Source organism: Ailuropoda melanoleuca, chromosome 8 (genome assembly GCF_002007445.2).
Source record: "Ailuropoda melanoleuca isolate Jingjing chromosome 8, ASM200744v2, whole genome shotgun sequence".
In the NCBI taxonomy this organism is placed as follows: domain Eukaryota; kingdom Metazoa; phylum Chordata; class Mammalia; order Carnivora; family Ursidae; genus Ailuropoda; species Ailuropoda melanoleuca.
Window position 1 is genome coordinate 3,583,308 of NC_048225.1, and position 144,179 is coordinate 3,727,486.

Below are 144,179 nucleotides of genomic sequence, written 5' to 3' on the forward strand. Positions count from 1 at the left end.
ATTCGGATTGGAAGGAAGGAGGGAAGGAGGGAAGGAGCGACGGAGGGAAGGAGGGAAGGCAGGCCTCCTGTCTCTCCATTCACCCGCCGCTCCTTCTCGGCGGCCTCCCTAATGTGGGTTTGTCCCATAAATGGGTGCTCGGTAACTTTTCAAGCTCAGATATCTAAGTTCTTAGCGTAAGTGTTGCCCAAGGCGGTATGTGGCATCCCGTATTTGTACTTGTTAAATCCTACTCCAGCCCTACTGCCGCGTGCTCCCTTCCCCGTGGGTACCTTTCCTCGACAGCGTTTGCCACGTGTGCCCTGCAGGTGGGTCTTCCTTGTTCACCGTTGTCATTTCTTGGCTTAGCGCAGTGCCTAGAATATAACAGGCACTCGGAAGAGATTTGGTGAATAAATAATGGAATATTCCGGCTGAACGGTGAATGCTTGCCGGATATTCCTGGAGGAACTCTCGTCCATAAAATAGGAAGTCCTTAGAAATAGGCTCTTTGAAATGTGATGTTCAGTTTAGTCTTTCAGATTCTCACTGGGGAGTCCGTGTAAGAAGCATGCCTACCCTTTTGCCTAACTAGAACAAAAACATGGTTTTTTGAAAATTATGAGAACTTAGATTTTATAATTTTGACTTTCGTTTGTGATGGATGTTTCTTGGGTGAGTGTGGTGAGAAGGTAAGAGAACTATCCATCCCAATTATAACCAGACACCCTCTCTCTGTTCCCTTTCAGCGAATGTCCACCACTTGAATTCATTTATCTACTTCATTAACAGGGATAACACCAGACACGTGGCAGTAAGTATTAAGAACCTTCTGCTTTCAAATGAACTCTTGAAGGTTCCTGCAATTAAATGTCAATCTTTTTGCTGATTGCAAAACTTTTTCCAGATAACCTCACTATTCTTTCTTAGCTATAACTTGCATGAGTGGATGTGGACCAATAGGACCAACAAGGGAGCGATGGCGGGTAATCCAGAATGCCTAATATCAGTACCCCATTACAAATCTGATAGTTTGTTTACTGATTTTATTTTGTTAATACTAATTTCAGACTAGAGATTTGACCCTGAGGTTCTTACACACTTATTCTAGAAGTGATCTGTCCAACTCTGGTAGCCACTAGCCAAATCAGCCCTTGCTTGAACTGTGTCTAGTAAAATTGAATAACTGAATTTTAGTTCTGTTTAATTTTAATTTAAAAACAGAATTCAGTCAATTCAGTGACTGGATAACTTGAAAGTATATTTGGAAAACTTGAGTTATGTGAATCTACTTTTTCAACTGTAAATATTTTGAAGTCTAATTACAGACGGAATAGGGGTGCCTGGCTGGCTTAAGTTGGTAGATCATGTGACTCTTGATCCTGGGGTCAGGGGTTCAAGCCCCACATTGGGTATAGAGCTTGCTTACTTGCTTACTTAAATACATATGTACATGCATGCATACAGATAGAGTATTTCTGGTAAATTAGCATCCGAATTGCGATGTACTGTAAGAGTAAAATATACAAAGGATTTCAGAGATTTAGTTTAAAAATGTACAATGCCTCATTGAGAATTTTCATATTGATTACAAGTTAAATGATAAAATTTTGCATGATTGGGTTGAGGAAAATATATTCTTAAAATGAATTTTACCTGTGATTTGTTTTTCTGCTTTAAAATGAAGCTAATAGGAAATTTAATCTTATATATGTGGCTTGCATTATATTTCTATTAGACAAGTCTGTTCTAGGCTGTGCCTGGCCACAGCTTATTAAAAGTCTCAGAATGAGAATGTAAGCATTAGCTAAAATATTTGTTTCATTGCCTTTTATTTAATCAAAAGGAAAGAAGAAAGTCACTGGTACTGTCTTTCCTCCAAATGCAGTTTAGTTAAGAAAAAAGTCACCCAGTTCACATGATACAATCTACATTATATATGGACAGTTACTGTGTCACACTGTCTCTGCCCTCAGTGTTTGCCTTGCGCACGTCCTGCTTCCTCCTGGCTCCTCTGTGTGATGTACTCTTATTCCTCAAAACCTGCTTTTCCCTGAAACCTGAGAGTGGATCACCTTGGCTTTTTCATCAGAATTCTGTGCTTATATGTATTCTACTTAGATTTCTACCGCTCTGCTCTGCCCTTTCTCCTGCTGATCTCTCGCATCTCGCGCGGTACCACTTAGGCTGGCAAAAGTGTATTTGTTGACTTGAACTGAACATTGACAACATAAAACTCACTCTGTTTTGTCCTCTGTGATGTTCCACCAAATTGCTTGCAATTTTCATCATCCCTCAGTTAAATTATAAGGGTGTATAAAATGACATTGAAAGCTTTTTACCAGTAAATTTCATGTTTCTAAAAACTTTACATTGAATGGAAAGCCTGTGTGGTTCCTATAGAAATTGTTGCAGTTCTTTTCCTTTAGATTTTCTCTTATAACTGGAAAAAATAGGAAATGGTAGAACACAATCTATTTAAAAATGGTACTCATAATAGCAAGAGGTAGGGAGAGCAGATTTTAATTTTGAAGATCGGTCTGGTACCAGATCTTGAGAAGTTGAATGGGTCCTGGCATTCCAGCTAGCACTGGCTGTTGCTGGGTGGCCACTCTTGCTTATGGTGGGAGGTCTGGTTTCTGTTGGAATAGCCTATGAAATAGTGTGGGCCAGTGCTTATTAGGAAAGTCATTCATAATACTTTTCCAGAAAATCACCTGTACATCGAGCTGCCCATGGGAGAAACAGATCGATTCCAAATCTGTTCTTGCCATTTGGAATACATACCCTGGTCACTTTCTATTTGGAAGCCATTTTAAAAATTCACTCTTGGTATATATACACTTTTGGTTTTTCTCTCCTATTTGGCAGTCAGAGAGGCCTCTTGTTGAAAACAGTTTTAACAGTTTTGTGGGATGACCATCTGTTTCTTAAAGTCCCCTGCAGAATGAGTTCTATTCATGCAAAATAGCCTATATTTTAAATCATCCCATCCCACATATATACTGAATATTTAGTGGAATTGATCTGGCCCTTTTTGCATAATGTATCAACAGAAAAACTGCATAAATGTCATTTTAGTAATAAAGATTAATCATTGTTTTCTCAGTTTGAGAAATTACTGTGACTTTCTGTAACCTCCTGGTTGTTACAAATGCATGTGCATTCTTGAGTTCCTTTTGTAAGAATTGAACTGAGTTTTGGAGCCCAGAGCTTTTCGCTCCCTGGCCAGTTCCCTTTCCTCATCTCATTTCGAAAATAGTTATTGAACACTATTGTGTGCCAGCCACTGCTCTAAGGGCTTCATCTCCATGAATCTGTTTCACTATTACAAGAACCCTCGCATTCCGTCCTGTGTGTAGGGGGCACCTGTGGCTGAATGCCGTGAAGCGTCTCTCCGAGGCTGCGCAGCGGAACCGGTGTTTAAGCCCAGGGAGCCGGACACGCCGGCCTGGTGCTGGGCCGCCACTCGCAGCGGGCGGTACCGCTCCTGCCAGGAGATTTAAAGGTGGCCGGAGATTTGGAAAGATTTTAGTGGAGTAGAGAGACAACAACTCCCCGTCTACCTTTTCCTGGGTTTGGTTCTTAAACTACCCTTAGTCCTCCGTGATCACTGACTCTCCTTTTTAATACCCTTTCTTCTCGTGGCTTTCTCACCACCATCTCCCCTACCTTTCCTTCTAAATCACCTCCCTGTTTTTTTCTCATTAATCGAAAATGCATAGCTTAAGAGTTTCTACTATTGCATCTCATAATCTAATAATAATGTGGTTGCTAGTCATAAGTTTCAGAGTGGACAAATAACAGATCATATCGTATTTCTTAAGCACAGAAAGCCCCTGAAAACCCCAAGTAATTTCTTTACGAATTTTGGTGACCCTTAGTTGCCATTATCCTACTATTGTATTGCTCCTAGAAACAAACAAAAATTCTCCTTATCCGTTATTGTTTGATGTTAAATTTCAACATCTCGTAAATTAAAGTGATTTTTGTATGTGTTTAAGATAAAAGGCTGATTTTCTTTTAAGTAATCTCTCTACCAAACTGGGGCTCGAACTCACAACCCTGAGATCAAGAGTCTCACGTTCCACTGACTGAGCCAGCCAGGTGCCCCCAAAGGCTGACTTTTAATAACAAAAATCTGCTTTACTTTTGTTGTACTGAGTTTTTACCTCTATGTGTTTCCACTTCTAAGCATTTTTTTTTTTCAGTTTGATTAAAAGTGGAGCAAAGTCTGCCTCCTGTCATCTCTGTCCCAGTGCTAGAGAATATTCTCATACATCTTGTGCATTAATAGTTCCGGCCCTCCCTCCTTCTTGTGGGGTAAGAGGGGCTTTATTTTAATCAAATTTGGAAATGGTGTCAGAATACAAGGTTTCATTACTATAGCAACAGAGAATAATGGAAAGACTAAATGTCAGACACATTCCGTGTTGCCATAGTGACAATCACTTCCTTTCCTAAATATGTTTACTGTTCCATTCTGGTCAGTTTTTAAAATATGCTCATCTTTATGAATGCTCAAAAAGGGGAGAAAAAGTTCAAAGTCATTTAAGAAAGAAAGAAGCCCTTTAAGAGAGGAAAGCAATTTGCTTTACTGTCCATTATTTAATAAGCAGTCCACAGAGTCCACAAAAAGGCTATACGGGAAGTAGAAATTCTCATTTCTGTTCAAATAAGGGTTCTTCTTATTTGCAGTCAGGGAAATTGAAGCACGGAATTTAAGGCATGTCCGTATTGTCATTTCATGCTATTTCAAACCATTTTTTCTGAGCTCCTGAAAATAGGGAACTCTGCCCCATTGAAACAGAAAACTTTTCTTTAAGCAGCAGCACTTGAGGGCCTGTACCTGCCAGGCAAAGTGGGCAAAGTCAGGAAAGCAGGCAGCAGTGTATCCCAGCCCCTTTGATTATCTTCCTCTGCCTTCCAGCAGCCTTTTCCCCTCCATCCCTTCCCGGACAGATCATTCTCAGGGCCCCCCCAGCCCACAACTGATTAGTGACCTTGAGTTTTGGCTTTCTCTTCCTCTTCCCCTAATTACTTCCACCAGACTAGGGAGAACAGGGGCCATGCCCACTGTCACCTTGCAAAATGCTGTTCCTAGCACAGCGCCTGGCTCATAGTAGGATATGATAAATCCTTAATTGAGTGAATGGGCTTCCATCAACAATACCCTTTGTTTAGGTATTTCTTTCTTTCTTTTTTTTTTTTTTTAAGATTTTGTTTGAGAAAGAGAGAGAGAGGGAGCATGAGAGTGGGAGAGGGAGGAGGGAGAGAGAATCCCAAGCACACTCCCCTCTGAGCGCAGAGCCCAACATGGAGCTCTGTCCCAGGACCCTGAGATCATGACCTGAGCTGAAACCAAGAGTCGGACGCTTAACCCACTGAGCCACCCAGGGACCCCTGTTGATGTGTTTATGAGACTCTACTAAGTAACTGAAACACCCAATTTGAAGTAATGTATAAATAGGCACAGTGGCCCAGGGGTCCCTCTTCTCAAAGTACCAGCTACTTTAGAAATGACTGCTGTCATTTAGGAGGTGGCTTTGAGAAGTCCAGATGCATTTATGCTACAGAAGCGATGTGCTAAATGGTAGTTAAGTTTCTGGGGTGAACAGCAAAAATGCCTGTGATACCAGCTGTGCCTGAGCCAGGAAATAACAGTACCGCTTCCATAATTCCCAGTCCCTCTCATAGCTTTGTTTTGATTGTTCAAAATTCACTTCCGTTTCCATCTTAGGATTTCAGGAGTTCATCTCCACCAGCCATAATGACAGTTCTGGCAACAGAAAATATTCGTAGGTCCCAGTGAGGTGCTGGTTCACGATACTTCTGGAGAAGGTAGGGGCATGTCCTCGTTGTCAGACATGTGAATATGGTACTTTATCTGGCAGGCTGGACTGTCCAAGTGTGGTCAAGGATCTTCGATCATGGGATGGGGGAATTAATTATTCTGCATTATCTTGATGTGCCCAGTTTAATTACAAAGGTCCTTATAAATAACGGAGTGGGGAGGAGAGTGTCAGAGGGATGCAGTGTGAGCAGAGGACCACCCAGTGCTGACCTTGAAGAGAAGGGAACCACGAGTCGAGGAACCCTTGAGAAGCTGAAAAAGCAAGGAAATGAATTTTAACCCAGTGACTCTGGTTTTGGAATCCTGAACTCCAGAACTGTACAAGAATAGAGTTGTGTTGTCTTAAGCCACCACGTTTGTGTCGTTACACTGCCTTAGGAAACTAATTCAACTTCCATATCAGCATGACAGAAATGAGCCCCCCTAGAGCAGTGGCTGGGAGATGCTTTTGATTTGTCCCACCAAACTTCCTTTTAAAAAGTCTTCCCTTACCTACTACAGCTACCGTACTGTCTAGTGAGCAGAAGAAGTCCACAATCATATTGAAATTGTACAAAATAACAATAGAAATGAGAGCTAGTCATCATTAAAAGACCGAAACAGCACCAACGAAAGTAACAATTTTACAAATAATAAGTTAAGAGCAATCAAAAACTACAACCAAGTCAAACCAACACATTTGATTCATAACAAATAACAGCTTCTCCTCTAGGAAGCTTGGGGATTCCAGTGATGTGTATATGCCCACACACAAAGAGGAAGTTTGTGGTTTTGCCAAGCATTGTGTGAAGTCAGACACTCAGTGATCTCATGATGTGCTCATTTTGGTTTATGAACATTCAATTTTATTAACCCTTAATAACTCACTAGGCAGGTTATTCAGAATTACCCCTTGTCCATATGAAAAATTATAGCCTTTGAACCCTTAAGAACTGAGAAATGACCTTAGTTTGGGAATGTTTCTAAGACAAACAGTAAGAGACCAACGCTTGAGAAATGGCTCACAGTCATTCTTCCTGCAAGTTTCTTATAATGAATTGGAGAGGGCATGTCTGTCATTTGCAGAAGATGAGGAACTCTGGAGAAGGTTGAGGGGAGGTGAAAGAAAAGAATTTCCAAGTTTGGTTCCTGAGAGATGACCCCATTCATGACATCGGTCATTGTACATTGGTTCTTTTTCTTGCAACACCTTGGTTTGAACTTTGTTTTGCATTCATCTATACATGTTTCAAAATGTGTTTGGAAGATAAGAAGTACATATTATCACAGCTCACACAAGTAACAAGTGTTGCCATCTAATCTAGGCATCGGAGTTACCCCACCAGCTAAAAATAACATGGTTGTGATGTTATCTTTTTGAAAAATTCTGTAGAAAACTGATACCTGATGTTCCAAATGTTAACATGGGAGCCGCTGAATCCCAGGAGCAGAAGGTCCCTGTAGGAGGTGGAGATCAAACCCTTGAGTGTTTGTATTCCATCTCCCCAGCATCCTGAAGAATTTCCTGTCTTCCCAATTCCTTTAGTTAATTTTCATACTGGATTTCAAGCATCTTCATGCCTTGGTCCTTTGGGATACCCTCACGTTCTCTTTCAAATTGTGACATTCAGTATTCTAGATATGAAATGAGGTCTCCCCAGTAGCACCATAACCAAACCATCTGCTGTTTATCTCTTTTGATTGCCACATTTATTCCACAAAAATTTATTGGGGACCAACCATGTGAGCAAAACACAAGAAAATCCCTGCTCTCGTGGAGTTCCCACCCCGTGACCTGTATCACCGACTTAGAAAGGTATAAGTCCTAAATTCCTTTTGAATTTATTTAAAATTTACTCAGCCAGCTTCCTGCCAGCTTCACACCCCCTGTAAGTGGCTGCCTGTCAGCCAGGTGTCTGTGTCTGCCTGTCAGTGGGGTGTTCGAGTCTGCCTGTCAGCCAGGTGTCCACATCCATGAGGTGTCCATGTCCGCCTGTCAACCAGGTGTCTGTGTCCACCTGTCATGGAGGTGTCCACATCCGCCTGTCAGCGAGGTGTCCACCTGTCAGCCGGGTGTCCGTGACCACCTGTCAGCTGGGTGTCCACATCCGTGAGGTGTCCATGTCCACCTGTCAGCGATGTGTTTGCGTCTGCTCTGTGTGGAAGATGTTTCTAAAGTTTCCACAGCTTACTGTGTGTAAGAGCTGCTGTTCTGTCGCAGTAAAAAGATCTTTAAATGAAAACATTTTTATCCACTTTTTACAGTTTACACTTTTTTCGTCATTTAACTCACAATTATTTACTATTTCCTTTTTTTCCTGTAAGCAGTAACATCAAATAAAAATGAACAGAATCATGGTTAAGTTCTCTTAGAAAACAAAGCAACAAAAAAAAAAAACACAAAAGACACAACCTCAGCACTGGGAGAGTAAGGAAAAGAAGAAATTATACACAAGTGCCGGAACCCCAAGGTTGCTTTGTAGTCTGTTGCCTAAGTGACAGCGACACACTAGGGAGGACGGTTATTAAGAAGTGTAGCACCCGGCTCTCTCCATGTTGGCCGCTTGATTACCTTTGTTTCCATTCATGCATGTGGACTTTGGACATTATTTTAAATTATGCCATAAAGAAAGCTGAACATGATTTTTGTTTTATGCAGAGAACAAAATTGTTTTTTGCAGCATCACTGACGAAAGTAATAACTGTTATTTCAGGGCACTTTTCAAAAGCATGAGGCACCACTTTTGCAGGGAGGCAAGGTCACCTAAGGTCGTTTGCTTCAGCATAAATGAATCCACAGGGAGTTTCTTACTGCTAACAAAAGACAGGTTCTGTTGAACATTCGGACATAGCTGGTTCTATTTCCCCAAATCTAATCAGTCTTTCTGGTTTTCCTTCCTCGGTGTTTTCTCAAAGCTGTCCCATTCCATCTCCTCTGTGTTCTAGTTCTCGACATCTTTTGCCTGTAGAGAGGCATGGTCCCCCAAATGATCCCCGTGTCCGGATCCATCCTGTTCACTGCTTCACAGCTCTCATCGTGAAGCAGGACTCCTGTCCTGTGACTCTCTTCCTTAGGCACCGCTACCCTGCGCATCTTTGCCATACCAGCATCTCGTGTACATCGTCTAAGTCTTTATAAGGGGACTTCATTTTGTTTTCTTACCCAGCTAAGTTCTTTTCTCCTGCTTTTAGCTGAGATTTTATACCTTTTAGCTGGGATTTTATACTTGTGGGGATTTTTGCCTATTTGTATTGTTTGCGTAGCAGAGAAGGGGGTGTGGTAAGGAATGTACATGGTTTTAGGCTGCGCTACCTTCTAGTGAATGAGTGGGGTCCTGTCTCTTTGGCAGGAAGGTGGGCTAGAGTATCTTGGACAAGCATTGGAAGTTGGTGAGAAGAGTGGACAGGACAAGGGCGCCTGGGTGGCTCAGTCGTTAAGCGTCTGCCTTCGGCTCAGGGCGTGATCCCAGGGTCCTGGGATGGAGCCCGCATTGGGCTCCCAGCTCAGCGGGAAGCCTGTTTCTCCCTCTCCCGCTCCCCCCCCCCCCCCCCCCCCAGNCCGCCCCGCCCAGCTTGCGTTCCCTCTCTCGCTGCCTCTGTCTCTGTCAAATAAATAAATAAAATCTTTGAAAAAAAAAAAAAAGAGTGGACAGGACAGTATAGTCTGCCTGACAAGAAAAACAAGCTCAGGGACAGGAGGAGGGGTGTCACCGGGGAGTAGTAAGCAGAACCTGATTAGATGAACGGGTGTCAGGATTGAAACAACATGAGGATTTATAATAGAACCTGTGTTAAAAGTGGGTTTGGGCCAATTTTCTAAGCATAGCTAAATCAGCTTGGTTGGAAAAAGCAGTGCCAGATGCTCAGCAATCCGTGGTTGTACGAGACATTTCACCAGACGGATATAATATAGACATTAATGTGCAAGTTTAAAGTCATGAATTTATTGATTCTTTTTTGTTACTGTTCCTGTGGAGCGGTTTGGTGTGACAGAGACATCAGTGGTTGTAGATTAAAAGAGATCTGAGGTGGTGGAAAAAGAGATTTTCCAAAGACACCACGGCAGTACCTCCCGCCCACCTCTCCCCGGACACCTCTTCCTGTGTGACCTTGCCACTGCCCCGTTAAGAGAACAGAGTCCATTTCTCTTCCTGGAATCTGGGCAGGTCTTGTGACTACCTTGACAAAAACCAAAAGCCAAAACTCAACAACAACAACAACAGCAAGAAAAGCAGCAGAAATGATGCTCTGCTGTTTCAGACAGGGCCCTGGCCTTGCTTGGCGGCCTCTGTTTCTACCTCCTGCGAGCCAGCCGGCGTGTCAGAAGCACGCCCACCCTGACACTGCCCAGTGCGGGCGCAGCCCACGTACCGGGGGACTTGGAGGGTAAACCATGGTGGGCGGCCGACAGAAAGACGCCAGCAGGTGCCGAGCCACACACGTGCGGGTGAGGAACCCAGATTCCCTGTTGAATCCTCACACTCTGCCTGGTGGATGCTTCATGGATCACAAGCCAAGCACAGAGCCTACCCTTCTGGAATTCCACAAAATGGGGGGGCAGATACAATGGTGGTTGTCACCCACTGAATTTGGGGGCGTGGTGTTACACAGCCACAGGGAACGGAACCAGGGTCTCATTTGGTTGCTGTCGTCCATGCCAAAGTTCTTCCTTCGGCTCTGCACAGGGCAGACGCTGGTCCTTGCCAGCCCGCCTCGTGTCTGGGCGGTGACAACTCCCAGAAGAAGAAGGGGTGAAAGGTCATGGACACATGATGTCACTGCTCCTTGAAGAACAGCCTTTGTGGCTAGAATGCCGATTGTGCGTGTCGGTCACCTCGAGATGGGTCTGTCCAGTGGTAAGCACAGGTCTCTGAGATTAGTCGACAGCTTCCCTCTGCAGCCTTTGTGGTCGCTTTCAGTTTAGGCGGGATATCTTTTAGAAAACACAGAAATTACCTTATTATGTTACCTTAATAAGCATCTTTTAAGCAATTACTGGCATTTTTCCTTCCAAATATATTTTATATTTCAGCCCCATGTGATTGGAAAGCATCCTTACCTTTTTTTTTAAATCAGCAAAATGGTTTTCCAATCATGTGAACAAATCAAAAACCCTTAAAGGGATCCTATGGCTCATTGTTTCTTGATGAAGGTAATTTGAAAGAGGAAATAAAAATCAATGTGCTTCTCTAAATAATAGAAAAACAAAGGAGAAATCAAAAAGGCAGTAAGCTTGTATTGGCTGTTTGTTTTTATCTCCAGAGAGCAAGCATATTTTTGATTTATGGTCAGCTGGGAGAGTCTTGATATGCAGAATTGATCAGTAATGTAGTTCAGTCACTCTCAAGCTTTGAGGCATTCCACGTAATGAAGGAAGAATAATAATTCTCATGGATGATAACCTTATAATGTTGAACCATGGCAAAGTTTGTTCCACTAATCAGATGGAAAACATGGACCAAATAAAGTTCCCAAACCGCTACTTCCAAGTACGGATTCCCGGCATTGAGCATTCCAGTCAATGCAATAATCTGGTTACTAAAGCTTTTCCGAGAGAGGCAATGTGGTTTCAGAGCAGTCGCAGAATCCGTCAGGAGCTCATCTTCTCATCAGTTGTGTGTCTCCGGGCAAGATGTGCAGCCGTCACAGCCCCGCTAGCGCATCTGTTCCCTCCTGACAGCAGCCGGACCGTCTGCGTGACTGTGAGGGTCAGAGGGACGCGTGCGGGCAGCCTGCCGCGGTTTCTCTGTTTCACGGCCTTCACCCGCGTATGTTGCTGCGATGTCTGTCTTGGAAGCCAGGCTGGCCGTGTTGCTGCTGTTGTCACTAACATCATCCTTGTTGCCAGTCTTTTTCTTTTTTTAAGATTTTATTTGTTTATTTGATAGAGAGTATAAGCAGGGGGAGCAGCAGAGGCAGAGGGAGAAGCAGACTTCCCAATGAGCGGGGAACCCCGTGCAGGACTCGATCCCAAGACCCTGAGATCACAACCTGAGCCGAAGGCAGACGCTTCACCGGATGAGCCACCCAGGTGCCCCTGCTGTTGCCGGTCTTACTCACACTGCTTGTTACTGCTGCCGATGGGCCAGGGGCCCACTGTTTCCTCACCAGGCTCCTGCAAAGGACAGCCTGTATTGACACTTTTCTTAGGGTCCCTTTCTTCTAGATAAGCTTCCCTTGGGCGTGGCTGGTGGAATTTTGAGTCCTGCACCAACCCACCCCATACCTGCCCACAGCCATTGCTGCTTCCCCCCCCACCATCCTGAACCCCCGCAAGCACACACCACATTTCCTGCAGACCCTTGATTCTCCCGTTTCTTATTTGATGGCCCCACACTGTGTAGCTGTGCATGGACAGGACTCCTCATGACCCGCTCTTCCTTATGATGGACTTCCCAGTAGGTACAACCTCTCTCCCCAGCCTAGGGACCCTGCATCTAAAGGTTCCAGGTTGCTTGTAGATGACTTCTCTTTCAGCACCTGCAAGTCTGTGACTGTGGAGTCCCCTCCTGTGTCGAGTCACAGGTCACATCTGGGGCCAGGCTTGCCTCTTGAAAGTAGCACATGGCTGTGCGGACCCAGCCCAGCTACAAGATGGCTTTGATTTGTCTTTCTAACAGGGTTAAAAAGGAAGGAAGACAAAAAGGGGAAGAAAGAAAACAGTGCCCTGAATTTTATTCCCTTTAAGAAAAAACATTTCAGCAAGTAGGCCATGTATATTTGCATCTTTAAAAAATTAACTCAATACAGTAATCAAACAAAATCCATCAAGCTATGAGGTAGCAGAGCTGGAAATCTGCGCTGGTTTTGATGAATACAGTTAGTCAAGGGATGAAACGTTCAGAGGAAAAGCTAAATGAGTCCTTGGCTTTAAATAGATTTACCCTTGCAAATGCCATTTATATATACAGCCCCTACTGCTCAAAGACGTGATGGTCAAGAATGCAGTTCACTTTGCCACAAGATACCAGAACAAAACACTAAATACCCTCTTTGAGAATGCTGAAATGTTGTCACTAAATGTTTACTGAACATCCACAAGACAGACCGTGCTCTATGTGGTACTTGGGAACCACTGTGATTTTAATTAGGGCAGTTCTTGCCCTCAGAAAGTTTAGAATGAAGTAAACATTAGGTATGATACAAATATATTGACTTATTTACTATTAAGTATATGATTTGTTGGATCATTGAGCAAAGCTATTCTTTAAAAACTGTTACATCATACTCTTCTTATCTTAAAATTTGCACCCTAAGTTTAAAAGCCATAGAATTATATTTGAAAATAAATATACAAGTTAAATTCAAAATTAGGGGCACCCGAGTGGCTCAGTCGATTAAGTGTCCAACACTTGATTTCAGGTCGGGTCATGATCTTGGGGATTGTGAGATGGAGCCCTGCATTGGGCTCTGCATTCAGCGTGGAGTCTGCTTGGGATTCTCTCCTTCTCCCTCTGCCCCTCCCAGCCCCTTTCTTTCTCCTTCAAATGAATAAATAAAACTTTAAAAAAATAGATTTCAAAATTAGAGTTTCAGCAATAAAAACTAACCCTTCCATGGTACTCTTATGGACCTGGCATTATTAGAAGTATTCTGCATATATTAACACACTGAATTCTCACAGTAACCCTATGGTGAGGACACAACTATTATTCCCATTTTCCAGAGATAGAATCAGAGTCACTAAGATGCTAAATAGCTCCATGACAGAGTCTCGCTGCATATACCAAATTCCTAGGGATGGGAATTAAGGGTGGAGGAGGAATGACTTGTTCAAATAAAAATAATTTCACATTTCAAAACTGATTTTTAAACCTCTCAACTAAAAGTATAAGATAAACACCAGTTTAAACAAATAAGACTTTTGGAAATAAAATTTTTGTTATAGGCATTTTCCTGATGAAGTACCTACTTTAATCCATTATGGACTAATGCATTAACAGGCATCTATGTAGCAGATTTCTTTAGAAATGGGACATAGGGGGCGCCTGGGTGGCACAGCGGTTAAGCGTCTGCCTTCGGCTCAGGACGTGATCCCGGCGTTATGGGATCGAGCCCCACATCAGGCTCCTCCGCTGTGAGCCTGCTTCTTCCTCTCCCACTCCCCCTGCTTGTGTTTCCTCTCTCGCTGGCTGTCTCTATCTCTGTCGAATAAATAAATAAAATCTTAAAAAAAAAAAAAAAAAAGAAATGGGACAAGGGTCAGAAAAATAAAGAGGGAAGGCTAGCAGAGGGGAAAAGGGTAATTAACATGTCGTGACATGTAATGTATTAACTGCTCTGTAATATATTTAAATTTGTTTTGGCATTTGTTCTGGTATTGGTACAGATAAAATATACAGGGTTCAAATACCTCATTCAGTTATTCAACAATTTTTTTTTAAGTAAGCTCTACACCCAACATGGGGCTTGAACTCACAACCCTGAGATCAAGAGTTGCACACTCTACTGAGTGAGCCAACCAGGCGCCCCTTGACAAATATTTATTAGGCACCTATCATGTACCCAGTAGTAGGTACTTGAGATAAGATCTTGAGATCAAATCCCTGCCTTAATGTAACTTAAGTAAATATAACTGTACAGTGTATATAATACACTGTAGGTATTATATATAATATATGTGTATATGCATATAATGTGTGTATATATGCATATGTGTGTGTGTGTGTCTGTGTATTAGAAGATGAGCAGTGCCATGGGATAAAGGAAGAGCAGAGTGTTAGGGGTTGGAGGCTCTGGGGACGGGGATGGTTGCAGGTTTAGCGTGTTTGGGTAAGTGTCATTCAGAAGGTGACATTTGCACTGAGCTTTGAAGTGGGAGATGGGAGCTGAGGGAAGAGCCTTCCAGCAAAGGAAACTGCCAGCATAGAAGGCCCAAGGAGGAGCCACCTGTTCTGAGTGAGTGGAGGGAGAATGTAGTAGGGGAGGAGGTCAAAGAGGTAGGAGGCAGTGGGTCTGCTGTGCGGGCTTTGGTTTTCTTAGAGAAATTTGGAGCCCTTGGAAGGTTTTGGGCAGAAGAGTGAAATGATCTGATCTCCATAGATCCTGATAAGACCACTGTGGCTGTTGTGTTGAGAACAGACTGTAGGGCTCTGAGGGGAAGCAGAGAGATAGGAGGCTACTAGAATAATCCACATAAGAGATGATGGTGGCCCAGGGGGAGACAGAGGAGGTGGTGATTCTGGTTATTTTCTGAAGGGAGAGTTTACAGGAATTCCTGATGGTTGGGACATAAGGTGTGAGCAAGGCAAGTTGAAGATGTCTACAAAACCTTTGGCCTGAGGAAATGGAAGGCCAGTGTCTGCATTGTAAGAAAGCGTAGTAGGAGTTGAGCTTTGGAAACCTTAAGTTTTTTTTTTTTTTTAATTTTATTTTATTATATTGTGTTAATCACCATACAGTACATCCCCAGATTCCGATGTAAAGTTTGATGCTTCATTAGTTGCGTATAACACCCAGTGCACCATGCAATACGTGCCCTCCTTACTACCCATCACCAGTCTATCCCATTCCCCCACCCCCTCCCCTCTGAAGTCCTCAGTTTGCCTCTCACAGTCCATACTCTCACATGTTTCATTCCCCCCTCTGATTACCCCCCTTTTCTTTATCCCTTTCTTCCCCTACCGATCCCCCTAGTTCTTATGTTCCATAGATGAGAGAAATCATATGATAATTGTCTTTCTCTGCTTGACTTATTTCACTTAGCATTATCTCCTCCAGTGCCGTCCATGTTGCAGCAAATGTTGAGAATTCGTTCTTTCTGATAGCTGAGTAATATTCCATTGTATATATGGACCACAGCTTCTTAATCCAGTCATCTGTTGAAGGGCATCTCGGCTCCTTCCATGATTTGGCTATTGTGGACAATGCAGCTATGAACATTGGGGTGCATATGGCCCTTCTCTTTACTACGTCTGTATCTTTGGGGTAAACACCCAGTAGTGCAATGGCTGGGTCATAGGGTAGTTCAATTTTTAACTTTTTAAGGGACCTCCACACTGTTTTCCAGAGTGGCTGTACCAACTTGCATTCCCACCAACAATGTAGGAGGGATCCCCTTTCTCCACATCCTCTCCAACAATTGTTGTTTCTTGCCTTGTCTATCTTTGCCATTCTAACTGGCGTAAGGTGGTATCTCAGTGTGGTTTTGATTTGAATTTCCCTGATGGCTAATGATTTTGAACATTTTTTCATGTGTCTGTTAGCCATTTGTATGTCTTCATTGGAAAAGTGTCTGTTCATATCTTCTGCCCATTTTATGATTTGTTTATTTGTTTCTCGTGTATTGAGTTTGAGAAGTTCTTTGTAGATCTTGGATACCAGTCCTTTATCTGTGGTGTCCTTTGCAAATATATTCTCCCATTCCGTGGGCTGTCTCTTAGTTTTTTTGACTGTTTCCTTGGCTGTGCAGAAGCTCTTTATCCTGATAAAGTCCCATAAGTTCATTTTATCTTTTATTTCTCTTGCCTTTGGAGATGTGTCGTGAAAAAGGTTGCTCTGGCCGATGTCATAGAAGTTGTTGCCTATGTTCTCCTCTAGAATTTTGATGGATTCCTGTCTCACATTGAGGTCTTTCATCCATTTGGAGTTTATTTTTGTGTATGGTGTGAGAGAGTGGTCAAGTTTCATTCTTTTGCATGTAGCTGTCCAATTTTCCCAGCACCATTTATTGAAGAGACTGTCTTTTTTCCACCGGATGTTTTTTCCTGCTTTATCAAAGATTAGTTGCCCAAAGAGCCGAGGGTCCATTTCTGGGTTCTCTATTCTGTTCCATTGGTCGATGTGTCTGTTTTTGTGCCAGTACCATGCTGTCTTTGTGATCACAGCTTTGTAGTACAGCTCGAAATCCGGCATTGTGATGCCCCCAGCTTTGTTTTTCCTTTTCAACAGTTCCTTGGAGATTCGGGGCCTTTTCTGGTTCCATACAAATTTAAGGACTATTTGTTCCAGTTCTTTGAAAAATGTCCTCGGTATTTTGATCGGGATAGCATTGAAAGTGTAGATTGCTCTGGGTAGTATGGACATTTTAACTATGTTAATTCTTCCAATCCATGAGCATGGAATATTTTTCCATCTTTTTATGTCTTCCTCAATATCTTTCAAAAGTGATCTATAGTTTCTAGCATATAGGTCCTTTACGTCTCTGGTTAAGTTAATTCCAAGGTAACGTATGGTTTTTGGTGTTATTGTAAATGGGATGGATTCCCTAATTTCTCTTTCTTCAGTCTCGTTATTCGTGTATAGAAATGCAACTGATTTCTGGGCATTGATTTTGTATCCTGCCACCTTACTGAATTGTTCTATAACTTCTAATAGTTTGGGAGTGGATTCCTTTGGGTTTTCCATATAGAGTATCATGTCATCTGCAAAGAGAGACAGTTTGACTTCTTCTTTGCCGATTTGGATACCTTTGATCCCTTTTTGTCTTCTGATTGCTGTTGCAAGGACTTCTAGTACTATGTTGAATAATAGTGGCGAGAGTGGGCATCCTTGTCGTGTTCCTGATCTTAAGGGAAAGGCTTCCAGCTTTTCCCCATTGAGAATAATGCTTGCAGTAGGCTTTTCATAGATGGCTTTTATGAGATTGAGAAATGTACCCTCTATTCCTACACTCTGAAGGGTTTTAATCAGGAAAGGATGCTGTATTTTGTCAAATGCTTTTTCTGCATCAATTGAGAGGATCATATGGTTCTTGAGTCTTTTCTTGTTGATATGATGTATCACATTGATTGATTTGCGAGTGTTGAACCATGCTTGCATCCCAGGTATGAATCCCACTTGGTCATGATGGATAATCCTTTTAATGTACTGTTGGATTCTATTAGCAAGGATCTTGTTGAGGATTTTGGCATCCATATTCATTAGAGAAATCGGTCTGTAATTCTCCTTTTTGAGGGGGTCTTTGCCTGGTTTGGGGATCAAGGTAATATTAGCCTCATAGAATGAGTTTGGTAGCTTTCCTTCTGTTTCTATTTTTTGAAATAGCTTTAGGAGAATAGGTATTATTTCTTCTTTGAATGTTTGGTAGAATTCCCCAGGAAAACCGTCTGGGCCTGGAGTTTTATTATTTGGAAGGTTGTTTATCACTGACTCAATTTCTTCATAGTTAATTGGCCTATTTAAGAAATCTATTTCTTCCTGTTTCAGTCTTGGTAGTTTATAGGTTTCCAGGAAGGCCTCCATCTCTTCCAGATTGTTTAGTTTTTTGGCATATAGCTGTTGATAAAAGTTTCTAATAATCCTTGCAATTTCAATGGTGCTGGTCGTGACCTCTCCCTTTTCAGTCATAATTTTAATAATCTCAGTCCTTTCTCTTTGTTTTTGGACAAGTTTTGCCAGTGGTCTGTCAATTTTATGGATTCTCTCAAAGAACCAGCTTCTAGTCCTGTTGATCTGCTGTACTGTGCTCCTGGTTTCTAATTCATTGATTTCTGCTCTAATCTTGGTCAACTCCTTCCTTGTCAGTGGGTTAGGCCTGTCCCTCTGTTGCTGTTCCAGTTTCTTGAGGTGAGAATATAGAAACTGCATTTTAGATTTTTCTATTCTTTTGAGTGAGGCTTGGATGGCTATGTATTTCCCCCTTAGGACTGCCTTTGCAGTATCCCATAGGTTTTGGACCGTTGTGTATTCATTCTCGTTGGTCTCCATAAATTGTTTAATTTGTTTTTTGATTTCCTGGTTTATCGAGTCATTCTTGAGCAGGATGGTTCTTAGCCTCCAAGTGTTTGAGTTTCTTCCAGGTTTTTCCTTGTGGTTGAGTTCCAATTTCAGAGCGTTGTGGTCTGAGAATATGCAGGGGATAATTTCAATCTTTTGGTATTGGCTGAGACCTGTTTTGTGTCCCAGAGCATGATCTATTCTTGAGAATGTTCCATGGGCATTTGAATAGAATGAGTATTCTTTGGTTCTGGGGTGTAGTGTTCTATATATATCTATGAGGTCCAACTCGTCGAGTATGGCATTCAAAGCCTTTGATTCTTTGCTTAGTTTTTGCCAGGGTGTTCTGTCTATTTCTGATAGTGGGGTGTTGAGGTCCCCTACTATTACTGTGTTCTTATCTATATGTCTCTTTATTTTGGTTAAGAGTTGGCTTGTGTATCTTGCTGCTCCCCTGTTGGGGGCATATATATTAATAATTGTCATATCCACTTGTTGAATACTTCCTTTAAGAATAATATAGTGCCCTTCTGTATCTCTCTCTATGGCCTCTAGTTTAAAATCCAGTCTATCTGATATGAGAATTGCTACTCCAGCTTTCTTTTGAGGTCCATTTGCGTGGAAGATGGTACTCCATCCCCTTACTCTAAGTCTGAATGCATCTTTGGGTTCAAAATGAGTCTCTTGTAGACAGCAAATGGATGGGTCATGTCTTTTTATCCAATCTGCAACCCTGTGGCGTTTTATGGGAGAGTTTAAGCCATTTAGATTGATAGAGATTATTGACAGATATGATTTTAATGATGCCATTTCTCTTTAAAGTCTTTGTATCGGTTGTGACTTGCTGCTCTGTATCACTCTTGGGGCCTTTTTACCTTTATAGAGCCCCCCTTAATATCTCCTGTAGGGCTGGTTTCGTGGTTACGAAATTGGTTAATGATTGGCGATTTTGGAACGTCTTTATTTCTCCATCAATTCTGAATGACAGCTTTGCTGGATAAAGGATCCTTGGCTGCATGTTTTTCTCTGAAAGAGCTTTAAAAATGCCCCCCCAAGCCTTTCTCTCATTCCAGGTCTCTGTAGACAGGTCTGACGTAATCCTGATACCTTTGCCTTGGTACGTGAGAAATTTCTTTGCCCTGGCCGCTTTCAATACTGTATCCTTGGATCTAATATTTGCGAATTGCACTATGACATGCCGTGGCGTAGGTTTGTCCTGGTTGAGCTTGGATGGGGTCCTCTCTGCCTCTTGGACACGAATGCTTGTTTCCCTTGCTAGATTAGGGAAGTTTTCAGCTACAATTTGTTCAAATATCTCTTCTAGACCTCTGTTTTTCTCCACCCCTTCAGGGATGCCGATGATTCTGACATTGGATCGTTTCATAGAGTCAGTAATCTCCCGTAATCTACATTCGTGGGCGTGGATTTTTTTAAGACCAGCTTCTATTTTCGTTTTTTCTTCTACTAACCCATCCTCCAATTCGCTAACGCGTTCCTCTGCCTCGGTGACCCTGGCCGTCAGAGCCTCTAGTTTTGACTGCATTTGGCTCATAGAATTTTTAATTTCTGTCAGATTCGCTCTCATTTCTGCCCTTAGGGATTCTATATTCTCAGCAACGCTTTCTCTGATGCTTTTTTCAAGTTTACTCATCATCTTGACCATTGTTGCTCTGAATTCCATTTCTGATAATTGGGATACATCCATATGTATTAATTCTGTGGCCGAGGCCAATTCTGTGGCAGAGGCCACAGACTCATTATCTTTTCTTTGCTGGGGGGGACTTCTCCTTCTCGTCATTCTGATGAAGAGAGATTGCAGGGTTGTCCAGAGCCCAAGTGTTGACTGGGACCCAGGCCGTGCGCCCTTGTTTTATAGAGATCTTAGGGATGTGGGCTTCTTCCTTAAAGAGTTTATTTATTTATTTGAGAGAGAGAGAGACAGTCAGCAAGAAAGGGAACCCAAGCAGAGGAGTGGGAGAGGAAGAAGCAGGTTCCCGGTGGAGAAGCCCGATGAAGGACTCCTTACGGAGCGTTGTGATCACACCCTAATCCGAAGACAGGTGCTTGGTGACTGCGCCACTCAGGCGCTCCGGGTTGTGGGCTTCTTGATTTTTCAGCCTGCCTTCTGGGGGAGGGGCCTGCCTGCAGGTACTCAGAAAACCCTGTTTGGGTAGAGTCTCTGTGTCCCTTGCGAGGGGGGATGGGGATGGGCACCCTGTGAGCCGGTATTTCCGGGCTTTTGTTCTCTGGCGGCTTTCCCTGGCGGTTTGCTATGCCTCTTCTGAGAGAGCAGCAGCGGCTGAAATTCAGCCTCTGTCTCAGAACAGAGGGATCGCGGATCGTTCTCCACTGATGTTCTGGCCACTTTAACTCTGTTTCTGTTGGTGCTGCTCAACCCTGCAGCATCCCGGGCTGTGCGCCCCACACCCGGCGTCCCAGCCCTCACTTCCAGGGCCGGCACGTCTCTGTCCTTTGTGTTTCCAACCCCGCCCGCCGCCAGCCGCCCCGCGCGGGCTCCCGGAGCTCCCCGTCTCAGTCTGGTGTCTCACGGGTGCTGACCGCGAGTCCGCCTGCTCCCCCGTGCAGGTGGCCCTCCAGCCGCCAGCCGCCCCGCGGACGCTCCCGGAGCTCCCGGTCTCAGCCTCGATCCAGTGAGCACACCGGAGCTCCGGAGCTCCGTGAGATGCTTGGTGGTGCACGCTCCCGGCTCACGGACTCAGTCTGCCGTTTCCAGAGTGCGGGTCCGCGGTCCGCCCGCTCCCCGGTGCAGGTGGCCCGCCAGCCGCCCTGCGCGCGCGCTCCTGGAGCTCGCGTTCTAAGTCTGTTGTCTCGCGGGTGCCGTCCGCGAGTCCGCCTGCTCCCCCGTGCAGGTGGCCCGCCAACCGCCAGCCGTCCCGCGTGCGCTCCCGGAGCTCCCTTCTCAGCCTGCTGTCTCAAGCGTGCGGGTCCGCGGTCTGTCCGCTCCCCCTTGCAGGTGGCTACCGCTTCCCGGCGCCCTGACACGGCGGCTCCCTCCCCCTTCTGTTTAGCTTCCGATATCTGTGCGCGGTTTCACGGCTCCCCGCTTCGTACCTCGATACTCAGCGCTGGAGATGTTCATTTGTAGAGATCCAGATGTATCTTCCTGCGTCTCAGGCTGATTCCGTGGATATTCCTGCGTCTGGTACCTATCCAGCTCAACTCAGGGGACCGGCTGAAAAAGGTGTCCCCTACTCCTCCGCCATCTTAACCTCTCCCCCTCTGGAAACCTTAAGTTTTTGACGTCTATTAGACATCAAACAGGAGGTAATATGTAGGAATTTTGATGTAGGAACTTCGGAAGAGGTGTGGATTGGAACTATACATTTGGAAGCCATCAGCAAATGGATGATATTGACCTTGGATGAGATCACCCAGGGAATTTGTGTGGAGGGAGAAGATAAGAAGTCTCAAGAGCTGGTCCCTAGGACACTCTCACATCATAAGATCAGAGAGTAGAGAAGGAGCAAGCATAGCAGACTGAGCTGGAGTGAGGCCTCAGGAAAGCCAGAAGAGGGGGCGGTTCTGGAAGCTCCACAAGGAAAGTAAAAAGCTGCTGATAGGTCAGGTAAGAGAAGTATCTGGAGGCCACTGGTGCTTGTGACAGAAGCAGTTTTGGTGAAGTCATTGGCAAAAGCCTGAGAGAAGAAAGATAAGACATGGATGCATGCAGAGAAGTGGGGCCGTTGCTGGAATGCATATGGCGTCCGCATGTTTGTGTGCTGGTAGGAATGATCCATAGGGCGGGGAAGATGGAAGGAGGAAGGATTGATGAGGTGAGAGGGGTGTGATCTCACAAGAACACTGCATCTACAGCAGCCCCTCATCTGTGGTTCACTTTCCAGTTAACATGGTCACCTGTGGCCCGGAAGCAGATGATCCTCGTCCTGATGAACTGTCAGAAGATGGTCCCGGAATAGCCTGGAGTGCCTCAGTGCCTGCCTCACTCTCCTCACCACATAGACATTTTATCCCCTCCCGTGATCACGGGAATAACAGTGAGTCATTACTTTCATTACAGTATGTTGTTACAGTTCTTCTATTTTATCATTAATTGTTCTTGTTAATCTCTTACTGAGCCCAGTTTATAAATTAAATTTTATCGTAGTTGTGTATATATAGGGCAAAGCCCAGTATACTAGGGTTTGGTACTATCTGTGGTTTCAGGCCTCCCCTGGGGGTCTGGGAACGCAACCCTGGTGGGTAAAGAGATGAGGATGCTGGTGGGTGGGTAGGCGTGGTTGGTGGTGGGAATTTATAGATGTTCTCATCAGGCCACTTTTGCTCAGTTTTGGTTTTGCCAAGTGTGACAAAGCAAGAGAGGAGCCAAGAGCTGGAGCGCGGGAGTCGTCCCGAAGTCTGACGGTGGCGCATAAGCCACCTTTCCTTCGCAACGTGATTTTACCTCACAGTCCTGACGGAAAGAGGATCCAGAGGCAGGGCTTTGAGGGAGCGTGGCTGCCAAGCACAGGAAGCACACGGATGCTAGGCAGCAGGGGAGGAGAGGCGAGGCTGGAAGGAGGCCACGTTCGGATGTGTGAGGACTTACTTCCTGAAGAGAACGCACGGCTGAGTGAGCGCGGCGGTCGGTTGTTAAAAACGGCGTCGATAAGTCCTGCCTCTCTGCTTCTGTACTCTCTCCAGTATTTCTTTGCTGTTGGCTTTAGAGTCGATTTTCCACCCCCTTGAATCTGTTGTTTTGTGAAGGGCTGTGACCAGTAGAACGCAGACGTGGCGTCTGGGGCGCCTGAGGCCCGGTCTCGAGGCCCCGGCGCTCTGCTGTGTGTCGGACGGGCGTCAGTCCCTGGGAGGAAGCCAGGCTGTCCTGCTGGGGGCAGAGGCCAGACACGGCCCTACGCCGGCCGCTGCGGTAGCCCCTAGCCACACGTGACTACTGGGTACTTGCCATGGGACTGGAACCTGAGAAATGGAATCTTTCATCTTGAACAGTTTTGATCAGTACTGTTTTCAGTGTAAATAGCCACAGGCGACTAGCGCTTCCCGGAGCGGACACAGACCACAGGGACGCGAGGGCCCCATGAACGAGAACGGAGGTGTCCCACTGACGGGAGGGAGGGAGCCCCCAGCCCCGGGTGAACCCTCCAGCCACCAGCATGTGGAGCAGAGCCAAGCCGTCCCTGCTGACCCTGCCCGGATGCCTGACCTGCGGCAGCATGAGCAAGAAGGGTGTCTTCAGCCGCCAACTTTGAGGTAGCTTGTCATGTGGCTGTGGAGGTGGCCAGTAGGTAACTGGGGGAGACGTGGTGGCATGAAGGGCCTGCCATCCAGCGAGGGCCTGTCACGCCTTCCTGCCACATGACTTTCCATTCAAATGATGGTAACCGGTATTCCACGGAAGTGCTGACTGCACCAGGCCCCAGTGGAAGAAATTTGGGTGCTCGAAATAGAATGGGCAAGGGGAAACCGCTCTCACTTATTGAGGACTGGGGTCTTCAGGTGCACCGCCCCTCAGAAAAATCCGTATGGTCCCATGGAGTAACAAGGCAGAGCAAGGACGTCTGGGCCCTGCTTCTGCATTTGAGGGGCTCTTCTTTGGACTTGGAGAACCTGTGAGCCTTGCGCCCTCCCACTCCCCACAGGACACACTCCTGTTCTGTTCTGTTCTGTTCTGTTCTGTTCTGTTCTGTTCTGTTCTGTTTTCCCTCAAAGACATAGACTGTCATAACTCCTGGCCTTGGTTTTCGGTGTAGCCCACGTAAGGCCAGAGGGGGTGGCTAGAGAGCGGGACTGAGCAAGGGTCGTTTACAGCTGTTGGCCTGACTCCTCTTAGAAAAGCACCAGTTTCTACCCCTACCCACCCTCCCGCCACTGAGGTGTCGACTCTGCATCCTGCAGATTCCCTGGTGTCCTTGGTCACATGGAATTGACACTGCCTGCCTCTGCTTTCCTTTACCGCCCCGATGCTGCATTACGTACATCTGCAGGATCGAGGAGGGCCCGTGAATTATTAATGAAATGGATCAGTATACCTGAGTGGAATTTTTCCCTCCTGACCGTCCTCATGCTGCATTTCCAAATGTCCATTAGCTGACCTCTACACCCTTTAAGTCTGTGCTATTTTGGTGAGGATGTATACTTGGGGAACAGATGAGAAATGGTACCCTCTCTCAATTGACAGGTGAAAAAATATTGAAGTTGTACTCTGCATGGTCTGTGATACATCATGTAGGGGCTGGATACATATCCCAGGGTAAAAGATTATTGAGAACAGTTTGAATTTTGTTCATTCAAAGATTTACACATTTTTCTCTATTGCATTTTAAGCAAATAAAATATTCAATAGATCTGAGATTCCTGGTAGACTGCTAAGATCCCTCACCCATTTTAGGGCCATTCTGAGGTTCTGGGATCTGGGTCGTCTGACCCCTGTGCTCATGCGTGTGCAGGAGAGTGGGCTTCATTCTCCTTTTGGCATCAGCCAAGGAGCTGAGGTTGCACTTGAGAGCTGTGGGTCAGGGAGCAAAAGGGAATTCTCATGTGCATGGGGCAGATGTGGAAGTCACGGCAGAGCAAGGGAGAGAGAAGGAAGAAGGGGAGAGAGAAGGAAGAAGAGGAGAGAGAAAAACAAAAAGGGGACCAAAAACCCAATCTGGAAAAACTGGTAGAGGCAGGAAAATACTCAGTGAGTTCAAGGAGAACAGGGAACACATCTGATTTTCTTGCTATCACACCTCCATGCCTACTACAATGATGACACATGTCGGCAGGACAAGAAGTGGCTGTCGAATGAATAGCTTACTAAATGAGAAACTTGTGGTTGAGCCTAAGAAGGAATAGTTAGGGCCAAGTCCAAGCTACACTGTGCATCAGCAGTGTTTTACTTTGTCCCATCTGTTCCCTCTGCCGAGGTGGAAGTGGTACTTCTTAAATTTAAAATTTTATCTCTAATTGTAGAATTTAAGACTGGTAGCATGGTGAAGGGTCAGGGGAAGATGGTCTTGCTGAAATCAAGCAAGAAAAAAGAGCGGGAGGAGACACGGAAGTTTATTGAACATTTCCCATCAGCAAGCACGTCACACCCATTGTTTTATTAAATTCTCACAACATTTTGTGGGAGGTACAACCAGTACCCCAGTTTTACTGACAAAGAAGCTGGGGCACAGAATGTTGAAGTAACTTTGTCAAACTCACGCGGCTTTTAAACCACTGTCGGTGGAAGAGCCGTGAGCTGGCCTCTCCACCTGAACCAGTGTGACTCCCAACTTGCTTACCGATAAGCATTTGCAGCACTTATTGAGAATATGAGTTCCCAGGACCCGAGTCTAGAGCTTACTAAATCAAAATATGCAAGAATGAGGTCCTGGATTCTGTATCTTTAGCTGGCACCCTAGATGATTGGTTTTTTGAAGCAAGTTTGAGGAACACTGCGGACACTGTATATTCCTGGTAGATACCCCATTACTAAAATCCCTGGTTAGAGCTTCAATATGTCACTTACCCATGGAAGAAATTTAGATGCTTGAAACTGTTGAATAATTGTCTTTGTAAAAATTCCTAGAAACAAAAGTATACATTAGTTTGTGATTGTAAGAGGAACGTGAACTGTGTTTAAATGGGAGAATACTATGGCAACATTCTAGTCCTTTAGGAATAGATACAAGTTGAATACTATTTGTAAAAGAAACAAAAAATTTACTGATTTGTTTAAAGGTTGTTTTAAAAAGATCTATTAATAGTTTGAGTTCCAGTTAATGTTTCATAACATAAAAGGGTGGTTAATCTCGAAAAGGAAAACATTAAAGCTAATTGGATTTTTAAATCTGAAAAGCCCACAGGGAAAGCGTTTTCTTGATTAAAAAAAAATTAGCTTATTTTACAGCATACATTTTGGTCAGGGTTAGGGAAGGGTAATTAACTTCCCATGGAAGATTCACTAATTAACACTAGAGCAAAATCAGGCTACACAACAGCCTTGAACTTGGAGGAAATGCAAAAATATTTATCAGGTGCAGTGCAGTGGAATCTAACACTATAAATACTGGGATGATCTATTTAATATTAATGGCTAGATTCTATTTTAAGACAGGTCCCACAGATTTCTTTAGTTTTTTTCATGAATATTATTAGGTTTGCTATCTTGGGTCTAGTTTCATCAAGCTTTGTGGAAGTCTTTAAGATGGCAAAATTTAATAAGTGCAAACAAATTTTATCCTGGAAACATGGGTTTTATACAAGTATTTAAAAATACAGCCTGCAGTTTTAATTAATTAAGTCTCATTAAGTAGATTGGTTTAGTGCCACATTGCCTAAAAATTCAGTATTTTGTAGCTTCAAAAACTATTTTGTAGTTTCAAAAGCACTTTATAAACATTACTTTGATTCTATATAGTGAAAGTAGTATACTTTTTAGGATTTTTTTTTCTGTAAAATATGCATATAAGTCGATTACAATCTGTATATTGGATAAATTGCTACAAGTAGTTTTTGCTAGAACATACTGCGTACTTCATATTGTAAATGCATGAGAGCCTGTAGCAGAGTTGTAAGTAACTCTTAGTGATTGGTAAGGGGATGAACTGCTAGTTTAAATGTTCTTTGCAGTTTATTTTCTGTAAGTATGGAGATTACATTTTGTCACTGAGGAGCTTTTCTCTTTTTTTCCTATGGGGGATGGGGAGGGCAAATTCAGGTAGATTTAGAATTTGGGGAAAGAACTTCAAATGGCAGTACATCAGACTGAGACTGTTAACCATTCTGTTTCATGACGTAAGAATAAATCTTCCCTGGAGACCCTTTGAGTATTAAAATGTTGACCAAGAGAGGAGACCTCTTATTTGAGGGCAACAAACCATATACGTGGTAGCAAGCTAATTCCCTAGTGTTACTGATCCATCCATCCTTCCTTCCTTCCTTCCTTCCTTCCTTCCTTCCTTCCTTCCTTCCTTCCTTCCTTCCTTCCTTTTTGTGAGAGAGAGAGAGCAAGCAGGGGGCAGAGTAGTGGAGGGGCAGAAGGAGAGAGAATCTTAAGCAGACTCCATGTGGAGCACAGAGCCTGATGTGGGGCTCAATCTTACGACCCCAAGATCATGACCTGAGCCAAGACCAGGAGTCGGACGCTTAACCAACTGAGCCACCCAGGAGTTCCTACCTTTATGTTTCTAACAAGCTTTTGAAAGTCTTTTGTGTAGGGGATTAAAGAGAAGGGAATGAACCCAGGTTTGAGGGCAAAGTGAATGGCAGATGCTGGAGGCAGATGGGGAATTGGAGGCAAGAAGAGAATGTCTGGAGCAGTAAGTCTGGACCAACGGTTAATGAGAGAGTGCCAGAGAGCCTTGGAAATTCGGAGAAGGCAGCTGGCCTTATGCAGTCTTGTGGGATAGGGACCAAGTTGGTTTTTCAAGGGTTGGGTTTCTGAGGAAGAACTCTGTTTCCACCTGGACAGTAGTCCAGAGAGGGACCTGGGAGCCAAGGTCAAGGTTACTAGTAAACCACAGCTCACCACACAGGAAAGCCAGAGACATGATGGAAAGTGGGCCTCTGCAGAGTGGAAAAATGACAGGAATTGGAATTGAGAGATCTGTCCAGTGTAAACACGTGAACAGTCTTTCCATGGTACCACTCAGTCTCTCAGGCTTTGGACCCCATCACTAACCTCCCCCAGGCATCCGGGCTTGTGGGCTTAGGGAGGAGGCTTGTTGCCAGAAGCTGGCTGGTGCTTGTAGGCCTCGTATCCAGGGAGGCAGGGGTGGCCACGTGCATGGCCCTGCACATCCAGCTTCTTCTGCTGCCATCGTTTGTGGCTCATGGACCTGCGGTCGGCTTTCTTAGCTCCCTTAGGGCCTGGGGGTGGTCTCTCTCACACCTGTGACTCCTCTGAAGTCTAAGGGGTGCTGTTCTTTTGGACAGGGGTGTCCGCCTTGAAGCACATACAGGACCCGTTCTCACAGCTACGGAGGCCCCTTCTGGCATCTTCCCCCCAAACTTCCACCACCAGACTCTGGAATCCTGAGACTCCTCAGAGTGCTTAGGGCATCCGGGAGGGGGGTGGCAAGAAAATGAGAACCTCAGCACCTGCCTGTGTCTACCGCTTTTACTTCCAGGAACAATAAATACACACAGAAGGTGTTCTTTTCTGAGATACACTTTAATAAATTATTATTTACAGAATTGAAATGTTTCACTACATGTTAATATGGTTCACATGGACCTGCAAAAATTCTGATTTTATTTCTCAAAGCATATTTCTCAAAGCAAAAGCCCACATTCCACTAATAGGGAAATGAAGAAAATCTGCGTATGCAGTGTCCGGTGGCTTGGAGCACCAGCTCCCCGAGTGCGGAAAATGTCACTAAGGCTATTAGGCTTTAATGGGGGACAAAAGCGGGTTGCACATCCGCTAAGGGAATTTGCAGCCATTGTCTTATATACGATCACCTTTGAAAGGAAACACGGAATGAGATATTATAATTAAAATTCACTGAGAACAAATAGTCCCTAAGCACTAAAAAATTAGTTGGATAAATGACTTTGAATCTATAATTTTACTTTCAAGAACCAACTATACCTCTATTATGCAACTATGCGTGTTCTCCCAAGGTGGGCAGCACGCTGTGGGGTGCAGTCCTGCTCTCAACACATGCTCTGTTATTAACTTCCCATACACTAACAGATTGCAGTTGTGTAAATTACCCAACCCCATTTTCTCAGACTTTGAACAGGAGAAAGATCTCAAATATTACAAAAAGAACACACACATTCATAAATAAAGTATGATGTGATAGCATTCTAAGATGTAAAATCCTAAAGTAGATCAAAATTATTTCCTTTGTACATGAAAATAAGTTGCAAAATATAAGTTACAACAGACCTATTCAGTAACAGTATGATTGTGACACATCTATTTTGTTTCACATATTGGCTCAACAGAATATCAGTTCACTGGATGTCTCATTATATGCAAGCACTGTGCTAATTGCTAGGTCCAGAGATGATGAATATATTGTTCCTATTCCTAAGAGCTTCCAATTAAATGAGGAAGACAAACATGTAAAGAAATATTTATGCCACCACGTGACACTCAGGGAACTGTGCTCTGAGTTATTCCAGCCGCCTTGTTACCCTTGGAATCGATAGCATAATTTGGTGAGCTAGTTAGACAGCTGTGGTAGGGAATGTTGTCAAAGCTAATGGGATGGATAAAGCGACCTGGCTCATAGCATTCCTTAACAATGGCTCTGTTCATGGAAATAGCACGCTCTGCCCGGTCCGACTGACGGGGTAGGTGAAGCTCCGGACGTAGATGGTTATTACCACAAGGCTAGTCTTTATTGATTCGTAAGCAAATCGTCCTCCCGTTTACCACCAAGGATGTGACTGCTTTGGTTTCTATTTTTTGTATACTTTTTAAGGTGTTTATCAGAAGTACTTTTAAGAGTCTGAAAACCCTATCTAATGGCAAATGATTGAAAGACTTACTAAAATTTGGCTTTAGAATTCCTCTCCCAGAAAATTTGTTTGTAGTTATGCTGATGGTGGGGTGGTGGTGGTGCTGCTGCTATGGGGGGAGCTAAAAGGAGAAAGACCCAGCAAGGCCGTGGCTCAGACTGGATTTATAAGGACTAGAGAGCTGGGTTACCAAGAGAATCTGCAGTGTTGGTCATGCTCAACCCACCCGAAAGGTGAGAGAATTAGGGTAGATTTTCTGAGGCACCTGTGCAAGGAAAGGCATGGAACCCCAGCCGTTGTGGCAGGTTTTAAAGTGCTAAGCATTTCAACAAGCAGGAAAATGATGCCTTGATTTTAGAGGAAGGGGAGAGATGCTACTGCTTTGAACACTCGTGGCGACAGCTCGCGAGGACCAGGGCCTGGAAGCTATGCCCAGAGGCAGCGGTGCTGTCAGTGTGAGCAGTAACAGAACTTTTCAAAAATGAACGCATCAAGCTCTTTCTTCCTGAAAGAACTGAATTAGAAATTGAAAAAAAAAATCATCTGTCAGGGTGAATCATCTGTCGGGGTGTTTTGGAATTTAGAGGGGCTTTCTCTCTAGCACGTCAGAAGCTGTGTTAGATTCTAAGGCTATTTTCAAGTTTGAATATGAGCCTAGGATTTAGAAGAGTTATCTCTTGATAAATGTGTAATAGTATCATCCTGTGATTATATTCCCTAACTAGATAATAAATTTGATTAAGCATCCTAGTGCCATCAAACAGAATTAATTTATAAACACATCTAGGTTTTTAGGTTATAAAGATATTCTTTTAAATCATATAATCTTTAAGTAGATTATAAATCATTGCATTTAACTAGATTGCAACATTTGCAGCAAAACAGGAACTAATTCAGGAGAAAATTTTAGGTGCTGGTCTTTCTGATTCTACTATCTGTGAAACAAATGTGCACACACAGTAGAGAGAAAGAAAACGCCCTATTAGCAGTGCACTAGAAATGTCAGCACCATTTACGGATTTTTCCTGAGTGATTAAAAAAAAAAAAAAAGAACGAAGAACAAATTCCCTTCAGTAAGACTGCTCCTGAACTGGGGCAGTCATAGACTCAGGGGCTAGTGAACCCTTGAGTTTGCAGAGCCACTGAAATCAAGTTCTGCAGAGCCTGAAGTGCTCAGTAAACTGGAGGAGGGAGTCATCAGTCGTATGGCAGAGAACTAGTACGATGGAAATGTGTAAAGAGCATGTGGAAATCTTTGGTCGTCTACTGCTGTGTAGGAAATACTGGGCTGACATCCCCCACGGGGCACGTCTGAGGACTCGTCTTCTTCTGAATATGGCTTTGTAAAGTGGAGTCAAGTGATTTCTTAGGTTGACTGGAAATCTGCTTCTCTATAATTCCAGCCTTTTGTTTTAGGTTGCCCTCCAGGGCTGCCCACCAGAAGACGTTTTTGAGTCTTAACATTTTCAATTCTAAATATAAAAGACCTTCCAAACACGGAATCCAATTAAACTGAGAATGAGGACCGAAAAGTAGTGACCACATCGTCAACAACATACCTCATCGATACATTGCCTTTACTGCTCCCCACTCTCAGAATGTCAACGCTGCTTCTCTCTCTCCTTGACTCTGAGTTTCTCAATGGTGCCCCTGGAGCCGGGTACACTGTACAGACACCCAGTTGCTCTTGATATCTCGGAAAAACGGAATCGTGTTGCGGGATGTGCTCACTCTGGAAACACTGTCGCTTGGCAGGGCAGCACGGTGGAGTACTGCTGTGCTAAACACTTCCTGCCCGCCCGGAACCGGACTTGAGTGTTCCGGGGAGGGTGAGTTTTGATTCTGCAAATCTTCTTCCTATTGTCAGTCTCCCAAGAAAGAGATGAACAGAAGGTGCTCCACATTTTAAATCAAGTTTGCAGATCACTCCAGGAGTGTCCATTAACTTTGAATTGATCTCATATAAATGTTGAATTTAATCATCTTTATATATAATAATGCCATATACTCACTTTCAATTTTAGAAGATTTTACCGTATTAGAATTTTTTGTGTGTGCATAATCCAAATGTAGTGGAGCAAGACAAATGATAAAGGATTCAGAAATATTTAACAGAAGTTTTCCACAAGAATGAAAGCCATCTGGGTAATGAGCACAATTATTTTATCTCTTATGATGCAACACTGGCTGAAGGAGGATCATGAAAGGAAAGCAGACTTGAGAGAAAAAAAAAAAAGACTCAGGGAAGAGGCCATAGATAAAGGGATGTGTTATTTCCTCTTACCTAACTTTAGACAGGAATACAGCTCTTTCTGGGGGTACTGAGAATAAGCTTGAGACATCAGAGACTTGCCTTCAGAGATCCAGAACGGGGTGAGGCCAGAATGACAGACCTGGTTCTTGGGCAGTGAAGCCAGGTCGGCAAGGTGAGAAAGATATGAGCAGTTCAGTCATGGACCACGTGTGCATGGGGCTGGGCTCCTCGAGGAGGCAGAACACAGTCAACCATTTGTCAATACGGCAGACAGATAATGAAAGTGCCACCTTTACAAGAAGATGCAAGATTAGAACAAGATCGGTTATTAACGGAGCCACGCCCAGCACGCTCTGCTCTGGTGCGAAGGATGAAGGACAGTAAATAAAGGAAGAGTCTGGGTGCTGGTGACCGCACAGAGTACTTCTCGCAGTTACAACGGACAAAGAGCACTGAGTTGCGGATGTAAAGGGATGGCAATGAGAAAAAAATGATTAACAAGTAAACTGCAGCCACTGTAGAAAAAAGGCAGCAAGCCCTGTGTGTTAGAAAGTCTATTAAATCAAATGCAGAGGGAGCTACCTAGGCCTTGTTTCTAGAAACATTACCATGAATCAACAGCCAATGAGAAGACTGGCGGACATCAAGGTGATCTAATAATGAAATGAGATAGGGAAGGGATTCTATTCTGCCTTAGTTTCTCCTTTCTGGAAGAGATTAACAATTCCTACAGTTAGTAATTAAAATGATATTTATTTTAAACCTACTTTAATTATTTATATACATTTAACAGTTCAGTAAATCCACAGATAGGTCATTCACTGTGTTATGGTCTTTCTTAAATAATTTGTTTCCAAAGCCACAAATATACACACAAAGCCTTCACTGAATTATCTTTTTTTTCTTGCACACACACACACACACACACACACACACACACACACAGGAAAGAGCAGAGCCAACTTAGGAAGGAAGGCCACCAATTCTACAGAATACTTTTTATGCAACTGTCATCTGATTAGGGACAGTCTGATTTTGGAATTGCATGATCATGTAGTCTAATATCCTGTCCTATTTTGAAAAAAATATATTTGAAGCTTATGACTGTGCAAACTTATAAGGTATAATAAAAGGACCTTTATTTAGGTATATTTCCACTTTTAAAACCTGATATGCTTATATCTTTTAAACTTCTGAAAGAAACATACCCTCTTGCAACACAGAATCATCCTACCTGAGAACAAGGATGATTGATATTCTTACTTTTGTTTGGGTTAAAGATGATTAAGCATCTAAACAGATATAGGAGGTTGTGAATATAATCAATACAAAAAAACCTAGTCATTTTTTTAAAAAATTGGTAAATAATTCACTATGAATAATTTACATACGTAGTAAAGCAACACGGTGCTTTACAGTTGGTTTATGTCATCAAAGAAAATGGATATGGTACTAATTTAAATGTTGAAATTTCTTATGTGCAACTGAGATTTGGACATTTAAAAATTTAAGAAATGCAACATAAGGATACACTTCTCTAGAGGTCAGATTTCCTACATCCTCAATAATGTTGGAACCTGGCAAGGATACAGAAAAAGTATTTGAGGACTACCCTCAGAATCCAAGAATTTCACTCAGTGGGTTACATGTTAAGATAGACTCAAATTGGGTGTAACTTAGAACTAATAATTAAATCAAGAACCTTAATTTACTGAGCTTGAGCCAGAAAATAAGAAAGATATGATATTGCTAGAAACTGAAACCAACTAACACTGAGAACTAATAGAATCAGCAATTCTAAAAGCATTTCAGTAATTGCCATTGGTGTTCTGGCATTACAGCACAGTACCTCATGCTCTTAAGGAAGAGCTGATCATACAATGTGAGGCCATGTTTAGGGTACAGCTTGGACGGCTGGGGAAGTAGAAAAGTTTACCTGACCAAAAAAAAAAGGTGAAAAAATGGAAGGGCTTAAAAGAAGCTAAGCCATGATCGGAAAGGATAGGAATTCAGCAACTCTTATTCCTGTAGTAACGGGACAGGCTTCTTACTGCTTTCTAATTTAATTTTCACTTTATCTAATATAGTGTGCAAATAATCCATTTTCCCTACCTAAAGAGATTTTTCCCATCTATGTGGTACAAATCTGTTCTTACTAGTCTTTCATGGATAAAGTACTCTAAAAATCAAGACATCAATGCCTGCGAGTTTTATTTACATCTGAGAATACTAAGTATTCTAGATTCTCCGAGATTAAGTTATATTCAGTATAATTTTTGGTAAATGTACTTTGTGTTTTAAGTTTCTGGCAGCTGCTACGTCAGATATATTGTACATTCATAGGATTCTCTAACAGACGGTACATTTTATTTTACTAAGAGGTAAAGACCTTGTTACCAACTATTAAGGTTAACAGATTTACAGTAGGTTTCTAGAATTGGAATAGTTTAGAATGTCTAAGCATATCCTCCTTTCAGAAATGATTAGAAAACCATGGGTCTCTGTATTTATTGAACTGAATCACCTGGCAGTAAAATTCGGTTAAGGCTCTCGGCATCGGTGAGACTTCTTCCCACTCAGATCTGCCGCTGTGGTAGACTTGCACTTCATCTGTGATTTCATCTGGTGCGTAATCACCACCTAAGATATAAATTTTATCTTCAATTCCAACGGCGCCTGCATTAAAGCCTGCACATTCAAAAGAGCCTTCCCCCTTCCAGACACAAGTATCCGGACAGAAACTATATACCTTGTAGGTGGAAAGGTCACATATGTACAGTGTGCAGTTTACTGGGACAGCTTTAATCAGCGTTGCATGAAAAAACTGCCCGAACTCTGCTACCAGCTCAGACCACTGGTCAGTGGTCGCATTGTATTTAAAAAAGCAGTCGAGTGATGGGTTAAAGGCATCTGTAATCTCTACCTCTGACCCAAGAACATAGATTACGTTCTGGCACGCGCTTGCTTCGGGGTAGTATATGCCCCGGGGCAACGGGCTAACAGACATCCATTCTTTGGAAAGAGGGTTGTACGACTCAACAGCTAAGAGACTTTTAATGTCCTGAGACCCTTTGGTCTTTCCACCAATGACAAATAATCTGTTGAGCGCCAGAACTGATGTGTGCATGGTTCTTGGTGTCTTCATAGTGGATACCAGGAAGCAGTCGTTTTTCACCGGACAGTAGCACCAGGTTTGATCGGTCGCGTCGTGATAGGACTCTGCGATGTGAAGCCGCACGGTTCTGCAGCACGGCCCTTTGCAGCCCCCTGTCAGGAATATTTTCTCTCCGTAGCTAGACAGACTAGACCCTGGCAAATCGATCAGGTGTGACTGTGGCAGGACTTTCCACGAATCACTATTGATATTATAGCAAAATGTATATTGGTCGCCTCCATTTTCCTCGGTTTTGTGAACAAATATGTATTTTTCAGTGGTGGATGGTCGAGCATCAGGGAAGAGTCCACCAGAACCTTGCACACACTTAACGGCATCCATGATCATGTCAAAACAGTTTGTGCTTTTGAGTAAACACTCTTCGTTGAGCAGACAGTCTTTAAGGGTCTCCTCAGATAACTGATGTAATCGTACTTTTTTAATCAAATAAGGCAGATGCTTTTGCCTTGATTCTAAGTTATGTTTGGTCCAACTAAGGACAACTTTCAGTACAGTTTCTTCTTCGGGGACATTTAACTCATCTGATTCCAGGCATTTTTGCAGGACTCCAAAATTCATCTCTAAGAAATCACTGGATTTAAATAGCAAGGAAAAGTGGTTCTGTACAAAGTATAGTGCGTGATCGAACAAGCGTGGGGAGCCATAGCTGTCTGATATAGCCAGTAACTGTAAACAGTTGACAAGGTTAATACTTTTTATTAAAAAGTCACTGCAAGCTTTGGCTAGGAAGGAGACTTGAAGAAATGAGGACAACTGGAAGAACATTTCCACATTATCATCTGTTATCTGTGTTTTCCCGGTATAGGCGTAGTCGAGGAAGGCCTTCACGGCTTTAGAGGACAGATTAGTAATGGTGACGCTCCCACCGTCTCTCTCTCTCATGTTTACTTCAAACATAGCCCTGCAACAGTAAAGAACACAGAAGGACAAGTGGGAAGAGGTCATTCCATGCTAGTTTTCAACATGACCTTCCAGATGCTTCCTTGACCCTTAGGTTGATTTAAAATATATTTCACACATGTCAAGTTTATATTTATGAAACATATTTTAAAATCATCTTAATAATTTGTTTTAATTTCTAGAATAGTTGTATACCACACTGTTTAAGACATATGTGCCACAGAACTCCCATACTGCAAAATACACACATTACAGCTGAGGTACCGCACCTCATCCAGAGAAGGCTATAAAAAGATTCACATTTTGTAAACTAATTTCATTCTCTTAAATATTATTCATAAAATTAGGGTAAAATCTCTCTAATGGCTGAATTTCCTTTTTTTAATGAGTTAATTAGTATCAACTCTGCAGGTGATAACTAGAAGTACTTAAAATATATAATGCTTCTGGGTTTAGGATTTAAAAGTATCTTTCAAAGTAATTTTCAGTTTGGCAGCAGTGAAACATGTGGAAGGTGGAATGCCGTGAAGTGTCGGATGTCTCCAAGGAGTGAGTCTGTGTGGGAAATCCACCAAATTAGATATATTTAAATACAGTTCTAAAGAGACACATTTCATACAGCACTTTAGGAAATAAAGGGGATGTGATTTCATGGAGCTAAATGCCAAGCCAAAAGGCTAAAAGTAAATTTTCAAAGAAACAGCCACTGAGAGATGGAGGTGGTCCCCAGAGTTGAGTTAGACCAGCCTGAGTTCTTCTGAGCTGTAATTCATCCCAACCTGGCTGAGGGGATAGAGTCTTAGGAAGTGGGAACTTTTGGGGCTCAATTTAAGTGAAAATATAAATTATTTGCAAATGTTTGGGCTGGAGACTAAGACATGCTTTATTATTGGTTTTGGCAGACCAACCTTGCTATCCTTCTGTTGACTTCATATCCACAATGATTCATATTTACACAGACATGCTGTGGGGTGGACATAGCTTGTCTGTTGACAGCGAGTGGAGGCTGAGATTAAAGAGAAAGAGCTCCAAGAAAGAGCTAAGGACCACCAGGAGCTGCACACTCGGTAGGACTGATGAATGGTTCTGGTTCTGGTTTAACACTGCTTTGCATCTGTACCGGTATCGTCCAGGATACTTTCGTGAGCAGTACCCCTCGGTGCTCAAGTTCTTGGGGGTAACCAGTTTAGTTCTTTGAGTCTGTTCTAGAGGGTAACCAAAGCTATTCAGGAAGCACTAGTATCCGACCGAGAAGCACAAGGAGACTTCCAAATACGGAACACCCCTCAGGACAAGGAAGGATGACAAAGCGCCTTCCCACTGGGCTCCTGGGTTCTTAACACACTAATGAATATAGTCGCACAAGTTACATACATGTTCTACATCATGGAGGGTATTTCAATAATGTCCCCTTAGCAGTATAAAACAGTGATGATAATTCTATTGGATTATGAAGACATGGATCGTCGGTTTAGGGTAATATGAAGAGCCTGGCCTCTGGAATCTGGCTATCTGGGTGGGTATCTGGCCACTGTCACTTATTAGCTGTGTGACCTTAGTGGGAGGACTTCACTGTGCTTCCAGTTCTTCATCTGAAAATGGGGATACTTGTTTCTATTTCACGGAGTTTTCAGAGGCATAAGTGGGTTAATCAATGCAAAGTATTAGCTACTATCATTATTAAGAAACTGTTTTCTGATCCTGTGTGTTGTTAACTTATCACCAGCTTCCATGTTTTCTTTGAGAAGACACAAGTAGGATCATATTTCTATACTTCATCCTGTTCATCTTTAAAGTGTCCAGTTAACATCCATCTCAAGTTTACCATATTATCATAAAGGGGTTGTACAATAGGTGTGATTCCTCTTCAATCTTCTCTCCCTGACTCTATGTCCCATTTGTAACTTTCGTTTTCCAAAATCATTATAAAGTGTACTTTTCATGCATTGTACACTTTCCTGATATTTTATATTTTTCCTCCCAGTACTCCAGTGAATTTGATAACACAAATACTATGAATTAGTGTCCTCATCACATAAGGTGTAAATTATAGAATTTCAGTCTTTATTTGCATATATTTTTATATGAACTGTGTATTCCTTTAGTAAAATACTATATATAATAAAAGATCTAGGGCATTATAAAGGTACCATTTGTGTTACTTCAAAGCAGGGGGAAATTTTTAAAAATATATTGTTCTAACAGTAATTTTAAAAAATTTAAAGGAGATCTATAAAAGTTAAGAGTAGGTTGAACAAAATATTGTAGACAGAAATTATGTGCAGATACATTTAATTAATAAATAACTTATACATGAAGAGTAGAGGACTGCCAATCCAAAACGCTTACACTGACTTCTTATTTTGTTAACATGATAGGGAAATCAACCTGTGTGTTTGTACCAGATTATGCCCATTTTTTGCTAGGTTTGGAAATAATAGTAATAATAGTATCTAGAGTTAGTTGAATGTAGCGGACAGGGTCCTAATCAGTACATATACATTACTTCACTTAACCCTTATAATGGCTCTGCAAGTTAGGTTCTCATTTATTATCTTAATTTTTGCAAATAAGGAACCTGAAGAAATTAAGTCACTTGCTCAAGGTCACACCTGATTAGTGGCAGAACCAGGATTTAAATTTAGGGCCTGCATATTAAGAGGCCAGGTACTTAACCATTAGAGCATCCAGCTTCTTGTCAGGAAGAGATCACTTGTCAGGTAGGGCCACTAGGAAGAAAACCTTTAGTGGAACAGAGCTGAGGAGAAACTGGTGGAACCATAGAGTGGCAGAGCACAGGGACAGTGAGGGCCCCAGTGGAGTTCGAAGAATAGCTTAGGTTACCCGAGAGAAGACATGAAAAGAACAGAGAAAGAACTAGCGTCTGGGTAGGGCAAAGGTGTAACTTCCACGTCCCTAGTGAGGTAGGACGCGGCACTGAGCCACTGCTCTCCACTCAAGCAGGAAGCCCCCCCCAGGAACAGGAGTTTAGCAAGTAGTGAATATCAATACACTTTTGCTAATTCACTCCAGATCAATAGGGGTGAGGTCTAATCAGATGCTAGTAGTAAAACAGGGATTTAATTAAGGATTAAAATCAGTATAAATTAACTTGCATCTAGTATATTTATATCTTAAATCTTACTCTGTTTTTATAAATTTTTTTTACTAGAAATTTAAATCCTCCTTATTTCAAATAAAAATTGTTTCTAAAACTGAACATAATGCAAATACTGCAGTTAGGATTAAATTTATTGCAGTATGATTGGGAGGGCTGAAGCCCAGGATGTCACCAAGACAGGTTTGTGTGTCTGACCAAGAGGCCTCACAGGATGGTATGACCTCAGTAGTTACTGCAGTACTAAGGTCATGTGTATGACACTTACCCTTGCAGAATCAGAAACCCCCTGTCACCACAGGGGGTTCTAACAGCGTCATGGCTAGGACATTCCCTGAAGAATGATCTACAGGGGGAACCAAGTTTATTCAGAAGGTTGCCTAGAATCAGAACAAGTTGGGTGTTCTCCAGAAATGCTCCTGGAGGTACTTTTCCCCTATAGGAATATCTTTGTCAAAGAGAGGAGAAATCTTGAAATCCTCTGTGTGAGTCCCTCTCCCTTGTATAACCCATGGATACATGACTGAACTCAGTTTTCCTCTCAGACTCATTGTCTTTCAATTATACTTCCATTTTTTTTAATCCATCTGTCCTCTCCTCTTTTTCTAAACAATAGAGTGCAAGAACTCCCCCAAACAAAACTGACTCTAGATCAAAACAGTTTTTTTCCAGACCATTTCAAGGGACCAGTGTTCCATACAACCTTAGAAACTTCTGACCTGGAAAGACCTAAACTATTAAAAAAGGTAGTCTTAAATTTTCATATTCAAAAATCACTAGTTAATCTAGGTTCTAATTAGCCTTTATTTTAAGAATTAAAAATTACTGTTGCACGCTCCTGTAGGGGAGAAATTCGGTAGTTATGAAAAATAACTTTAATAACACAATTACACAAAATCTGAGGCATAGACAGACAAGGTGAAGTACCTGAAAAAGTCACTGCATGCTGCTAAGACACAGCGATGACATGGGATTATTTCATCTTTCATGATTATTTTGAAATCATAAAAGACATTTTGTTCTCTAAAATTCTGTAGTACGCTTAAGATTTTCTGTCCATGATCTTCGGATACAAGGAAGTTGTTTTTCTTCTCAGATGGAAGTCCATTACATGAGTTTCGTTGATTGAAATGATACGAATTATCCATAGCCAATTCCCTTTGTCCTTAGAACTGGAATAGAAAAGAAAAATCACTGCCGTGGTGAGTCCTGATGACATTTCAGATCCAAAATCTGTTTAGTGTCATTTACACTCAGAACAACTATAACATAGTAAACCTTGTTCTAAACATTTGTTTCCATGACATTTAATAATAAATTTCTTTTGAATTTTTATAAATATTGAGCTTACTAGAATAAAAAGTATTATCAAATTGAAGGATAAAATTCAAGGCTATAGAATTGTGTCAAATAGTACAATTTATAAGTTGTATGTGTAGCTCACATAGGATATTACTACATGACTACTCTTGTTACATATGAGGTATTATTTATACAGTAGTTATCGCATGGCTGTGTACCCCACACATCCCTGTCCCCTCCCATCCATTTTCTTCTAGCAGCAAAGCAGATGTTAAAATATTCATCTTGAAGCAGATATATGCTTTCCAAGGTTCAACTTTTCAGAGGTAAATGACTGAAAAAGACCAGAGTTTTAGACTGTATTAACTAGTTATGGCCTTTAGTAAGGAAGAAAAAGGCAAGTACTGGTCCAAGTTAACCTATTTGGATGCCTTTTTTTCTTTTTCTTGTCTGATTGCTGTGGCTAGGACTTCCAGTACTATGTTGAATCAAAATGGTGAGAGTGGACATCCTTGTCTTGTTCCTGACCTTAGAGAGGAAGATCTCCATTTTTCCCCATTGAGGATGATATCAGCTGTGAGCTTTTCATATATGGCCTTTATTAATGGAGGTATGTTCCCTCTAAACCTATTTTTGTTGAGGGTTTTTAGCATGACTGGATATTGAACTTTGTCAAATGCTTTCTCTGCATCTATTGATATGATCATATGGTTTGTATCCTTTCTCTTATTGATGTGATGTATCATATTTTGATTTGCAAATATTGAACCACCCTGGAAACTCAGGAATAAATCCCCATTGATCATGGTGAATGATTTTTCTAGTATATTGTTGAATTTGGCTTGGTAGTATTTAATTGAGAATTTTTGCATCTATGTTCATCAGGAATATTGGCCTGTAGTTCTCTTTTTTAGTGGACTCTTTATCTGGCTTTGTTATCAGGTTAATGCTAGCCTCATAGAATAAACCTGAAAGTTTTCCTTCCTTTTATGTTTTTTGGAATAGTTTGAGAAGAATAGGTATTAACTCTTCTTTAAATGTCTGGTAGAATTCACCTGTAAAGCCATCAGGTCCTGACATTTGTTTGTCCGGAATTTTTTGATTACTGATTCAATTTCTTTGCTGCTTATTGGTCTGTTCAAGTTTCTAATTTCTTCCTGTTTCAATTTTGGTAATCTATGTGTTTCTAGGAATTTATTCATTTCTTCCACATTGTCCAATTTGTTGGCATAGTTTTTCATTAAAATTCTCTTATAATTGCTTGTATTTCTGTGGTGTTGGTTGTTACTTCTCCCCTCTCATTTGTGAGTTTGCTTGAGTCTTTTCTCTCTTTCTCTCTCTGTCTCTGTTTTTTGTTTGTTTTTTTAACCAAGTTGGCCTGTTTGAAAGTAGGATGGAAAACAGTATAACTTTATTTAAAAAGGCCTTTTAAACATGAGATCAGAAATCCAAGATAGTTGAAGGCCATATCATTGTGACTTTCCCAAATTCAGTTCTATGCATACAACTTTACCCCAACACAAAGCAAGGAAGTAGGAAACAGAAAGGAAAAGAAATTGGAAACTAGGGGAGCCAGAGAAATAGGGAACCGTGATTTCCTTAGTATATTTTTATTCTGGTTACATATTGCTTTGCAAATCACCCCAAAACTTAGTGGCTTATGACAATTTATTATCTCTCATGGTTCTGTGGGTTTAGCTGGAGCTTCTTGCTTGGGGATTTCATGTGCTTAGAGTCAGATGGCAGCTCTGGCTGGTCATTTGAAGGCCTGACTGGACTACAGGTCCAATATAATTCCTTTTTTCACATTTCTGATGCTTCAAATGGATGGCTAGAACAGATGGGTCGCTATCTGTCTGTGTCTCTCTCTCAACACATTCTCTCCCTGTGGCTAGCTTATACATCCTCACAGCATGGCAGTCTCAGGGTAGTTGGGCTTCTTACACAGTAGCTTCGTTCTTCCCGAGGGAGTGTTTCAAGCCCAGGTGGAAGCTATACACAGAGAAGCAGTCTGAATGGTCCTGAAACATCAATTAGAGCTCTTGTCTAGGACTGAGACCATCTACTGCCATGTTGTCCAATACAATAATCATGAGCCATGTATCGCTATTTAAATTCAAATTATCTAAGATTAAATCAAATTAAAAATTGAGTTCTTTGGTTGCTCTAACCATATTTTAAGTAATCAGTAGCCATATGTTATAGTGTGATGGTTACTTTCATGTGTCACGGAGTGCCCAGACATGTGGCTAAGCATTATTTCTGGGGGTGTCTGTGAGAGTGCTTGTGGATGAGATCAACATTAGTGCCCTCCCTCTTGTGAATGGGACTCATCCAACCCTTTGAAAGCCTGAACAGAACACAAGGCCAAGAAAGAAAGAATTCTTTCTGTCTGCCGGACTGTTTTGGAGTTGGGACATCAGACTTCTCCTGCCTTTGGACTAAGACTCAGGACTGTCACCATCCTGCTGGCTCTTCTGCTGGCTCTCCTGGCAGCTTGCTTGCTGCAGATCTCAGGGTTTCTCGGACTCCATGATCACAGACGTCAGCTTCCTATCGTAAATATGTCTGTCCATCTCTCCAGTTGGTTCTGTTTTTCTGGAGAAGTGCACTATCACATACAGTTAGTAGCTATTACATTGTACAGCAGTAATCTGTAATATTGTCATTATCACAGGAAGTCCCACTGGATGGCTGACGTACTGCATGTAGGGCAGTGTGTGCACACATGCGTGGGAGGAAAAGAGAGAGCATACAAGTGGGGCAGGGTAATAGGATGTGACTGGCAGTGTTACTGGAAAAATAACTTCCCTGAAGTGATTCTGTGAGCAGCGTTCTAAAGCAGCTGTAAGTAGGGAGACGTAATGGGAATGGGTGTCATGAAGGGGGAGAGAAATAATGAGAGGCTTGGGAGCAGTTCTGAAGAAAAGGAAGGCAGGAAACAGTTGTACTAGTCAGAGTTCTCTAGAGAAACAGAACCAGTGAACCAATAGGCTACATGCCTATTCGTTTTCTCTACACATGTACACACACACACATATACTGGTACATGTAGAGTGTGTGTGTGTGGGTGTGGGTGTGTGTGTATCTATAAAAAATAAGGAGCTGGTTCACAAAATTATGGAATTCCCAAGATCTGTGGTTGGCAAGCTGGAGACCCAGGACAGCTGAGGGTATAAGTTCAAGTCTGAAAGCTGACAGCCTGGAAACCTGGAAACAGCTGATTTTTTAGTTTCCGTCCAAAGGCAGGAAATGATTGTCTCAACTCATCGCTCAGGTAAGTTTTCTCATACTCAGCAGTTTTGTCCTATTCAGGTCTTCAACTGACTGGGTGAGGCCCACCTTCATTAGGGTGGACAACCGGCTTCACTCAGTCTATCCAAGTGTTAATCTCATCTAGAGACATCGTTACAGAAACACCCCCAATGGCGTTTGACCAAATGTCTGGGAACCCTATGGCCCAGTTCAGTTGATATAATAAATTAAACACCATGACACTACAAATCTTTACTTAATGTTAATAACATCTGACCTAGGATGGAAAAGACTATATAACCCCAAGTTAGAGTGGGGTACACAGTAATTACTATGACTGCCATTGCAAGAGTCATTCCCCACTGCACAAGGCATGCCTCTTAAGTCACTTGTAAAACTCTGTTTTTAAAATTATGGATGTATTTCCCTCCTTTTTTAGTAACTAGAAATCAACCACCTTCCCAGGGGAGTGATGTAATGAGAGGTAGTAGGACGAGCAGGGCTTCAGAATTGGATGGATGGGCTCCAGCCCTGCTCCAGCACTTTACTTGGGGTATAGTTGAGGCAAGGAGCTTCTAGTCTTTTGTTCTCATTTTTTTCTTCTATAAAATAGGGATAAACTGTACCTGTCTATAGTTGTGTTGTTGAGAAGGGTAAAAATAATACATACTTAGCATTTAGTATATGCTAAATAAGTGGAATTTAGTATTTATTTTCTACTAACAATTTAACATAAAAGCCAAGGAAATCCCTTAATTGATACTAATCAAGAGGTTTACATGCATAATAAAGTGGTGGGGCAAGAACTGGAAGAGCAGTCTCCGGTTAGTCCTCAGGCATAAGAGAAAAGTTGAACACAAGAGCTATCACTGTAATGTAGTTTATCCGGAGTGCCAGGATTAGGGGGATCAGGGGAGAGAAAGACACATTGGTTGAGACTTGAGCCAGTCTCTCTCACGGACTCCATGATGCTGGGAAGGAGTATTGAACGGGAAAGGCCAAGCAGTGTGTATAATACACAAAATGGTACACAGAGCAGATAACCAGCATGATCTATACGAGACAGACAGACATGACTCACTGCTGTACAAAGGATCACCGCATCTTCTCAAGCACACAGTGAGACCAGGGCACATCTCCTGGTCTGTTTCTCAAGTCTGGCAATGGGCTGGAGCATCCGTAATCTGTAACGGCAACGTAGGGTCTCTCCACGTCCTGCCTCAGAGAACCACAGAACTTGTGGTTCCATGTAGCCTACACACCCTTTGGAATGTTCTAAATCCTCATCCATTTTTGTGTGTACTAAATCCCTCTGATAGAGGAAGCTAGATACTGAAGGGAAGATACATTTATCTCATAGAATCTTAGACTCTTCTTGGTTTTTAAAAGTTATCTCAAAGTTTAGGATTATTGGTGCTGACAAGACTCTGTGATCCCCAGGGGACAACATAAAGCAGAAATTACTACCTTGGCCTCCAAGCCATTTAGTCTGGGAGAGACATGGCTAGATGTTGAATACTCGTTTCACATCACTTCCATTCTGTATATGATTATGTATGTGTGTGTGTCTATACATACAATTTAATTTTAATTTTAAAATACATATTTTATTGGGCATTAAAAATATCTCTATTTTTCAATTCTTTAATGTCATAATTACCAATGGAAACTAGCAAAGTTTAAGTAATATATCACTCTCATCCCCTTGCCATAATTCCATTCTCTTTGGATTCCCATCAAGATGAATGGCGATGAATGGCCTCTATATTCCCCAAGCTAGGCACTGGGAAGTCCTCCGTCACCAGGCATATTTATTTTAAAACCACTACCTTTTCTTCACCCTTTACTGCCACTCTGTGAGATAAATCTCTTAACATTCTCACTTGAACTGCCTCCACTCTGACCTTCCCTCTTCTATAAACTTTTATTGAGTATCTTTTGGGCTTCACACCTGTGCAGGCATTGGCATCTAAAGATAAAGGAGTCACAGGGTCCCTGCTTTTGCCGGCTCATAGGCTGATGGGGAGAGAAAGAAGTAACAAGTGATCATCTTAGTAGATATGAAGAGTGTTATGGAGGCAGGAAGGAAGGACAAAGCTCAGACTTGATCTCAGGGGTGAGAAGGACGGAGCAGAGAAAGCAGAGAGGGGAGAGGATAGAGGAAGACATTCTGATGGTACTTGAGTTGTTAAAGAAAAAATAAAAGATGATTATCAAAGAAGGTGAGAAAGACGTTTCTGAGAGAAAAAAACTGTAAGTGCAGAGGCATGGATGAAAGGGTCATTACAGCCCCTTGGGAGAAACACCATGTTGAGGAACAGAGATGGAGCAGATAAAGCTGAAGTGGTAAACGGGGACTGGCTCATGCAAAGCTGCGTACCAACCATGTGAGGGGGGCTTGGGTTTCATTCTAGAGGTAAAGAGGATTATTTAGAAGGACTTTAAGTCAGAGAGGCATTACACCATGGATTTACATTTTAGAAAGATCACTCTGCTAGAAATACCAGCAGTAAATGACTAAGATGTGGCCCTTATTGTCATGGAGCTTACTGTCTAAGGTATGCATTCACTGGCACGAATAATGAGTAATGGTAATTTTAAAAGATCCAAACACTGGTTTTTGTTTTTTGTTTTCTTTTTGGATAAGAAATAAAATGATGTTAGGCCACTGAGATGTGTCTTTTACAACAAATAGGATTATTTTAGTTAATGCATAGGAATTTTAATCCCAGTAACTTAAACACATTTCTTAATCTAAGTATTTATCTGTTGATTCTGTAGTGTTTTCTGCATAAAAATAACATCATTTGTAAAAATGGGGCTTGTTTTCTTTCCTATTTTTATAGATATTATTATTATTATTATTTTTAAAGATTTTATTTATTTATCTGACAGAGATAGAGACAGCCAGCGAGAGGGGGAACACAAGGGGAGTGGGAGAGGAAGAAGCAGGCTCACAGCAGAGGAGCCTGATGTGGGGCTCGATCCCACAACGCAGGGATCATGCCCTGAGCCGAAGGCAGACGCTTAACCGCTGTGCCACCCAGGTGCCCCTATTATTATTTTTTTTACTGCAGAAGTATCTAAGATCTCCTGTACAATGTTTAATTAAGGGAGGAATGGTTTACAGTACTTTTTAATATCAGTATAAATAAGTAATTTGTTGGATTAAATCAATTATTGAGGCTCATAGTTTACAGGTCAAAAGTGAACCCAATGATATATGTATACAGTAATTTTTATTTCTGTGACTAGTAACATAAGTAAAACAACTTAGCAGAAACTTTCAAGTATCAAATTTATATATTTGCATTGTACACAGGTATTCATTTGGTGAAGTTGTTGTAAATTCAAGCCTGCCATGTTTACTCTATATAGAATGGCCAAGCAGAAAAGCTGAAATTTTCTGTTTTCTTAACTTGGTTTGAATACTTTTGTATATGTAGACTTTATTTAATCATAATAATTATAAGTGCTACCAAAGAGAAAGGGTGCTGGAAGGCTTATGAAGGGGATAGGGGAACTCAATCCACAAGATAACCAAAGCCACCAAAATGGGTAAAAAAAAAAAAAAAAGTCAATCAAGGAAAAGAAATAAAATTAGTAAAGAAGAGGGCCAAGAATGGAACACTGAGGATAACTAACCTTAAGGGATAGACCATTTAGTTGAAGAATTATTTGTGTATGGCCAGCTACCTACCAGGTGATGGTCTAAATGAGCTGAACATATAGCGGGAAGTACAATTTGCAAAAGACACAGGTGACAAAGTTCTATGGCTAAGGAAGAACTCACAAAGAACAGGGACACAAATGGAGGAAAAGTAGGAGAGGTGGTGGTAAGCAAAGGAAGAGAATTTCACCTAGGGAGTAGTTACACATCATCCAAAGCTGAGGAAAAGTCAGGTAAGGTAAGGACTGAGAAGACATCACTGATGATTTGGGGATGGGGTGAGGAGAGGCCACATTACAGTAGCTTAAAGAGGGAATAACGGACACAATTCGTATAAATTATTTTTTAAAGTTCAGTGAGGTAGGGACTTGAAGAGTAGGTGGATTCTAGGAAATTTTGTTTTCTTTTGTTTGAGATGGGAGAAACCTGAGCATGTTAACACACTAAGGAGAAAGTCGCAGCAGGCAGGCAAATTTTGATAAATGATTACAATAGTCTAAATTTGGCATCTATGTCTATGTCACAAAGCAAATCTTTCTGGGCCTTTAAATCAATAAATCAGAGAACAATACCATGTGGTAAAACTTCCATCTGTTAACAGGCAAACATTGATAGGCAAATAAATAGTGAGAGACTCTTAACTTTTATAGTTATAAAATGATATAACAAGCCTGAAGGCCACCATACATGATGTCAGTAGAGACCATGTGGGGAGCAGTAATGATGTGCCCTTCCCTCTCCCAGCCACAGTGGTATCTGAGGCTGCAGAGAGGGGAAACTTTAACTCCAACTCTGTCCAGCAGCCTTCCACTCCCAGGTGTCCACAGAGGTGAGGTGGAATATCTGGACTTCCATCCCAACCTAGCAGTAACAAGGTGGTGAACTTACCCAACAGAGCAGTGTCAAAAAAGGCTAAAACACAAGACTTAAATATGATCTAGAATCTTATAATATCCAGTATATCCCAAACCAGGTATATATCAAGTTGAAAAGACAATCAAAAGACACCAACAAAATGACACAGATGTCAGAATTATCCACCAAGAATTTTAAAGTAGCCTTCACAGCGATGCCTCAATGAGCAATTACAAAGTCTATGTGTTTTCAATTCTTTTAAGTCATTTCAGGTTTGTGTGTCAAGATATGGTTACTCTTGATATATGTTCCATAGCACTTGAAAATAATGTGTGTTCTTTCATTAGGTGGAGTTTTCTACAAACGTTGATTAGATTCTGTTAATTGATAGTGTTTAGTTCTGTGTCATTTCTTACTATCTTCTTGTTCTATTAATTTAAGACAGGGAAGTAGTAAAGTATCCAGCTGTAACAGTACATTTGTCTGTTTTTCTTATCAGTTCTGTCAGTTTTTGCTGCACATATTGTGCAGTTTTGTTGTTTGGTACCTAGACAATTAGGTCTGCTCTGACTTCTTGGTGGATTAACATGTAATATTCCTCTATTCCTCCTCATAATTTTCCTTGCTGACATCCACTTTGTCTAGTATTAATATAACCACACCTATTTACTTTTAATTAATGCTTGGATAGTATATTTATTTTCATCCTTGACTTTCAACCTACTTTTATCATTCTATTTGAAGTGAATGACTTATAGGAAGTATATAAAGTTGGATCATTTTTTAAAAATCTATTCTAATCTCTGTCTTTTGGTGTATATAGACCATTTATATTTAGTGCAATTATTGATACGCTAATACTTAGGTCTGCTTTTTGGTTGTTTTCTGTGATTCCTCTGTTTTTAATTTTTAAATTTTTCTTCTTTCTGCCTTCCTCTGAGTTACTTGAACCTTTTTCAGAATTACATTCTGATTTGGCTATAGTGGCTATGAGTGTATCACTTTGTATGGACTTTTTAGTGGTTGTTCTAGATATTACATATATATATGTGTGCATGTGTGTGTGTGTGTATAATACATATTATGACAATACTTGTGTACACATTTTACCAGCGTGAGTAAAGTGTATAAACTTTACACTCTTTTACTTCACTTTACACTCCCTCATATCCTTTTTTATATAATTGTTTTTAAATAATTCTGTACACACACTGATATCTACATTAGGCAGTATTATAATTTTTGCTTTATCCTCAAGAAATTACAAAAAGAAGGGCAAAATAAACTCATTACACGTACATGAAAGGAAATGTTAAAGGGCAGAAATCTATGAAATTGAAAATAGAAAACTGGGGAGAAAAATCAATGAAAGAGCTTATTCTTTGAAAAGTTCAATAAAAAAGACAAACCTTAGTAAGACTGACAAAGAATAAAAGAGAGAAGATGTACATCACTAATATCAGGAATGAAATAGGGGAATCACTACAGACCTTGAAGATAATGAGAAGGAAAGGAAAGGAATACTATAAACAACACTACATGTTTATTTAATAGGGCAGATGAAATGAACTAATTCCTCAAAAAAGCCCACACATTACCACAACTCTCTCAAGATGAAATAAAGTTTGAACAGCCCTGTAACTATTAAGGAAATTAAATTTACCAAAAGTTTTTTTTTAAAGTTAATATCAAATCTATACAATTTCCTCCAGAATATAGAAGAGGAGGCAACACTTCCCAAGTAATTTTATAAGTCAGTACTACCGTGGTGCCCCAAAGACAATACAAAAACAAAGATAAAACCAAAACTACATATCAGAATCCCTCACAAATATAAAAATTTTTAAAAATTAGCAAAAATAATTCAGCAGTATCTAAAAGGAATTACGCACAAGTCCAAGTAGGTTTATCCCAGGGTGTAAGGATGGTTCAATATTCAAATATCAAGCAATGTAATCCACTGCTGAAGAAAACTGAAAAAAAAAATCACATAATCATATCAACTGACACAGTAAAAACCACTGAAAAGTCCCACATTTATTCATGAGAAAACCTCTCAGCAAACAAAGAACAGAGAAGAACTTCCTCAATTTGATAAAGAACATCTATTTAATCCACAGCTAATGTTATGCTAAATGGCAGAGACAATGCTTTTGCTCTAAGATGATGAAAATGCAAGTTTATCCACCTTTACTATTACTATTTGTCATAGTACTGGAAGTCCTAGCCAGCAGACTAAGGCAAGAAAATTCTACAAAGGGTATATACATTTGAAAGAAAGAAACAAACTACCTCTCTATTTACAGATGACAAGACTGTCTATGTAGAAAATCCCAGGTACTCTACAAAATATTCATACAATTAATAAGTGAGTTCAACAGTGCCACAGGATATAAGACCAACATATGAAATCAATGGTTTTTCTATTAAACCAACAATGAACACATGGGAACCAAAGTTTAAAATATAATACCATTTACAATAACAAAGAGAGAGGGTGGTGGGAGCTAAATAAATTGAGAGATGATGCCATGTTCATGAGCTGGAAAAATCAACATAGTAAAGATGTCAATTCTTCCAATCCTGACATATAGGTTTAACACAATTCCTATCAAAATCTCAGTAAGATCTTTTCGCAGACATAGATATTTCAAAAAATTTATATGGAAAGACAGGAAATTAAAATAGTGAAATATTTTGAAAAATAATAGTAATGTAGGAAGAATCAGTCTACTGATTTCAATACTTATTACATAGCTACATTAATCAAGACTGTGTGATATTGGTGAAAGAATGATACATAGATTAGTGGAACAGAATATATAATTAAGGAATGGCCCCATTCAAGTAAAGCCAACTAATTTATGACCAAAATTCCAAAGCAATTCAATAGTGTAAAGAAAATCTTTTAACAGTGTTGAAGCAAACTGATACTCAAAAACAAAGAAGTGAACCTCAATCTAAATATCACATTTCATTCAAAAATTAACTCAGAATGGATCATAGGCTTAAATGTAAAATGTAAAAACTGTAAAACTTTTAGAAAAAATATAGGAGAAAATCTTTATGACAAAGAGTCATTAGTTCTTAGATCTATGATATTAAAAGAACAATCCATAAAACAGAGGAAAAATGCTAATTGAATGTTATCAAAATTGAAAACATTTCCTCTGTGAAAGACCCTGTTAAGACGATGAACAGGCAATCTATAGCCTGAGAGAAAATATCTGCAAACAAAATCTGATAAAAGATTAATATCTATAATATATAAAGAATTCTCAAAACCCATCAGTAAAAAAACAAACAATTCAATTAAAAAATGGGCAAAAGACATGAATATTTCACCAAAGAAAATACAGAAATGAACACATGAAGACATGTTCAGTATCATTAGTCATGGAAATAAAAAATTAAAACCACAGTGAAATAGCACCACCTATCCATCAGAATGGCTAATAAAAAGATACTGATTACATCAAATGATTGAGAGGCCACAGAGATACTGTATCATTCACATGTTGCTACCAGGAATTATTTGGAAGTTTCTTAAAAAGCTAACCACAACATGGTGACTCCATCTGACCAGGGAACTTGGTGCGCAGTTCTGCCTGATTCAAGGCCCCAAACAATGAGCCCTGCTGACCTTAGAGCCTGTTTTTGCCACCCTACCTGGCAGGAAAGCTAATTCTTAACTCAGCTTACTGCTGAGTGCAGCCCCCAGCCCCACCCCACCAGGAAACCTGACCAGAGCATCTGGGAAGCTGAGCAGCTCAGCAGCACTTGAGAGGAGCGCCTAATCAGGGTGTCTGCCCATCTGCAGAGCCCAGCTGGTGACTGCATCAGGCCAAGGTCCTCAGGTGTTTTGCCTGATTCATATCCTTGACTACCAAGTCTAACTGGCTGTGGAGGCTGTTACACAGCCCTTGCCCAGGCTGGGAAGCAAATTTGAAGCTCTGCTTGGCACTGAAGGTAGCCTCCAGCCCTGCCCAATGAGCAAGCCTAACCAGAATGCCTGGAAAGCTATGTAGCCCAACCTACAGCCAAGCTTACAACAGCACCTGAGCAGAGAGCCAAGCCAGCAGCTCTTTCCATCTGCAGAGCAAAGCTGGTGGTATGGTCTGAACAAGGAGTTTGGTGGACAGCTCTGCTGGAATCAGGTCCCCATCAGGCGAAAGGGTCATGGAGCCTGTTTTACAACTTTACTCAAGCAAGAAAGCAAATTTGTTAGCCCTGCCTAGCTGTTGAGTATAGCACCCAGTCCTGCCTGAGTAGGAAATTTAACCAGAGAATTTGTGCAGCCACAGAGCCCGTCCCATAGCTTCACGTGGGCAGGAACCAACTGTTCTCAGCCAGAGGCACCCAGCCTGACCTCAGAGCTCAGGCAGAAGCCTTGTCCAAATAGACCCTGATAGCAAGCCCCACCTGACCAAGGATGCTGCCAGCTGACCTGTCCAGAACCAAAGTGAACTGACCGGTGAAAGACCATTTCAGGAGAAGAGAACCTGTAAAGTGTGGAAGAGGAGACTGATTACTCAAATGTGCAGATACCAACACAAAGAAGCAAGGATCATAAAGAATCAGGTAAACAATGACACCACCATAGGAGAGTAATAAAGCTCCAATAATTGACCCTAAAGAAATGGGAGATCTATGAACTGTATGCAAATAATTCAGATTATTTCTTTAAAAGAAATTCAGTGAACTACAAGAAAACCCAAATAACCAAACAAAATTAGGGGGAAAATAATAAAATGAGAAGTTCAACAAGAAATAGAAACAAACAAAAAAGAAATCCTATAGTTGAAGAATCCAGTGACTTACGTGAAGAATTCAATTGAGAACTTCAACAGCAGATTTTATCAAGCAGAAGAATTAGTGAACTATAAAATAGGGCATGTGAAATTATCCACTCAGAACAGCAAAAAGAAGAATTAAAAAGAGTAAAGAAAGCATATGGGGCTCATAGAACACCATCTAAAGAACAAAATGTACATTGTAAGAATCCCAGAAGGAGAAGAGAGTGGGGGAAAAGGGACAGAAATTATTTTAAAAATAGAATGGCTGGGGGCGCCTGGGTGGCACAGCGGTTAAGCGTCTGCCTTCGGCTCAGGGCGTGATCCCGGCGTTCCGGGATCGAGGCCCCACGTCAGGCTCCTCTGCTGAGAGCCTGCTTCTTCCTCTCCCACTCCCCCTGCTTGTGTTCCCTCTCTCACTGACTGTCTCTATCTCTGTCAAATAAATCAATAAAATCTTTAAAAAAATAAAAAAAAAAATAAAATAAAAAAAAAAAATAAAAATAGAATGGCTGAAAACTTCCTGAACGTGAGGGGAGAAATGGATATCAGAGTAATGACACCCAAAAGACCCCAAATAGGTTGAATCCAAAAAGGGCTACATAGAGACACATTATAATTGTCAAAAGTCAAAAACAAAGAATTTTGAAAGCAGCAAAAGAGTGACATATCACATACAAGGGACCTCCTCCCCTCCCATAAGACTATGGACAGATTTCTCAATAGCAACTTTTCAATCAGGAGAGAATGAGGTGATATATTCAAAGTACTGAAAGAGAAACAAAAACTGTCAACTAAGAATAGTATAGCTGGTGAAGGAGTCTTTCAGAAACGAATAAGAGGTAAAGGCTTTCTCAAACAAATGAAAGTTAAGGGAGTTCATCACCATTACATCTGCCTTACAAGCAATACTAAAGGTAGTTTTTCAAGAAGAAATAAAATGATGCTAATTAACGTCATAAAAATATATGAATGTTTGTAGAACTAACTCATAATGGTAAATATGCAGTCAAAAGTAGATTCTCTATTTTGTAATTGCATTCTTGACTATATAATTCATTTACAACTCTAGTTTAAAAGTTAAAAAATAAACATTAAAAATAACCATAACTATAATAATTTATTTTTGGATACATAATATATAATATATGTAAACTGAGGGGTGCCTGGCTGACTCAGTCAGTGGAGTATGTGACTCTTGATCTCAGGGTTGTGAGTTTGAGCCCCACTTCAGGTGCAGAGATTACTTAAAAACATATTTTATATATATATACACACACACACACACACACACACACACACACACACACACACTGAAACATTAATAACCTAAACTGTGAGGGGAGAAGTAAAGATTTAAAGTTTATATATTAGTAAAATTAAGTTGTTACCAACTTAAAATAGAATGTTATAAATATATTTTACATTAGCATCATGGTAGCCAAAAAGGAAAACCCTGTAGTAGTCACATTAAAGATTATGACAAAGAAATGACAAAATATTGCTACAAAAAGTCATCAAACCACAAAGAAGCAACAAAGTATCTATAAAACAGAACACAGTTAACAAAATGGCAATAGTAAGTCTTTACCTATTAATAATTTAAACATAAATGGATTAAATTCTCCAATCAAAAGACACAGGATGGCTGAATAGATAAAAAATACAAGATCCAATGATATGCTGCCTACAAGAGACTCCCTGTAGCTTTATTTTATTTTATTTTACTTTATTTTTTATTTATTTGTTGGGGGGGCACAAGCAGGGGAAGCAGCAGGCAGAGGGAGAAGCAGGCTGCCTGCTGAGCAAGAAGCCTGATGCAGAACTTGATCCCAGGACCCTGAGATCATGACCTGAGCTGAAGCCAGATGCTTAACCAACTGAGCCAGCATTACCATGATATCAAAGCCAGATAAGGCCACTACAAAAAGAAGACAAAAAAACACAAAACTCCTAGAAGAAAAGTAGGGAATGAGGTCCTTGACATTGGTAATAGCAACATTTTTTTTGTTGGATATGAAATATAAGGCACAAGGAACAAAACAGAAAATAAACAAGTGGGACTACATCAGCTACAAAACTAATGCACTGTTAAGTAAGTGATCAACCAAATGAAAGGGCAACCTACAGATGGGGAGAAAATATTCTCAACCTGCACATCTGATAAGGTGTTAATACCCGACATATATAAGGAACTTCTAGAACTCAATAGCAAAAAAACTCCAAATCATCCAATTAAAAATGGGCAATGAACGTGAATAGACATTTTTTGAAAGCTATTCAAATGGCTAACAGGTACATGAAGTGGTGCTCAATGTCACTAATCGTCAGGAAAAGGCTAATCAAAACCCTGAGATGCAAACTCACACTTGTCAATATGGTTTTTCTCAAAAAGATAAGAGATAGCAAGTGCTGTTGGGGATGCGAAGAAAAGGAAACCTTGTGTACTTCTGGTGTGAGTGAAAACTGGTGCAACCAATATAGAAAACAGCATGGAGGGTCCTCAGAATTTTAAAATGAAACTACAATATGATCTTACTAATTCAGTTTCTAGATATGAATTGAGAGGAAACTAAATCACTATCCTGAGGAGGTATCCATCTGCCACGTTCACAGCAGCATGGCCAAGATAAAGAAACGACTTAAATGTCTGTGGATTGATAAATGGATAAAGAAAATGTGAAATACACACTCACTCACTCACTCACTCACTCACAAACACAATGGAGCATTAGCCATAAAAAAGAAGGAATCCTGCCATATGCGACAGCATAGATGGACCTTGAAGGCATTATGCTAAGTGAAATAATAAAGACAAATACTGTAGAATGTCACTTATATGTGGAATCTTGAAGGAAAAAAACCTCATGGAAACAGAGAACACGTTGTTGTTTGCCAGAGGGTGTGGGGGATGGGGGACTGAGTGAAGCAGGTGAAAATGTACAAATTTCCAGTTATAAGGGAAAGAAGTTCTGGAGCTGTAATGTACAGCATGATGACTACAGGTAACAATGCTGCATTCTATATTCAGAAGTTGCTATGAGAGTAAATCTTAAAAGCCATCAGCACAAGAAAAAATTCTGTGAGGTGATGGATGTTAACTAAACTTATTGTGGTATTCATTCCATAATATTTACAAATATCAAATCATTATGTTGTACAACTAAAACTAACACAATTTATATGTCAATTATATCTCAATAAAAATGGGGGGAGTTAAACACACATTATATTACCCAGTAATCACTGATCTGAGCATTTATCTTAGAGAAATACAAATCTGTATATGATTTTTCATAGCACCTGTAGTTGTATGGTCAAAAACTGTAAACATCCAAAATGTCGCTCACTTTGTGGCTGTGTATACAAACTGTCGGACCTCCATATCATGGAATGCGACCCACCATTAAAAAGGAGCAAACCACTGATGTACAGCACAACTTAGATGAATTTCAAGAGCATTATGATGAGTGAAAAAAGACAATCTCAAAAGGTCATATACTATAACATTCTTGAAATGACAAAATGATAGAGATGGACAACAGATTAGTGGCTTCCAGGGACTGAGGAATGTGGTGGGGGGTTGGGGGGCAGGAATACACCAGGGATACGTTTGCAGTGATCTGTAATAATGTGACTTGATTAGTTACAGGGATCTATACGTGTGATAAAATGACATAGGACTGTCCCCACAGAGTGCACCAATGTCAAGTTCCTGATTTTTATTTTGGGCAATAATTATGTAAGATGTAGCCTTGGGGAAACTGGGTAAAGGGCAGGTGGGAGCACTTTATACTATTTTTGTAACTTCCTGTATATATGTGATTATTTCAAAATAAAAATTAAAGACCATGAAATATAAATTCAATTTAGAAACTATTTTGATATCCCAGGTTTGTTCTTATTCAAAACACTTAAAAATTGCAAAGAAAACATTGTTTTCTTTTTTAGTGTAAGTAGTTCCACAGTTTTTTTTTTAAGGATTTATTTATGTATTTGAGAGAGAGAGTGAGCACAAGCAGGAGGGGCAGTGGTACAGAGAGAACCCCGAGCAGACTCCACACCCAGTGTGCAGCCTGAGCCCACGACCCTAAGGTCATGACCTGAGCCGAAAGCAAGAGTTAGATGCCCAACGGGCTGAGCCATCCAGGTGCCCCATTCCTCCTAGTTTTTTAGAAAAGAAGTTGAATGTAAAACAAAAAAGCTAAAAGGTACTCAAACCTGGGACTTTCAAAAGGATAAAAACTGTATTTCTTGTACATACATAGTGACATAAGTCTTGAAGTAAATTTAAGAAATTTCAACCACAAACACTTTAATTAACTTTATTATTGTCAAAAATATGTATTTACTTTGGATCTTATTTAATTTGTTTAATTTGGATTAAGTCACTTTTGAGGCTCACTGTTCATTGAACCCATTGATGTAGGCATAAAGTAATCCTTATTTCTATAAATATTAGAACAAAAAGCAAACTTTACTAGAAATTTTTAAGTATCGGGGCACATGCGTGGCTCAGTCAGTTAAGCATCTGCCTTCAGTTCAGGTCATGATCTCAGGGTCCTGGGATCGAGTCCCGCATTGGGTTCCCTGCTCTGCAGGGAGTCTGCTTCTCCCTCTCCCTCTTCCCCGGTTTGTGTGTGTGCACTCTCTCTCTCTCTTTCAAATAAATAAAATCTTTAAAAAAAATTTTTTTTAAGTATCCCCAAATAAGTATTCTCAAATATATATAAGATATTCACTTTTATGAGGCTATTAAAAGATAAAGCCTGCCATATATATTCTATACAGAATGAAAAATCCAAGCTGAAATCTTCATTTCTTAAATTTGGTTGGAGTACATCTGTACTCGTAATAGTAGTGTATTTTGCAAACAGCAAAGAACTCAGGACTTGGAACTGTGGGAATAGGGACCTAAATGGCCCATCACTATACTGTGACCCATATGGAGGCTCTTTGAGGCTTTAGCTTCCTTGTGAGCAAAGTGGACATACCAATACACTGTATTGTTGTTATGCTTAAATCATATCTTGAATAATAAATTAATATTGTCAGGTGGTATATCAATATTAATGGTTAAACTCAGTAATAACATCTACCTGGTATATGTGCTGCCAAAGCGAGCACTGTAATAACATGTACTTAGCAACATTATTGTTAAAATAAATCTTAAATCTTGGCAATTTTTTTCTACAAATATTCTGCAAATTCAATATAATATTCCTGTAACTTTAAGATGCATTTTTTCACATAAACATATCTGAAATTGACAGGTGTCTTATACTTGCTTTTGGCCACGTAGCGACATGACCTGTTTGTCCCTATCTGCATCAAACTGTGCATCAAAATGTGAAGAATGGGTATCCATGTCTTAAAAGACAGCCCTGGAGATAATAATGAATATCATTTAAGAAATGATGCATCACTAATGCTCTTAGTAACAGAGAATGATATTATGTGGAAAAACATGGACTTTGAGATTCTGAGTTGAAAGTGAATTCGAAGCACTGGACTCTGAATGTGAAAAAGTTTAAGAGCATCTCAGCTGATTTTGCTTATGTTTTTCTTTTTATGAGTGTACAAGGGTGATATACGAAAGTTTTAAAAGGGCTTTCCCTAAGTATGAAAAATACCAAGTGATAAGGAGTTGTGTCATAGTTAAAAATAGCATTTTCTTTCTTTGAAGCACATAAAACAATGGTGTATTTATTAAGACTGCATCTCAGCTTCAACAAAACTCCTTCGTGCTCAAAACACTGAATCAATTTTTAAAACTGTTGTCCTGTTCTTCCTTTTAATGTCTTCCATTAAAATCTGATTAAATAATTGAGTCATTAAAAGTACAACTGTCATGTCTGACGAGATTGATACACAGTAATGACAGAAAATGCATGTGCCTCTTGACAGGAGTGGAATATTCAACCAAGGCCGCGTGTGACTGGTCTGGGCTTTGATTCCATCAGGCTTTCCGGTGATCCGACTTTGGTCACTGGAGTTTTAAAATAGAGCATGATTTCTGGCCTATTCTAATTAGTGTTTGTCACAGACTGCTAACTGTATGCCAGGTACGGAATTAGACAGGAGAGCATGGAGGAGAGAGGCAGACGGGATCCTTGCTTTCCTGGCGGTTCCTATCTAGTGAGGAAGACTGACAGATTAGACATCATGACAAATACTGTGAAGAAACAGCTGGGAAACGGGAATAGACATGGACAGTGGGGATATTCAGCTTCCGGGAGTAACAGTGGTAACACTTAGATAGGGCTTCCTCCGTACTGCGTGCTTCATACACCCTTGATCTTCAACAATAGCATGGGAAGCAGATACTGCTACTGTCTGCACTTCGTAGGAAGGGGACCTGGGCTTTGAGACCTTACGCAATGTGCTCAAGGTTATATGGCAGGTAAGCAGGGACCTGGAACAGGGTGGTGTGGCTCCCGAACTCTTGCTCTCGTTCACTACAATATCCAGGAGCGTCTTTCTGAGAAAACGTCATTAAGTGGACACCTGAATGATGACAAGGTAAGAAGCTGGGGGAGAAATCATATCTAAAGCCCTAAAGTGGGAAGGAGTCCTTCAGTTTGAGGACACGAAAGAAGGCCAGCATCACTGGAATTAAGTTAACGAGAGAGAAGAGTGTTGGGGAGGTAGGGCTACAGAAGGCAGGTGCCACTTCCTGCAGGACCCGATAGGCCACAGGGAGCTGGAATTCCATTCTAAGTGCAGTTGAAACCATGGAAGACTTTGCATTGGGCAGTGACGTGATCTGATTTATTTTTTTTAAAAATCTTTCTGGCTGTTGTGTGAAGAATTAATTTTAAAAAAAAGGTAAGAGAAATGGAGTCCAAGTTATTCATTTATTCAACAAATATTAGAAAGTTTACAGAGTAGCTATTATTTTGGCAAGCACTATTCTAGATACTGGGCATACACCCAAAAACAGGGGAGAAAGGGTCCTCCACTCTGGAATACACTCTAGACTAGTGTGAGTGCACACACACCCACACAACTACTCCCTCTCCTGCATCAACACATTCTCCCACTCCAAGGACAGATTCCATCAGTGGACACATTTTAGTATCTCCCACCTTTAAATATCAAACAAAAATCTGTCCTTTGAACTTTCATTACCCTCTAGTGACCATCCCATTTTTCCACTCCCCGACCCAGAAAGTCTGGAGTAGCTTTCCGTCCAGTGGCCATCTGAGCCCACTACTGTCCAGTCCTCTCTCACCCTACAACCTGCTAAGTTAGTGTCACCACACTGCACTCTCGTCTGGTAGTCAAATGCTAACTTCTCTCTCCAAGTTCTAGTTAACTTCTGAGGAGTACTTATGTTGCTTACTAGTCCCCCCTTCTTGAAATACGCATCTCTAGTTGCTGTGACACAACACTCTTCAGGATTCCTATCTTGCTGGCCTCTCCTACCCAGTCTAGTCAGGAGCCCATACAGTGCAGTGATTAAGGGCACGGACTTGGGGACCTAGCTCTGAAGACAGGCTGCTTCAGGAGTGTTTATGGCCAGGGGAACTTGGAAAACAATGTTCCCCTTTCTCCTGCAGGCTAGAAAACAAATCAGTCTTGCAGGTGAGAGATGACAGTGGTTTAGACCAGAGTGTTAACAGTGGAAATAGAGCAATTTAGATGGATTTTAGCTCTAGCTTAGAAGCAGAACCAACAGAACGGAGAATAGATTGGATATGCAAATTGAGGGGGAAAAAGGTAACATGGTTTCTTTCTTGGGTAACTGGTAGAATTAAAGAAATATTTATTAAAGTCTTAAAGAGGTAAGCTTTGCAATGGAATAAAGTTTAAGTTGTGACCCAGTAAGAAGCTAATGAACATTCTCTCTCCCCCCACAAATCAGTGAAACTTAGAGTATTTCATTTGATGCTTTTCCACTGAAATTGATACCTGGGAGAGGTTATGTGACTTACCCAAAGATAAATAACTGATAACTGGTGGTGGAACTGAAAAAAGAACACAGGTTTCTCAGAATCCCGCCAAGAAGCGAGAGAGAGGATCTGGCAAGATGGCTATTACTCACAAACTTGCTGAACCTCTAACAGTTCAGTCCTCTTTTTCCCCTGAGCAGTGCAATAAAAATATCATAATAAGATGTCTGGGCTTACCGAATATACTTTGGCACACTTTATATTTCCTTAAGAAAAAAATGAGGGAATTAAAGGTAGACAATATAAATACCAGTGTTAGCTTATAAAAGGAGTAAAATCTATTGTAAAAGTTCATCAAAACATTTGTATACCATTTGTAAAAGGTAAGGTATGCATTAAATTCCCTCTTAAGTAGTTTACATTCTAATTTGCAAGATAACACATATAAATAATTTGGGATAATAAATGTCATAAGGCAGTATAAGAATAGTTGCCAAATAAATAGAGAATATTAAAAAAGACACAAAAAATTCTGGGGTTGTCCTTAAGAAAAGGTCGGGTCTGCCGTAAGCCTTGAAGGACAAGTAAGAATTTACAAAGTAGAGAGCGGAGGGGATTCCATTAAGCAAACCTAAAAAGAACGTCCACTATAGTACCAGGCTTGGGGATGGAAGGGAGTGGGGAGAGTGAGCTTTTTAGATTTGTTGTACAGAGACAGTCTCTTAGGTATGACATTTGAGCTGAGCCCTGAATGACACAGAGGAACAAGAAATGTGGACGGGAGGAGAGAATGTTCTAGGCAGAGAGAACAAGTACAAATAACCACTACGTTATACGAGGCTCTACAGATGAAGACACAGAGCTTACTTAGCTCAATGCTAAAAGAATGAACTATGAATCCTAAACCTGTGTTGAAATAATTCCACAAATTTCTCTTTCTGATCTCAAATTTTCCATCGGTAACAATCATTACTACTGCACAGAACATGTGACAATGTACCTAGAAGTGTTTTGGAAACAGAAGAGTGAAATTATAAAGATCAGTTCGAAAACAAGAATGGAGACGTTATTATATGATGCTCAGATACGTAAAGTTGAAAGTGGAGAGCGGAGTTGTGATCATTGGTGATACGAGTATTAGTAGATGCCTTATACTTTATGTACCTTCACATTGTCACTTAATGCGGGTTTTTGGTACATGTTCTCTTGGCCTTGCCAGATTGTAAGCTCTCTGCAGGTGGCAAGCACATCTTACATAGGCCCCTGACACAGGCTTTTTAAGTATTACCCAAGCTGATCTATCAAGGCACTAATTTACATTACATCCCTTTGAGGATTTGTGTTTTGTGTTCGGCATTCCACCCACCTGCAAAGGACTGGAAGGGGCTCATGGTATCAGGAAAAGTTAACGGAAACAAGCATAGATAAAAAACAGAATAGAAGCCATCTTAAAGAGGGTGGAAATAATCCTTAGGCCACTGTGTGGATTGCTACTGCTGGCCCTCGGCTTACGTCCCCTGGCAGCCGAAGGACGGAGGGGACCGGCTCAATCTCAGCGGACGGCACTTCATCTACCGCAAAGTTGGGCACTGACACGGCTCTGCAGAGGCCAGTACCCGCAGGAGCTCTGGTCACGAGGGCTTCCCCAGAAGAGGCCCCCAGGGTCCTCTGGAGGCCCCCAGAGGCATCAGGACGGCCCTCGGTCAGGCCTGGCAAGACAACCGAGCGAAGGCACCGAGCGCCCGAAGAAGGCTGCTGAGCTAAGTGCGCTCCGCCGCTCCTAGGGCCCCCAGCGCCCGGGCCGCCGCACGGCTGCAGCGACGGGTCCCGAGGCCGGCGGGGAGGGCAGGTCGGGGCCGCCGCGGGGCGCAGCTCCGGGGGCCCCGAGAGGCGCGCTCCCCGCCGCCGACGGCCCTCCTCGCCCCCCGCACACGGACCATCCGAGGGGCGGCCCAAGCCCCGGGGGTCCCCTCTCCGCGGGCCCCCCAGCACCAGGCGCTGCCATCCCACTCCTCAGACCCCAGAGCTCACCCACCTGCAACTGCAGTCTCCGAAGTCTCCACCCTAGTCTCGCTGCCTCCGCAGGCCTGACTGCGATTGGCCTGGACTGCTGTCCCGTTAGCGCTTCTCCGAGTGTGACTGGCGTAACTAGGGTACTCTCGGCCTTGGTCCCTCCCTCTGCTCGCCCGGCGGCCCCGCCCTTCGTGACGTCACGCGCTGCCGCAGAGCGCCGAGCGCAGAGGCGGGCCTCCGTCTCCGCCCCTAGCCGATCTCTCCTACAGACCGCGGCGGGGCCGGGATAGCGAGAGCTCCCGGTGGGCGGGGCGTCGTGCACGTCGCCGTCCGCTCCGCCCCCTCCGCCCCGTCGCCGGGAAGAAGGGGGCGGGGCCACGCCAGCGTCCGCGCCATCAGAGCCAGGTTGGCCGTGAGGTCTTTTCTCGGTGCATGGTCTCGCCCGCCCAGCGGTCTCGCTTGGCGCCGGCCATGGAGGGCGTGCGCTGGGCCTTTTCGTGCGGCACCTGGCTGCCGAGCCGCGCAGAGTGGCTGCTGGCAGTGCGGTCGATCCAGCCCGAGGAGAAGGAGCGCATTGGCCAGTTCGTCTTTGCCCGGGACGCTAAGGCAGCCATGGTACTACTCCAGGTCTGGGGTGCGGAGAGCCGGGGCCGCGGCCGCTGCGGAGGCGGGGCCCGCGGCGTGTCCGGCCCGGCGCCCTTTGTGTGTCGGGGCGGGCTGGCGGCCGATGGCGGCAGCGGCCCCTCCCCCGGGGCTGGCGGCGCGCCTCGCGGGCCCTGTCTCTGCGGGAGCTCGCCAGGCCCAAATCGCGCTCCCCGCGCGCGGCCCCGCGGCACCTGCCCGAGGGCGCCCTGCGCGTGCCGGACCCCGCACACAGCGTCGGGGGTCTCGGGGTCGCTGGGGGAGGCCTGCGCCAGCCTCCTGGTGACGGAGAGCCCTGGCCCCGGCGGGGGGATGCCCCCCAGGCTTCCCTTCCCGACTGCGTAGCTTGGGGAACGCCATTTAAATGCGGGTATTGATTGTAGTTACGCGTTTTGAAGCAACAAAGGGAAAGTTGCATTTCAGAATTACCTCTGCTACAGAATGCAGTTTGAAATAGCCTCTGATTATCATCGCTTCCAAGACCGCCATTTCTCGAAAATGCGCCTGGATAAAAACACCTTTTCGTTTGGTGTGTGGACTAATTGATAGTGTTTTGAAGGCAAAGTGGTGAATTTCTTTTTAACTTTTTTGTAGTTTGTAAGAAATTGTGTAATTCAAAGTAATGCAGATTTTAAAAGTCAGTGTTGGAAGGGGAAAATCCTTGAAAGATATTTTATAAAATATTGTAGACTTTGTCATTTCATATCCTTGGGTGGTTTTGGTGATTTTTCTAATTTGTTTCTTAATACCTAATGGAAGTGGGACGATGGAAGGGGTATATGTGAGACAAGTCACGCATTGCTAATCATTGAAGCTGAATGATGGGTATATGGGATCTAGAAATACTTGGACGTAGGCACAAAGATGGGGGTACAATAGGGCTGTTCACTGGGAAATTTTTATAATAGCTAACCCAGAGCCAGCCTGAAAGTCCGGTAATAAGGGAATAGTCCATCAGGGGGAGTACCTTGATATTATGAAATACTATACTACAGTTAAAAGGGGACCGACCAGACTCCTATGTACAGACCTGAAATAATCCCCAACACTTGGAAGTTATAAAGCTTAGGCGTGGTGCAGTATTCCTTATACTAAGATCTCAAATATATCTACGTGAAAAAAAAAAGCATATCTAAATGAAAAGGTATTTAGATACTAAGAAGACCAGAAGGATGCAGAATTGTTAATTTTGGTTATTTGTTGAGGGGAGGGAATCACTAAAGAGGGACTTTAACTTTTTCTTCTACCTTCTTAAGCATTGCTTAAATCTTAGTACAGCGAGTTTAGTACTTCTGTCCTTTTAAACACTTGAAAATTATTTTAGAAACCACAAAAATAGTCTCTATGTTACAGGCAGAGTACCTGAATCTTAGTAGACATCAATACATACCATATGTTTTCTCTACTTAACAGGCTGGTCGTCTGATGATAAGGAAATTGGTTGCAGAGAAATTGAATATCCCTTGGAATAATATTCGTTTGCAAAGAACTGCAAAGGGAAAACCAGTTCTTGCCAAAGACTCCTTGAATCCCTACCCCAACTTCAACTTTAACGTCTCTCATCAAGGGGATTATGCGGTGCTTGCCGCTGAGCCTGAGCTACAAGTCGGAATTGATGTGATGAAGACCAGTTTTCCAGGTAATGTTGCGCTTTTGCAGTACTGGCTGGTTTTCTCACTTCTTAGCTGTTCAGAAACATCAGGCCAGGAGATGTATTGCAGATGCTTAAGCTTAGGGAAAATGTGCTCAGCACTCAATGGCGGTGTATCGGAGAGAGGATGTATCTGAAAAGGGTGTATTTCCCTTCTTCCTTGAACATCAACAGATTTCTACGTCAAGTAAAGATTCTCCATTACTGGGGGTGCATGTAAGGCTTTGCCAAGAGGCAAAGTGAAAATATCAAGGTTTTCTTTTTGGATTATACCTCAGCTTGTTAAGTAAGACTAAATTTGAAACTGTTCCAAGCTTGTTAAATTTTATAAAGAACACTTTTTAAATAGGTTTTAAATAGGCTTTTATTTAAATAGTAGATATTAAACCGAACTGAACTCAACAGTTTTGAAGAGCATTCTATTCAGAAAACATAGTAATTATATTGTAAGAATTTTGTTTCACTCAAGTATTTTCCAAAATTCATCAGGAAGTTATTGTTTTACGTAAAAAAAAACTCACTGGTGAAGTACATTAAAGTCCTTAGGTCGAGATAACATGTCTTTGGTGCTATATCTGAATACGGCTCTTTGCAGCACATTTACATTAGCGAAAATGAAGAGCAAGCAGGTAGTAACATATTTAAGTTGCTTGTATTTTGCTTTAGAAATTCATAGTTGGTGGCTGTAGGAACCGTTTACATTGATTGTGGGCTTGAGTGTACCGAGGCCATTTTACTAGGGTGAGGTTCTCATCACTACGCTGTAATTTTCATCATCGCTCGTATTTAGTGAGCGTTTACTCTCTGCCAGCACATTTTACCAAGTGCTGTGCGAAAATTGTCCAATTTAATCATTCCAGCCGCCTCTTAATGAATGCGCTAGTATTGTTATCAGGAGGTAAGGCACTGGGTAAGGAGAGAACCAGCATCTTCCTGATTCCGGCGTGTGACTTCCGCATCTCCGCGCTGTCTCCACCGCAGAACCTTTTCTTGTGTTGCCCTTAGCCTGGAAGGCTTGCCTTAACTTCACCCCACACCTCTTTCTGCAGGGGTAACTACATGCTGGTTGGCGGTCACCTCAGTCTGACCTTAGGGAGGCCTTTGTGGACCCTGTGTCATAGCTAGGTTCTTTAGTTACAGGCTTTCATAAAATAAATTCCTTCATTCCAGTAACCTCTCTCCTAATGGCTTGTCAGGATACTTGCTTGTCTTTCCCGGGGTCCGTAGAAGCCCCAGGAGAGCAGGAACGGTGAGCTCCTTCCGAGAGGTTGGCTGCTGCCCCAGGTCTTAGCCCCCCACCTAGTTGAGCGACACCAGCGTGCCCTGAATGCTTTGTCAGGTGAATGAAGCTGTGCTCTGTGCTCCTGCCGCGAGGCTTCAGAGTACGGCCGTGGATCTCTTCTCGCTCTTGTCCTCAGTGTGTTTACCTCGCGTTTTCCCACCACTTCTTTTTTTCTGACCTGCTCATAAACCTGTGCATTAGAGCTCTGTTCTTAACTCTCCTCACGAAGCTCTCCTAGTAATAATGGGGACTCTTGACCCAAAAATCCCTGGGTAAGCGTCAGAGCATTTTTTTTAACCCCCTAAAATCGTTTACAACATTTTGTGTGAATATGCATATGTGATTTTCCCTGGAGAGGATCTCATTTCCAGCAGGATCACAGAAGGCTTATTCGAGGGGCGCCTGGGTGTCTCAGTCGGGGAAGCATCTGCCTTCGGCTCAGGTCATGACCTCAGGGTCCTGGGATCAAGTCCCGCATCGGGCTCCCTGCTCCTCGGGGAGTCTGCTTCTCCCTCTGCCCCTCCCCCTGCTCATGTTTTCTCTCTCTCTCTCAAATAAATAAATAAAATCTTTAAAAAAATAAAAGTTTATTCGGAAAAGGTGAGCATGGCAGTGAGTGCATATGCTTTCATAGCTTTCTTTTGTCCTTATTCCAAAAATCAGAAACTACCTGAGAAGCCGCAGGTCCTTACAGCACAGTCAGCACAATTACATAGTGATGGCTGGCTCGTCAGGTTCATACCTGCCTTGAAATTAGGCCTGTGAGACAGATTGTATTACCAGTTTCCTTCTTGGACAGTGTTGGCTTATGGTCAGTCCTGGATAAACAAGCAATTACTAATTGAAACTTTTAATCATTGGTAGGATAATTCAGCAAAAATTGAAAACTCAGTTTTGCGTTAATTGTATTTATTAGAGCCCCCCCCACCCACCTTTTTTGACTGACCTTATTTAGCTGGTCTCAGTGTCCAGGCCTTTTACTATTCGTTGTGTCATTGCCAGAGAGCTGTTGATATGTCTCCTCACACGGGGAAGAGCTGTTTTCCACTTGTCACTAGTGTTGTGATTGTCACTCATTTCTGAAGTATGAGTGCACACAGTTTCATCTCTCATGGAGGGGCGGTGTAGACGCTGTTTTACTTGCTGGAGGGTCGTTTGAATTGCTCTGCCTATCGGCGTTAGTGAGGCCTGTTGCCAGTGACGGAGGGTACAGCTTTGTGCCTTGCGTCGGACAGCATCATTAGATTGTCCGCTCTTGAGGTGCAGTGGCCTTGGGGCATCGCAGGTGCCCTGAAAGACTCGGTTCTGCATTGTCATTCACCTGTCCGCGCGAGCGTCCTGTGGGGACTTCGGGTCTCTCCTTCTGGTGGGTGCGGCTGGTTGCGCTTGCCCTCCCGGCTCCCCCAGCGCTGCTGCGGCAGGGCAGTGGGGGACTGCCGATGGGTCTGGGGGCTCCGAGGGCTCTTCCAGCCAGATGCCCACAGTTGCGGAGATTTTCTGCTTCGTGGAGAGCAGAGCTTTACACCAAAGTACCTTGTGCATGGTTGGTGCTCAGTTAATGACTGTCTGGAGAAGAGGGATTAGAAGACATTGGGAACCCTGGTGTGGGGAAGGTGCCCGTGCAGTACCTTTCTAATCCCTGCGGGAATGTAGGTCGTCGTCATAGTTTGCTACCCCCAGTTGGGAAATGGGTTTTTCCTTCATTTTCTAATTTTTATCCAGCGTTAAAAGACTTTTGTAGTTATAAGTAAGTTATAAGTATTAAAAAAAAGATAGTCTTATGAATTGTTTAATTTTGTTCTCCTATTACAAAGTAAGGCAAGTTAAGATAGATACCATATAAAAATTATGATTTAAATTTGGAAAAAGACCAAAGTAAATTTTTCCCTTGATTTTACTTTTTCAGATTTCCATTTTTATTATAAATGTTGCTGGATATTAATTGGCAGGACAGAATAAGTCGGTATTTTGAGATTTTATAATTTAATAGCTTTGAAATGATTGTCAAGGAACTGCTCTCTGGAGCAGCTGCTGATTTAAGTACAGTAAGTGTAAGGTGAGAGGGGGTCTCCTTCCGTCATACCGTTTCCTGCAGTATTATAATTAGTTCCCCCTTTTAACTTTTGTCCCCACTTGCATAGTACATTTCTCTGTACAGAGGACAGTGGTCTTTAAAAATACCTACAGCAGTTTTTTTAAAACTCTTGGATTAGTTCTTAACAAAATCCAATCCCTTTAACATGACTGTCGTCTTGATCTCGTTTCTCTCTCTCTCCACATTTCTGGCTGCTCTCCTTGCTCACTGTCTGCTGTCCACACTCATCTTTTATTACCTCGAGTGTGGCAGACGTTTTCCTGCTCGGAGTCCTTCGTTCTGCCTGTTCTTCTCCCCCTTCTTTTCTCGTAACTGAGACCTAAAGGATGAGAAGTAGCTGGTACCTCCTGTACTTTCTGACCCTTCGTGGCCCTTCTCGTTTGTGACTATAAGTTAGTTCCTGGATTATCGTCAGTGCTCCTGCGCTAGAGAAGGTCAGGAGCCAGGGCTTGTCTTTCTCTGCCACGGCGGACCTGGTACTTAGCAGAGGGAGTAGCACAGGGCAGGTGCTGCTTGTTTAGTGCATGTACAGATGGTCACAGTTCTAGGTTTTACTGAAAGTATTTGTTGAAAAATGAAAAAATTAGTATACAACCACAGTGGAAAATGTTATTCATCTGAGACTCCAGTTGGAATATGAACTGTTCTCGAAGTGAGGTTTGATTACAAATAGTTCTTCCTTTGGGTCTTCCTCCTCACCATCCACGTATCACCCAGCTGCTTCTCTCCTTCACCTCCCCTTTTCTCGAGTTCGGCTTTCACCCTTGTTGCTGGTACAGTCTGTTGCCTTGTCCTTTCCATGTAGACTGCGTTCTGCAGGATGTGCTTAAAGCATTTTTCCTTTCCAAGCTTGGGGACATAGAGCCTGCAAGTACCTTAAGTCCCACTTGCTTCTGTACTCTGCACGCCTCCCTGGAAGGCCAGGTCTTTACTGGCAGGGCGTTTTCCCCCTTCCTGGTTACGCGGCGGGTCTTCACTGCACAGGGGATTTGAGGGGGGTATGCAGTGTAGCAGTAGTGTTCACTGAGCATCTCTTCTTCGTAACGCATATGAGTTATCTTCATCTGCATAAGCCTAGAATGTAGGGACTATTTTTATTCTATAGAACAGAGTAAGACGAGGGTACCTGGGTGACTCAGTTGGTTAGGCGTCCGACTCTTGGTTTTGGCTCTGGTCATGATCTCAGTCAAGGCCCTGAGATCCAGCCCCACATTGGGCTCTGCACTCGGCGTGGAGTCGGCTTGAGAGCCTCTCTGCCCCTCCCTCTGCCCCTCCTCCTTGTGTGTGCACTCACACCCTCTTTCTCAAATAAATAAATAAATCTTAAAAAAAAAAAAAAGAATAGAGAAACACGCTGCCCCAAGGTGACAGCTCAGAAGTAGATGATCATGGATTTGTACCCATGATAGAAAACCCACATATGTAGCCACCGCACTCTGTAACATATGGCCTCTCAGAACTAGACTTTATGGATACCTGTTTAAGGATTTGCAAGTATAAAAATATATGAAAAATTCTGTGGAACTGGGTTAAGTGAATTTAAAGTCTTTATGGAGGAACTGATGTCTTAGTGTATAAAAAATATAGTGAGAGGGACTGGCTTTACCGTTCTCTCTAACTGTGTTGGCATTGGAAACAAGCATGGCATCATCAGAACAGACAGCTAAGATTGCTAAGAGAGCCCAGCATTTACATAGAGTAGTTCAGCAGATAAAGATCATTTATTAAATGGTACATTACTCACAAGAGTAATAATAGCTTATTGACGATTTGAATTTGTTTTTTTGTATAAACCACTTATTGGTACTTTCTAATCATTGTATAAAGGATCTTTATATATTATGGATATTTATTAATAGTTTATTGACCACATTTGTTGGATTTTTCCCATTTTATTATATATTTATCTTTTAAATTCAGTTATATTTTTGGCCGTATGAATTTTATTTAATTAAATACATCTATCTTTTCCTTGATAAATTCTGAATTCTGTCTTGTTTGGAAAAAATAATGGATAAAAGATTTACTCTACCCATAAAGTAGAGTCTACTAGATTTTGTTCTAAAATTGCAATTTCATTTTTACGTTTAAATCTTTCATTCCTCTAGAATTTGTATGTGTATTATGTTTTACATCCTAATGGCTAAACAATTCTACTACCGCCAGTGCTGGGTAGATTAAGGCATAAACCTGGAAAGTGTCTGGAAGTAGTAATTACCTAGTAAATGTTAGCGCTAAGGTCGCTGAGCTAGTTGCTATTGTTATATACATAGAATGGTGGTTCTAACATGGGTTGGGATGCTAAAACCAGCCAGGATGCTTCTTAAAAATGGGGACTCCTTGAAACCACCCCAGACCTGCTGGAACAGAATTTCTGAGCGTATGGCCAGGATACTGTATTTCAGCAGTTTCTCGGGTGAGTGGCTGGCGTATTAATGTTAGGGAAACGCTGTATTCGATGTAATTTACAGAGCCAGCAAAGAGACGGTAACACATCCCCTTTTTTAATGATTGAACTTATGAGAAAGCCGTTAGACCCCATCTTACACTGCACAGCAAAACTAGTTAGGTTTTCCTCCCAGTTCCTAGAGCACAGGGAAGTGTCTGGAGGAAGGATTCCTGCTGAGCTCACAAAGGGAAGAAGGAACCGCGAGGTTAGCAGATGGGATTGATTTCGTATTTAGTCTTCTCTCTCACAAACTTGGTGGACAGAGGTTAATATTGTTAATATATAAAATGCTTGCAAGCGTCGATGGGAAAGCGCTGCGGACTCACTTGGTGAAGGGACGGGGTCACGACAGAGCCCACACACAGCCGCAGGAGCGCCCGCAGCGAGGTCAGAGCGTCTGTCCGCCGCGCACTGAATGGTTGCGGGCACGTCCCGTGTGTGTTCCTTGGTCTCCCCGACTTTGTCCCCTTCTCAAGCTTCAGAAACCCCACAGACGTGTTACGTAAGTAGCGGTAAAGAGCAGGTGGTGGCCGGATGTGGACACCGGGCTCCCGGCGTTGCGCTGAAGCTGTCTGGCGCGCAGGAGCGGGTCGCACGTGTACGGCCCATATGCCTCTCAGTTCCCAGGGGTCCTGGCGGAGTCCTGCAATCTCCTGTGTCTTCCAGCGACAGGAATTACATTGCAGAGGCTACAGGTCAGTCAGCGCGTGGACAGGGCCACGCTCCCTCTCTTATTTGAGGGAAGAGTCCTTCGTCGCCGCTTCCTGGTCCCCTGGCAGTCCCTGGCTTGAGCTAAGGATTTGGTTTTCCCTTCGTCTTCACGTGGCCTCCTCTCCTGTATTCTCTCTCTCTGTGTCTTAGTGTTTGCCCTGTAGGGACACCAGTCATTGCCTGTGGGGCCTACTCTGATCCAATGTGACGTCATCTTGACTTGATTATGTTTGCAGACTGTACACACAAGGTTACATTCCTAGGTTCTGGGTGGGCATGAATTTTGGGAGACACTGTTTAACCCAGTACAGTACATGTTCTGCCTTCCCCCTTCCCCAGTTTCTGTCCTTCCCACATACAAAATCCCATCCCAGCCTCTCCAAGTCTTTGCCTATTCCAGCATTAACTCTAACTTCAAAATCTCTTCTGAACATCGTCAACTCAGAAAGTTCCAAATCTTAATCATTTGAGTGATCTAACTCAGGTAGAGGTGAGGCTGGGTATGTTCCCTGGTGGGGCAGAATTCCTTTCTTCAGTGAACCTGTTAAACTAGAAAATAAACCGTCTCCTTTTGTGACTCATTGTTGGAACAGGCATAGGATATACATTCCCATTTCAAAAGGGAGAAATTGGAAGAGAAAAGGGAGGCATGGGCCCTAAGCCAGTTTGAAGCCCAGCAAAGCAAATGACCTAAGGTTTCGAGGTCTTGGAATAGTCCTCGGGGTCTCTGCGCTCTCTGTGCTGGTCCCTGGGGTGGCCCTACCCTCCTGCCCCTTGCCCCTGCCTTCGGCATCTTTCCCTTGTCTTGAAGGATAGTGCATTTGCAACCAGGGGATCCTATCCTCGCTCTGTAGTCCTGTTTCCTGTCCATGTGTTGACGCGTGTGTGTTGACAAATGAGCACTTATAGAAACACGGAGAGCAGCCAGAGTTCATGTCTGCCAACGTGGGGGGCTTCCAGCCCAGGCTGCTGCATTTGGGTCCCGTGCTTCTGCTCTGTGACACGTCTGTGGAGGGCCTCTAGAGCGCCGTTGTCCGTAAGCTGAGAGAGGCTTTGCACACTGGCTTGTGAAACCCAGTAGGAGTCGCTCGTACGGTTTTGCTTTATTTCGGGTTTGCTGGTAAATCATACATTATTGTGTACATACTAATTGAAATTTTAGAAATCTGTCCCCTCCCACGGAAGCAAGAATATATGTAATCCAGTATTTAGGAAATGACACTTGGAATTTCTACTATGACTTACTGTCAGAAGTTAAGTGTTGTCATTCTGAAGCTCACTGTTGGACATTGTTCCCCCCTAAGGATCCCTTTTCTTTAAGGAAGAAAGGTGAGCTTCACCTGAGGTACTGGTCTAGATACACATTGGTGACCTTGTTTGGGGGTCATTGATGTAGGTGGGCTTTGGGGTTTTTGTTTTTTTTTTCCCCAAGATTTTATTTATTTATTAGAGAGAGAGACAGCCAGCGAGAGAGGGAACACAAGCAGGGGGAGTGGGAGAGGAAGAAGCAGGCTCATAGCAGAGGAGCCTGATGTGGGGCTCGATCCCAGAACACCAGGATCACGCCCTGAGCCGAAGGCAGACACTTAACGACTGCGCCACCCAGGCACCCCGGGCTTTGGGGTTCTGGCACCAGGAGGATTTTGTTCATAGGCTTGCAGCAGCAGTTGGGGGCACTCACTGTAAATTATTTCGTGGTCGGTTAATACTGTATGTTTAATGAAGCTCATTGTGGAACGCTTAGTTAATATCTGATACTGCTTTTCCTGAAGTTTAAGCTACAAGAGAGGGGTCTGGTTTCTGTAAACTTGGTTAGTCTAGAACAGAAGTTTCTGAATCATCTCTCTATATGTAAGTTCTTAAACTTCCAGTAGGATGATGAAATCAAAGACTGTGTATTAGGAGGGTTTCCCACATTATATGGCTGATCATTGTGTAAATAAAATCTTAAAAAAAAAAAAAGATAGTGTGAGGGACAGATATGTTGTTCCAGTATTTCCTACTGGTATTTTTTTTCCTGTAAATTCCAGTTTCCTAGATAAACTGTACCCAGCAGACTCTTCACCCACTATGTGTTTCCACCATAGTGCCACACCGTGGCGCTGTTGTGCTTTGGCTGAATATTTACAAAATCCTCTTTTCTGTTGCTATCAAATCTCTTATTTTGTGGAATGGATAAAATGCTCTCAAAAGTATATGAAAACACACTCATATTGGATACTTTTTTAGCTGTACATAATCAGTTTGTGATTGCTTTCAGTGATTGTGCTAGATTGCTTTTTATGTTAATCAGTTCGTTTTTTATTAGCATGCATATTTAAATTTTTTTCTTGATTGCCCCATCTTGTTTAGTTAAAAAATCAGAGGGCTTTTTGAAGGTTATGAAGAAACCAACACACAAAATGACGCTATAGATGACAACAGGCATGTATATATATATATTTTTAAAGATTATTTATTTATTTATTTGACAGAGATAGAGCCAGCCAGCGAGAAGGGGAACACAAGCAGGGGGAGTGGGAGAGGAAGAAGCAGGCTCATAGCGGAGGAGCCTGATGTGGGGCTCGATCCCATAACGCTGGGATCACGCCCTGAGCCAAAGGCAGACGCTTAACTGCTGTGCCACCTAGGCGCCCCAGGCATATATTTTTAAATACGGCTTTTGGGGTAGCGTTCCATTAAAACTACAGTTCTACTCAAAATATGCAATGCTGTCTTCCAAATCCAAGGTAGCTTTTCCCCATTGTTACTGTTCTGTGCCAGGACCTGTTGAAGAGGAATCAGTTGATGATTTATGTCTTTATAGCTTTGCTGGGCTATTTTCAGGAAATAATAGTCTTTTAACAATATGAATAGATACAAACAGTAAATATTAGTTGAATTCATAAAATGCGTTGAAATGGATTCTTGAGAAGAATAGAGTGCCGAGGAGTAGAGATGAATTAAATGAGTCTGATGAGCTTGAAAATAAACGAGCGTGTTTGTCTTGATCTGTAAAGGACCACGTAGCACTCATGGTAGGGTCATCAGAAATATTTCCTGGCTAAACGAGAGGAGACTTCTGATTCTGCTGAAGTGGGAATGGCAGGGGAATCATAAACAGGTGTGTGTACGTGTAATGTGTTCTGCCCTCGACAGAACTGTGGGAGTGGTAGTTGGTTACTGTAGGACCCGGTCTGCTCATCATCCTATCCCTGGCATCTAGCACTTGGGTGTTCTCAGAGTGAGTGATCATCAGAGGAGCCCTAACTGTTGAATCCTCGTGGGGTGAGTTAGTGATAAGATGCCAGTAAAACATCAGTTAGGGGGATTTAACATCTTTTTTCCCAGACAAGCTTCTGATGCCCACAGAGAGTATGGTGGCGGCTGTCAGTTCAAGAGTGGTAGTGAGCCAGGTGGGCATGTCAGATTTTAGGGCAGGGTATTTTGGAAATGGGAATTGGAGTTAGAGTAGTTAACACAATCTGCAGAGGGACTGCTTTAAACAGAAGACAGTATTTCTGCGAAATAATGTAGTCATGAATGAAGGACATAGGACAATAGACCATTAGCAAGTAACCAAATGATGGTTAAGTTCATTTATTCATATAGTAAACGTGGTTCGTCTCCCTTGGGCCAGCTGGGCTGTCCGTGTGTGAGGCCAGGGACCAGGACTTATCATTTGTAACCATTAGTTCTATACATTTTTGTGTAATGTTTACACATAATCTCTATATTTGTACGGTAAATAAAGGAGTGACAATAGAAACGTCTTTCTTAGTGGTAAAGATAGACAAACAACATAGTTATATTTTGGAAAAATATAATATGAAAGACATATCTTGTATTTTTAATTTGCATCTTAGCTCTCAATTCTGAGAATCAGATTCTTTGAGTTCTCCTGTTTCTTTCTTCTGCTTAGAATGCTCTGTAATGCATGGTGGAGCAGAGACACTAGGGGCGGGTCTCAGTGTTCTTAAAATGAGCTTATGTCACAGGGGCATCCCCGAAAAGACAGAAATTAAGATCTGTTTTTATTTGGAGATGTCAGAGAGCATGTGGAGAGACCATTATTTTGAAGGAAATAAGTTACTTTTGTAGTCAAAGTGGTAACTTAGAATAAAAACAAAAGAACGATCCTTAGCTTTCTACCGGTTCTCAAAAATTTATAATAAAGAATTTGCTCTTTTTTTCTGTTTTGTAGCAAAGAAAATGTAAACCCCAGACAGTATCTATTTTAAGAGTGTTTGTTGTGGATTTCTGATACTCTACCACATATAGAAAATTTCCTTCTAGTTACTTAGAATTTATACCACATTTGGCTGCTAAATTTTATCAGATTTTCGGAAGGCATCTATTGATAAAACCATATGTGGTTTTTTCCCCTTAATTGTTTAACAATCCACAGAATTTCACTATCCTATTAAATGATGCTGCTGTTTCTGGAGTAACCCCTGCCAGTCACTGAGTGTTATTTTAATTCCCAGCTTTGATTTGCCGACATTTTGTTTAGGATTATTGTGATTATATTCAAAAAGAAGGTTGGCCTGTAGCTTTCTCTCTGTACTCTTTAACAGTTTTGGTAATAGAACAGCTATTTTTTTTTTTTAAGATTTTATTTATTTATTTGACAGAGAGAGAGCCAGCGAGAGAGGGAACACAAGCAGGGGGAGTGGGAGAGGAAGAAGCAGGCTCCCAGCGGAGGAGCCTGATGTGGGGCTCGATCCCATGACGCTGGGATCACGCCCTGAGCCGAAGGCAGATGCTTAATGACTGCACCACCCAGGCGCCCCAGAACAGCTATTTTTAATTCTGTATTTCCTTAATTGGCAGGTCGTGGTTCAATTCCAGAATTCTTTCATATTATGAAAAGAAAGTTTACCAACAAAGAATGGGAAACAATCAGAAGCTTTAAGGATGAATGGACTCAACTGGACATGTTTTACAGGAATTGGGTATAATTTCTTTCTAATTTTGAGAGTAAAAGCCTATGTTGATCCCTTAGCTTCACTAAAAACAGGAGCAGAATTCCTTTGGTTACCCAGTAGTTCCTAGAGTGTTTGAAGTAAATGGGTGATTACTTGTGAACTTTATGATTTTTATGCATCAGTGTTATATCATAATGGCATTTAAGAAAATTGAATGTGTATTCAGTGCTCAGAAGGTACTTGCTCTAAAGCTAAAACAAGACCTCCTGTTTCTCACTGTTTATAAGTAATACTAATGTTTTTGTTTTCAAAGGAGCTCATACACATGAGGCCTTATTAACAAACTAACATAGATTTACTACATGCCAGGAGACATATGCTCGTCATACATTGGTTAATTTAATTATCATGTCAGTGCTGTGAGGAAGGTACTGTTAGTATCTCATGTTACTCGTGACAGAATGGAGGCACCAGGGGTTAAGATTTTATTTATTTATTTATTTATTTATTTATTTGAGAGAGTGTGAGTGAGAGAGAGAGAACGTGATCCGGGAGTGGCAGGGGGGAAGGAGAAGCAGACTCCCCGCTGATCCCGGGACTCCAGGATCATGACCTGAGCTGAAGGCAGATGCTCAACCAGCTGACCCGTCCATCCGCCCTCAAAATAGTAATAACTTACAACTCTAATGTAGCATAGAGTTAAAACTCCAGTTGCGTTGGGCCTGTAGAGTTTATGAAGAGTTTTGCCTGCTGAATGCTCTACTAGAAAATACCTTTGTATTTTAGGCACTGAAAGAAAGCTTCATAAAAGCCATTGGTGTTGGACTAGGCTTTGAATTGCAACGGCTTGAATTTGATATATCCCCGTTAAATCTGGATATCGGCCAAGTATATAAGGAAACACGTTTGTTCCTGGATGGAGAAGAAGAAAAAGAATGGGCATTTGAAGTAAGAAATTTATCACACTTACTCTAACTGTAAGAATCTCCGTATTGCGTGCATGTCTGGGGGGTGAGTTTGGGGGTCTGGAATCCGCTGTTGGTGCTCTGAAGGGGGTCAGGGATACTGTGAGAGCATTTAGGCTGACACTTGAAAGGGAAGTCACAGGGAGTTCCGTAAAATGGGAGGGGAAAGCAGCCGTGGAATAAAGAGCTTTTATTGCATGAATAGCCCAGGGCAGCCACTGTGTCCGTGATGAGGGGTTGGAGAGAGTCCAGCTTGACAGCTATGATCACGTGCCCATAATTGGCCGGGTTAAAGATTTTGGTCTCTCTCACTAGCATTTCTTGGTTGCTAGAGAGAGAAACCCAACACAAACTCATTTAAGGTAAAAATACAGTATTATAGGCTATTAGAGTGATTAATGTAACCAGACCTCAGAAATAGCTAGAATTCAGGACTGGAAAACAGACATTTTTTATTTTTTACTTTTTCCTTTATGTATGACCCGGCTCCATTTATTATAGACCAGAATGCTAGCTTGGACATACTCAAGAATCCATTATTTATTGTAACAAATGCAAAGGGCTTTCTCCTAAACTGGATATTGTATTTCACCCCAGAAAGATAATGCTGTAGAAAAATGAAATGTTAGGTCAAGAGGGATGTCCTCTTCTAAAGGCTCTCAGATTCCATAACCAGTTGCTGTTTAGAAAGGTCACCACCAAAAGGTTCCAAATTAAATGGTTACTTGAAATAGAAATTATTTGCACTGAAAGGAAAGTGCTTAAAGAGTAGAAATGTTAATATTTAGGACAGATACATTTTCAGCTTTGTCATTGGGGAAAAAATTGTAAAATTTGAATGTTTTAAGTTACAGCTTAAACTTTTGTCTTTGTGTTTAAGATGGGCTGCAAAACTAAGAAAATACCAGGCGCGCTCACTGAAGCAGATTAATCTTTTTAATCTAATGCTAAACTATCCCCCAAAAAGATAAAATGTTCTTGTTCCCTTTTGGCGTGTTGGAGATTATAGGGAGGTTCTGGTATTCACAGTCATTTTATGGATAAAATTTATAAGCTTAGGAAGGAAAGTCTTGAAAATTTAGAAAGTCTCGGAAGTTAAATCTTAAATTCACTGAGTGAACTTGTTTGAGTAGGTAGCGAAGTTGCTTGCTTCATTTTTTTGTTTGAACTAACATTTATTACATGCGTTGCCCTTGATAGAAAGGCCTTAACGGCAAAGTTCCAGTTACCCTTTGAGTACGGATGTGTTGTAACTGAGTCAGTCATTCATTGTAAAGTGGTTTCTTTATCTTTGCTGTGTCATATTTCATATTTGCATGGTGCTGGTGAGGTCTGAGTAGCTAGGAGGAAGCTTCATTTTGAAATCAGTGTCACTGAGTTGTGGCTTCTAGCGAGACATGTGGGTAGTTCAGCAGGGCATCCTGCTGTGTTGGCGGACGGGCGGAATGCAGACTGGCGGTCGCCCATGGTTCCTTCTGAAGCTCCCCTTAGATGCAGACACCGCAGAACTCACCATCTAAGTGCGGTTGTAAAGGTGGTTACGGCCGAAACGTGTCTGCATGATGACGTGCACGCGGTCAGTGTGTTCAGTGAAGAACGGAAGTCCACGTGTCAAGAAGAGCAGTTGCGTATCGTAGCAGATACTGCGCGCTTGCCTTAGTTAGAGGGAAATACCTTTGACCCAGTAAGTCTTCTGACAGTTCACTGCTTTTGTTTTTTCTTCTTTTAAACAAACCCGTCCTTACTGAGTCTCATTTATTTTTTTTGCTAATTTGGGTACCTTAAGGTGTGAAGATATGAAGAGGATACTATTTCTGATTGTAGTTTCCTATTTCAAATTGGTATCTTATGGAGGAATGCCTTAGTAGGGTGGCTTTTCATTGGAAACCTTAATAGTTTGGGTGGTTTTAATAGTTTTTAATAGTTTGTAAAGATATTGAGCTAACTGCCTCAGTATCTCCTATTCTCAGCCCCATCCCCATTGTTTCGGACCCAGCGGAAGACAGAAAACGTTGTGTGTTCTTTCAGGCTTACCTATGAGTCTTCACGGAGTTTCCATGGGCTGTACTCCGTAGTTCATGAAATGCTTACAGACCAGGGTCGCGGTCTGAGTTTTGTACGTGTGCACTTGAGGTACGTCCAGAATAAACACTACTGACTGCCGAGGCCTATCTTGAGGTGCCGTCAGATAGGATACTCCGCCTAGGTGGTCTTCTCATTGAAAATGCGTAATCAGACCAACAAAAAATGAGCAATGTTCTATTAATAAAGGAGGGACAGTAATGGGACCTGTATCTTAAAATAGTGTTATAAAAGACACAAATGCTAGCAAGACAGGACAACGGGAAGCAGGCTCTGACCCTCGAAGGGCCCTGGTGCTAGAAGGTGGAAACGCCATAAGGGACATTACTGGATTCAGTCACAAACGTTGGCATACAGGCAGCAGAGTCAACTCTTCTTTCAGGGTAAATTGACTGAAGCTGGTAACTCGTGTGGCTACGTGAGAGAATGTCCCGAGTAGGAAGTACATACTGAAGTGTTCAGCAGTAAGGGGCCACAGGCAAGGTGACGTCCTAAATGGGTCAGGGGACGTAGGGGGATACGTGTGTGCGTGTGTATGCAGAGAAGGAGGGAAAGGAGGTTGGAAAACACAGACGTACATCTGAGTTTGCACATTTAGTGATGTTATTAACTACCTTTATTTTTCAGGAAAGCAAAATAGACGAGCACCATTTTGTTGCCGTGGCTCTTAGGAAACCGGATGGATCTAGACATCAGGGTGTAAGATTTTAAGATTTCTCTTTCTTTTTTCTAAAAAGCATGAACCAATGTGGATTTTGTTCTTTATTAATGGAAACAATCATTTGGTTTCTATCAGGTTAGAGATGTTTAAGATTATAGATTTAAAAGTGTTTTTCATGATCATATCCTTAAGATCATCTGAGATTTCACAGAAATTTTTTAAAAGCATGTTACCTGTTTCTTCATTTTCAAGAATATTACAAAGAAGAAATTGTGGTAGTATTGTCGTAGTACTTGTATTTCAGTAGAAGCTCAAGATAAGCACTGTCTTAGTCCCCTTCTCAGTGGTTTCTTTCCCGGTGACCTGGGGCTGCGTGGAGTGTAAAGGTGCCAGCTGAAGGGTGTTGAGTGATGGCATTGTCGGGCAGGTTGAACCCGCTCCCCCTCTCATAGCAGTCTCCTGAATTATTCCCACAGTTACAGGCTCACACACGGGGGCGGGGGGACGTGTGTCTCATTGGGCAGAACGTTAGTCTCTGTTCTTCCTGTCACAGTCTGCGTTTGCTTTCTGCTGCTCTGAATTGTTCCGTGAAGAAATGAAACAGAAACACCCTTCAGGTAGGGGCCCTCAGCCTCCGTAGACACGGCTGTGATTCTGACCTTCAGGAATCCTGGTAGTGCTAGAAGGATCGGAGCTGTAGGCATGCCCCTGTTTTTTGGGAACCCGTGTGAGGCACCACGGCGCTACCCGCGTACCCAGACAGTTGCTCTGTACACAGACCCTGCTTTTGATCCATTTGCAGAGGATTTAAGGTGTTCGTGCTTCGTTACAAGGGGTCGACTTGTTAAGATGTGCGGTCACCTGAAGCTGTTCTGGCCCGGGCTGCCTGTCCTCCGGGGACGTCTCGGCTTCACGCTGCAGAGCACTGTACGCGCTCTGTCCCTCGAGGGCGAGCGTGCTGTCCGGGAGACCTGGCTCCCAGTCCCCAGTCTGCCATGTTAACCTGTGGGACGAGCTGGCACGGAGTCCTGAATCTTCCTGAGCCTCAATTTCCGCATCTGTAAAGTTGAGATATCAACCCCATCAGTACAGTTGTGAGACGTAAATCACGTAAGGTCGTAGTGGGCCTGTTAAAGCACATGACGAAATCCGTGTGCTGTGCCACCAGAGTAGCTGAGATGGTGGAGAAGGCCCCCACTGGGCTGGGTTGTGACGGGGCTCTACCTGAGGACATGGTACCGTGTTCACATTCAGTGCTGAATGAGTCGTTTCCTGGACAGGTGCCGCGTCTCTTGTGGGGTGCTGGGAACTACCAGGGCGACCCTGCAGACAGTTCTCAGAAGTCTGCATTGTGGCCTTCCTCATCAGAAAAACCTAGCCGCTTATTAAAAGTGACATATTTTGGGGATCCTTTTAACTCATCTATGAGGATTTTTGGATGTGTGGCTCAGAAATCTATATTTGAAACAAATACCATGGGTTATGTACCAAAAAAGTTCAAGAAGCAGGTTATTTGTTAACTTTTCCTAACTTGTTATGTTGGCAACACTAACGTAAGGAATAATTACAATTATCTAGAAATTCTGCTTTGTTATAACTTAATACTACTGACCTGCTGTAAGGTTTGGTCTTACTCTTTTCCTAATCATGAGATTGACCGTAAGAAGAACGTGCAGTAAAATAATGAGATAATCTATTCTTTCCCCTTTTCAGGTTCCATCTCAAGATGATTCTAAACCAACTCAGAGGCAGTTCACTATTCTCACCTTTAATGATTTAATATCATCTGCTGTTCCTATGACCCCTGAGGATCCTTCATTTTGGGACTGTTTTTGCTTCACAGAAGAAATTCCAATACGAAATGGTACAAAGTCATGATAGGATTCCCTGAGTAACAAAGGAAAATGAAATCTGTTTGTAATCTTCTGTATTCACTAAAAAAATAAATGCCTGATAGTATCAAATTTTATTTCAAAAACCAGTTTTTAAAAAAAAACCCAACTTTTCCTATTAGAAACAGCAGGCTGTCAGTTGAGGATAGCTCACTAGAATATGTGTTTCCTTCTTCTTTTCCACCCAGTTGCATTGGATTGACACACGGAGTAGGAAAGGTAGCAGAATCCTTAAGTGATAAGTGCTGTTGTAGAAAAGAATAGAAAAGACAGATAAGCAAAGAGGAAACATTTAAATTCTTAACTTTCAGCGATGGTGATTCCTAAAACCTGAAGTATCTTTCTAGACCTCCTTCTAGACAAGTGAATCCATATTAGTACGTGCTTTTTTTTTTTTTAAAATGGAAACATAGTGTTGTGTAATCTTTTTATTGTCTTAACTGCACATGTGGTCATCGTCGTGCGTTTGTGGCATAACTGACAGGCGCTGGAGGCTTGTACTGTCAGTACCAGTTAGGTATTGGTTATACATGTAACTGGTTAATACCGGTTAGGATGCTTTTGACCAGAGGTAACGATGTCCAATTGTAATGAACCTCAGTAGGCAGGTGCATTTCTCATCTGACCTGACACACACTGCACAGGTGCCCTTGAGGACACATGGTTTGCCTGAGCCTCAGTTTACTGGTTTTGCCTTCGGCTTCTCTCCCTCGTTGTAAGAGCTGCTCTTGTAGCTCCAGCTTCGTGTTCCTACAGTTGTTTCTAACAGGCAGCAAAGGCCATTTCTTCTCACATCTTCCTGCCGGTGAGAGGACTCCCCGAATCCCCACATTTCCCCTCAGGTCCTTTTGATTCGGATCCCTGAGAAAGCTGTTCTCCGACAGTATCCGCCTCTGTGGGAAGTGGACTCTGGGTCGGGAAGAGGCTGAGGGGCGGTCGGGGGCACGGCCTCGGGGAGCATCCATCCCACGGCCCGTGGCCTGAGTGAGGTGTGCGCCCCGGTGCAGGGGCTCCTCTCCCCGGTTGGGCATTGTGATTGTCTGCAGTTCTTACTGTCCGCAGTGGCTCAGTGACTGTCCTTGTAACCCCACTGTGAGGTACATGCTTCTCTACGTCCACTAGAAACTTCTAGAAGTGGTTCACAAGGCTGGAGTGTTTTTATAGCTTTGATAAGTATTGCCAGATTGCTCCCGAAAGACCCTGTAGTTTCCACTTCCAGTTAGTGTTACGTGTGTGACCAGCCCTTCACCCCCACCTCCCTTCTCCCCACTCAGCTGTAGATATTAGCCCTTTTTTTAATTTAATCTTTGCCAATATAAGTGAAAAATGGTATCTTATTTTTTTAATTTGTATTTCTTTAATGACAAATGAGATTGATACATCGGTGTTGTTATTGGCTGTTTTTATTCCTTTCTTATGAATCGCTTGTTCATTGTCTCTGCCTGTTTTAATTTAGCAAATAGGACTTAAAGTGGGAACATAATATACAAGGTGCCAAGACCATCCTATCGATGACAGAATCTCTTTTATGGCTATAGTGCATGTCTTGGGGAGTTAAAGTCTTGTTACTGTTAAATATCAAGAAGTGAAATAATTTCCTTGTTTTTGTTACTAAAAAATTGTGTGTAAATTGTATAAAATTAGATACTTTGCTTAGAAAAAAAAAATTGGAATGTTTTGTAATTTTTTTATTTTATTAAGCATGCCCAAATATCCCAAGCATAGTAAGTAATGTTTTTAAAAGAGCAAGTAGCATCTGAAGTAGGAAACATTGTTATCCCCAGCATGAATGTAATTGTGAAGTGAAAACCTGTCATCTGTCTTGTCATGATAATAAAGCAGTTAACTTTCGTGAATTTTTATGAGCCAGGCACTGTGCTAGGTTTCATGTTTTGTGTTGCTGTTTCTTAAAGTTACACGTAGTTTATACAGTCAAGTAGATCTGCAGGTTTGTTTTTCTGAATAAAAAATACCACCACCTTGACCTCACTCCCCAGTTTCCTACCCCAGGGCAAGCTCTTTCTGTTACCATGACCGTCTCTTCCAGTAACAGGCTCTGTTGCTTGTACTTGGTTTTTCACCTGGAGGCGTTCGTTGAATTCAGGCTTCCTCCTCTGCATCTAATCCGCCGGCTGCTTCCTTCCTGCTCCCCTTCCCTAGCAGAATTATGTTGTAATTCAGTGCTCACATTGTTGACTGATTACGATTACGAAATGCCGTGCACAGCAGAGTGATGGGACGTTATTCTCACCCCATGCGGTGTTTTTAGTTCCGTGAGTTAACAATTGACTTTGTTTGCATCGGTTTCTATGTACTTACTGCTAATGCGACCCCAGACTCTGCTAGATGTGTGACTATCTTCTCCAGATGTTCACACCTGTCAGTATTCTCAGTTTCACCTATTTTCTCGAAGAAATCGTTTCTGGGGCAATGTGTTTTGTCCAGTGTGGACTTGGTCCCTTCTCTGGCTGCTACAGTTGCCGTCCTGAAATTGCTTTTCACTGTCCGCTGAGGGTTGCTTGCCTCTCCGGTCCTCTGGGTTCCCTGATTTCCCATTTCCTCTGTTGCCTCTCTTAGCGTATCCTCAAGTAGCTTCCTAAGAACAAAGGGGACGTGGAAGGTAACATTTTTTGAGGCTTTATACGAGGAAGGGGCAGTCCCCTTAGGCAGTGATGTAAGTGACATATCCGCTGCTGACACATTGTTTCATTCCCCTCCCGCCAAAGCCCAGTGTTCGGTCCTGCTAGTCGCTGAATCCTGCTGGGCTGGACCACAGTGCTGTTGACTCTTAACTATGTTTTGCTGAGTCCCAAGTCATTTGCATTATACCATACTGCTCAAGGCGCATTGGTTTCTGTGAGTAGTTTCCTGCATAGGAGCTGATGGATTGATTTGAAACATGGATCTGTGTACGGATGTGTGCATGTTCACATCCCCCTTGCAAATAGATGTGGGTAAATTTTCAGTTACATGTTTCGCTATCCTTACTACTCAGTATCAAACTCAGAAACCAGTTAGATTTGGGTAACTCAGTAACCCCTCACTGGCTGAACTGTTGCCATCTGGACTTGAAATAGGTTTATATGTAAGTCTGTAGGTACATACATCTTTGATCAAAACTATGCCTGAAAACAATTCCATCTGCCAGTACTCAATCAGAGGGAGATAAGGAGCAAATTTCATTTACAGGGAACTAAATACACCGTCATAGTTTGTGGATTTGAGGTTAGCAAAGGTCTTTGGACATGCGTCCAGTTACTACCAAGTGGCTTCTGTGTCTTTAGGTTTTCACGTTTCGAGTAGCCCCCCCTTGGTAAGTGCTTACAAGCGTCAAGCGATTCAGTCCTCAGAACCTCACAGAGTAGGTTGTATTATCCCCATCTTACCAATGGGGGAATAAAAGGTACTGTGGTACTAAACAACTTGTTAAAAATTACGCATCCGTTGAATAGTGGACTCATATTTGAACCAGATAGACGAGATTCAGAGCCCGAACTCCACAGTACAGTAATCAGCGGCTTGCTGGTAAACGTTTTAACAAGCCATCTGGGGGGCAGGGATGGTGTTGCTGGGGTCCTTTATTGGTAGCTTGTGCTGATTTCATGAAATAGTGCCACGTGTGTCACCCTGGGTTTAACGGCTGTTTTGCCGTATTTACTTCAAATTGATCCTCTCCCCCCCCACACATGCAGCTGAAGTCCACCCGCCTCCACCAGCCCTTCGGCCTTCCCTCTGCGCAGACAAGCTCTCGGTTGTGATCTTATGCGCTTAAGATGCGTCCGTACTGGATGTGTCGTGTCCTGCACTTCCATCCTGTATTTCCCTGTTAGGATGGGAACATCGAGATGGGCTCTCTGGGTGTCAACCGTGTGGACTCGCGAGCTCACCGGGCCCGAACTTCTCAGGCTGGGCAGTGCTGGGCTAGCAGTCCCGTCTGCACACCTTCGAAGCATCTAAGGTTTTGGAAAGACTTAACAAAAGCGATACAGATCTGGTAAGAAGCAAACAAACTTGCCCACAATTTAAGACAAAAGGCAGAGGCTTCAGAGGAATCTTCCTGCCTGGGATCATATACCGTCTCCGTTCCTCGAGGGTCATCTTTACGTGGAAAAGTTGGAGAGGAACCAACTTGATGAGGAAAGAAAGGAGCATTTACAGAATACGTAAGCGGAAGTAGGGCCTAATGCTGAGTGCAGTGTACCTTCTAGAGAGTGCACAGCGCTGGGGCGAAGGGCCACTCCTGTGGCCGGGGCCTTGAGCAGTGGGCAGGAGCGTGGCGATCCTGACAGCACCCTGCTTTCTTCTGTGGCTGCTTCGCACCCTTCCTGTGCACTTGCCTGGGGTGGATGAGCAGGAAGCCCCCCCCAGATCCATTCTCCACCCTTCGCCCTGCTCAGTACGCCAGAGGTTCAGTAATTATTTGCATTGTATTAACCAGAGTCCCTTTCCCTGTTGGCTTTTGCAAATGGGAGAGGCCATTAGGAGAAGACCGGGAGGGAAGGGGGGTGGTCAGGGTGCTTATTCTCACAGTTCTCCCTGCTGGGCCATGGTGCAGAGCCCTGGGTAAGCCCTCCTCCGCAGCTGGCTTCCGCTCTGCTGACAGCCTGGACGGAAGCAGGTGTTCCTCCTGAGGAACCATCAGGAGGTCGAGAGGAGCCTTTACGACGTCACGATGCCTGTGTCCTTCACTTCAGGTCATCTCGCGTAGGCATCTTCCCTCATCATCACGAGCCAGGTGAGTACAGCACAAGAAGGTGTTGTGAGAGGCAGATCCCGTTCCCATGACCTGTATTACCGTGTATTGTGATTGTTCTGTTTGCTCGTTAGTTACTGTTACTAGGTAATTGTTAGATTATTATTGTTAATCTCTCTGCTTACTTTTTGAATTAAACTTTGGCATGGGTGTGCATGTGTAGGAGCAAAGAGCATTTATCGTCTCTGTACCACCTGAGTTCCAGGCGTGCACCGGGGTCCCGGAACATACCCTCGTGTTCAGGCAGAGATCTTGGTTCAGGAGCCGCTTCTCCTTGCGTTTTCTTAGCAGACACATCTCACGTGTGCTTAGTGCAGCCGCTTCTCCATCTCTTACAGGTTTCTCTTATCCTTGCCTCACGCTCCATGCTGTCCTTTCCGTGTGCCGTCTGTTCCCTGTTGTCCTGATAAATAGTAATTCGAGCCGTGAGTAGCGCCAGCAAACAGAGTCTCCAAGTGGGATTCTGGGCTTGGACGCTCTTCTCTTGGTTGGATAGACCAGTAGCGTCCTTGTTGCTGGAAATGCACACCTGTGACCTCACGTTTGCTCATGTTATCACGAGTGCTGGTGTGGACTGACGGAGGACAGCGCGTGGGAGGATCAAGGGCTGGGCATGTCCTCACTGTGGCCATGGTGCGGGTTACAGAGACTCTTGGGGGGCCGGTGGTTTGGATATTTGGGGTCTACACACAGGAAACAGGATAGATTGAAAGCAAGGGCGAAACATGAAAAAACTTAAGGCAGCATTAGGGGAATACCTTGTCTTTTGTTCCTGACAGAAGCAGCCCCTCCTGTCGGAGGGAAATAGTCTTACCCCACCCCCCCAGACCCCCAAGAGAAAAGGTTTCAATGACTTCACCTAAGACAGTCCTCTCATGAGTCCTCTCATCAGGACCCACATCTGTCATCCATCTTCACTTCCAGCATACCCTAAACGAAGTACAGGATCGGGGCCAAGAGAAGGTGCCCATGCGAAGAGTTGCAGGGTATCACTTCACACTGGTAGGAGTGTGGGGAACAAGTGTGGGAGTGGATTCTAAGACTGTTAAAAGGATGACAGGGTGGACCAGACAGTGACCCGGGTGTACTCCCACAGGAAATGTGAGAACCTGGGTATGTGGCAATAGTGGCTCGATGGCTGCCTACAGTCGACGAGCTTGGATTGTCAGAACTTCCCCGGCCTGCTCTAAAAGGAAGACTCCAAAGTCCTAGGGAGACGGGAACGTGGATCTGTTCTGTGCACACCAGCTCTTTTACCACAAACTTGGTGGTCACGAGCTAAAACATATTCTCTCACAGTTCTGGAGGCCCGAAACCCCAAAATTCCCTTCACTGGGCTGAGATTAAGGTGTCAGCAGAACTGTACTCCCTCCGGTAACTCAGGGCTCTAGGGGAGAGTCTCTTCCTTGCCGCTGGTAGCTCTTGGTGGCCGCCATATTCCCTTGGCTCATGTCCACGTCACTCCACTCTGTTTCCATGGACACACTGCTGCCTGTTTTGTCAAATCTCCCTTTGCCTGTCGCTTAGAAGGATACTTGTGATTCCATTTAGCGCTCACCCAGGTAATCCAGGATTCAAGATCCTTAAGTAAATCCCTTCAATGGGACTCAGATTCCAGGGATTAGGACTGGTTTCTTTGATGGCCATTATCCAGCCTACCACAACATGTCCTTCAATAGGGAAAAGGTTAAACGGTGCTAGCTCCGTACCACAGGATTGTAAAAAACGAGCAGTGAAAAAGAGCACACTACTGATAACACGATACAACCGGATGAATCTCCAGAAAATGATGCTGACAGGAAAGAAGTCAATCCTGAAAGTTTACATACCGTATTATTCTATGTATATAATGTTCTTGAGATGACAAAATTCTGGAAATGAGAGATCAGTGATTGTCAGGTGGGAAGGGGTGGGGGTCGCTGTTGTCAAAGAACATGAGGGATCCCCGTGGAGACGTCCATGTTGTTCCCTTGAGCGTATCGCTGTCAAATCCCGACGGCGATAGTTTTGCAGGCAGAGAGTACTAGGATATCTGTAGTATTTTACAGTCAGTCACACACTCTCAGCAACATCACGTCCGCCCACTTACGTCTGTTCCCGCGGCTCTGGCTTGGGTCCCATCCCTGTGGTGGAGCAGCCCTCTCACCGGGACGCTGGTAAGCTGCCGCTGCCCTCTCGCTCGTCAGAAGCGTGACCCCAGCAGTGCCCCCCCCCCCGACCTGGGCCATCTCTGCACCTGGCAGCTGCTTCTCCCGTCCTCAGGGAAGCCGTCCACTCCCACCTGCCACCACCCTTTCACTCCTTTCACTCCGCAGCACCATTTGCACCTGCTGCCTGCAGACCTCTTCCTCGTTCGCTCTTGAATCCAGGTCTGCGCAAGTTTTCTCTCCCACTTACCTCACTTATGACTGACATTCCCATCATAAAGCTCACAGTGAGGTCTCAAGCCCCGATTTGTTAACTAATTGGCAGCATTTCACCTTTCTTTTTTAAAGGTTTTATTTATCTATTTGAGAGAGCGAACACAAGCAGGGGGAACGGCAGGCAGAGGGAGAGGCAGGCTCCCCACGGAGCAGGGAGCTGGACGCAGGTCTAGATGATGTCACTCTGGTTTTAACTTGGTTCTCATGGGCTCAAAAGCCCACTTTCTGTCTTCTGCACACAGTCACCAAGATGAGTGGGGAGACCATACTTCCGCCTTGTATCTTATAAGCAGTGGTACTTTTAAAGCTGGAGTCACATTTCAGGAAATGGAATTAAATTTAGAATCTGAGTAATTATACCCCCAGGTTGAATTTTTTTAATATCATGTCTTTTTTTTTTTTTTTTACTGCTGCAATTTCTGTTATCTTTAATGATTATCTAAATTTATTCTTCCCTTTGCAAAATTTAGCAACTAAGAATACTAAGAAAGTTTGTTCCCTTTTTAGGAGGTCAGAATTATACAATGAATTCATAATGTCAAGGCAATAGCTGTTATTTTTTCTAAAATATAGAGGAAAAGGTCATTGCTTTTGTTATAAGAGTTTAACATGTGTGTTCTTGATAACATGCCAGAGCTCTATTGGTGAAAAACCATCGTAGGCTTTGAAAGTCTTATAGTTCAGAGAGTATCGTTCTCTTTTTGGGTGCAGCTGATCGTTTAAAATAGAAATTAAAATTGTTCTCCATATATTTTATATTTTAGAATGAACTTTGCTTTGAAAAGCATATTATATTTGCGTTGAAAACTTTATTTCCACTGGATACAAGTTGTGCAGACATTAAATTGACGGGGAGGTGGGTGTCAGTACTGTTCATCTTGATCAGTGGACGGCAGTACGACAGGTCCCCGTCAGCTCCTCAGACCTGCTGAGCTCCAGGCTTCACTTGGCTCAGACCACTGCTCTGAGCGTACGGATGTTGATCAAGTGACCATGTCGCGGTGGTTTTAAGTTGGCCTCAGGGGTGCACAGATGGCTCTCAAGTTGTACGAGGAAGCTGTGGGTTCTCTCCTACGTCTGCATAGCTCATAAAAATAGAAGACCAGACCCTCATAGCCAAACAAATTTTGTTCAAAACAAATGCACCTTGCAAATGAGGTAAAGGCTTAGATAATAATCAGTACTTTTGCAGTCTGATATTGATTTAGGGACTTAAAATAGGTCTAGAATAAACCTGTAGACAGTAATATACCTATAATGACTGATAATTAAAACAAAGAAATAGCCTGAATCTCCAAGCGTAAATTACTGTTGTTTCCCTAGGAACCCCTCATATATTAAGTTGACCAGTAAGTCGAATGAAAGCATTAATCTTTTAGTAACTTGGAAGAGACAAGCATTCTATCTTAGCTAGTAAGGTTTGGTATATTTCTTTAATGATCAAAGAATTCATTTGAGGTCTATCTCTTTTATTTGGGTATTCAGGATGAAGATAAGTAACCTGAATGAAATGCATTAAGACCATTTTAGAACTGAGCCAGATTAGAAAAGCCAGATCCTAGAGTCATGATAAAGACAGTTTGAACATTCCTTTTCATCAATAAAAAAGGACTACAATTCCTTGATGACAGTCATCATGTGGAAGAGAGTTTCTGGGGTTCCCTCCAAAAATAGCATGTGATTTTGAGTCAAGGATGCAGCCCCATGGAATCTGCTTTCACAGAAATGATGGTTCAGATAGTATGGTTGTCTGTTGAAATTGTCTTTTGCAAAACTGACATACTTTCAGCTTTGGGCATGATTAATTTACTGAAGAGAAAAAATGTTTACCTCCCTCAGAAACTTAATCACATCTGTATTTAGAATGATCATTAAAACCAGTATTTCTAAAAATGGTTGATAAATTGTAAGTCAAGATAAATTTGCTTGTGAAGTTATCAAATCTTTCTATGTGTTCCCAAAGCAGTTATTTTACAGTTTACAGGAAAATTAATCTTCTGTGTCCTCAGTTCATTTGTTATATCCTATTCACTTGTGTTTCATACTCTGTGTGTGTGTGCGTGCGTGTGCGCACGCCCGCAGTATTGGATCATTTAAAAGCCTTACTAATTTAGAAAAAGTCAGCCAGAAACAAATGCAGTACATTATGTCCAAAGTAATCATGCAGCTTTTCCATCATGAGAAATAGTCGATTTCACATGAATTTTCTTTCCTCTTTTCTTTTTAACAAGCCACATCATAGAAGATTTTCTTTCTGCTAACCTTGAGGCGAGCAAGGCGAGGGCAGATCTGTGTGGGAGCACATGGCCCATATTTATGAGGAACCTAGGAAATTAAGAAAGCCACTTAGATAAAAAGCTTAGTGGGGACTCACAATGGGTTCGGATTTTTCAACAACATTCTGTTAGGAGAACTTTTATTTACCAGGTTCGTTTTACAGAGTGAACTATATTTTCTGGTTATAAGAAGGAGTTTTAGCTGCCGCAGAGTCCATATATCCAATAAAAACTTTTAGCCCATCATGTTCATACCTACCAGAATTTTCTCTCTGGCAACCAAATTAAATAATGTCATTGCCCTGCTTGAAAAGCAGGATTAGCTCCCTTTTGTCTTATAGATTCAAGTATAAAATCCTTAATAGCCCCAACCCCTCTGGGTCTTCCTTCCTCTGCTGTCCCCACCCCACTGCTCCTTGGCTATGCCTGCTCTTCACTGCTCACCACACCCTTCAGCTCTTCCCTCTCTGCCTCTTTGGTCCCTGCCTTTTCCAGCTTCCCAGTCTCATTTAAATTCATAGCAACTAATACTGAGTGGGCTGTAGTCTTCTCAGCAGTCCTGCGTTTCCCGGGTCCACTCACCCGGATGACGATTCCACACTTCCCTTTACTCCTCCAGCCCCAATACATCAGTCTCAGTCCTCATTCTCAGCTGATTTCTTTGTTCTGTATTCCACTGAGAAAAGTGAATCCTTCAGAGGAGACCTTCCCCGCCTTGCCCAAGCTCCCTCTACTGCATCCACCGTCCCGCTGCACCTGTTCCCCTTCCTTCTCTCTGCCTTCCCTCCTGCTGCTAGAGAGGAATTGTCCCTGCGCCTGCCTGAGGCCAGCCCCTCCCGCCTTACATTAGATTCAATTCCTTCCTCCTTATTTTGGCATTTCTTACCTTCTTGGCATGTGGATTTTCCCCTCTTGACTACATCATCCCCCAAAGCAAAGAAACATGTTATTGCTCTTCCCATGAGAAAAAAATTCCTCTCTTGATCCCATCCCTCACCCTTAGATACTGTCCCATGTTTCTGTTCCCCTTTTCTGTCAAAACTGGAGATACGTTCATTATTTCCAGTTTCTCTCATGCATAACCTCTAGAAGCTTCAAATCAGGCTTCTTTTTTTCAAAGATAACAAAGACCTCCATATTGCTCCATCTTTTTGTGGCGCAGTACTAGCCTTCATTCTTTATTCTTAGTCTTTGTCTTATTTGACCTGTCAACATATTCAGCTCAATGCAAATGCTGTCTGTTGGGGACTGATTGTTTGGGTCCTTCCCTAAATGTGTATGTTAAAACTCTACTCCCCAGTATGATGGTATCAGGAGATGGGACATTGTTAGATGCAGCCCTAAGGGTGATGTCTTTATGGATGGGATTAGTGCCCTTGTAAGAAGAGTCATGAGAGAGCTTGTCTCCTTTTTCTGCTTCTGCCATGTGAGGATACAAGGAGAAATCTGCACTCCAGAAGAGAGCTCTCCCTGGAACCCAACCATGCTGCTCCCTCATCTCAGACTTCCAGGCTCCAGAACTGTGAGAAATATATTTGTGTTTTATAAGCCCACATACCATACATGGTATTCTGTTAGATTAGCCAGAACAGATTCAGTGATGTGGCTTCCTGTCTCGGCTTGCGGGATTCCCCATCATCCAGGTCTCTGCTTCCACAGGCGTCCATGTTTTCTCAGTCTCTTTGCTGGGTCCTGTTGTCTCCCCAGACCCTAAATGTTGGAGGCTCCCAGGTCTCAGTCCTCACATCTCTTCTTTTCTCCGTTACCACTCTCGTAAATACATTTCCACCAGTGATCCCCAAATCTCTGCAGCCCAGCCCTCCCCCTGAACTTCTCTCCTATTTCTCTACTTGACATCTTTGCTTGTACATTCACCATTCATCTTAAACACATTATATTCCAAACCAAAATCTTCATCCTCTTAGAACCTTCTCATTCCAAGTCAGTCATCTCACCATAGTAAATATAAATCCTATTTTTCCAGGTGTTTGGTTTAAAAATCTTGGAGTTTTTTTGACTCCCTACTTTGTATTATACCCTACCCTCATATCCAGTCTGTCAGCACATACTGTTGGTCTTACCTTAAAAATGTATCTAAATCGGACTACTTTTCATCCTCTCCGAAATTACCATCCTGGTTCAAGCTGCCATCGTTCTTCACCAGAAGCATTGCAGCAGCCTTCTCATTGGTATCCTGCTTTCTCCCTCTTCAACTTACAATTTTATTAACGCAAAAGCCAAAATGGTCCTTTAAAAACTGAAGTCTGATTATGTGACTCTTCCCCTCAAAACTCTGCATTGTCTTCCAACTCTCCCAGGCTAAAACCCAAAGTCATTACCATGGCTTATGGGATCTTATATTATCTGCCCGCCCCTTGGTACCTCTTTGATCTTATTTTCTTCCAGTTTCTCCTTCCCTTACTCTGCACCACTGTATTGCTTACCTCTTTGCTGTTCTTCAAATCCACCAAGTTTTTATCTCAGAAACTTTAAAGAAACTTGGCAAGCATTTCCCAGCTATACACATGGAGTACTTCCTTCCCGCCTTCTGGCCCTTGAGCAAATACCATCTTGTCAATAAAGCTTTCCCTGACCACCCAAATTAAAATTACACCTTCTTTCCTAACTTCTATTTCCTGTACTCATCCTGAGCTCATGTATTATATCATTTTGCTTATGTTTTTGGTAAATTATCTGTTCCCCTATTCCTTCATTAAGTATTAGCTCCCTGTGGGTGGAGATTGCGGTGTATTTTGTGAATGGCCGTATCCCTGTTGCTTCAAACAGGGCCTCAATAAATATTTATTGGAAGATTGAATACCTTCATACCTTTATATTAACGCCTTCCTCTGAGATGCCCTGAATGTTGTTTGTTTAGCAGTTTTTTAATCTTTTTGTAATACAACATTCTGTCAGGAAGATTTTCTTCTCTTTGAAAACAGCTTCTAGTTGCTTTTATGAAAATAGTCATCATCACTAACAGTTATAGTGTGCTTACTCTGATCTAAACGCTTACCTGTATTATGGGTACTAAAACAATCCCATGAAATTGGAGCTATTGTAACATTTATTTCATAGATGAATTGACACAGGAAGTTTAAAATTACCCAGGTAGTAAGTGGTGGAGCCAGGATATTTTAAACTCAAGGAACATGACTCTAAAGGCTGTGCTTTCCTTAGAGACAGAGTTGTGGTAAGCAGGACTGTAGAAAAGGCGAATAGCGACTTTCGTTTGACTTATGGAAGCCAGCTCCTCTTCGTGTTGGAGTCATTATTCTTGAAAAGGATTGGATACATTTGCATAAAGGAGTATGTGTTCCAGGAAGAAGGAATTGAGTTATGATTTCATTTTCTGGTGCATTGTGGTGTTGGAGAAAGGTGATGACTCTTATTGTCACGGTGAGCGCCTGGACCAGAAATAGCTGAGTTGTGCCAAGGAGCGGTGAGAGTGGTCTGCTTCCAGGATGCAGCAAACCGTGGAACTGGTCCTGACCCAGCCAACTTGCTCTCCTGTCAGCAGCTGGACAGGTGAACTGGAAAAACTGGCTCAGGAAAGCCTGGAAAACTGGGCCTATGAGGGCAAGACAGCATCTCAGTTGAACCATATAATCTTTCTCATAGAGCCTTTGGAGAAAGTTTCCTTTGCAGAAGTGCTGCCCCCTACAGTCTCCTCTTCGGTTCTCGCCATCATTCCTAAAAAGCTTCCCCTCACAGCTGGAACCCCATAGTCACTAATCCCTGAGGTGACAGGCACCTTCTAACCTGACTTGACTGCCCCGCACTGGGGCTGCCTTCCGCCTTGTGAAAATGCGTCGGTGAGGGAATAGCAGAGCGTTGACCCTCAGGGTCCGGGCCCCTTCTCCGAGCATAATGCGAGGAGTGGGTTCTTCCATCCTCAGAGACTCTTCACAGCTGTGATAAGATGCTGCCTTCCTCCTTGTAGTGACTACTGAACCCCGAGTACCACGCTTCCAGCACAGCCTGCTAATGCCAGTTTTTAAATACCCAGTTGCCTATGAACTAGTTGGCAAACTGGGTTAGGACAAAACTGAAACCCACTGTTGTTTTGATATATGAAAGAGGAAGGGGTTTGAGAGATGTGGAATGAGTGAACTTCCTGTTACACCTGATGGTTGGTAACTCCAAGCATAGCACATGTAGGGGCCCATTAATTGCACTCAAACCTTAAAGAGAGGTGACCAGACATGCTTCAAAATCCATCACAAATGTTCCCTTATTGGCTTTCTTCCGGTAAATGTTAAACCACTGTTGCAGCATTTCCTCGCCTTGATCATAATTTGTATGTTATTCGTTAGCTGATACTCTGTCTCTCTCCACTGGCAAGTAAATTCCTCAAGGGTAGGAACCATCTCTTGTTGACCTCCTTGTCCTTAGACTCAGTTTGCCTGACATGGTAGGACTTTTAATATATGCTTGGTAGTCGAGCCGACGAATGAATGAGTACACGGATGCACACAGAAGAGTTTCTTTTCACATTACGTTATTGCTCCCGGTTATACATTTTAACAACAACTTTATCAAGAAACGGTGTTATATTGAAAAGGGACTTGTAGTAGATATTTTGGGACAATTGTTCTTCAGAAACATTATGTTTAAAAAGATGTGTCCTTTATATGAAGTAGGTATCTAATATACATATGTTATATCAATTGAATTGAATTTATGAAACAGTAGAAAGAGCAGACCTGGTTATAGTCTCATTTTTGCCAGTGACCTTGAACAAGGAGGTTGACTTCTTAAAGTCCCTTCTGGCTCTTATGTTCTACAGTTTTATGAATTGATACCCATGTATAAAGTATGCATCTGTTTCCTAATGAAATTAGTGCAGAGGCAAATAAACACACCCAGCCCCTTCAAAGCATAGCCTGCTTCTCTGACAAGAAAAGAGTGTAAAGAATTCTGTCCGTCAGGCTCCATTGGAGATGGATTATTTTGCCCTTGCGGCACTAATCTCAGAAAAAGCTATTGTTTGAACTTTTGGCTCATGATAGATATAAATAGAAACCCGTATACTTTCTGTTGTTCAGATAGCTCTAATTCTAACACCTTCAGAAAACCTCATAGATTGTTGGAAAAGTTGCATGAGACCAACAGTGAAATTGTAACATAACTTATTGTCTGATCTGGAAGCCTTTAAGGCTCCATTGCTAAGAGAATAAAACAATCTTAGTAAACTGACATGTATGAGGGTCATTAAATCCTTCTACACTGTTATAAATTTGCTAAAAATACCATAATAATATTACTTTGATTCATAAGAAAAATTCTACAGCACATGTCCAATAGGTGCTGCGTAGAACTTACTGACACAAAATCTTACTGCTGTTAATTACCCCGTAAGGAAATCCGTGTATATATTCTGAAGCTGTGCTGTTAGGGTTGATCAGATTCAAGCCCGTAGACCTGTGCCCTGAAGCGAATGGGCTCCTGCTTGTGCAGAGAGCAGAGCACAGGTGTGATGTAATCAATGGGGCTTAGAGTCGTAATCAGAGAAACCAGTGCATGTTTGGCTTATCTGTCGCTTTGAAGTCATTTTCAAAGCAAGAATGTGCTTTGCAATAATAAGATTTGGGGTTCAGAAAGTCATGTATAATTGGGCCCTTAGGTTTGCATCAGAGAAGAAAATCTCCAGTTCTAAGAACAGTCAGGAAGAAGGGCAAACAGTCCCAGCCCCCAGTAGTAGTACCTGGGCGTCCGAGGATAAGCCAGGGGGAGAGAAGTGGTGTGGTCAGACTTCGCAAAACATCTGGGGAGCTTGGGAAGGCGCAGCAGATTAAATTACTAACAGGGAAAACCAGCCTGGCCACGTGTACTAACGTGCTTTCACAGGGGCATTCAAATGATCAACCAGTAGGGTCCGTTGTCCCGTATGCGAGATTGGGGACCCCTGCCGAGGCACCCAATACTGTAAAGGTATGGAAGTCTGTGGAGACAGCCATTGCCCACCTTTCCCCATGGAACAGCTGCTGTGCTGCTGAGAACACCCAGTCCCATTACAGCTGGGAAAGGTGTTACCTACTCAAGTTTGCAATGAGATGTCCCACAGGATGGGTGAGTTACTTTGCACCCCTGGGTGAGGAGGGGGAATTACTCACTCTTTACTGGAATCCTGTTGTTCTGATGCAAGTCAGTCCCATCGAAATGCCCTCTACCAGGAATGGAGCACACCCTGCCAAAAGGGGAGAGTGTGGGGGTCCTGGTCTGGTGTACTCTGCCCCCAGTCCATCTGCTCATGCCTGACCGTGCTGCCTCCCCCAGCCAACACATATGGTATGCACAACCAGGGTAAGTTCCTAAAGCCACTAGTCTCCCTCTCCTCAAGGCTATAAAGCACGGACAGCCCCTGGCAATCAGGAGGCTGAGGCCGTAGCCTGGGTATAAGCCCTGGCAACGGACTCTTGAGTAGACAGAACAGAGGAAGCGCATAGGAAGAGCAGCCACCATAGCGCCTTGGAGCAAGTGGGACGGCTATCGCCAAGATCTGCCCTTGAACTACCGTGACCTGGTTAATGTGCTAACAGCACGACCTGTGTGTTTTTGGGGAGTCTTTTGGATTTTCTATATATAAGATCATGTCCTTTGCAGACAAGCAGTTTTCCTTCTTCCTTTCTGATTTGGATGTCTTTTATTTCTTTTTCTTGCCTGAGTGCTCTGGTAGGACTTCCAATACTATGTTGAATAGAAGTGGAGAGAGTGGGCACCCGTCTTACTCCTGATCTTATAGCAAAAGCTTTCAGCTTTTACAGCTGAGTGTGATATTAGCTGTGGGCTTGTCATATGTGGCCTTTACTAGGTTGAAGCAAATTACTTTTATACCTAATTTATTGAGGGTTTTGAATTTTAGTTTCTTTTGCTTCCATAATGATATGATTTTTATCTTCCATTCTATTTCTATGCTGTATCACATGTATTGATTTGCGTGTGTTGAACCATCTCTGCATCCTGGAATAAATGCCCACTTGATCACGTTATATGATCCTTTGATGCGTTATTGAATTCAGGTCATATTTTAATTAGAATTTTTGCATCTCCATTCATTAGGGGTGTTAGCCTGTACTTTTCTTTCCTTGCAGTGGCCTTTCTGGCTTTAGTGTAAGGGTAATGCTGGCTTTATAAAATGAGTTTGAGAGTGTCCTCTCCCTCTCATTTTTTTGGGAAGAGGTTGAGAAGGGTTGATATTAATCCTTTAAATGTTTTCTAGAATTTGCCAGTGAAGCCATCTGGTCCTGGGCTTTCCTTTGTTGGGAGGTTTTTGATGAGTAATTTAATCTTAGCCATTATTAGTCTGTTCAGATTTTCTATTTCTTCACAACTGGTAGGTTGTGTGTTTCTAGGTTGTATGTTTATCCATTTCCTCTAGGCTGTCCAATAGGCCCAATTTTTTTTTAAATTTTTTAAAAAGATTTTATTTATTTATTTGAGGGAGAGAGAAAACGTGTGAGAGAGCCCAAGTGGTGGAGAGGGAGAAGCAGGCTGCCCGTCAAGCAGGGAGCGTGATGCGGGCCTTGATCCCCAGACCCTGAGATCGTGACCTGAGACGAAATCAAGAGTCGGTCACTTAACTGACTGAGTCACCCAGGTGCCTGTGGCCCGATTCTTGAAAGCGTGATTTGTCAGGCTCCTAGGAGGGAGAGCTCAGTGTGAAGGAGCAGCAAAGGTACGGAGATAGGAAACAGCTTGGAGCAGCGGCTGCCTGTGTGGGCTGTGGGTGTCTTAGTGGGAGAATAATAGCTTCGAAGGTTCACAGCTTGGCTGCACGGAGGGCCACAGTGGGATGTGAGTGTCATTAACAGTTTATTAGGGTAAGTGATTCGAATATTATTCTATAGATTATTAGAAGCCATTGGAAGGATTTTAAGCAGTGAATGACTTTGATGGTGGATAAACAGTGTATTATTGCTTTAAAGTCTCCCTTCAAGCTTTCCTGCGTCTCCTGTGAGTCAAAAGGGGGGATTTATTGGAACTGTTCTATCAGGTGCTTCTTCCTTCCAATGAGCTCATTTGTTACCAGCAAATAGGTAAATTTAAAAAATAGCAGATGTCCTAAAACAGGAGATGAACTTCTTTATGGACAGATCCAGTCTCTCACTGTCAGATTACACGGAACTGACCGAGTTACCTGTTTACAGTTTTCCCCAAACTTGGGATTGAATGTTCCTTGGGCACTTCTGTGGCTCAATAAAAATCTTTAGAAGTATTTATAGAGCTCATAAATCTTAACGCGGCTGACTTAGAGATGAAAAAGTTTCAAATAAAATGTACGAAAATAAAAAGCCATCTCCCCGCCCAAAGATTAATTCTAATCCAAACAATACACCCCGCTCGGCTTCATGTGGCTGCAAGGAATTTAGAAAGACATTGGTTATACGTCAGTGCTCAAACTTCAGGACTTTTTCTGTTTGTATCTAATTAATTAATTTATTGATTGGTTTTATCTTAACATTGAAACCCCAATATGAACTATAAGGACCCTGTAAAATTAGATGGAGCCACGTGTATTGTTTTTTATCTGATTTGTATTATACTCATTTAGTTGGCTTATTTTTGTACAACATTTTTTGTAAAGCCATCCCATCATTTATCAGCTCGAGATGCAGAAACTCTGTAAGAAACAATTCAAAAGACATTTCTTCTCTACGGGATTCACTGCTTACAACAAGTATAGCCGAAACTGCTGAACAAAACGTACACTTCAAAACGAAATTCTGTATACGCAGGGCAAAGCCTGAGGATGTAAAGACAAAGCTAAACCTGAGCTAAGTCCAAGCGCTGGCTCCCAAACCACGTCCTGTGCCAAGAAGACTCGCTGAGAGCGCTCCTGGGTGCCTTCTGCGGCTGGGGAGGGAGGGCCTGAGAAGCCCAAGCACAGTCTGGAGTTAGGTGTAAAAGGAGAAATAGAACTCTTAGGGAAGGAAGTGTTTGGTCATCCAGAGACACCACGAGTGTGGTTAGCAACCCTTGGGCCGGTGGGAGTGCTCGTTGGCTTCTTACTGAATGGGATATAAAACCTGCTCAGATAATGATTACACGAGTAAGTAAGTGACCTGAAATGGAAGAACAAGTATAAATGATCCATAAAGTTCAAGTGTGTTTGCTTAATGACTGTTGACCCTTGGTGGGACACTAGCAATGTCAGGATGGAGAGGAGGCTCCAGATCGAACCTGTACACTCTAAACAAACTAGAAACCTGACGGTTAGAAATTCCGTATGTTTTTGACTACACATCTGAGTGTCTTCTTAGAGATAAACTTGAGATAAATTTCTTAGAGATAAATGCATTTGTTAAGCTTTCTATGATTTGTTCCATTAAACAAAATGCTTTGTATGCATTTGAAAGAGATGATTAGTAAGTTACCTGTTTTGCATAAAAAGTGTGATTTTTTTGGTGGGAAGAGACTATCCTGTGCCTCCCTAACATTCACCAAAGATGATTGCCACCAGTCTGGCAGACATACTAATAAAGATTCTTTCATTTGCAAGTGTCAGAAACCTAACTCTTTTTTTTTTAAAGATTTTTTTATTTTTATTTATTCGACAGAGATAGAGACAGCCAGCGAGAGAGGGAACACAAGTATGGGGAGTAGGAGAGGAAGAAGCAGGCTCATAGGGGAGGAGCCTGATGTGGGGCTCGATCCCACAACGCCGGGATCACGCCCTGAGCCAAAGGCAGACGCTTAACCGCTGTGCCACCCAGGCGCCCCCAGAAACCTAACTCTTATCTAGTTAACACAGAGAGGAAAAAACGAGCTCATATATCAGGGAAGGTGATGGAAGCTGATATTTGTTCTGTCCCTACTATGTGTCTGCTAAAAGCCTATATTTTCAAGTCAGATGGTCTGAGTCCCAATCCTGGTTTTGCTGCTTCCTAGCAATGTGACTTTGGGTGAGTCATTTTCTCTTTGTGCCTCGATTTCCTTATTTGTGAAAAAGGAAGACGGTAGTGGTGTATATTCTATAGTGTTGCAAGGATTTCGTGAAATACTATGTGTAAAGTGCTTAGAACAATGTTACCATTCCCTTCGCGCTGATAACACCCCAAAGAAGAAGGTATCGTTTTACAAAGGAATGAACAGACTGAGAAGAGGTAAGGGATTTGCCCAAGGTCACACAGCTAGCTGAGACGGGGCTGTCTTTCTACCAGAATTATGTCGGCTTCTGATCAATGGTAAACGTGCTTTGAGAAGCTTAGTCAGGTGTAGGATTGTAAAATGAGTTAGAAAGGAGACAGAAAGCAGCCCATTAAGAAGCCACAGCAAAAATCCATCTGAGAAGTCATGAAGATCCAAGTTTGAATAGCAGAAGCTGGAACACAGCACAGAACGGATTTGGAAGAGATGAGTTGGCTGGACTTAGCTCTGGGTTGTTCCATAAAGGAAAAAGGAATTGAAGGTGACAGTGACAAGAACGGATGCCTCCAAGCTGGCCCTGTCCCCAGTGCCTGGCGCATAACAGATGCTCCCTTAGGTTTTTGTTTTTGTGTTTCAGTGAATGAATAAATAACAATGAGACCTGGAGTCTCTGGGAGAATTGTGTTGTAGGGAAATGCAGGAGAAAAAGCAGGTTTGGGAGGGAGGCTGAGGATTTTCGTGTTCGGGCACTCCCTCTGAGAAGACAGCGGTATCTGGAGACTCCCTAAACAGCTGGGAATGGAAAATCAGGTGGACTTCAGAACTCGAGATCCAGACCTCAGAGTCTTCTGGGGGGATGTGAATTTGGGAGCCATATGATAGATGGTGATTTCCTGTGGAGAAAATACCCACAAGAGAACAGAGACAAAGGCAGGTCAGTTAGGCAAGACTGATGAGGAGCTCGAGGTGGAGGGGGGTGCAGCCAGGGCAGCTGGAGAGCGAGGAGGTGACCCAGCGCAGGGAGAAGCAGGCGCACCTCGCAGCCACTGCGGAGGCCGTGGCATGCGGCGGGGAGAGGATGAGGGCCATGAACCGGAGCTGTTGCAACAAGGTAATGGGAAAGGAAGCTGGATTTCCCTGGGAGGAGGTGTGGGTGGATGAGGCTTCCCCGATGGTGGGGTTCTCTCCCCCGCTGAGCAGATGCCCCTGACGGCCCCGCTTTCCAGACGGCACTTACTCAGAGGTGAGGCCAACCACTGTCCCGGCCAGAAGCACCTTCGTTTCTGGAGAGCTTGGCTCAAGTTCTTGTTTTCTCAGTCACACTAATGAGGCTGGGTGGGGCTTGAACTGGCCCCCGTGGGTCCCCTGGGCCCACCCTGGCCCCTGTCAAACCCCAGAGTTAAAAGTCCCTGCCGGATAAATGACCTTATGTCTTCTCCAGTAGCTGAGAAGGGCCGGAGAGAAATCAGACAAGGGCAGGCAGGGAGATGTCCACAAGCTTTTCACCCCTCCCGTCAGACGTGCATTTTCCTATTTTCTCTTTGACCAAACAGAGAAAGACCAACTAAGGAATGAGACCCCAGTTTCCCAGAGCAGCGGTGTGACAGGATGGTGTATCAGGAGCGGGAGGTTTTCCCAGAGCCGTAACCTGTGTGAGGAACCAAGTAGAGATGGTGAGTTCGGGGGACCGTGAGGACTTGGAGTTTCTGAGCAGCGCCCACGCGTCAGTGCACCAGCCTGCGGGAAGGGGTCTGTGGTTCAGGGGAGGCAGAGGCCGTGATAGCCGTTGGATTGCCATCGTCTTGTTGCCCTTCCGATATCGGTCCCTGCCGACCACACCCCGCTCCCTTGCCCTTGCTGTGGCCCACTCCATGCCCGCAGTACGGTCACAGAGATGCTCACGGGCGCCTGCCTGCCCTCCCCACGTCTCCTTTCTGTCTCGTTTACACACTGCTCTCGCCCTCTGCAAGCCTCCCCACATTAGCGGCTCTGGAGCACAATGGTCTGTATTAGAAAAGCCATATGCCCAACAAAAGAGCATTTTTCTAATTTCCTGTTTCCCCTCCATGACCTGCTCAACCTTTATATGATGATAAAGGCCTACTTTCCATCTCCCCCATCCAACCGGATCCTGCAATCCGCCATAGGGGAAGCTGTAGGGGAGGAAGGAAGAATGTCTTTTCTCTGTATTTCTAGTGGAATCCATTTTTTTCTTCCTTTACATGTAAAAACATTCATGGCTACACAGTAGGACGTTTTACTCAGTAGAATGTTATTGAGGTCGTTCGTAACATAGATTCATGTGGTTGGAGATGCTTACATATGTTTCTGTGCCTCACAGTTCAATGGAACAGCACCACAAAGAAAGAAAACATAACGTGCCATCCTTACTGCTATTTTAACAAAATGTTTTAAATTGTGTTCTTCCAGTTAATGGTGTAGAAAGAAAAATGGGGAAAGTGCATGCATTTTACTAGAATGAGCCATCAGAGATCTAAATAAATGGACCAAATGAGTTTGTTTGAATGTTCCCATTCACACAGGATTACACATTCAAATAAAGCTGTGTACATTTATTTGAATATGTAATCAAGGAGCTGATTGTAAGTGGCACTTATTTCCAAGTGTAACTTCCCCTGGTTTACACATGTGGGTACCTCAGTGTGTTGTTAAAAAGCAGGAAGTGGTCCTTTCTATATGCATTTTATGCAAATTTTGCAGCTTTTGCTATTGTTTACCAGCTTCATTGGCCCTCATGCACCAGGCACCTGTGCATATTAGCAATAATGCTGCTTTCAAAAAGAAGGTTACACTCCAGTTTCTCAAGTTTTCTGAGCCTTCAAGAAAGTTGGAGTTCACTCGTTCCATCATTTTTCAGTCCACGAGTATTTGCCAGGCACTGGGATAGTTGCCGGGCTACCACGGTGTTTGAGTGAACCACGCAGCCATTTTACAGCGCCTGTTCCTCTGGTCTTTGTACTGGGCATCGGGAGGACCCTGTCGTGGTTCACGACCCAAAGCGTTTTAGGCCATTGACCTTTCTAGGCTACCACTTGGTTCTTTGGGAATGGAGTTAGAGGCAGGCACATGCTCGTGCTGTCACGCGTGTGATGTCGCACGAGAGTCCTCACGGGGACCCGCATGTGTCAATATTTAGAAGTCGTTAACCAAACTGAAAAAATGTTTAAAACAGTGCTATCCACCTACCTTATTTCTCTCTTCACAGTAGCTGGAAGGCCGCGTTTGAGTGCAGAATTCTTGGCTTCCTCAGAGTTCTGTGCTAGGATGTGGCCGCACCAGAGAGCTAGCCCCTGGTCCCTGGCCAAGGCCTGTGCTGCTCCGTTCTCCGCACACCTGTGGTTCTGTCTGCCCCACAAGGAGCTTTGCTTTCCCGTGGGCAGACGCATGGCCCACACATCCCCTCTCTGTCCATGCTGCATGAGCAGCTGTGCCAGATCAAGTGAAGAGAACTGAGCAGACCCTGGAAGCAGTTTGGGGCCACTTGGGAAGGAAATTTTGGGATCCCTGTACCTGGAAAGAGGCCTAGAAGAGGGGATGTGTGAGCCCCTGCCTTGCTGATGGAAGCCCCAGGTGGTTCTCCTGACTGCAAGCCCACGGTGGACAGTGTGTGAGTGTCAGCCGTGTGCCTGGCTTCCTCATCACGCGAGTGTTCCCGCCTTTCCTGTGGGTGCCTCTCTGGTCCTCCTTGGCCTTCTCTGCACAGCCATCACTGTAGGTGGAAGCATGAGAAAGAGAAGACCACACAGACAAACATGGCTCTAACCTTCCTTCCTCCTTCTACCCAACCTCATCCCCTTTATGGTGACACAGGCCTCAGGGAAGTGAACCATGCCTTGGCAGGAGGGTTGTGCCGGCCTGAGTGCTATTGGTGTGTTTTGCACTAGGATAGAGCGCTTTTGGGACCCAGGAATTTTGATGACTCCCACCTAAGCTGTTCCATTAATTCTAAAAAAAGTATGGGAAAGGGAGAGAGGCAGCAGCAGGTGGAAAGATGCAACTACTGAGGGGTTTTCAGGGTGGGAAAAGAGGTATCATGTGTATATTGTTTAAAAATAATCTGAATTATCAAGAAGAAAAATAGTTGACTAAGACCTTGGTATTGAATAACTGAATGCTAGTAAGAAATGCATATGCCACGTGATGCAAAGCTGTAGAAATGTCTCCATAAAAATTTGCATGAATAGATGACTTGCATTAGCAAGATGGTGATGATGGTGATGATGATGACGGTGATGACAGTGATGATAGTGATGGTGATGACGGTGATGACGGTGATGATGGTGATGGTGATGACGGTGATGGTGGTGATGATGGTGATGGTGATGACGGTGATGATGGTGATGGTGATGGTGGTGATGGTGATGATGATGACTGTGATGACGGTGATGATGACTGTGATGACGGTGATGATGGTGATAATGGTGTGATGACAGTGATGATGGTGATGATGACTGTGATGATGGTGATGACGGTGATGATGGTGATGACGGTGATGATGGTGGTGGTGATGATGATGGTGATGGTGATGACTGTGATGACGGTGATGATGGTGATGGTGGTGATGATGATGACAGTGATGATGGTGATGGTGATGACGGTGATGATGGTGATGATTGTGGTGATGGTGATGATGATGACGGTGATGATGGTGATGACAGTGATGATGATGGTGGTGATGATGGTGATGATGGTGATGACTGTGATGACGGTGATGATGATGATGACTGTGATGACGGTGATGATGGTGGTGGTGATGATGGTGATGATGGTGGTGTGATGATGATGGTGGTGGTGATGACGGTGATGATGATGGTGATCATTAACATTTATTGGGTGCTTACTCTGTGTCAGGCACTTTTGTGAGAGTATACATTGCCTCATTTAATCTTTCCAAAACGCTCAAGACAGATACAATTAGTGACCCCATTTTGCAAGTGAAAAATAAGGCATAGAGCTGTCTGAAAACTTGGACATGTAGTACAGGTTGTAAATTTGGTTTTGACTCCAGAGCCTGTACTACTTTTTTTTTTTTTTAAGATTTTATTTGTTTATTCAACAGAGATAGAGACAGCCAGCGAGAGAGGGAACACAAGCAGGGGGAGTGGGAGAGGAAGAAGCAGACTCATAGCAGAGGAGCCTGATGTGGGGCTTGATCCCGTAACGCCGGGATCATGCCCTGAGCTGAAGGCTGACGCTTAACCGCTGTGCCACCCGGGCGCCCCTAGAGCCTGTACTTCTAACCACTACACTTAGAGACTGAAGTGTCATCGTTGCTGAATTAGAGTGTCTCCTTTTTGTTTTGTTTTGGTTTATTTTATTTCTACCAGCTACAGAAATAAAAGAATGGTGACCTACTTATCAATAAACTTACTTATCGACTTTCTAGCATATCTCTAATAGTACATTTTTTTCTCTGGGAAGTTTGGGGCCACCATGGTTTGTGTTTTACTCGTCCACTCCTCTCCCACCTCTGTAACCCCTCGTGATGCTCGTCTTGTCCCCACTGGGTTTCCATTTTCCCTTGACCCCTCTTAGACCTTGGGCTGAGTGAGTGAATGAGACCCTTGGGCCCTTCCTAGTGATTATAGTGTATGATCAGACTAGTTACTGAAAGAAGCATTTTGATTAAAGACAGTGTCTATTTGAAGGAAGATTAGAATCCAGGACTGAAATGTTGACCCAAAGGGGAGAAAGGGATTGTCTCATGACAGAAGCATGGCTTTGCTTATTTGGTACAACATATAAAGGAATCGCCTGACAAAGACAGTTTCAATGTTTCTTCTTCACTGAAGCAGATGACAATGATTTTGGAGGTCTAGCCCTTCTACTAATTCAGCGTAATCTTCCTGAAATGGAGATTTTGCTGTGTCATTCTAGCCTAAAGTACTTCAATAGGTCACTGTTGCTTACGGAATTAATTTCGGGCATTTGCAACTCAGCAAAATAGTCCTCAAACTCCTTCATCATGGGAGTTTTACTGCCTCCTTTTATTGCTTTTGTACATCAATCAGATGAAACTTGTTCCCTCTTACTCATTATGATCCCATTATTTCCTCACCTTGAAATACCTCTTTTAGTCCCACTCTTAGCTTTATAAATCCAAATCTTACTTACTTTCAATGTCCAGCTCATCTTTTCATAAAATGTTCCTAATTCCCCACATGGAAATAACTTCTCCCACCTCTGAATTCCTAGGACATGTGCTTATTTCTCTTACTACAGATGACATTCTCAGGGCTCCTGGGTGGCTCACTCAGTTAAACTCTGACTCTTGATTTTGGTTCAGGGCATGATCTCAGGGTCTTGAGATCTTACAGAGTGGAGGAACAGAGAATGGCATGACCCCTCCCTTTTAAGGAGATTTCCCAGAAGTTTTATAAAATAGTTTGGTGCATATCATTAGTTAAAACATATCTCACGGCCGTTCCTAAAACTGAAAATGTATCTGAAAAATACAACCATACGCCTGGTAAAAGTTTTGTTCTGTATAGAATGCTTTGCTATAAGGGTTAGAAATAACCGTATATTATCTAGACAGATAATGGTCAATAAATAGTCCAAAATCCCTTATTTTACTTCATAGCTATTTTTTATTATAAAACATTTAATGTTTTAATAAGGGAGCATTAGAGTTAAGTCAGGATATCAGCGAGCACTCTTTGTTAAAACCTGATAGAATTGAGTGACTGAGATCTCTGAGCCTTCCCTTCCTGTGACATGTCATATTGGGATTGTGATGTGGTTAACAGAATGACACTGATACATATTGGTAAAGAAAACAAGTTCCTTTAATGCAGGCAAAGAGTATAACTAAACGTGCAGGTGCTACTTAGAGCAGGGGAGACAGAAGTAATTAGAACTAGAGGAGCGACTGTCCCCCGGTCTTCAGGTCCTCACCGAATGCTGCCAGTGATACCATCATTTGGGACAGGTCTCCTGTTTGGTCCCTTGCGTGGCGCCCTCTGCTTTAAGCTTTTGGTTTGTTCGTACAGTCCTGCTGTCTCTTGACTATCCTGTAGATTTCCAGCTCCTTTCCTGCTCGCCAGCAAGATGCAGCCTCAGCACCCTCTCAGCGCGCTTACTCAGAGTGCTATCGAAGGTCAGTTTTCCAGGCGTACCTGTCCCCAGCTCTTCCTCTCTCTAGCTCCCGGGACCCCCTCTGTGAGTTTGGGCAAGCAGCGTGGGAAGACTACATACAGCAAGAGTCCTGGCACTCACCTGCAGACTAGTTCCTCTGGGGTTCTGACCTTAGCTGCCGTCTGCCCACATTAAACATCAGACCGGAAAACCGTAACTCCCACTCTTCTGCTCTGGACGAGCTTTAACTGTTAAGTGGGATCAGCGTACAGTTGCCTTTCAGTCAATCGCGGTGATTTTTATGGCTGTTTATGAGCTGTAAGTCCGTCCTCCTCTCACTTTCTGCAGTCAGTGTACCATATGTCAGCATGCTCTTGCTCAAAGCAAATCTGCGGATCCTTCTCTCTGCAGAACATGGATCTGCTCACCACACTCAGGCCCACCTGGATCAGATTCAGTGTTTTCTCTGTTGCCTCTTACATTATTTTTTGGATGAGGCTTATTTATTTACATCTTGGGGCTCTTTGGAATTCTTCCAAGACAAAATATAAACGCAACGATTGAAGATAATTTTGAGCACTGACCTCTCCTCGGGACAAAAAACTTCATTACAGGGTAGCTTTAGGTCTTTATGGTAAACAATAAAATTGGCTTGGTTCTTGGACAAGAATCAGCGTGGAGGATGAAAACATCATTTGGCTTTGTCATTGGGCAGCCCTGGCTCTGAGTCTATCCTTCAACCAGCTTTTAGCTTTATGGTCTTAGGGAAATAAATTAATCTCTCTACATGTACTTCTTACTATTCATAGTATTTCTGTAAAGATTTAATGAGATTTATAAAGCCTATCACATAGTGTCTGACAGAGTAACCAAGACTGAAGATGAACTTTTGTAATAGTATTATTCGTTACTTATAGAAGAGGATTTTCTTCTAATTATAGCTTGATCTTCTTAAAAATAAGGTTTTAAACACATGTTAAACCTGATCAAGTCTTTTTTGAGCATCAGCTGAGATAATCATGATTTTTCTCCTTTATTGACATGGGAAATTATTCTAATATTTTTGAGGTGAATCATTCTTATATTCCTTGGATCAACCCTCTGCAGCTTACTGTTATTACTTTTTTGAAGACACTTTAAGATTTAATTAATGAACACAGTACTGGCTAACATACTATTTATGGATCTTTTCCTCTACGTGCATAAATGGAATGGGCCTCTAATGTTCGTTCCCTGACGTTTCCTTTTCTGACACTAGAATCAAGATTACACTAACCTCATAAAAAGAGTTGGCATCTTTTTTTCCATTTTTCTAAAATAATTTATATGAAATAGTGAAGAATTACTCTTGAAGCTTTGGTAGCATTCTCCTATAAGGCCAGGACAGCCTGGGATTTCGGGGAGAAGCGGTCTGTGATTACCTTTTCATTCCTTTACCACTTAACTGCTCTATTGAAATCCTCTTTCTTGAACCGATTTTTATATTTTATACGTTTCTAGAACTGTTTCCATTTCATCTGTGTTTTCAAATTTATTAGTTTAAGCTGTTTATAATAGTTTTTGTCATTTTAAAATAACTGAGATCTTATTTTCCCTTTTTAATATTAACTTTGATTTAACTACATCTTCCCCATTGTCTCTTGCTTAATCTTACTGTGGGTATGTTTGGCTTATTATATTCATCTTTTCAAAGAACCAGCATTTAGTTTTGCTAATCTGTTCTGTCCTTTATTATTTCCTCCCTCCTTGTTTCTTTTTTTTTTTTTTTTTTTTTTTTGGTGGAGGGTGTAATGATGGGTGGTTCTAAGTCCAAATTCTTGAGATGAATACTAGTCATTAAAAAACAGCTTTTAGGGGCGCCTGGGTGGCTCAGTCATTAAGCATCTGCCTTCGGCTCAGGGCGTGATCCTGGAGTTCTGGGATCCAGCCCCACGTCGGGCTCCTCCGCTGGGAGCCTGCTTCTTCCTCTCCCACTCCCCCTGCTTGTGTTCCCTCTCTCGTTGGTTGTCTGTCTCTCTGTCAAATGAATAAATAAAATCTTAAAATAAATAAATAAATAAAAATAAAAATAAAAAACAGCTTTTATTATGGAACTTTCATACTACGTATATTATTTTATATTTATATGTTTATATTTATATTTGTTTATATAACAAAATATAAAACATGCGAAATATATAATAGAAACATAGAATAGTATATGAAATATTATATATGGTATGTGTTATATATTATTTTTATATTATACATATTACGTATACATATATAAAGTAGAGAAATCGATCAGGGATGCTCCATATGTCTGCACACAGCATTAGCAGGTCCAGTTTGCACAATCTTGTCTGCTCACTACCCTGACCACTTCTCTCCGCCTCCAGGTCAATTTGCCGCAAACCCCCTACATCATAGCATTTAACCTACAAATATCCACATGGTAATCTCCAAATATACAGATTCTTTCTTGAAATATAACCACAATGCCATTATCCTGTCTAAAATGTTAAAAACTGAGTGATATCTTCTTTGAACCTTGTATTTTATTATTTCATTTCACTTCAGAAAGGACACCTAATGCATAATCCATTAACAAATTTATAAGTAATATCTAAGTCTGGTTTTGATTTTCGTATCCTGGATGGTCAGTGATGCTGGGCATCTTATCCTATATCCTATATATTGTTGGTATAGCGGAAGATTAGTCCTAAACCATCTATATGCCTTTCTTTAAGAAATGTCTGATTAAAACTCCTTTGTCCATTTAATTGGGTTATTTGATTTTTTCTGTAGAGTTGTAGGAGTTCCGTATCTATTTTAGAAATTAACCCTTTATCAGACAGACGGTTTGCAAATATTTTCTCCCACCCCATGGGTTGTCCTTTCCTTCTGTTGATTGTTGCCTTTGCTGTGCAGAAGCTTTTTAGTTTGATGTAACCCTGCTTGTTTTTCTTTTACTGTCTATGCTATTGGTGCTATATCCATGAAATCATTGCCAAGACCAATCTCGTGAGATGTTTTTCCTATGTTTTCTTTTAGGAGTTTTACAGTTTCAGGTGTTACATCGAAGTCTAAAGTTAATTTTGAGTTGATTTTGTGTATGATGTAAGATAGGGATCCAAACTCACTTTTTCAGACGTGGCTATCCAGTTTTCCCAACACCATTTGTTGAAGACACTACCCTTTCCTCATTGTGTATTCTTGGCACCCTTGTTTGAAGATCAATTGGCTAAATATGCATGGGTTTATTTCTGGGTTTTCTAGTGTGTTCAGTTGGTGTATATGTCTGTCTTTATGACAGTACCCTATTGTTTTAAATACTGTAGCTTTGTAATATATTGCAAAATCAGTAAATGTGATGTCTCCAGTTTTATTCTTCTTTCTCAAGATTGTTTGGGCTATTTGAGGTCCTTTGTGGGTCCATATGAATTTTAGGATTGCTTTTTCTATTTCTGTGAAAAATGTTACTGGAACTTTAATAGGTATCGTGCAGATCTAGATCTCTTCGGGTAGGATGAACATTTTAAGAATATTAAGTCTTCCAGTCTCTAAACGTTGGATACCTTTCCATTTATCCATATTTTTAATTCATCAATGTTTTGTAATATTCAGTGTATAAGTCTTTTACCTCTTAAGTTTATTCCTAAGTATTTTGTTCTTTTGCTGAATCATACATGAGATTGCTTTCCTACTTTCTTTTTTAGGTAGTTCATTGTTCGAATATAGAAACATAACTTGTTGTTTTCATGTAGATTTGTAACCTGCAATTTTACTGAATTTGCTTATTAGATCTAAGTGTTTTGGTGAAATCTTTAGGGTTTTCTACATATAAGATCATGTCATCTGTAAACAGAGTTAGTTTTACTTCTTCCTTTCCTAATTTGGATGCTTTTATTTCTTTTTATCACCCAATTTCTGTGGCTAGGACTTCCAGTACCATGAAGAATAGGAATGATGAGAGTGGATATCCTTGTCTTGTTCCTGATCCAGGAGGAAAAGCTTTCTATTTCTTACCATTGAGTATGCTATTTGCTGTGGGCTTTTATATGTGCACTTCCTTATGTTGATGTAATTTCCTTTTATTCCCAGTTTATTGAGAGTTTTTCTCTTGAAAAGGTGTTTAATTTTGTCAAATGATTTTTCTGTCTCTATTGAGATGATCGTGTGATTTTCATCCTGCTTTCTATAAAATGGCATGTCACATGGAATGATTTCCATATTCCTTGCATCCCAAGGATAAAGCCCTACTTTATCAAGGTGTATATTATTTTAAAAATGTGCTGTTAAATTTGGTTTGCTACTATTTTGTTGAGGATTTTTGCGTCTATGCTCATCAAGGGTAATGACCTGTAGATTTCTTTTCTTGTAGTCTTTTTATGACTTTGCTAGTAGGGTAATGCTGTTATCATAAAATGTTTGGGAGTATTCTAGTCTCTTTAATTTTTTGGCAAGAGTTTGAGAAAGGCTGCGGTTAATTCTTCTTTAAATGTTTGGTGAAATTCACCGGTACAGCCATCTGGTCCTGGGCTTTCCCCTTTGGGAGATATTTGGTGACTAATTCAATCTTCTTGCTAATTATAGTTTTGTTCAGATTTTCTATTTCTTCATGATTCAGTTTTGGTAGCTTATATGTTTCTAGGAATTTGTCCATTTCTTCTAGGTAATCTAATTTGTTGACATGTAATTGTTCACAGTAATCTCTTATGATCTGTTTTATTTCTCTAGCACTAAAACTGAGTGATATTTTAATATTAAATTTCCCCAGTTGTCTGAGGAACTTTTTTTGGTACAGTTTATTTGTTTAAGTCAGTATGGAAAAATGTTCCCTATGTCGCAATTTGTGAACTGTCTTTTAAGTTACTTTTGATCTATACGTACCCCTTCAGTTTTTTTCTTGCTATGCATCCATCTGTTGAAGAAATTGAGTAGTTCCTGTAGTTTAAGTTGCCCCGTAAGTTAATTTGTTTCATTTTTCTTTCAAATTTTGGGCATTAGTCTTTAAATTTAATTGTACTTTTAATTATGAAAAATCAATAGTTGCGAAGTAAATTCTACAAAACAAGATATATTAAGATAATTTAAACTTCTATCCCTCTCCTTTCTACCTTATTAGTTTTTCCCTTCTTATACTTAAGTATTTAAAAAATGTTCTTGTTTTATCCTTTCATTTACATATATATTTATAAGCACTCTCTAGCTTTTGCTGATTGCATCCCTGTTGTGTTATTTCATATGTCCCTCTGTGCCCTTCAGTTCCTGTAAATTGGAAGATTATTTAGGGTGTGCATTCTCAACAGGGGTGATGTCACCTTCAAAAGGGTGAAAATTGGCTCTTTGGGAGTTAAGAAAAATCTTTCTCTCTTTAGCTACCTCTGCCCAATTTTAATACATTGTTTTTGTAATCACTAACATCAAAATATTAAATTTCATATATGATTTTCTTTTAACTTTTTTAGAAATAATCTATTTAGTTTTTTTCACATATGTTAATTTTTAAGGTCTTTGTTTCTATTTTTTAATCTTCTTGTATTATGGTCAGCATATATAGTCTACATAATATACTGGGCTCTTATTGGTGATTTCTTTTTTCTTAACATATGGTCTATTTTTGTAAATGTTCCATAAGTGTTCTACTTTGTTAGTTACAGATTTCTTTTTCCTATCAAGTTTTTATTTTAATTCCTATATACCTAACATACAGTGTTATATTAGTTTCAGGTGTACAATATAGTGGTCCCGAATTCTGCACATTACTCAGGGCTCATCGTGGTAAGTGTACTCTTTATGTTACGTATAGATTTCTTTGTGTCTGTGTATGTTGGTGTGTATGTTAGCACCAGTATAGTTATAATATTATTCAAATCCTGGTGTCTGTTTATTTTTTGTCTCCTTCATCTCTCATTTTCTGAGATGGGTGTGTTAAATCTCCAGTTATTATTACTCATTTATGTATTTCTTTCTTTAATTACGTCCATTGCTACTTGACATATTTTCAAGCACCATTCTTAGGTACAGTGATGTTAACAGGGGTATGTCATCTTGTTCTAGCGCTCCTTTTACCAGCATGTAATATTCCTTTGTGCAACTTTTTTCCTTCTGTGTATCTTGTCAGATAATAATATTGCTTTTTTCTGTTTCATATTTCCTTAGTAACTAAAAAACCTTTTCATATTCAACCTTTAAAATTTTTCCAAGTTGTTTGCCTTGAGAGTTTCTTATACACAACATGTTAATAATGAGACAGAGAGAAAGAACATGAGTGGAGTTAGAGGGGCAGTGGGAGAGGGAGAAGCAGGCTCCCTGATGAACAGAAAGCCTAAAGTGGGGCTTGATCCCAGGACCCTGGGATCATGGCCTGAGCTGAAGGCAGATGCTTAACTGACTGAGCCACCCAGGAACGCCTATTTATATACATATTTTTTCCTAACCTCGGTCTTTCTGTTTGTTAATTGATAAATTATACCCATTTATATTTATTAAATTTCATGTTTTATATTTACTGCACTTTTTTATTTCCTTTTTCTTCTCTACTGTTTTCTGTTAAACACATTAAATTTCTTCTACTGATATAAAAATACTCATTTCTGTCTTTGTGTTTGCCATTAATCCCATACAATATATTCTCTATATAGCAACAAAAAGAATTCTTTAAAACTTAAGTAAAGTCTTGCTGGTTCTCTGCTCTAATTCACTCAGGTAAGTGGAGAACGTTTAGTAGCGTTCTACCAGGCACTGCACGACCTGGTCCCTTAATTACGTTTTTTACTTCATCTCCTGCACACGTCCCTTTTGTCATCAAATTCCTGCCTCTGTGCTTCACTTACTTTAGTCAAATGTGTTAGACATCTTCTAGCAAAGGGCCTTCACACTTGCTCTTAACCCTGCTTGGGATGTCTCTCTTCACGTGACATGCTCCCTCACCTCTCCAGGTGTTTGCTCAAACATTATCCTTTCAGTGAGTTTTCACTAATCAATTTCATATTACAACTTTATCCACATGGCATACACTACCTTTTTTTCTTTTGTTGTTGTTATTTTTCATTGCACTTTTTACCCTTGGATAGCCTATCCATTTAAGGCATCTCTTCTCCCACTAGGAAGCGTATCTCCATGCAGCAGGGACTTTGTTCTGTTTATGGTAGCCTCTCCAGAGGCTAACAGTGCCTGGAACACTAAAGGCATTCAGTAAATATACGTTGAGCAAATAAATGAATGGATTCAGAGTCTTCGTGTCTTTTGGGTCTGCAGCTGGGAAGACTGAGGGATGGAAGACCTGATAAGTAGTATACGACCTGGGCCAAGAGCCGGATACAGGAGTAGATATAAGTTTGGATGCCAGTCATATCCTCTGAACCCAGGGTGGTCTGTCACATCCATCATCTTTTTCTTTTTTTTTTTTAATTTATATTTTGGCATTTCTTTTTTTTTTTTTAAGATTTTATTTTATTTATTCGACAGAGATAGAGACAGCCAGCGAGAGAGGGAACACAAGCAGGGGGAGTGGGAGAGGAAGAAGCAGGCTCATAGCGGAGGAGCCTGATGTGGGGCTTGATCCCCGATCGCCGAGATCACGCCCTGAGCCGAAGGCAGACGCTTAACCGCTGTGCCACCCAGGCGCCCCTATCACATCCATCATCTTATATGGGAGGATGAGTTGTACTTCTGTTTTCTTGATATAGCAGATTTTGAAAACTCAGTTTTCTAAAAATATTTGTACAGCCAATTATAATTATTCTAAAAAGGTGTTCTTGATAACAGAGAGGAACATGATCAGTATGGAGAGAAGATCAAGTTAATTTGCAGTCCCCTTATATGATAGTTAATTAGGACATGAGTTAATTAGATCCAACTTAAATGGAAGGGAAATCTTGTTAGGCCAAGTTTTAAAAACATCGATTTCTTTTTTTAAGTATGGAATCATTGATTGGATTCCTCTAGCCCTTTCAAAAAGTATTAAAACTGACATCTTGTAAAATGCCTTAAAATAAATCAGATAGGCATACATAGTGGTAAGAATACAAGCTTTGCAATTAGATCTGAGTCCAGTCTTGGCAACACCACTTAATGTTTGTCATTGGACAATGAATTTGAATTGTCAGCATGTCAGTTTTCTCACTGTATAATTGGGTAACTATCACAANTCGATTTCTTTTTTTAAGTATGGAATCATTGATTGGATTCCTCTAGCCCTTTCAAAAAGTATTAAAACTGACATCTTGTAAAATGCCTTAAAATAAATCAGATAGGCATACATAGTGGTAAGAATACAAGCTTTGCAATTAGATCTGAGTCCAGTCTTGGCAACACCACTTAATGTTTGTCATTGGACAATGAATTTGAATTGTCAGCATGTCAGTTTTCTCACTGTATAATTGGGTATCTATCACAATGGATGATGTGAAGCCAAAAGTGAAAGTATCCAAAAGCACTTAGTATGGTACTAGACATGAAATATCCAGTGACAACAGTTAATATTTAGTGAGGTCTTATGTCATGTGCTTCCTTGTTTATTTCTCTTATTGGGCCTAGAGGAGCCTATTATCATCCCTTTACACAGGTAAGGAAACTGAGGCATGGTTAAGTAATTTACTCAAGATCACAGAGCCAGTAAGTGGTAGTGTTGGGATTGGAACCCAGAGTGGTCTGGATTGGGGGCCCATATCCTTAACTACTATACATTCTTCTTCTTGCTAGGGATAAATGCCAGTTTTCTCTCCTTCTCTCTTTTCCTTCACCTATAAACTATAAAATTCATCAAAGCAGATTAGGGACATGTCTTGTCTTCTTTTTTATTGTTGTAGTGCCTGCCATAGTGTTTGTCTGTTAACTGAAACATACCAGTGAACTACGGAGAGAAGATAAGAAGGCAGGGCAAGGGTTCGGTCAGGTGAGAGGCAGAATCTATTGGTCTTCTTTGTTTTTCTTTTTGTGGATACAGGGATCTAGGATCTAAATTTCCTTTCTAACAGTCGCTGTCCTTAAACACGTATGGTTTGGCAAATTTTTACATAGTGAAGGGCTAGCTTACTTTTACTTATATGGAGCTGGATGAAGAGGGTTTAACCATCTTTCCTTCCGTAATACCATGTATTCATTTAGTAGAAATATGGATGGCTAGTTTTTAATTAGTCCTCACTCTCTGGGGAGCTGTTAAGCAAGGCGGTTAATATTGATATTGTCCCTTGAGCCTTTCTTTTTTGGATGGATTCTCAGACTTGTTGAAAATATTAGATCCATTGTTTTTATTTTACCATTTTCATTTCCAGAGCACATTTTCTAATTTCTTTCTGAATGATTGGTTTCATTTTAGAGTGGCTTGAGTCTGCTTAATAAGAACCTAAACTAAATTGCACTTGTACATGAGCTGTGGAATTTCAACTTGATGGGGCAATGTTGTCAATTTAAAATAAAATGTTAGGCTTTTCATAGAACCCACAATGTTTTGTGACCTTGGTCCTCGGGAGAGATTAGATTTCCCCAACTGATACATTTGTGTTTGGCACTGGGGAAATGAATGCATTTGGAAGTGAATTTTTCTGATATTTTTTGTCCAGTTACTTCTACATAGTCTTGTAGGCTCAGATCTGATTTTATTGACATTACATTAGTTCCCCCAAAGGACAGAATAAACAGTGAAATTTTTATTTGCTTGGTTATTACTCAGATGACCATAGTTTGGAAGACTTAAATTAGGATGGAGACAGATTCTAAAATATTAATTCTGATAGGTCATTACCAGCAACAATTAAGTGTTCTGGGATTCCTGGTAGTTTGGTTTTATAATTCAAGCCTTCCAGATGAGAAAGCAGAAAGAAGTGAAGGCCCTCAGATTCATTCAATTCATTTAACCATATTGCTATGATCAAAATAGACAAGAGATAGTGAAAAACAAAACAAAACTAAAAAAGACATTGGCTATCCTGAACTAAGATTTGCTGCTAATTTCTGCTCTTGGGTCCCCCAAATAAAATGGTATTAATATTTTTCATTATGTATCTGTATGTTTGCATAAAGCTAATGAACTGACTTCACAGTGAACAGAAGAAAAAACAAGTGACTGTAAGAGATTTTGGGGGATCACAAGACACTGGTGGATATTATTATGAGACTCAGGAAAGCCATCTTTCCCCCATGTGTTCAGACAATAAGCAGAAGTGATGGATGCAGTGAAGGCAGAAGCAGGTGTAACGGAAGTATAATGGATAGCTATTTACAAATGTCTTCCATTTATAAATTAGCTTGACATCAGAAATGCATGATATGACTTGCTAAAAAAAGACGTAGTATATTCCNGATCAAAATAGACAAGAGATAGTGAAAAACAAAACAAAACTAAAAAAGACATTGGCTATCCTGAACTAAGATTTGCTGCTAATTTCTGCTCTTGGGTCCCCCAAATAAAATGGTATTAATATTTTTCATTATGTATCTGTATGTTTGCATAAAGCTAATGAACTGACTTCACAGTGAACAGAAGAAAAAACAAGTGACTGTAAGAGATTTTGGGGGATCACAAGACACTGGTGGATATTATTATGAGACTCAGGAAAGCCATCTTTCCCCCATGTGTTCAGACAATAAGCAGAAGTGATGGATGCAGTGAAGGCAGAAGCAGGTGTAACGGAAGTATAATGGATAGCTATTTACAAATGTCTTCCATTTATAAATTAGCTTGACATCAGAAATGCATGATATGACTTGCTAATGGGAATGAGATGAAATCACCTCAAATAAAAATTAAAAAATATGAGATGCATATTAATATATCAATTTTTTAATCAAAATGTGTAAACAGGAATAAAAGTTCAATTGCTAGTGTTGGACACTGAATTAATAATAGTATGTAACTACAATGGAATAAAAAAGAGACAGTGTAATACAGTGGGAAAGACATTAGGTTTAAAGTCTGTTAATCTGGGACCAACTCGAATTCTTTTTCATGTTATCTTTCTAATCTTCAGAGAAGTTCCTAAATATATCTGAGTCTATGTTTCCTCATATTAGAAATATGGATATAATAAGACACATAATAAATAATAATAATATTTATCATAGAATACTATTTAAATATATATTAGATGAGTTAATATATAAGAAAATCTTGATATTAATTATCTTTAATAAATACCAGTTCTCTTCTTTCTCCTACCCACTAGTTACAACGCATAGTGTTAGGCAATGGGAAGATTCGTTTTGCAATGAAAATGGTCTGTTGATAAGGGTAGAACCTCAGTCATGATCTTGCCTTTGCTGTAATTAGAAATCACATCGGAGAAAAAACAATAAATTAGGATGAATCTTCTTAGTGCTATCATTGGTTTTAGTGTAATTGCTCATTAAGCCTTCAAAATTATTAGACCTTGTTAATTAAAAAGCCTTTCCTGAAGTGCAATGAGGATGCTTATTCATGTCAAATGATTTACAGTGAGATCCTTGCTAATTACAGATATCGCAGCTTCATTTGCATAGTTGAGATCCTTAGCTGCAATATGCAGCCAGACTCGCCATATCCTGAAGTGGCTCCAGCACGTCACAAAATGTGCTTTGGGAACCAGTATAAGAATCCGTAAAGAGAACAGTGGTGGGCTAGTTTTGTACTAAGTCTCAACTACAAGGAACATTAGTGTTGAAAGAGAACACAGGTCTCAGAATCAAGCATTTTTGATTTTGCTATCGAGGCATTATATCTCCCTGCCCAGAGAGAGAGGAAAGGGTGAATAAGAGAACCAGTGTTTAGTTAAGGCAAATGCTGTGCAAAGAACTATGTTAAATAATTTTCTGTTTTTCAGTATAAAAACCATAGCAGCTGATCTCTTCGTAATTTATCTGATTCTATTATTCAGTGATGCTTTTAAGAGACTTTATATCCTCATTTATAATTTTTAATGAAAACTGCCATGATAAATGAGGCACTACATACACTGACTATTGAGAACCTCTTATCTATAAATCAGAGTGGGGAAAGAAATCAAACTTGGGTCAAATAAAAATATAGACCATATTTTTTGTTTTATATAGGGGAAACATAAAAAGCAAAAATAACTTTCTAATATAATAAATGCTAATAGCATACTATTTATCATATTACATAAAATGATATTTTCAGAATAATGTATATCAAAATATAGAAATATCCATTTCTTCTACTCAATGTGTAACTGTCTTAAAAAAACATATATATGTATATGTATATATATATCCTCTACTATATAGAGATGAGTAAATACCAGAAAAAGCCTAACAATTTTGGGAAAATGAGAAATTTTATCAGGAAAATAATATCTGGTCTGAACTGGAGGGCATGAATAATTTCAAGGTATGAATGGAATCTAAATATATGTTAAAAACAATGATTCAGCTTATTAGATGCCTTGTGAAGGATCACAGAATCATTTTGTAGTTTTCCTGACAAGGGTGCATGGTCTTAATGTGATGAAGAAATGATTAGACAAACCAACTGAACATCAATTTTAAAACAACTGCCATTCTTCTTCACCATCATACTGGAAGACCTAGGCAGCAAAGGAAGGAAAATAAAGAAACAGGCAAATAAACAAACAAACCCAGTCCAGATTGGGAAATAAATAAATAAAACTCTCTATTCACAGACAAGATGGTTATTTATGTAGAATATTCAAATAATATACAAAAATATTCCTAGAACATGTGAGTTTAGTAATATTGTAGGACATAAGATGAATACATAAAAATGTGGTACATTTCTTTAAATAAAGCAATGAAAACCTTGAAACCAAAATTTGCGAATATGCCATTTATAATAGGCATTAAAAAAAAGAGGAAGAACCTATATGCTGAAAACTGCAAAACACTGGTGAAAGAAATAAAAGATCTAAATAACTGAAAAGACATACCATGTAAATGGATTGGAAGTTTCAACATTGGAAGTAAGATGTTGTATCTCTCCAAATTGATCTTTCATTATTAGTATCATCCCATAGATATAGATGAGATGATTCCAACGTTTTACGAAAAAGAAAGGGAACTTGAATAGCCTAATCTTTTTTTAAGAAGAAGGATCAAGTTGGAGAAATCATAGTACTCAATATTAAGTCTTTTCTTTTTTAAGATTATTTATTTTACTGAGAGACAGAGCAGCAAATCTCATTTTTCAGTTGAGGAAACTGCTAACACAGCTAGTTAGTGGATAAAATGAGACAAATGCTTTATACCATACTATGATGCCTTTAAAATATCACATTTTTTTTTATTTAGGAAAGAGTTTTATTGATTATATGTATATTTACTTAATCACTTTCAAAATTTAATTTACTGGTAGCTTTTATTTTTTTTAATTTTTAATTTTTTTTGAGTCTGCTCATTTATTTTTTATTTTTTTATGATGTTCGATAAGCCACTGTATAGTACATCATTAGTTTTTGTTGTTGTGTTCAATGATTCAATAGTTGTGCATAACACCCAGTGCTCATCACAACACATGCCCTCCTTAATACCCACCCCCCACCCCCCTCACCTTTGAAACCCTGTTTCTTTTCCAGAGTCCATAGTCTCTCATGGTTTGTCTCCCTCTCTGATTCCCACCCCCGTTCAGTTTTCTCTCCCTTCCCCTATGGTCTTTCGTGCTATTCCTTATGTTCCACATATGAGTGAAACCATACGATAATTAAAATATCACATTGTTAAATGCAAAATTAGTTTGTATCAGGTGAATTCCAAAATCATGTCTTAATCAAATTTGTATTACATGAACCATATTTCCTTTTATACTTGAAAATAACAATAACGAGGCCTCCTTATATTTGTATAGTATTTACAATTTGTGGGAAACTTTTTTTTCTTTTTTTAGAGTGTGTGGTGTAAGCAGTGGGGGAGGGGCAGAGAGAAAGGGAGAGAAAGAATCTTAAGGAGGCTTCATGCTCAGTGAAGAGCTCTTATGGGGCTTGATTCCAAGACCCTGAGATCATGACCTGAGCCAAAATCAAGAGTTGGATGCTCCTCCGACTGAGCCACCTGGTGCCCCCTACAATTTATAGGAAACTTTAATGTATGCAACCTTGCACAGTGGCCATTTGTATTAGGCAAGGATTGCTGCAGATGAGAACATTTAGGCTCAAAGAGAAAGGGTGACTTATGCAAATTAGAATGTTAGTAAGTGCTGATGCAGGAAAACTGTCTTGGGTTGTTTTATACTTTATTCCAGGCTCCTTTTGCTATATTCCTAAGCCCCTCTATAATCAAGAGTGAACTCCTTGATAAAAGTTGTATAAAAAGGTGTATCAGAGTCCACTGCTGGAATGGTTCATAATGTAAGTTTTGAGATCTCTGTTAATAGTGTAGCTTATTAAGACATTGAACTAGAAGTTCTAATGTGTTCAGCATTCTCAGACCGATTATGTTGTACCAGTTTAGGGATCTATGTTTGCCTTATGCATGTAGGGTGAAATGCGAGACTTTTTAATAAAAGGTTCCTGGATCAGGTAAATTATATTCTACATTGCTGTTTAGTTTTTTTATACTTTTCAGGTATTCTGGAAATATGCATTCTCTAAACTCTCTTTTCTGCCTCTACCTTCTAAATAATTCCTTATCTGGAATAAAAGAGGATTTGAATGTTCGTAGCTCACTCGCCCCTGCTGATCCTGTGTGTGGTATGGTGCTGGACACAGCACTTCACTCTATATCTGAGTGCCCTTGAAGCTCTTGGGAGCCTACTCGGGAGACATTGCACCAACACAAACGCACGTCTGCACACACATGCACACGCGGCATGCACGCGCACGCGCACACAGGGGTTTAGTGAGTCTACTGGCCTCCTTCTGCTGAGGGGCTAAGAGAGGAAAACTATGTAATAAACTCTGTAAGGGAGGAAATAGTGTCTGTTCTGTTCCCTGTTGTATTCCCAGCACAAATATGCCTTAATAAATAGCTATATTAATCAGTGCAAATATATAAAATCAGAGTTATTCCCGTCAGTACAGATCCTTCATGACTTTTTTAGAGGAGGGAGGAGCAAAACGCCACAGACCTCCTAAATGAATTGAATGTCGTAAGGAGTAAATGAGTTATGTGTGTAAAATGCTTCATGGAGTGCCTGTGTGTGTGAACATACAGGATCCCCAGTTAATTTTGAATTTCAGATTTTTTTATCTGAAATTGGGTATGCCTATTTTTAAAAAGTATTCATATGACATGGAAGATACACTAAAGATATTCCTTATTTACATAAAATTCAAAGTTAAATGAGCATCCGGTATTCCACCTGGCCACCCTGGGCACAGGTGAAGTGCTCGCTGAATGTTCTCAGTGATGCTGAGGCTGCTACCATCTTGCGATCCGAATTTTACTCCCCACACACCGAAGCACTCAGGTGGTAAGAGATCCAGCCCTTTCGCAGACCTTGCGAAGCAATTATCTTTGACCTACCCGCGACCTCCAAGCTTGCTCACCGCGCTCCCTTGAAGTTCCCTGTTGCTGTGCCTTTGCTGACGGCACGTTGTTCTGATTCTCTCCGGACGCTCTTCCACTCGCTTCCCGACTTACGGGTCTTCGGTATCACTGTTTTTTCTTTCTCTGAGCAACTGCTAACTCTAGGCATTGCCCACGGCTCAAGCTTTGTTCTGTCCTTCTTTCCTTTTGTTGCTTTCTCTTTGAGGAACCCAGCTTCTCCTGCAGTCATCTCTTTTATGCTGAGCCGTGTGTCACCCAAGCCCCCATCCCGACCTCTTCCTTCTGCCCTGCATTGGCACGACCAGCTCAGTACCGAAGACGTCTGTGCGGTCCACGCGAGGGATCTCAGACCCACAGCTTACAAAACTACACGGTTCCTCATGCATCTCAACGGCTTCTCCTTCCAATCCCCGAGTTTCGTGATAATTATTTTTGACTTCTCTTTCGTCTTTAACATTCATAGGTAATCAGGCTCACTCTGTATTGTTGCTTTGAGTATCGGGATGAAAAAATGCAGGTTAAAAAATACAATGTAACTATCGCTGCTTCTGCTTTTTTGGTTTATGTGTGAGGTTAGGGAGAGATGGTGGGGAGAGGTGGACTATTTATTTTGGGGGGGATGTGAATATCTATACTGTGCCCTTTTATTTACGGAGGCATTTGGGTATAGACGGGAAGAGACGACCGAAGCTGTGCTCTCTGGTGGTGTATCTACGTGTCTGAACAGATGGGCCTTGATTTCACTGGGCCTTAGTAATGAATGTGTGGTTGAGCAGATATGGGTCCAGGGCTGAGACGCGGGCGGAAGTGTGACATTTTCTGAAAAATGAAGTGAAGGAATTGGAGGTAATAGAGACTCAAGGGAGAAAGGGGTCCAAGCTCTGTGGTGGGAAGCTGGGGTCTCCACGGAGAGGCTCCTCATGGGAACCTGCTCGTGTCAGTTTGCTGGAGAACTTGCTAGAGCCTGATGTCCACTCCTCCATTTAAATGGCTTGTGGTAACATCATCACTACAGACCTTTGGCAGAGTTTGTAAACACAGAAGTGTCTCTCTCTGTCGGGATGGGGCAGTTGAAGGAGCCAAGGGTTCCGAGGTAGGAAAGAGATTTCACTTGAAACAGAAATGGAGCCAGAAGTGGGCGCCTGTCTTACGTCCTTGTAGACTACCCAGGCACGTCTTCTGTTTGGGTCATGGACCCCAAGTCTGAAGGTCTGTCACCAGCGAGTTGCAGACTCGGAGTCGGGTCCCCTGTTTCCTTTACTACGACACACGGACATTGATGCAGTGAGTTCCTGCTTTTCAGTGTTACGCATTTCTGATGTCCAAGAACAGCCGGACTGAATAGCCATGGCTTTACTCTTTGTCTCCAGCAGATGGGGCCAGGGGAAGGATTTTGCCAAATTCCAAATGTTTTGTGAGGTTTCTTAGAGCCAGCTGCTTTGTCCCAGGGTCTCATAGAATCCTTCCAACAGCCCTATTAAGGAGGAATTATGATCCCTGTTTTATGGATGGGAAAACTGAGGCTTGGAGGGTTAAGGAACTTGACCAAGGCTGCATGAGCTATTCAGCAGCAGAACCAAGATGAGACCAGAAGTCTGACTCCAACTGCCATGCTCCTTCTACACTGTGTTTCTTCCTGGGAGAAGGAAAATGCTTCTTTCAGCTATGTCCCCTAGATAGAAAAGCCTTGAGCTTTTTTTGGAGATTGCAGGTGAGCTGATGATTAAGCAGATTAATCAGCAAAAAATGAAGTGTAAGGATTTCAGCGGAGTTGAGTGAGTGCATGGGTGAAATGCGACGTGTCACCAAGCAGGGACTCTCTGTACTTGCCTCTCGTAGCTCCCAGAATTAGTGTGAGAATCCTAACAGAGAAGGGGCAAAAAAGCAGAGCGACAAGTATAAAGTGCTCTCCAAGTACAAGGTTTTATGACTGTAGTTATTATTGTTTTTGAAATTATCCTTTGGGCTCCCATTTGCACAGTGATTTCTTTTATAATTGAGTTTTTGAAGCAGCCGATTAGCTTTCCCAGGGGAAGCGCTGACGAAGTCCCCAAGCCTGACAGCTGCGGCAGGTGCCGTGCGCAGAGGGCAGCGACTCTGCTCTTGGCGGAGCAGGTGGAAGCTCGGAGGGGCTCTGCGGTGGTGGGTGCGTTGGGCTACAGACGGGCCAGACGGGCCGCGGCCCTCAGGTCCCAGGGGGAAGGGGCACGTGTTTAGGGCTGCGTTGTGGGTTGCACGTTTCTTTCTGAGGTAACGACATTTTGTGGGAAGAGACGGGGAAGCAGGTGCTCCTGAACTCCGTCCTTGTCAAAATCCCGCCGAGCTCAGTCACACGCAGAACGAGATGGGGCAGCTCTGGGAAAACTGGATATTATGCAAACAGATGCCATTTGAAAATGTTGGCTTTTTTCCTTGTAAAAGTAACAGACATTTATTTTTAAAAAGCAAAGAAATTCCCATCTATCGACCAAAGGTCCCATTTTCCAATTGTCATCTTTCCCCACTTTGCTGTGTAGAAAATTTGGTAGGTATTTTTCTTGTATTTTAATCTATTTTCTCTACCATCATAAATTGATTAATATGTTAATAGATTAAAATAAACAGATTTAAATGCCAGGAAAAGTGAATGTGTATTTACTGTAATTTATTATGTATATATAAACACAAAAACTGGACTCCTATTGTAACTTTTCTGATTTCTGTTCCCCTCACTCTAGGGTGAACATTTTGTATGTTAGTATATATTCAGCTCTACCTTATGGTAAAAGCAATTTAAAAAGCTAAGTTAGAAATAGTGGCAGAAAAAATATGGAGTAATACTTTTTCAAGGGCTGGGAAATAAAGAAGGGGAAGAAAATGAGCAGGAGAAATGGCAATGAACAAACAGAGTGAGTTGAACAGTTGTTTCTCTTTGTCTCTCTCTGCTTCTGTCCTATACACTTGGATAGTGCTTTATTTACGGTGTGAGGAGCCTCAAGGACACCTGTTTGAGTTCAGTGATTTTTTTTTTAATGTAGTTGTGTTATGGTTAAAGAAATCCTCATATAAAGGTCTTAGAGAACAAGAAGTGAAAAAGAACATGGGGTGTGTGGGTGGCTCAGTTGTTAAGCATTTGCCTTTGGCTCAGGGTGTGATCCTGGAGTTCTGGGATCAAGTCCCACATCAGGCTCCTCCGCTGGGAGCCTGCTTCTTCCTCTCCCACTCCCCCTGCTTGTGTTCCTTCTCTCACTGGCTGTCTTTCTCTCTGTCAAATAAATAAATAAAATCTTTAAAAAAAAAAAAAAGAAGAAGAAGAAAGTAAAGAAGAACATGTAGGAAAACTTAAAGCCAGCAATTTCTTTTTCTGGATGAGGCCTCTTGCTAGGACCGACCAATCTGTGCCAGTACTGCTTTAGAAATGGGATTTATTCATGTTACTGCTATTGTGTTGCTCACAGTTGAATGAAAAAGCATACTGTGAGTTTTGCTATCTAAAAACAAACAACACTGCTGGAAACCTTGGGCATGTAGTGTTTCTACAAAAGAAAACTCGGAATAATTTTCTTGGAGGGAGGAGTCCCATTCTCAGACATTTTCTTGACGGAGCTGGATTTAGAACCCCTAAAAGGTCTGAAGAACAAATGTAACATAGAAATAGTTCTTCAAGGAGGTTTCTGCATTGGTCGACTGAAACACACAATTCAGATGCTTCTTCACTTTGTCCCCCTGGGAGTAACTCTGGAGATAAGACTAACGAGATGTTGGAATTAGCAGTGCGGTACAAGTGCCAGTGGCCCCTCTAAATGCAGCCTCCTCGGTTTAAAGTACAGGACCCACTGTTTCCTACTGTATCTGCCTTCCAGCAACTTCTTCCCGAGGCACTTGGTTAACATCTGACACAGCTCTCCAGTGGAAACACTGGTCATGAAGAAACGAAACCAGCTAAGAGTTCTCAGACTCTTAACTAGTAGGGGGTGGAATAGACATGAGGTGTGGATTACCAACAAAAAACTCAGCCCACCAGCCAATAGGCCATCAAATCATCCGTGGCCCAGAGAGTACTTACAGTTTAGCGGCAAACAGCAAGCTAGCGGGAGATCAATATTAAAATAGGGAAGTCCAACAACTACTTGAAGATCAATGGTAAGATTTGGGGTTAGAGAATATTAATTTGTTTTTCTCTTGTGCTGAATATGGTGGATAGATTGTAAAGAGGCCTCCAGGACCTCTCTGCCTCCTGCTATTTTCCCGTTTGTGTAGTGCCTTCCTCTTGAGTGGGGGAAGGAACCTGTAACTTGCTTCCAACTAAGAGAATACAGCAAAGGGGTCAGGATGTATGGGATTATGTATATGGGGTTATTGGATATTGGCTATTGGATAATACCATAACTTACAATCTGGAAGGAGACACTTTCCTCCTTGTTGGCCTTGAAGAGCAAGCTGTCATCTTGTGTACTTCCCAGTGGAGAGAGTCATCTGGCAAGGAACGGGGGGTGATCTCTGGCCAGCAAGACACAGAGACCTTCAGTATGGCAGCCTGCAAGGAACAGAACACTGCTAATTACCATCTAAGCTTGGAAGTGGAGCCTTCCCCAGTAGAGCCGCAGATGAGGGCCTGTGCTGGCCAACATTTTTATTGCAGGGAATTGAACAAAGCAATCCAATCTTTGATCTATGTGTCCCTGCTCCCCCCCCATCTTGAAGATTTTCATTGTTATCAGTCTAGTGAATCCTTCCAGATATTTATGCATATTGAAGCAAAAATATTTTTCTTTCTTTTTCTTAAAGTTCTATAATCCACATTGTTTTGCAGTTTATTATTATTATTTTGCTTAACAACCTATGTTGTCAAGTTATGGACTTTCTGTGTCAGTGCACAAAGTGCTTCCTTATTTTTATACCCATGGTGTTCTTTTACCGTAATCGACTCTGATTAATGTATCAGCTCCCTTATTGACAGGTGTTCGGGTTGTTTCTTTTCATTTGCTTTTACAAATGGTGTTTCATTGGCTAAATTTGTACTTTCTTGATTGTTTCTATAGGCTAAATTTTGTAGAAATGGAATTGCTGGATCAGAGACACATTTATTTGTGACTTATATGAATGCTGACTAATCTGCCATCTAAAGGAAGTGTTGGCTTCTATTTCCATAAGCAATGATGAGATGGGTTGTTCCCAAAGCCTTGCCAAAAAGAGCATGGATCTTTTAGATGAACAGACAGTGAAAAATGACCTTTCTGCATAACTTTAAATAATTTTAATAATTTTAATTTTTTTAAATTTGCATTCTTACTATCTGTGCAGTAGAGCACCTTGTCACGTGTTTTCCTGTGCATGGTCTTGAATGGCCTTTCATGGGCTCTGCCTCTTTCTCTACTGGATTTTCGGTCTTACTGATTTGTAGCATATCTTCTTCTTTTTTTTTTTTTTTTTTTTTTTACCCATGATTACCCCTTTGTCTGTGAGATGATTTGCAAAAACAATCCCCCTAATTTCTTGGATGTCTTTTGGTTTTATGTCTTCGCCAAGTATAAATATTTGAATTTTGTGAGTCAAGTGAATCAAACCTCAAACCTTTATTCTCCTGGCATTAAAGTCTTATTACAAAGTTCTTCCCCATATTCAGATGGACAACTGTTTTCCCTCTAGATTATTCCATTTCCCTATGGTTTCATTATAACACTTCATCCAATTGAAATTTATATTATAAGGTATGAAAAACAAAGCCATTTTTTCTGATGCAAGGCTTGATTCCAGGACCCTGATCATGGCATGAGCTAAAATCAAGAGTCAGATGCTTAACCGACTAAGCCACCCAGGCGCCCCTTATTTCAGCATTAAAGCTAACTTTCCTTCTGTCATGGCTTCCATTATTTTGACGAGAAGTCAGCTAAAATTCTTTTTTGTTTTTTTAACCCTGACTTTAACATGTCTTCCCCTCCCCCCGCCCTGGTTGCCTGTAAGATTTTCCTTTGTACCTTTTTCTCACGCTGATGTACCTAGGAATGGAATCCTTCATTTATCCTGCTTGAGATTTGCTAAGCTTGACTGCATGGTTAACATCTTGATCCCGTTGGGGAAATTCTCCACCATTATTCTTTCATATTTCTTTTGGATCTGAGCAGTGCAAGTCTGTACGATCATTCTCTGTCTTCCAGACAAGTCCCCATACCACTGTTTACCCAGCGAGGTCTTGTAGAAGAAAATTGGCATACAGGAAACAGCAGCCCCGGATTTCTGCTCTCACCACACCAGACAGCGTGTGGCTCCTGGGAGTTAGGTTGGTTTCTGCTGGTCTCCTCGAAGGTCCACTGCCTTCTGTGGGGCTCCATTTCCACATCTCCACGCTTCCAGCCCCACAGAGGTAACAGTGACATGCATCTTTGCCACCTACAGAAGCCTGGTTCCTTCTTATAATTTAATTTTTTAAAAGGTTTTATTTATTTGAGAGAGAGAGCATGAGCACGGGATTGGGGGTCAGAGGCAGAGGGAGAAGCAGACTTCCTGCTGAGCAGGGAGCCTGATGTGGGGCTCGATCACAGGACCCTGGGATCATGACCTGAGCCGAAGACAGATGCTTAACTGACTGAGCCACCCAGGCGCCCCTTATAATTTATCTAGACTTCTTTGTTCCCACAGACCTTCAGTGACTTTAAAGAGAAATATACTTTCCCCCATCTATCTGCTCTTTTCTTGTCTCCCCACAAGAATGATGGTCTTCTTCAACCTTTACCTTCCAGGTGGAAATGAACCTCTCTGATTTTTTTCAAAACTTTGTTGCATTTATGGTTTATTTTGCATGCTTTTATTTTTTCTACATCTTTTGTCTTCTGCTTTGCTTTAATTACGGATATGCCTCATTGTGTCACTCCCACTTTTGTCTTCATTTCTGTGATGGTTTAATTTTTTCTTCTATTTTTTTTTTCTGAGCTTTGTCAGTTTGTGTTTTATCTCCCATTGTTTCCCTTCTCTTTGTTTCCCTCTTTGCTTTTCCTCCTCTTCATCTTAGTTCTTGAATCTTGACTCTATTTCTTTCTAAATAGCAATATTTGGCTAATTTAAAAATGTATTGTGTAAGATATGGTCAAATTTTCAACTGCTCTATGACTTTGTTTTTCTGCCTTTTGTCCTTTCTTTATCTGGCTTTCCCCCCCGCCTCTTAATTCTACCTTCTTTTCTTGTGGTAGGTTTGAATAGATCCTGTGCTGCCCTCCCCCCTTCTTTTAAGTAGGCTCCACACCCAGCCTGGACCCAACTCAGGGCATGAACTCATGACCCTGAGATAAACAACTGAGATCAAGAGTCAGATGCTTACCCGACTGAGCCACCGAGGTGCCCCTGATTCCTTTTGATTATCAGTTTTTGAAATATGTGAACTTTTTCATATTTGGCCTAAAACTCATCCCGAGGAGGGCCAGAACTCTGTTCTAGGTTAGTTGAAGTAACGGCTGATGCTTTTGTGCATGTGAGTTTGTTTGGAATTTACTTCCAATGGATTTAGGATCCCTGATTGATCTATCTATCTATCTATCTATCTATCTATCTATCTATCCATCTATCTATCTCTACATGTATATATTTTCCACAAGGAAAAGTCTTTTCTCCCACTCTGTCCTCTGTCCCTGACACAGGTGGGTTCCTACAGCTGTGACTTGTGTGGACAGGATTCCCGTCACTTGCTCGTCTTATTTCTCTCATCACGGGAGGGCTTTACACCTCAGGGCGGGCTTCTCTCCTTTCACTTCCTTTCCTTTCCTTTAAAAAGCTTGTTTTTCTTGTGCTTTCTGTCCCATCTTGGCTTTCTCTCTCAACTTCTTCCCACTCACATTTCTGCTCTGTCTTCACTGTTTTTTGACAGCCTCTATACCTATTTTCACTTGTAGGGTTTTAGCGTTTTCCTGTTTTCACAAAACAGTGGATTTGTGATTTTGTTTTCCTCATTGGTTTTGAATGATTTCCAGGGAAGACAAAGAGGAAAGGCAGTCCTCAAACTTGTAGTCCTTTTATTGCTTAGGAATGTCCTCCGTATGTCAGGTTCTAGAAGGGTGGCTGTGGTGACACGAGTAACAAGGTGTTTGTGTTTTGGAGGGATCTGATCTGGGGAGGGGTCTTGAACAGGGTAGCATTCTGAATAGTAAGCTTGAAATTTCTCTAAACAGTGACATAGTCTATCTCGTGCTTTGATTTTCGTAAATTTTGGGAAATCTCTAGATTTAGTTCAGTAACTTACATCGGTCACTCCTTTTTGACACCTCATAGACCTTAGGGTAATAAGCACTTTGGAGTAATTTAAATATTCTGCAGAAAGCCTCTCACCTGAGCCCTGGTGAGCAGTTTGTGTTCAATAAATGTTAGCTTTCGATGCTGCGTTCTGTGTGCTTGCCATCCGCTGACAGCTTACAGTAGCCTGCTATTAACCAGATTAGCAGACCAGGACACGGAGGAGCAGAGAAGTTAAATAACTCCCCCAAGGTGAGTGGCAAACCCAGCTGTCAAGCCTCCAACCTCTGGTCTTACTCTTTTTAGAAAATCTTTGTGTCATTTGGGGCGCCTGGGTGGCTCAGTGGTTGAGCATCCATTTCTTGATTCAAGTTCAGGTCATGCTCTCAGGTTCTGGGATCAAGTCCCCATCAGGCTCTGCACTCAGTGGGGACTGTGCTTGAGATTCTGTCCTTCTCCCTCTGCTCTTCCCCCCCCCACTTCCTCTCTCTCTCTCAAATAAATAAATCTTTAAAAAAATCTTTACATTATGCTGCTTATTTTGAGAATCATTGAGAAATTACCCATTGTTTCTCTTTAAAAAGTGAAAACATCTTTGCTCTTTTCTGCCTTTATTGGGTTCTTTGCACCCCCCTTTTAGAACGATGTTATGGTAGAACGTATCACTTCGTAAGTGCCTGATTCCTGTTTATGTCAATGGAAACGTTGTTTCTTGTTTCCTACGACTGTGTTCCTACTTACATGTCCCGTACTTGGGACCCACCTTTTTTACAGAAACTTGGCTTTGTGAACTTCTGTCTCATCTCCTTTCCATGGACCACTCTTTCCTGGGTCCTCCTTTCTCCTCTCTCATAGACCCCTGCCCCCCCTTCTCCAACTCCTTTCAGCTTTCCGGTTCCTTGAGGAGGCTGTTACATCCATAAGCACTGCGTGCAGCTCTGGTCCTCTCCTTCTTCCAGGCAAGCACATCTCTCTCATGCTGGCTCTGAGCCCTCGTTAGAGCACAAGACTGTTGAGCTGCAGTGCTCTCCAAGTCCCTTACTCACGTTCTTCAGAGAAGCAGCTGGTTGGAGGGGCTTAGGTGTGCAGGAGATTTACTGGGGAAAGTCCTGTGAAGAATAAAGGAGGAAGAATCAGCAGACAGGGAAGCTTCGGGCCATGAGCTGAATCTGAAACTATGAATGGAGAAAGGGAAGAAAAGAGTGGGCGGGAAAAGTCTCTGTTTGTGGTGCCGTTCCGAGGAAGCTTTGGTCAGACGGTAGGGAGCCCCCAGTCACATTTGCTATTGTGACGATCTCACACTGGGCAGGAACGGGATGGAACTGGTTTCCTGGCAATGCCCCGTCTTCAGCTTCAAGAGGCCTGGCAGTTGCATGGCCCCAGGGATCACCGGGACCGGCTCTGGGCAGCCGGTCCACCATGCTTCTTCCAACAGGCTCTTTGGAAGGTCACCTGACTGGATGTCTCCCTGGCTGTCCTACCGCTTCTCTCCTCCTTTCCAAAGGTGCTCTTACACAAATAGACTGAGAGAAGAGTGGAAGAAGGGAGTACAAGAAACCTCCATCTTGTCCCCTTTGTTTAACTGAAATCAACTCATTTTCAAGTGGACAATTGCACTCAAATCCAGACTTGGGCGTGTCTGGCAGTATTTGTGTATTCGTGTGTGTGTGTGTGTGTGTGTGTGTGTCCAGGACGCAGGCAACGAGGCGCTCAGTTTGGTTTTCAGGAGGCATTGGCGCACCACTCGGTCTAGAGGAGAAGCGCAGAGCAGAAGGCTCGTTGCCTGTGTGTCTGACAGAGGCAGCGTCTCTACCGGGTGGGGTCTTTGTTTCTTGCTTCTCGTCGTGTACTGTTAGTTTTTATTTAAATCCCAGGTAGTTGACATGCAGTGTAATATTAGTTTCAGGTGTACAATATGTCGAATCAACACTTCCATACATCACCCCGTGCTCATCACGACAGCTGCACACCTTCCTCCCCGTCACCTGTTTCTCCATCCCCCACCCCCTCTCCTGTGCTCACCGTCAGCGTGTTCTCTGTAGTTCAGTCTCTTTCTTGGTTTGTCTCTCTCTTTCTTTTTTTCCTCTTTGCTTGTTTTCTACACTCAGCTAGTTACCCTGAGTATATTGGGTGGTCGGGACAATAGGAATCTTGAGAGTCCTATAATGTTCCTTATTGGAACAGTGGAATCTGTCTGTAGTCTGGGAAAAATGAGCTTCTATTTATTTTGTTTTTTTTAAAAGATTTTGTTTGTTTATTTGAGAGAGAGGGCGAGAGCACAAGCTGAGGGGGGAGGGGCAGAGGGAGAAGCAGACTCCCCGCTGAGCATGGAGCCCAGTGCCGGACTCGATCCCAGGACCCTGGAATCATGACCTGAGCCAAAGGCAGACGCTTCACCAACTGAGCCACCCAGGCGCCCCAAGGTGAGCTTTTAAAATAGAAAGGATATGTGTGGTTTTTAAAAATAGCTCCTTTATTTTTTCTAACTTTAAAGTATAAAATAATCAAGACTAAAGATATTTTGAAAATAGAATTGCCTCAGGAAAGGTGTCTTCCTCCCACAGTGGCAGGAACTCTTTCTCAGCTGCCACCAAAAATAGGTTTCAAACAAGATGGCCTCAAGGCTCCCTCCAGCCTTTCTGAGGTACAATTGACATATGGTGTTACGTTGGTTTCAGCTGTACGACCTAATGATTTGATGTTTGTATACACTGTGAAATCATCGCAGTAAGTCTAGTTTCCCCCGTCACCATATAAAGCTACATAATATGCAATTCGGTATTATCGACTATAGTCACCGTGCTGTATGTTACATCCCCATGACTTATTTACGACTGCAAGTCATCATCTCTTGACCTCCTTCTCCCATTTTGCTCATCCCTCAAATCCCCCTCCCCTCTGGCAAACACCAATCTGTTCTTGGCATCTGTGAGTTTTGTTTTTGTTTGTTTCTTTATTCAGATTTCCACCTATACGTGAAATCATACGGTATTTGTATTTCTCTGTCTGGCTTATTTCAATTAACATAATACTGTCTAGCTTGCCCATGTTGTTGCAAATGGCATGATTTCATTCTTTGTAATGGCTGATTAGTAATCCATCATAAATACATGTATACCACCTCTTCCTCATCCATAATCCATTGATGGACAACGGTTGTTTCCGTATCTTGGCTATTATGAGTAATGCTGCAATGAACGTAAATGTGCATCTATCTTTTCTTTTTAAAAAAAAAATTTTTAGGGGTGCCTGGGTGGCGCAGTCGTTAAGCGTCTGCCTTCAGCTCAGGGCGTGATCCCAGCATTCTGGGATCGAGCCCCACATCAGGCTCCTCCACTAGGAGCCTGCTTCTTCCTCTCCCACTCCCCCTGCTTGTGTTCCCTCTCGCTGGCTGTCTCTATCTCTGTCAAATAAATAAATAAAATCTTTAAAAATAATAATAAAATAAAATAAAATTTTATTTACTTACTTGAGAGAGAGAGAGAGAGAAAGCATGGGTAGAAGGGAGGGGCAGAGGGAGAAGCAGACTCCCCACTGAGCAGGGAGCCCAATGTGGGACTCGATCCCAGGACCCTGGGATCATGACCTGAGCCGAAGGCAGACGCTTCACCAACTGAGCCACCCAGGTGCCCCTGCATATATCCTTTGGATAAATACCCAGAATTGAAATTGCTGGATCATATATATGTTTAATATTTGAGGAACCTGCACACTGTTTTCTGTAGTGGCTGCACCAGTTTGCATTCCCACCCACAGTGCAGGAGGGTTTCCTTTTTTCCACATCCTCGCCACCACTTTTTCTTGTCTTTTTGATAATAGCCATTCTGACAGTCGTAAGACAGTATCTCATTGTGGTTCTGCTTTGCATTTCCCTGAGAATTAGTGATGGTAAATGTGTCCTCATGTACCTGTAAGCCATTTGTAGGTCGTCTTTGGAAAAACGGCTACTCAGACTCCACCCATTTTTAAATTAGATTGCTTGTTTTTTTGTTATTGACTTGCATGAGCTCTTTATGTATTTTGTATATTAGCCCCCTGTCGATGTATCACCTGCAAATATCTTCTCCTATTTAGTAGGTTGCCTTTTCATTTTGTTGATTTTTTTTCCCTACTGTCAGAAGCTCCTTGGTTTGATGTTTTCCCCTTTGTTTATTTTTGCTTTTGTTGCCATTGCCCTTAGGGTAGAATAAAAAAAAATTGCCAAGAGTGATGTCATGCAGCTTACCCCTATGTTTTTTTCTGGGAGTTTTGCAGTTTCCAGTCTTACGTTCAAGTCTTTAATCCATTTTAAGTTAATTTTTATATTTGGTGTAAGACAGTGATCCTGTCTCATTCTTTTGCGTATGACTGTTCAGTTTTCTGAACACTAGTTATTGGAGAGACTGTCCATTCCTCACTGCATATTCTTACCTCTGTTGTCATAAGTTAAATGACCACATATGCATAAGTTTATTTCTGGGCTCTCTCCATTGCTCCATCCATCTATGTGTCTGTTTTGACAACTACAGCTTTGTAACATAGTTTGAAGTCAGGGAGTGTGATGCCTCCAGCTTTGTCTTTTTTTCTCAAGATTGCTTTGGCCATTTGGGAGCCTTTGTGGTTCCATACAAATTTTAGGATTGCTTGTTCTATTTCTATGAAAATATTTGGTATTTTGATAGAGATCGCATTGAAACCATAGATAGCTTTGGGTGATTTTAACAATATTCATTCTTCTAATTCATGAGTACAGAATATCTTTCCATTTATTTGTGTTATCTTGGATTTCTTTCATCAAAGTCTTCTAGTTTTCAGTGTTCAGGTTTTTCACCTCCTTGGTTAAGTTTATTTCTAGGCATTTTATTCTTTTTGATGGTATTTATTTATTTATTCTTAATATAGTTTTAAAATATTTTATTTATTTATTTGACAGAAAGAGAGAGCTCAAGTAGGCAGAGTGGTAGACAGAGGGAGAGGGAGAAGCAGACTCCCCTCTGAGCAAGGAGCCTGATTCGGGGCTCGATCCCAGGATTCTGAGATCATGATCTGAGCCGAAGGCAGACGCTTAACCAACTGAGCCGCCCAGGCACCCCTTTTTGATGCAATTTAAATGGGATTGTTTTTCTTAATTTCTCTTCTTGATAGTTTATTGTTAGTGTATAAAAGTGCAACAGGTATTTGTATGTTGATTTTGTATGCTACAAATTTTATTTATTGGTCCTGACAGTTTTGGTGGAGGCTTTGTAGTTTCCTATATGTAATATCAGGTTATCTACAAATAATGAGTTTTACTTCTTCCTTTCCTATCTGGATGGCTTAACTGAGTTATCTGTATTTTATTTTATTTTTATTTTATTTTATTTTATTTTTGCTATTCAGTTGTACGAGTTCCTTATATGTTTTTGAAATTAACCCCTTATCCGATATATGGTTTGCTAATATTTTCTCCAATTTGCAGGTTGTCTGTTCCCTGTGTTGATTATTATCTCTGCTGTGCAGAAGCTCTTTAGTTTGATGTGGTCCCTCCCACTTGTCTATTTTCATTGGTTGCCTGTGCTTCTGGAGTCATATCTGTGAAATCATTGCCAAGCCCAGTGTTTTTTTTTTCTCCTATGTTTTCTTCTCAGAGTTTTATAGTTTTATGTTTATGTCTTTAATCCATTAAGAGTTGATTGTTGAGTCTGGTGTATGATAAGATCCTATTTCAATCTCTAGTACCGCATATGCAGTTTTCCCAACACCATTTGTTGAAAACAAAGAATCCCCATTGTCCTTTCCGTGCTGTATGTTCTTGGCACTCTTGTTGAGGATCAGATGACTGCCTATGTGTGGGTTTATTTCTGGGCTTTTTATTCTGTTCCATTGGTCCGTATGTTTGTCTTTATGCCAATACATTGATGGTAGAAATTAAGTAAAACAAAAGCAAATGGAAAGACATTCGTGTTCATGGATTGGAAGACTTAATATTGTTAAAAGTTTCCTTCTACCCAAAGTGATCTATGGATTCAGTGCTGTTCCCATCAAAATCCTACTGGCAGCTTTTACAGAAATAGAAAAAAACAACCCTAAAATTCGTGTGGAAGCATGAAAGACCCAGAATGGCCAAAGAAATCTTGAGAAAAAAGAACAAAGCTGGTGGCATCATACTTCTTGATTTCAAAATATATTTCAATGATACAGTATTTGAAACTGAATAGTACTGGCTACCCACTGATTCTGAAATCCACTAGAGCCAAAATAATTAGTACCTGGGTATTTCGTGAATATTTTACTGGAGGGATACAGGTTAAAATAATTTGCTGGAGTGTTTGCCCTAGAAACAGTTTTTGCTCAGGTTGATTCATTGTGTTGCTTTGCTGAGATGTGATTGGACTCCAGAACGTAAAGGTGAGGCCACTGTCACTTCTCCTTATTTAAAAGTGAGGAGGGAATGTAATAGAATCCTCCAGAAAGGAATGTTCTCCCATGCCATCCTGGAGAATTCTTGTTATTCTATGGTCCTTAGAGAATCTGACTGCACCTGTAGCTAGGCGTGGGATTTGGCCAGTCATGTACTTGCGTGGGCCTGGCTGTGGGCATCGCTGCATTCAAGCGAACAGGGGTGGTGGGATTTGGGCAGTCATGTACTTGCGNATCCTGGAGAATTCTTGTTATTCTATGGTCCTTAGAGAATCTGACTGCACCTGTAGCTAGGCGTGGGATTTGGCCAGTCATGTACTTGCGTGGGCCTGGCTGTGGGCATCGCTGCATTCAAGCGAACAGGGGTGGTGGGATTTGGGCAGTCATGTACTTGCGTGGGCCTGGCTGTGGGCATCGCTGCATTCAAGCGAACAGGGGTGGTGGGATGTGGGCAGTCATGTACTTGCGTGGATCTGGCTGTGGGCATCGCTGCGCTCAAGCAAACAGGGGTGGTGGGTTTTCGCTTTAACAGTTTGTACTCTTGAAGCAGCACAGAAACTGACCCCCGCAAGGAGGTGGCAACGAAGAGGCTGTCTGGGAACGTGAGGCAGGGAATCCATGCAGGGCATCGACCACAGCCCCTCCTCTGCGTGCAGGGCCGAGCACGGAGCCGGTCACTGGCATGACAGAAGGCAGCCAAAGGTGTTCTTTAAAATGCCCACACAAGGTTCTCTTCCAGAGGCTTGCCAAAGTGGTCAGAAGCTGTTTGTCCCCTTTAATGCCCTGGTAGGCAGAAATAAGATAAATAGGAATAAAAGAAACCTGGAGGCACATACAGCAGATTTATATCTACAGTTTGTGTATTTAATATTTGATCTCTTGTCTGGTTTCCTGGCTCACGCTTCGGTCAGCATGATACTAATTCTAATACCATGGTACTGATACTAATGATGATAAATGCCAAAATGGATGGAATATGGACCACGTGCCGGACGTTCCTCTGAATACAGACGTACCTCACTGTATTGCACTTCCCCTTATGCGTCACAGATACTGTGTTTATGACGAAGTTTTACAAGGTTCGGGACCTCAGTGGGGGAAGTCGCTGCAGACGGGGTGGAAACACCAGAAGAGCCGNGCGTCACAGATACTGTGTTTATGACGAAGTTTTACAAGGTTCGGGACCTCAGTGGGGGAAGTCGCTGCAGACGGGGTGGAAACACCAGGAGAGCCGTATCAGAGGTGGAGCCTGAAGATGGGGCTGATCTGCTGCGATCTCGTGATCGAACCTGAACCGATGAGGACGTGCCTCTCACGGATGAGCACAGACAGTGGTTTCTTGGGATGGAATCTACTGGTGAAGGTGCTGCGAAGGTTGAGATGACAACAAAGGACTTGGAATATGACGTCAGCTTGTTGATAACGCAGCAGAGGGTTTGAGAGGACGGACTCCCGTTTTGAAAGAAGTTCTGCTGTGGGTAAAATGCTGTCAAACAGCCTCTTGTGCTGCAGAGAAATCGTTGCTGACGGGGAGAGTGGATCAGGGCAGCAAACTGCATTGTTGTCTGGTCTTGAGAACTTGCCAAGGCCACCCCAGCCTCCAGCAGCCACCACCCTGACTGTCGGCAGCCCTCGGCACCCAGGCAGGACCCTCCACCAGCAAAAAGATCATGACTCGTTGAAAGCTCAGATGATGCTTAACAGCTTTTAGCAATAACGTATTCTCCTTAATAGACTATTACACACTTCACAGACTACAGGATAGTGTAAACATAACTTTTATATGAACTGGGAAACCAAGAATGTTGTTTGACTTGCTGTATTGTGATAGTTGCTTTATTGCAGTGGTCTGGGACCAAACCGAAAATATCCCCGAGCTATTTCCTTTCCATGAATTATCTCAGTTAATCCTCACAATAGCCCCGTGAAATAGTCATTCCACTTATTGTAGAGGTGAGGAAGCTGAAAGGCAGAGGGTTTGAGCAGTTTTACGAGGTCAGCTTCTAGTAAGCGTGAGCTAGACCCAAGTCGTGTGTGTCTAGCGCCCAAGAGCTCCATCGCGCTGCCCTGCTTTCTCCCTGAGCGACTCTAGGCTGTGGGGTTGGCATCACTTCGTTTCTTGGTTTCTGTGCTTACGTGTGACCCGGTTACCGATTTGTGTCATTGCCTGCAGCCTGCCATTCCTCCCTTCGCAAACTCTGTCCTTTCTGTGAGCACCCCTGTGCATGCCGTACTTGGCCCCGTCCCTGCTCTTTTTCTGTCTTTAACATGAGAGCGCTTGAGTTACAGAGACGGTAGGTGCACGGTCGGTCACTTACCTGTGGCTGCTGTAACACATGACCGCACCCTGCACGGCTTAGAACCCGGAGCTGCTGTTTCTCAGGCTGAGGAAGGCCAGGAGTCTGACATCAAGGTGTCGGTAGAGCTGTGCTCCTCCAGCTTCATTCATGCAGCGGCTCAGTGCGTTCTGGGCTTCTCCCAACTTCGGTGGCTGTCAGTGTTCCTTGACCTGTGACTCCAGTCTCTGCGTCCGTGGTCACGTTGTGTCTTTCTCTTCTGCCGAATTTCCTTCTACCTCGCGCTTCAAATGACAGGTGTCCCACCCCGATAATCCAGGATAGAGGACGCTTCTCGAAATCCTGAATTTAATCACATCTTGTGCCACATAAGGTAGTTTCATTCTTTTATCATAGATGGTAATACTTGCAGGTGCTTTGGAGTACGATGTGGACAGATCTTTTAGGAGGACACCATTCCACCCACTCTACATGGAAGGACAGCGGTCACTGTTCTGCATAATTGCTAATTGTGTCCTGAACTCTGATAAAGCCGGTACCTCTCCCGAGTACGGCAATCTTGGCAGCTGCTCTCAATAGGCTGGTATTTGCTTTAGAGGTAAAATCAGTGTGTTATTCATGAGATGATGTGTAGTGTCCCCTCCCAACCCTTATACTTGCTTCTCTGGTGCTGTATAATTGCTTCTCTGGCAGCCAACACCAGGTTTTTGTATCGTACTCAGAAGGGGTCGACGTGCTTCATTTCTCTGGGATATTGGCGGAGCTAAAAATGATGTCAAGATTTTAATCAACACTGAGGACAGAAATATTTTTTGCAGTTTCTAGAAAGTGTCATTCCTGAATCTGATGAAAGAATGTTACTGTCTTCTCCAGTGCATTCCATGCTGTTACTCTAGACTATCAGGCTATAAGGGTCCCAAAACCTGCCCAAGGTCCTAGTCACTCTAATTATAATCCAGATATTTCCATAGAAACAGAATAAGAGCTGCTAGAAAACAGAGATCATAAGTGTAAAATGTTATTTTTTACAATTTATTTTGGGTCTTCATTTCCATAATCTTTCTTTTTTTTTGGTGTTTTCACTTATGTGGTATTGATTTTATTTTCTTGTTTTTATTTTTATTTTTTTAAGGTTTTAGTTATTTATTTGACACAGAGAGAGACAGCCAGAGAGAGAGGGAACACAAGCAGGGGGAGTGGGAGAGGGAGAAGCAGGCTCCCCACGTACATGGGCTGCATCCCAGGACCCTGGGATCATGACCTGAGCAGAAGGCAGACGCTTCACCCAACTGAGCCACCCAGGTGTCCCAGTTTCTTGTTTTTTGTTGAAAAAAATTTCATACACAATCTTTTGATAATGGGTAGATAGTTGTAGGGCAGGGTACGTGGTGTGATAGTTGGGTATTCAGACAGATGTGAATGGAGTCTCGACCCTGCCACAAAGCGCCTGAATGACTTTGGGCAAATGGAATTTATCGTACTGACTTTGGCAGGTGTGGTGAGGGCCAGAAATGACATCAATACCCCCCTTGAGGACAATCTTACATGAATGAATGAGCATTCTCTAGGTTCTCTAGAGGTAAAAGAAAGATAAAAATTTCTTTTGACTTCGTAGAGCTGAGTGTTTTGCAAATAGAGACACCTACATTTCCATATTCAGTGACAGAAGGTTAACGTAGGGGAAAGCCTATCAACCAAATGCTGTTTGAACACCAACAAAGCCCACTTCAGCTGGAGTAGCAGCGCCCTGTGATTATGCAGGGCCATCACTGGGGAGGAAGAATTCCGAGGGTAATTGCATGATGGTGAGATATTTTTAGAAACAGAAATGGTAGAAAACTCATTTGGTTAAAATGACTTTCTTTCTGTAGGAATTTCATCAGTAGTGAAACGGTTTGCTCTGTCAGTTGCTGGCTGCTGTGGTGATTTTTGCTAAAATATTACTGTTCCCGTGTTGCCTGGCCTGGAACTGGAACACTTACCTATGTGAAGTGATCAGAAAAACCCCTAATACGTGTCTATAAATCTGTGGCCCTTTGAAGGACAGTGATGTTTGAACACCGATGTTTTCCTTCTCAACTATCGTTCTACTGTATTTTCTCATCTCTAACTTATGCATGTATGATATTATTTCTCGTCCTATTTTCTTGTTCTCCCCTATGTGGTAGCAGAAGGGACACTCTCAGGAGGAGCAAAGCTGCACACCTACTTGATTCGGCCTCTGCAAACGATCCGAAGTCTATGACGGCACTTACGAGACACGAACCGCTGACGCAGAGCGTGTGGGTGTGCTCCCTTCGCCAGAAATAAAGCAGCTGTGCCTGAGAGGAGGCGCCAGCCGTGTGGAGAAAGACCGCGGGCTCTGGAGCCCACAGACCTGGAGTCACACTTTGGCTTTGCCACTTACATTGCTTTTCGACCTTGAGAAGACCACTTAACCTCTGGGTTTCTGTTTCCTTATTTTACAAACAGTTATCCTAGTATTTATCGACAGAGTTGCTTGGAAGGAACAGCTGCTATGGTGTTCGATTTGTGCCAGGTGCATAGTCTCTAAATTCCCTCCCCAAACACAGATTCCTCAAACAAAGTAAAATGAAACCAAGCTAAACGAACCAAGTGACCCCAGATAGATATTCAGATCTTGCTATTCACCTCTCCGTGATTTTTAGAACAAAATGTTAAACCTAAGTTGCATTTCCTTTCATAATAGAAAAAGAAAGAGCAGTACAAGGACCAATAATTTGATAAGGTGTTGGGACTTTTGGGCACTGTTCTTCGGTGGGATGTCCTGCTTTCCGCAGTGCACACTCTGTTTGTCTGTTCCTACTTCCGTTTGCTTTATAGGAGTCATTTGAATGATTTTATATCCAGGGAATATATTAGCCGCAGTGAGTCATTTCAGCCACATGATGCAATCACTCATTCACCATATACTGTTCAAAATATTTATTACCGGAATGGAATTGCTGAAATAGATAGACCTCAGGTGAATAAGTCTGAAAGCA

At 42.1% G+C, this 144,179-nt stretch overlaps 2 protein-coding genes across 9 annotated transcripts; one reads left to right on the forward strand and one right to left on the reverse strand.

Annotated features, from left to right (window-relative positions):
- Positions 1–28,586: 28,586 nt before the first annotated feature.
- On the reverse strand, positions 28,587–63,371 carry KBTBD3 (kelch repeat and BTB domain containing 3). 8 transcript variants are annotated; one of them, XM_034665684.1, is made up of 5 exons: positions 63,146–63,371; positions 50,315–50,395; positions 44,979–45,081; positions 40,268–40,512; positions 28,587–36,223 (listed from the first exon to the last, which is right to left on the reverse strand). In XM_034665684.1, the coding sequence occupies exons 4-5, from the start codon at positions 40,486–40,488 to the stop codon at positions 34,621–34,623; spliced, it is 1,824 nt and encodes a 607-aa protein (XP_034521575.1). In that variant the 5' UTR covers positions 40,489–40,512; positions 44,979–45,081; positions 50,315–50,395; positions 63,146–63,371; the 3' UTR covers positions 28,587–34,620. The 8 variants fall into 8 exon arrangements, with proteins under 8 accessions (XP_034521575.1, XP_034521573.1, XP_019658447.1 ...); XM_034665682.1 differs by lacking the exon at positions 44,979–45,081 and adding an exon at positions 52,870–52,924 and having other exon boundaries at positions 63,146–63,166; XM_019802888.2 differs by lacking the exon at positions 44,979–45,081.
- Positions 63,372–63,462: 91 nt separating this feature from the next.
- AASDHPPT (aminoadipate-semialdehyde dehydrogenase-phosphopantetheinyl transferase) lies at positions 63,463–84,316 on the forward strand. Its single transcript, XM_002922345.4, has 6 exons — positions 63,463–63,738; positions 65,179–65,404; positions 76,766–76,887; positions 77,647–77,808; positions 80,535–80,606; positions 82,282–84,316. Exons 1-6 carry the CDS (start codon positions 63,556–63,558, stop codon positions 82,444–82,446), a joined length of 930 nt encoding a protein of 309 aa, XP_002922391.1. The 5' UTR covers positions 63,463–63,555; the 3' UTR covers positions 82,447–84,316.
- The last annotated feature ends 59,863 nt before the right edge of the window (positions 84,317–144,179 follow it).

What these genes read in the sequence shown, in the direction of transcription:
- AASDHPPT (XM_002922345.4), top strand. Translation starts at nt 63,556, where the DNA reads ATGGTCTCGCCCGCCCAGCGGTCTCGCTTGGCGCCGGCCATGGAGGGC. An exon ending in GATGAAGACCAGTTTTCCAG is followed by an intron (nt 65,405 to 76,765) that starts GTAATGTTGCGC and finishes CTTAATTGGCAG; the next exon opens with GTCGTGGTTCAATTCCAGAA. An exon ending in ACATGTTTTACAGGAATTGG is followed by an intron (nt 76,888 to 77,646) that starts GTATAATTTCTT and finishes TTTGTATTTTAG; the next exon opens with GCACTGAAAGAAAGCTTCAT.
- KBTBD3 (XM_011228836.3), bottom strand. Translation starts at nt 40,488, where the DNA reads ATGGATAATTCGTATCATTTCAATCAACGAAACTCATGTAATGGACTT. An exon ending in GCATGCAGTGACTTTTTCAG is followed by an intron (nt 36,224 to 40,267) that starts GTACTTCACCTT and finishes TTACTGTTGCAG; the next exon opens with GGCTATGTTTGAAGTAAACA.